The sequence below is a fragment of the Stegostoma tigrinum genome, chromosome 2 (genome assembly GCF_030684315.1).
Source record: "Stegostoma tigrinum isolate sSteTig4 chromosome 2, sSteTig4.hap1, whole genome shotgun sequence".
Lineage (NCBI taxonomy): Eukaryota > Metazoa > Chordata > Chondrichthyes > Orectolobiformes > Stegostomatidae > Stegostoma > Stegostoma tigrinum.
The window spans coordinates 56,535,142-56,679,320 of NC_081355.1; the positions used below are offsets into that span (position 1 = coordinate 56,535,142).

The 144,179-nt window shown below is 40.0% G+C and overlaps 1 protein-coding gene across 6 annotated transcripts; it reads left to right on the forward strand.

Annotated features, from left to right (window-relative positions):
- Positions 1-14,687: 14,687 nt before the first annotated feature.
- snx10b (sorting nexin 10b) lies at positions 14,688-76,924 on the forward strand. Of its 6 annotated transcripts, XM_048555480.2 has the most exons (8): positions 14,688-14,808; positions 42,718-42,787; positions 47,916-47,961; positions 57,177-57,263; positions 59,364-59,464; positions 61,460-61,558; positions 71,997-72,205; positions 72,588-76,924. In XM_048555480.2, exons 3-7 carry the CDS (start codon positions 47,932-47,934, stop codon positions 72,169-72,171), a joined length of 492 nt encoding a protein of 163 aa, XP_048411437.1. In that variant the 5' UTR covers positions 14,688-14,808; positions 42,718-42,787; positions 47,916-47,931; the 3' UTR covers positions 72,172-72,205; positions 72,588-76,924. The 6 variants fall into 6 exon arrangements, with proteins under 6 accessions (XP_048411437.1, XP_048411428.1, XP_048411455.1 ...); XM_048555471.2 differs by lacking the exon at positions 42,718-42,787; XM_048555455.2 differs by lacking the exons at positions 14,688-14,808; positions 42,718-42,787 and adding an exon at positions 15,157-15,273.
- The last annotated feature ends 67,255 nt before the right edge of the window (positions 76,925-144,179 follow it).

The following is a 144,179-nucleotide window of genomic DNA, read 5'->3' on the forward strand; positions in this document are numbered from 1 at the left end:
TTGAGGTTCTTAAATGTTGGTATCAAAACAACCCAGAAATTGTGTTTCAAAAGAAAATACAGTTGGATTAATATATATTTTCTGTGTGAAGATCTTAAATGTTGGACTAGTTAATCACCTGTGGTGCTGTACAAAGCCAAGTGTAGTCATTAGGTGAACCAGGTTAGAGAGTGGGGAATAAATTTCATCAGGCCACAACAAAAGTAATTTGTTCACATAATAGGCACTTTTTTTTTTGTAACTTTAAGTGTTAGAATACTTCTATCTGGCCAACCCTTAAATTCTTCAACCTTAGTGAAAGAAGTCCCAACTTAGAGGCATAGAGATATACAGCACAGAAACCGATCCTCTGGTCCAATGCATCTATGCCTATCGGATATCCTAGACAAATCTAGTTGCATTTGCCAGCATTTAGCCTAGATTCCTCTTAAACCCTTCCTATTCATGTACTCTTCTAGATGCTTTTTAAATGTTGCAATCGTACTAGTCTCTACCACTTCGTCTGGCAGCTGATTCCAGATATGCACCACCCTTTGCGTGAGATGATTTCCCCCTTGGGTCTCTCATAATCTTTCCCCTCTCACCTTAAACCTTTGCCCTCTGGTTTTGGACTTAACCATCCCACGGAGAAGAGCTTGCCTATTTACCCTATCCATGCCCCTCGATTTTATAAATCTCTACAAGGTCAACCCCCCAGCCTCTAACACTCCAGTGAAAATAGACCCAGTCTATCCCTAAATTTCAAATCCTCCAACCCTGGCAAAATCCTTGTTAATCTTTTCTGAATGCTTTCAAATTTCACAATATCCTTCCTATCAGAGGGAGACCAGAAATGCATAAATACTCAATCACTGAACTAAATGACCACACAGCTGCAATATGACCTCCCAATTCCTATACTCAATACACTGTCTAATCAAGGCAAGCTTATCAAACACCTTCACTATCGACCTGTGACTCCACTTTCAAGGAACTCTGAACCTGCATTCCAAGGTCTCAGCACCTTACCATTATGTGTACAAGTCCTGCCCTGATTTGCCTTTCCAAAATGTGGCACCTCACATTTATTTAAATTAAACTCCATCAACCACTCCTCGGCCCATTGGCCCATCTGATCAAGATCCCGTTGTACTTTGAAGTAATCTTCTTACCTCATATGTTCACATCCAAATAATTTATATAAATGACAAAGAAGCAGTGGATCCTGCACCGATCCTTGTGGCACACCACGGATCACAGGCCTCCAGTCTGAAAAGCAACTGTCCAACACCACCCTTTGACTTCTACCTTTGAGCTAATTCTGTGTCCATATAGCTAGTTCTCGTATTCTGTGTGATCTAACATTGCTAGCCAGTCTACCATCAGGAACCTTGTGGAACACGTTACTGAAGTCCATATAGATTACATCCACCACTCTGCCTTCGTCAATCCTCTTCATTCCTTCTTCAAAAACTCAATCAAGTTAGTGAGACACGATTTCCCACATACAAAGCCATGTTGACTATCATAATCAGTCCTTGCCTTTCCAAATTAAGTCCTCTCTCTCAGGATTCCCTCCAACACATTACCCACCACTGATGTCAGGCTTACTGTTTCTGTGGTTTCCTGGTTTTTCCTTACCACGTTTCTTAATTTGTGGCAGAATGTTAGCCAACCCCTAGTCTTCCGGCACCTCACCTGTGGCTATTGATGATACCAATATCTCAGCAAGAGGTCCAGCAATCTCTTCCCTCACTTCCCAAGGAGTTTTAGGACACACCTGATCAGGTCCCAAGGATTTATCCACCTTTTCGTGTTTTAATACATCCAGCACCATCTCCTTTGTAATATGAACATCTTTCAAGATGTCACTATTTATTTCTCCAATGTTGTATACCTATCATATCCTCCACAGCAAACACTAATGCAAAATACTTGTTTAGTATCTCAGCCATCTCTTGTGGTTCCACTTGTAGGTGGCCTTGCTGATCCTTGAGGGGCCCTATTTTCTCCCTGGTTACCCTTTTGTCCTTAATGTATTTGTAGAATCCCTTTGGATTCTCCTTAACCTTTTTTGCCTAAGCTATTTCATGTCCCCTTTTTGCCCTACAGATTTTCCTCTTAAGTATTCTCCTAATGCCTTTATATTCTTCTAGGGATTCACACAATATCTGCTATCTGTAACAGACATGCTTCCTTCCTTTTTCTTGACCAAAACCTCAATTTCTCTAGTCATTCAGCATTCCCTACACCTACCAGCTTTGCCCCTCACCCTAACAGGAACATACTGTCTCTGCATTCTCATTATCTCAGTTTTGAAGGCTTCCCTCTTTCCAGCAGTCCCCTCTGCCCCTATTCAACTTTTTAAAGTTCCTGACCATCAAAATTGGCCTTCCTCCAATTTAGAACTTTAACTTTTAGATCTGGTTTATCCTTTTCTATCGCTATATGAAAACTAATAGAATTATGATCGCTGACACCTCAGTCACCTGCCCTGCCTTATTTCCCAAGAGTAGGTCAAGTTTTGCACCTTCTCCATACCGAACCAGAAAATTTTCCTGTGTATACTCAACAAATTCCCCTCCATCCAACCCCCTAAAACTATGACAGTGCCAGTCAATGTTCAGAAAATTAAAATCCCCTGCCATAACCACTCTATTATTCTCACTGGTAACTGAGATCTCCTTCCAAATTTGCTTCTCAATTTCCTCAGTACAAGAAACCCGGCCATCAGTGCTACATGCCCCTAAGAGTCCATAATCCCTACATTTTCCAAAACAGCATACTTGTCTGAGATAGGGATAGCCATAGGAAATGCCTGCACAACCTGCCTCCCTCTCCTACCTTTCCTGGAGGTCATAAATCTATTTGACTGCATCCTCGGTTTATCTCCCATCCCACAGCTGCCATCCATCACACCCCATACCTCTTGTAAATTCATCATTGCCTCTAACTGCCGCTCCAACCAATCCATGGGATCCGATAGGATCCACAACCAAGCACGTTTCCTGCAGACATAATCATCAGGAACACAGAACATCTCCCTAATCTACCACATCCACTGGGAAGAGGACATCAGTCTACTAACGGCCATTCTTGCACCTTAACAATCTATAGATCCAGAAAATAACACAGTATTGCTGCTGTAAATACACAGCTCCAGACTAACTTAGTACCTGTGTTTTATATTTTTAAAGTTTAATCAAGAGACCAGTCTCAATAAAAACTCACAATCAAAAAGGACCCATTCTACTGACTATTTTAGATTTACAACAAAAACTAGCCACTTAGCTGCTCCTCTGCTGTGATCTCCCCACACAGGTATCTCTATACTACTTTTCTTGTGAAGAATGTTGAAAATTACTCAAAATTCCCCACAATGGTCTGACTAAAAGTGTAACAGTTTAGATCATCACTCTGTATCATTCTGTTCCGTGGCTGTATGTAAATGATATTAATTTCGAAATGAAACTTTTTAAAATGAGTCAATTTTTTAATACGATTAAAAACATAGTTCCCTAAATTCTACATTGTTTCAGAAAAGTCTCCTTCTATGATGTCAGTGAGAGCTCAGCAAAATTCCCATCAAAATAAACAAGATTAAGATTCAACAGAAAAAAGCAAGATACTGTGCAAGCTGGAAATCTGAAACAAAAACAGAGAATGATGGAGAATCTCAACAGATCAATAGCTTCAGTGGAGAGAAAAACAGAGTAATGTTTCAGAGATGATGGGAACTGCAAATGCTGGAGATTCCAAGATAATAAAATGTGAGGCTGGACGAACACAGCAGGCCAAGCAGCATCTCAGGAGCACAAAAGCTGACGTTTCGGGCCTAGACCCTTCATCAGAGAGGGGGATGGGGGGAGGGAACTGGAATAAATAGGGAGAGAGGGGGAGGCGGACCGAAGATGTTTCAGGTTTGGTATGACTCTTCTTCAGTACGAAAAGGTGTTGGAAATAAGTTCATTTCAAAATTATTGACGGAGGCAGAGGAGGTACAAGAGGGTATACAGGCCCAATGAAAAAGATAAAGGGGTTGATAATAGTGGAGAAACAAAGATGTAAACTGGATGAAAATGTATCTGCTAAAACGAGAGAATTAGTCCATTCTACAAAAATAGAAAGTAAACAAGACAAAGGCCCTCCGCTTCTTCCTGTCCTGCAGGCCCGACCAGTCCCCCTCCGCCTACACCCTCATCCGCCTAGCCGAACTCGTCCTCACCCTCAACAACTTCTCTTTCGATTCCTCCCACTTCCTACAGACAAAGGGGGTGGCTGTGGGTACCCGCATGGGCCCAAGCTATGCCTGCCTCTTTGCAGGTTACGTGCAACAGTCCCTCTTCCGCACCTACGCTGGCCCCAAACCCCAGCTCTTCCTCCGTTACATTGATGACTGTATCGGTGCCGCCTCTTGCTCCCAAGAGGAGCTTGAACTGTTCATCCACTTCACCAACACCTTCCACCCCAACCTCAAGTTCACCTGGGCCATCTCCAACACATCCCTCATCTTCCTGGACCTCTCTGTCTCCATCTCAGGCAACCAGCTAGAAACTGATGTCCATTTCAAACCCACCAACTCCCACAGCTACCTAGAATACACCTCCTCCCACCCACCCCCCCTGCAAAAATTCTATCCCCTATTCCCAATTCCTTCGCCTCCGCCGCATCTGCTCCCAGGATGAGGCATTCCACTCCTGCACATCCCAGATGTCCGCGTTCTTCAAGGACCGAAACTTACCCCCTGCAGTGGCCGAGAACGCCCTTGACCGTGTCTCCCGCATTTCCCGCAACACATCCCTCACACCCTGCCCCTGCAATAACTGCCCTAAGAGAATCCCCCTCGTCCTCACATACCACACCACCAACCTCCGCATACAACGCATCATCCTCCAAAACTTCGCCATCTACAATCCAACCCCACGACCCAAGACATTTTTCCATCCCTACCCTTGTCTGCCTTCTGGAGAGACCACTCTCCCCATGACTCCCTTGTCCGCTCCACACTCCCCTCCAACCCCACCACTGCCAGCACCTTCCACTGCAACTGCAGGAAGTGCTACACTTGCCCCCTCACCTCCTGCCTCATCCCCATCCCAGGCCCCAAGATGACTTTCCATATTAAGCAGATGTTCACCTGCACATCTGCCAATGTAGTATACTGTATCCACTGTACTTGGTGTGGCTTCCTCTACATTGGGGAAACCAAGCGGAGGTTTGGGGACTGCTTTGCAGAACACCTCCGCTTGGTTCGCAACAAACAACTGCAGGTCCCAGTTGCGAACCATTTTAACTCCCCCTCCCATTCCTTAGACGACATGTCCATCATGGGCCTCCTGCAGTGCCACAATGATGTCACCCGAAGGTTGCAGGAGTAGCAACTCATATTCCGCTTGGGAACCCTGCAGCCCAATGGTATCAATGTGGACTTCAGTAGCTTCAAAATCTTCCCCCCCCCGCCCCCAACTGCATCACAAAACCAGCCCAGCTCATCCCCGCCTCCCTAACCTTAACCTGTTCTTTCTCTCACCTATCCCCTCCTCCCACCTCAAGCCGCACCTCCATTTCCCACCTACCAACCTCATCCCACCTCCTTGACCTGTCTGTCTTCCCCGGACTAACCTATCCCCTCCCCACCCCCCCATCTATACTCTCCTCTCCACCTATTTTCTCCTCTATCCATCTTTGGTCTGCCTCCCCCTCTCTCCCTATTTATTTCAGAACCCTCTCCCCATCCCCCTTTCTGATGAAGGGTCTAGGCCCAAAACGTCAGCTTTTGTGCTCCTGAGATGCTGCTTGGCCTGCTGTGTTCGTCCAGCTACGCACTTTGTTATCTAAGACATAAACATGGCGTGGCTGATGGGGATGCAGGTTGGGTAGAGAATATAATAAAAATGGTGAACAGAGATACTGCGGTCAATTTCTTTTGCTTTTTCATCCAATATTGAAACTTTGAGGCTGTAAGGTGCTCAGGTGGAAAATGAGGTGCTGTTCTCAAGCTTGCGTTGTGCTTCATTGGAAAATTGTCACCCGCCTAGGAGAAAATGTTAGCATGAGACCAAGATTGTTCATTGAAGTGGTAAATAGCTGGGAGGTGAGTCATTCCAGAACAGAGATGTTAATTCTTAAGGTTAGATGGCCAGAACTATTTATTATCCAAACATATACTTTATTCATAAAATTTGAAAAAGCACATTTCAAACGACTTGACTTGAAAATTACAGAGCTGTCTCTATATATGTTCCATTCTTAGGTACCTCAACATCCTGTGCTGTGTCAAGGCCTTGACAACAGGCTAAGATGAACACTTATGGGTGGCCAGACTCAGAAGTCTGACTACAAAAAACATGGAAAGGTAACAGTCCACTTTTTGTTATGATCAACACCAAACAAATCAGTTGCAACAGTAATTAGATGTCTGAGCCAATGTTGCAGAAAACCGTCTTGAACACGTAAAGTTTTTGCCAGGATGAACTTGTCTGCTTTTCCTAATCTATGCAGAAGTTAAAATCCAAAATTAAAACCACTCTGCCTTTACTGCATGCTAGTTTGATCTCTGATGCTGACACTTCATAGCTGCTACCATTGGCCTGTACACAACTCACAATACAGTTTCAAATTTATGTCTCTTTCTGACTTCGGCCAACAAAATCTCCACTTCTTGCCTATCTTGCATCATGTAACCTCATCATAGAAGGGATTTCATCTTAAATCATTAATGCTCCACTTGCCCATGCTTTCTTGAGGATGAGGGAATTAGGGCTTGCACTGTAGTGAAAGAGGGAGATCAAGGATTAGAATGCATGTGAGAAGTGAGACCTCTCCTATGATCTGTAAAGACTGCTCCTGAACCCTTGGATCGGTTTCATTCCCGTGTTCCTAATCTTTGAAAGTGGGGGAAAGGCAGCAGATCTCACCTGAACCTGCATGTGACCCTGGCTAAGGGAACTGTCCACAAGTCCGGTTTAGACACGACCTTTGAGGCAACCCCAGCTGCCTGCCTCTACTCTGAAGGGGAAGGGGTCTTAAATATCTTGAGGATATCTGTAATATTAATTTAGTTTCTTACCTGTTTCATTAACTGTAGCGTAAGTTCCATGTTAGTTGTGCTATGATTAAAATGGGAGATGATTACTTGGGTTTTGGTTGATCACACAGGGACAATATCACTGACCGTATGATATTACAAAAGGCATCAAAGGCTAATGTCATGAAAATATAGAAGGTTTTGGGGGTTTGATCCCTGCGAAATAGACTCATGTCATTATCAGAATTCAGATGAAAGCTGGCCACTTATGATTGGTGACACTAATGCATGAAAAAATGCATGAAAAAAACCCTCCAGTCTAATGGTATCAATGTGGATTTCACCAGCTTCAAAATCTCCCCTCCTCCACTGCATCCCAAAGCCAGCCCAGCTTGTCCCCGCCTCCCTAACCTGTTCTTCCTCTCACCTATCCCCTCCTCCCACCTCATGCCGCACCTCCATTTCCTACCTACTAGCCTCATCCCGCCCCCTTGACCTGTCCATCCTCCCCGGACTGACCTATGCCCTCCCCACCTCCCCACCCATTCTGTCCTCTCCACCTATCTTCTCTATCCATCTTCAGTCCATCTCCCTCTCTCTCACTATTTATTTCAGAACCGTCTCCCTATCCCCCTTTTCTGATGAAGGGTGTAAGCCCGAAATGTCAGCTTTTGTGTTCCTAAGATGCTGCTTGGCCTGCTGTGTTCATCCAGCCTCACACTTTGTTATCTTGCATAAAAAAATAGTTCAGTTCTTGTGATGCTGTATTGGTGACTGGATACATGAGGGTAGGAAAAAAAGCCCTGGTGTTGACAATGTTTTTTACTACTTCCATTGAATGCACTGATATACGACAGCTTGTATTGATTATTGTACAGATTTTCAGAATTTGTAGCCAACCCTGCCTTTTACAGGAAATTAATATTGTCATTTCATGAAAGGGAAAGGCCATTTCAGACTGAGATCAGAAGAAATTTCTTGCTCAAAAGGGTTGTCATCTTTGGTATTTCCCAGAGATCAATGAAAACTCAGTTAATGAGTGTATTTGTGTACCCAAAGGGAATCAAATGATGTGAGGACTAGTGGAATTGAAGTTGAAGATCAGCTGTTACATTGATAGAGTAGACTCAAAAGGTGGTTTGACCAACTCTTGCTCTTATTTCTTACATTATCTTACTAAAATAAATATACACATTGAAATATATTAGTCCAAGAACACATCTATGATTACACATATATATTTACTGTACATACTGAAGATTTATGTAGTGCTTAACTCCTGACTCCCCGAAGCTGATCCATCGTCTGCCAGGTACAGGCCAGGAATGTTCTGGAATACTCTTCACTTAGCTGAATGGGTGCAGCTCCAATACAATTTAGGTCAAAGTGTTTCACTTATTTGGTACCTCATTCCCATCAGCAACATTCATTCCTTTCACCTCAGATGCATAGTCGCAGTAAGTAACTCATTAAAGATCCTCTAACAGCACCTTCTGAACCCATGACCTTTACTATCTATAGGACAAGGGTAACAGATACATCGGAGTGCCACCACTTCCAAGGTCCCCTTCAAGCTATGCACTATACTGACTTGAAACTATATTCCCATTCTTTCACTGTCACTGGCTCAAAATTCAGGAACTCCCTTCCTAACAGCACTGTGTGTGTCAATACACCTCAACGGCTGTAGCAGCTCAAAAAGACAGCTTATCACCATCCTCTTCAGTGCAATTTGTGATGGGCAATAAATGCTGTCTTAGCCAGTGACACTCACATCCCATGAATAAACTAAAAACAAATTATGTACAAATTAGCTCCCGGTTAAGAAATGCCATTACTTTAATCTCCTTCATATCAATTAATTTAAGTTCTTTCACAGAACAGTTCTGTCCTTGCCCTTCCTCTTGCATGGCAGTAAATATCGCTCAGTAGAAACAGGGAAATATCATAACCTGAGTTTCCTTTCACGTCATGAACAGAAGGTACTTACTAACATTCAGGAACAGGAACTGTAGCTAATATTTTGTTTTCTTTCAGGTATACTTAGGTGAATCCAAAAGCTCATTGACTCCCTGTCTAAAATCAATCAACTCGGCATAACAGTGTGTGGTGCATTTACTCTATCAGTTAAGCAGAGATCAGATATCTTTCACTTCCTTGTTGTTGCTTCAATCCAAATTATCATGTTGCAAATATAGTTGTAATTCTTAAATATTTTGGTATTTTTGAGGACCCTGACATTCTAAGTGAGGTGGTTGAGTTCTATTGTTGAGAGAAGATACAGATCTGAATCTTAAAAAAAATTTGGCAGTGTGTCTTTTTCATTGAGTTTCTTGGAGGATTTCTCTCCTTGAGGCATACAGAATTTTCTCACTGTATCATTCCAAACCAGCCTCATTAAACTACCTAGGCCAGCCCTATGGTGTTTCGTTCGTCTGAAGTCAGGTGGAGTCTGCCACTCACTGTAGCCTGAAGGACAGGTCACTACCCGGATGTTTCTGAATAGACCTGCATTCTTGGTGCTGGTGCCATCTTTAAAATGCCATTTTCATAGAATCCCTACAGCATGGAAGCAGGCCATTCAGCCCATCAAGTCCACCCAGGCCCTCCAAAGAACATCCCAACCTATCCCTGTAACTCTGCATTTCCCAGGGCTAATCTAGCTAGCCTGCACATCCCTGAACATTATGGGCAACTTAGCATGACCAATCCATCTAACCCAGACATCTTTGGACTGTGGGAGGAAACTGGAGCACCTGAAAGATACCCACACAGACACGAAGGAGAATTTGCAAAGTCCACAAAGACAGTTACCCAAGGCTGGAATCAAACCCAGGTCCCTGGTGCTGTGAGGCAGCAGTGTTAACCACTGAACCACCATGCCACATTTTGTACCCGGACAAAAATGTGGGCATTCCAAAGCTGCCCTGCATGGTCACACACATTAGAGGAAATCGGTGCTACAATTTGCTGACCAGAACTTTGATGTCTTGATTGGTGGTGGGGTTGCAAAGGTCCTCTTCCCAGGACCTCCAGATGCAGCCATGACTCCAGACCCTGCCAACTTGTGCTGAGACTGACCTAGGTTAGTGTCAACAGATGCCCAGCAATGCCGAAAGAAGGTCAATAACAGTCCTTTGTTCTGCCAGAGGAAGCGCAGTACTCTTCTCTCTGCTACTTCACATTCACTCTATCTCTACTGTTCACCTGTTACCCACAAAGGCTTATAGGCTGCACTCCGCTCACTCTTACATGCAACATTTTCCCTCATTTGCAGTCTAACAACCCACCAGCCCTGACCTTACATGCCCTCTGTGCTTCCCAGCCACTCACTTTTCTCTCATCTGCACCAGCAGTAACAGCTATGCTAGCCACTTTCATCTCACTCAGTCTCTCCCCTTCTCTCATTCCAGCAGAGAACAACCCATAATGGAGCTGAAAGAGCCAGGAAAGGAGTGCAACAACCAACTCTTCAGGCCGATAAAGAGAGGATCGTGGTAAACAGGGTGGTGCAAAGGAGGACATTCTCTTCCCACAGGACCACCAGAGGCGGGTATGCCACCAGAGCCTGCCAGCCTGGTCTGACTTGGCGTTGTATGTCCAAATTGGAGATCTGGAGGAGGACACAGTGAGCTGGAGTCACCAGGAACTTTTGGTTTCTAGATTCTATCCAATGGGTGGCAGGACAGGACAGTGCATGTCAGTGAGGTGAGATTAAGCAATAAAGAGGATGACAGTGGGCACTATTCCTCATTAATGGGCTTCCATTGCTCACAAGTGAGACAGCCTTCTCAACGTCCAGAACTTAGTTGAAAAAATGCAACTTGTTGGTCTTGATGTTGGGAAAGGAATTGCTTAACTTCTCATTTGATTCTCCCAAATTTCTCAGGCTGGCTAAATTCATTCTCAATTTTTTTAACACTTTCACTTTACTTCTGACTTTTGCTTTAGACTGTAGAAGGTATTTGGAGGTTTACCATGCTCCCATTTATTCGGATTTTCGCTTCCAAGCAAATGATTAACGTGACACTGATAGAGTCTCTCTTCAAACATCATGATAGATGTGAGTGCACTTAATCTGTTTACAGCCTTATCAGCCTACTGGTTTATTTTAAAATGGCCTTTTGATCGACAATGAACTCTTTAGGTTTCATACTTAGTATGAATACACTGGTGGGAGTAGTCTATAGGTCTCCTAAAAGCATCTATTTTATAGGACAGAGAATAAATCATAAGATAAAGAGGGCATGTTAAAAAGGCAGTACATTAATCATAGATTACTTTAATCTTAACATATGGTAGGGTAATCAAATTGTTAGGATATCCACATGTGAAAATTCATATAGTACATTTGGGACAATTTCCTGAATATATTGTGGATCCAAACAGGGAGCAGGTTATTTTGGATCTGGTAATGTTTAATGTTCAGGTTTAATAAATAATCTCACAGTAAAATATCGCTTAGAGATAACAATGATAATAAAGTGGAATTTAGCTTTCAGTTTGAGAGTGAGAAACTAGGGTCAGAAACAGGTATGCTAAAATTAAATAAGGGTAAGGATACTTAAATAGGGATGAGGGTAGAGTTGGGTAGAATGGACTGAGAAATTGAGGGTATTTAAGGAAATATTTGATGAGAAGATATATCTCAGCGAGGAAGAATGACAATGGGAAGTGAACATACTGACCATGGCTAACCAAGCAAGTTAAGGATAGTATCAAATTGAAGAAAAAAAAAATACAATATGCAAATATAAGTGGTAAACCAGAGATTGGGAAGGTTTAAAAGCCAACAAAAGATAACCAAAAAAACACAAGACAGAAAATAAAATCTGAAGACAAACTAGTAATTAGTTTATAAATGGACAGCAAGAATTTCTGTAAATATATGAAAAGGAAGAGAGATGTCAATCTGAACATAAGCCTATTTAGCGATCAAGGCCAGGAAATACTTATGGCGAAAGCAGGAAATGCACCAGTCTTATGGTAAAGGATACGAATAACATTCCAAGAATACTAAATCATCAAGTGGCTTAAGGAGGAGGAAATAAAGCAATAACTATCACTAGAGAAAAAGCATTAGAGAAACTAGTGGGCAAAAGGCCACTTGGACCTGATGGATACCATGCTAAGGTTTTAAAGGAAGTAGCTACAGAGATAGTGGATGCTACTAATAGTAATCTTTCAAAAATCCTGAGATTCGGGAAAAATTTCAGAGGATTGAAAAACTGCCAACTGCCTTATTCAAAAAGGGAGGAACACATAAAACAGGCAACTGTACACAGTTTAATCTCTGTAAGTAGAAAAATATTAGAACGAAGCTCTGTCGAGTTCAAGCTGTTGGGTAGAGTCAACGCTGAAATAGACAGATTTTTGGTCAGCGAGGGAATAAAGGATTATGAGGATAGGGTAGGAAAGTGGAGTCAAGGATGATCAGCCACAATCTTAATGAGCGGCAAACCATGATAGATTGAATGTTCTACTTCTGCTGTTGTGTTTTGTACTTCTTTGTCTACACTCTGTTAATTGCTATAGGTGAAATATGGCTGTACTTTCAGTACCATCACACTATTTAGGCAGAAATTGATAGACTGATGGCTGATCAAACCCCTAACTGATCTCTGTGAAGCTACCCAAGTGACCTCTCTCTACTCCTGGGCCTGGTTGCATTGGACCCATACAGTTGACTATGGCCCATTTCCCAGACTGTAGGAGTATGGAACCCCTGACTGTGACGACCGTGAATGGCCGACAACTGAGCACAAGCCCTGGATAGGTAGCGAACGTTGCTGTTCACTTACTGGAACTGTTACTGTTATTCCCCTGACTGAAGGATGCCTTTTTTGGCTTCACGGTAGACTACATCCCTTAAATTTTGATACATGGCCATTTGGTTGATGCACGTGCAGTGTGTTTGCTGTATGTGTTCTTGGTACATCATGCAGGTTTAAGATTGATGTATCACAATAACAAAACATGTCCATTCCTTTGATGACTGACCACCATGAGAAGCTGCCTGGTTTTGTATACTCTGAAAGGCATGGCAAGACAGAAGTACTTCAAGTCTTTAAGCTCTGTTTGAGGCGATGTGAGCATTCAAGCAGGCAAAAAGTAAGTGAACAATTGAGGAGCTGTGAGATGTATCCTGGTCAAAACCAGGAGATAGTTACCTGGCCCTACACACAGTGTTCTGCTAGCAGCATTTTAACAAGAGGTGCAGTGCATTCCAAAGTGCAGCAATGAAGTGCAAAACTGTATTATAACTGGTTCAGATGCAGTAAGGTTAGTACGAGTCCAATGCCAACATCCAAAGATGGGAGATGTGTGCAGTCATCGTCATTGGGAATTTCCTTACTGCCAATCTTATCCTATTTTCCCAACTTTCTCACCAAGGCCATCCCAGGGATGTGCAGGATGGGTGGATTAACTATGATAAATATGGGGTTATGGGATGGGTGGTATGCTCTTCAGAAGGTTGGTGTAGACCCAATGGGCTGACTGGCCTTTATCTGCACAGTAGGGATTCTATAAACTTCAGTGGCTGGGAGATTTCCAGCCCACAGAGTCAGCTTGGCAAGCAGACCTAATGTTTTTGATTTGACTTTGCATGTTGTTATCTTCTTAAATCAACATGACTCCAGCTATTCAAGTGACACATAAAATATAGAACATAGAACATTACAGCACAGTACAGACCCTTCGGCCCTCGATGCTGTGCCGACCTGTCATACCGATCTGAAGCCCATATGAACTAGGTATCTGCAACATTACACAAATAATGTACCTTATTATACATGCATAAAATGGTGAATAAACTAGTTCCTAGTTAAACAATGCCTCAAATTTAAAATTCTCATCTTTGTTTTCAAATATCTCCATGGCCCATCCAATATACGTGTTCTCCTTACTCCTGGTTTATTGAATATTCCCTTTTCTTTTTGTTTCACTGCTTGTTGACCCTACCTTCAAAGCCCTCAACTCTTAAGTTTCCTCAAGAAAGGCTCCTTCTCTGTCTCTGTCTTTTAAGGCACTTTTAAAATCTTAGCACCATGTCTAAGCTTTGGTCTAATTTTGCCTCTTTTCAGTCAGTGACAAATGTGTATTGCTCTATTCAAGAGCCCACTTTATAGCTGTTCTATACATACATGTTGAAGTTATGCCATAATAATCAGTTTGCATTGATGTCGACGTAATTACTTCCCTTTTCGTTAAACAGTAACTGGATTGTGGTTCGTTTATGTTGTTTTGCATGAAAATGCATAATACACATTAAGTAACTAACAGTCATCGTTTAAACTAATTGGGAAATTTGATATTTCATGAGAAGTCGGCAGAAAGAAAAGAGATAACAAAGTGTAGAGCTGGATGAACACAGCAGGCCAAGCAGCAGCAGAGGAGCAGGAAAGCTGACGTTTCGAGCCTAGACCCTTCTTCCCCAGCACCTACAGTTCCTACTATCTCAGAAAGAAAACAAGTTTTATTCTTACTGTTTCTGAAAAAGACTGTCAACTGTGCAACGAACTGCGTCATCAAACAATGGCACGTTGAAGAACCGAAATCTGCATTTCAGAAGCAAATACTTAAAATCTGTACAGCCATGCTGTACCGCTTTAAGTATTTGGCTTTGCCTGAGTAAAGGGCGGAAGTAGTAGCAGCGCTGGGCTGAGAAGTTGGTCATTGTCACGTGACTGGGATGATCCAGTCTAGGCACGAAATCGAAAGGAGCTTGGGCTGGCTTTAGTCAGTGGCTTGGTGCAGTGGAAAGGGTCCAAGACAACTCAGGGTCTTGGTGCAGTGGGCAGGTGAGTGAAGGACGGCTGCTGGGAGTGGGCTGGCTGAAATTGACAGCCGAACGTTGATGTGATGTGTTTGTAACGATTTCACGCCAGGGGCGCAAGTTGCAACATGCGTTCCTTTTTAACTGGACAGTCATTTAGAGTCATTCAGCGTAGAAACAGACTCTTTAATCTAACTGACGCGCAATGTTCGTTTAGTATCTCCCCCATCACCTGAGGATAACCCCGCCAACAATTGGGGGAGGGGGAATGAATCTGAAACGTGAATATTAGCTTTATAACTTGTCAGTTTTAAATCTGTGCCATTCCGACTGATCACCGAGATTGCTAAATATTACTCTCGCTATTCGACAAACCAGAAAGAAATCTGTTCCTAAACTAAATTGGTCCCACTTGCCTGCGTTTGGCGTACATGCTTCCAAATCTTTCCTATTCATGTACTTTTCCAAATGAGAGACCTCGTGGAGAAAGGTTAGTTATTACCAGTTAGAGTTGTAGTTTTTGACAAGTCTGCTTTCTTTCCCCTTTTTAAACAATATCCGCACTGTCAAACCGAGTGCATCCTTATTTTCATTTTCCTTTCGTCTGTGGCCCTTGGCCTTTTCCTTTCCGTTTGCTAGAATGCTGGCAGCTGAAATTTGTGTATTGATTTTTAAGTGACGGTACCAAGACGCATACTAAACGACTAAGGAAAACAGAAATACTGGAAATACTCGGTCTGTCGGGATTTCCAATGGACAAGTGTTGATATTGTTAGGCTCATCAGGTTCCTGCCTTTTGAATTTACCGTTTCCTCAAATAAAAAACACCGAAGTAAATGTAGAAGTTGACTGGAAGTGCCAAGGTCCAATATCACTTCTTTGTGATTTCGGACACAGTATTGAGACAAAACCATTATGAGGAGGATGTGAGTCATGCCAAGAGTGAGGTATCCTGTGTAAGCAAAGACAACTTTTTGATCGTTTTTCATACTTGGCGATCTCAGTGATCAATCATAGTGGCACAGATTTAGACCTAGATGATTGGAGAGTGGCAAATGTTATTCCCTTGTTCAATGAAGGGAATAGGGATAACCCTGGGAATTGCCGACCAGTCAGTCTGTCTTCTGTGGTGGGCAAATTACTGGAGAGGGCTCTGAGAAACAGTATTTATGATTATTTGGAAAAGCACAGTTTGATTAGAAATAGTCAGCATGGCTTTGTGAGGGGCAGGTCATGCCTATATGGATTTTAGGTATATGGTATATGGATTTTAGGAAGGCATTTGATAAGGTTCCCAATGGTGAGCTCATTCAGAAAGTAACGAGGCAAGGATTCAGGAAAATCTAGCTATATGGATACAGAATTGGCTGTCCAATAGAAGACAGGGTGGTAGTAGATGGAAAATATTCAGCATGGACCACAGTGACCAGTGCTCTTCCACAGGGATCTGTTCTGGGACTCTGCTCTTTGTGATCTTTATAAATGACTTGGATGAGGAAGTGGAAGGGTGGGTTAGTAACAAAAAAAAGTTGCTGGAAAAGCTCAGCAGGTCTGGCAGCATCTGTGAAGAAAAAAAAGAGTTAATGTTTCAGGTCTGGTAACCTTTCCTCAGTAAGTTTGCCTATGACACAAGTTTTGGTGGAATTGTGAATAGTGTGGAGGGCTGTTGTAGGTTGCAGCAGGATATTGACAGGATGCAGAGCTGGACAAAGAAGTTACAGATGGAATTCAACCCAGAAAAGTGTGAAGTGATTTATTTTGGAAGGTCAAATTTGAATGCAGAATACAAGGTTAATGCAGGATTCTTGGCAGTGTGAAGGAACAAAGGGATCTTGGGGTCCACGTCTGTGGATCTCTCAAAGTTGCTTGCCAAGTTGATATGGTTGTTAAGAAAGCATATGTGTTTTGGCTTTCAGTGGCAGGGGATTTGACTTTAAGAACTGCGAGGTTATGCTGTAGCTCTATAAAACCCTGGTTAGACCACACTTGGAATGTTGCGTTCAGTTCTGGTTGCCTCATCATAGGAAGGATGTAAAAGCTTTAGAGAGGGTGCAGAGGAGATTTACCACGATGCTGCCTGGACTGGAGGGCAGGTCTTATGAGGAAAGGTTGAGGGAGCTAGAGCTTTTCTCATTGGAGCGAAGAAGGAGGAGATGTGACTTGATAGAGGTGTACAAGATGATGAGAGGCATAGATTGAGTGGATGGCTAGAGACTTTTTCCCAGGGCAGAAATGGCTATCATGAGGGGGCATAATTTTAAAGTGATTGGAGCAAGGTGTAGGGGAGATGTCAGAAGTAGGTTCTTTACACAGAGAGTAGTGAAGTCAGATACATTACGGACATTTAAGCAACTCTTGGATAGGCACATGGATGATATTAAAATGAAGAGTATGCACGGTAGCTTGATCTTAGAGTAGGATAATAGGTCAGTACAACATTGTGGACCCAAGGGCCTGTACTGTGCTGTGCTGGTCTACGTATAAAACACACAGGCTGTGACACTGCCGTACTTGTTAAATTCCCATTTCATATTATTCACCACGCCCTTAAAGGGCCGGTGAGGTTATCTCTTCTGTGCAGTTCCAATGACACACAAACATCGTTGTACTAATCGATGAATCCAGAAAGTTGTCAACATCAACAACTTGTGTTTGTCTTGTCATTTATTGTACTCTAACTCTCTGAGGCATTGCATAAGAATGTTACTGACTAGAATTGGATAATGAATTGCATGAGGAAATATGGAAATCTTGACACGGGGAAGTCCATTGCCTAGAGCTTTAATGACGTATGGTATGTGTCCCCATAAATGCCATGTGATGGAGTGATTAACATCAGGGATGCTCAAGAAGCTGATATTGTCACTTGGAAGTTTGTTCGGTTGATGAGGATTACAAAGATTGGAAAAGCAAGGCCATGGAGAAAATTGGAAATAAGGAAGACAATTTTAAGATCGTGTTGCTTAACCAGAGAGCCAGTTTAGGTCAGTGGGGTCCAAGGCAATGGACAAATGGTGTAAATTACATGATATTGTTTATATTTGGAGGAGCTGAAGTTTGGGGGTGGAACGTGAGAGATTGACTATTCCTGTGCACTCCTGATCAAAATGTTACAGAGGTAAGAAAGGCATAATTAAAGGTAAAAGCAAATATTGCTGTTACTGGAGATTTGAAATAAAAAGAGAAAGTTCTGGAGAGACCCAGCAGGTTTCTGTCAGCATCAGTGTCAGCAAATGAAAGAGAAACAATTTACAATTGAGACCAGTGACTTTCTTTGGAACTCATGGTTCTGAAGAAGAAATGTCGGAATCAACATTAACTCTTTCTGTCTCCACAGATTCTGCCATAACTGAGGGTTTCAACAGCAGATGATCCTGGGCAGGGGGGAGGTGGGTGATGCTTCAAGAGGTGGAAATAGGTGGTTTTAGTAATGGCACTGTGGTTGTGGCTCTAATAGTTCTGTCCCACTTGTTATTTATTTGCCCCAGTTTGTTGGAGTTAGGTCAGCCTTGAGGCTGCTTGAACTGAATTGGGATTCCCAAAATAATACTTCCTATCAGATAAATTTGATTGCAAACTAATGTTTAGGGAAAATATGTATCAAGTTTCCTATTGATTATATATATTCATATTTAGCCTTTGGAGATCGGGTTTCATTCTTGTAAATTCATGTGACGCTGCCATCTCACTCATGTCAATATATCCTACATAAGATATGGTGCCTAAAATTGTTCCTGTGAGGTCTGACCAGGGTGGAGTATAACTAGAAGCGTAAAGCCTAATCTCTTGTACTTCATCCTCCAGATATAAAGTACAGCATTTTATTAGCATTTTTATTTATTTTCTGTACCTGTTCATGATATATTAATGTCAGAAGCCACATGACACCAGGTTCTAGTCCACAAGGCTTATTTGAAATCCCAAGCTTTTGGAGCGTGCTCCTTTGACAGTTGAAGTCACTTCATCTGACAGAGGAGCTGTGCTCCAACAGCTTGTAATTTCAAATAAACCTTGTGGACTAGAACCTGGTGTCATGTGGCTTCTGACCTTGTTGACCCCAGTCCAACACCGGCACCGGCACCGCCACGTTATGCTATTTTAATGAACTGTGTAGAACAGAAAATCTCTTCAGGCCTTCATAGCTCCTAGCTTCTGATCAGGCTGCAGAGTCCAGACATAGTGTCAGGATAATGGATAGATTATTTGGCATTGAAAAGAGGAGCAATCTTTTTCATTCAAAAGATTGGAATTTGCAGGATTGTGGATGCTCATTCAATGCTGAGATCGCTATTTATTTTGCTTCTAAGGGATTTGGGGATAATGCGAGACAGTGCTGTTGAGGTCGATGATCTGACTGGAGTAACAGGATGTATGTAAAAAGGAATAGCGACAAATACTGAGTTGTGAGGGAATAGCTCTCTACATCTTTGTCTAATTTCCACCTATTTACTCCTTAAGTCATCACTACCTTCTGCTTTCTTCCTCTTAGACATTTTTGTATGCATTCTTTTAAACTTCAGCTTTGTGTTCTGTGTTTTGTGTGTGCCTTGTCAAATATCTTTTGGAGTTCCATGTTCTCACAAAGCATATTATCCTCATCCACCTTCTCCATTACTTTATTGAAGAATGTAGGTGTAATTTTTTCTCCTTTTTAGAGGTCAGTGTGGATTTACTGATTTAACCATACTTTATCAAATGACAGTTATTCTTTACTGCCATCAAGAAATTTCTTTGACTAATGTTCAGCTGATGTTGGTTTAGTTGCTGAATTTATCCCTGTTGCATTTTCTCAAATAAGGTGCAACCATTATTTAAATGATTTGAATGTGAACATAGGGGTTATAGTTAGTAAGTTTGCAGATGATACTAAAATTTGGAGGTGTAGCAGACAGTGAAGAAGGTTGCCTCAGAGTACAATGGGATCTTGATAAGATGGGCCAATAGACCGAGGAGTGGCAGATGGGGTTTAATTTAGATAAATGGGAGGTGCTGCATTTTGGAAAGGCAAATCAGGGCAGGATTTTTCCTCTTAGCGGTATGGTCTTGGAGTGTTGCGGAACAGAGAGACTTTGGAGTGTAGGTTCATAGTTCCTTGAAAGTGGAGTCACAGATAGGATAATGAAGGTGGTGAATGGTATGTTTGCCTTTATTAGACAGTGCATTGAGTATATGAGTTAGGAAGTCATGTTGCAGCTGTACAGGACGTTGGTCAGGCCACTTCTGGAGTATTCATGCAATCTGGTCTCCCTACTATAGGAAGGATGTTGTGAAGGGTTCAAAAAAAAATTACGAGGATTTGAGCTATAGGGACGGGCCGAATAGGCTGGGGCTATTTTTCCTGGACTTTCGAACACTGGTGGTGATCATATAGAGATTTATAAAATCATGAGGAGAATGGATAGGTTACGTAGAAAAGGTCTTTTCCATGGGGTAGGGGAGTCCAAAAGTAGATGGCATAGGTTTAAGGTGAGAAGGGAACGATATAAAAGTATCTAAGAGGCAACTTTTTCATGCAGAAGGGGATGCATGTATAGAATGAGCTGTCAGAGGAAGTGGTGGTGGCTGTTGCAATAGCAACATTTTTTAAAAGGCATCTGGATGGGTGTACAAACAGGATGGGCTTAAGAGAGATATGGGCCACATTCTGGTAAATGTGAGTAGATTAATATGGGATATCTGGTCTGCATGGACAAGTTGGACCAAAGGGTCTGTTTCTGTGCTGTACATCTCCATTACTTGTGATTTTTCAATCCACTACTCCTGTATCCAAGCTGCATTGGAAGACACTAGCTACAGCCTCTACATCTTGTACGATTCCTTCTAAAACTGACAATGAATCTCAATAGGTGATTTTTCCACTTTTTGAGGACAGACAGCTTTTTAAGTGCAATGTCCTTAGTGATTTTATCCTAACCAATATAGCTATTAACTCCTCCTTTACTGTTATGTTGAAAGTATTCTTGGGGCCGAATCTTACAGTTACATCCAAATTGTATTGAATTTTTTTGGGGGTTTGGGGGGGATTTGTGCCTTGTGGCCTGGTGAATTTCTTGCCATATCTTACCAAACTCCCTTACTAATAGCCTATGGTGGTTCTCCTGTGTGATTTCCATCCCACTTTCCTATATACCAGTCTTGGAACAACTCGCCACTGAGCCAATACCTGCCCACGCACAGGCTTCCTTTTGAGTGTGCTACCTTTTGAAAGACACTGTGTGTGTGGATGAGTTTTGGCAACCTGGCATTGTCCTTCACTGGCATTGCCAAGGCATGATTGTGCTGCCCAAAGTGCACGGGTGACATGGCTGACACTTGCTCGCACATGGAACTTTGTTCTGTCACCTTCATTGTTGTTTAATCATCACACCACATGCATTACCTCTCCCTACCTCCAGTCTGTCTAACTCCTGAGCCAGCTCTATTCTGTCCCCATTCACCACTGCAGGCATGCATCTTGTCACTGACCAGTCAGGAAGTACCAAATACAAGCAAGCAATCAGATGAATACGACCTCAAACATGAGCATCTTTTACAGAATGCAAAAGGGAAACAGAGAATCCCTACACTGCAGATAGAGGCCACTTGGCCCATCAAGTCCGCACCTTTGAGTGTCCCACCCAGATCCAGCCACCAAAGTATCCCCATAATCCAACATTTCCCATGGCTAATCCACCGAGATCCATGCAGTCAAATGAAGAACATGTGAACTCCATACAAAGTCATCCAAGACTGGCATTGAACCCTGGTCCCTGACACTGAGGTAGCAGTGCTATCCTGAAAACACACTGAAACAAATCTGAGAGACTGACTATCAGCCCTACAATGCAGACTACATTTTGGAATCATGACAAAAATAATGTGACAGTCAACAATTATGTTCCACCCAGCTCTCATCTATGGAAAATGAGTACCAATGAGATTCTAGCCAGTTGGTAGTGCTGAGCTTTGTCATGGACAAAGGCTGCTTCCTCTTCAATGCTGTCACACTCCTCCTCCCCTAGATCTTCAGCATCCAGCCTTGATGCCTGTTCCAATTGTGCAGAGCACAGCTTGCCAACATAATGTGACCCTTCTCTTCAGACTAAACTGGGGTTGCATCCAGATCAGTCAAGCAGCAGAACTGTATCTTCTGCAGCCAGGGCGATGGTGGAGCAGTGTGGGCAGCACTTTATCCACACCTGTGGGTTAAGCAATAGTGTCATGAATGATGTTTGTCGTGGGTGTCACATGTTTCCCAGTAGTCAGCCTTGTAAATTGCCTGGGCCCTCAAGCACACCAGGTCTGAGAGTGCTTCACTACATAGGAGTCATGGCAGCTGCTAATCCTGGGCTTGCTATTTGTCTTGATCCTTCTGCATCCACTTGCACTTTCTGGGAAGGCAGCGTCTGAATGCAAGACCCAAGCTGGGCATGGTAGGAGTGGGAAAAATTCTTAAATCTCAGAACAGTCATCAGTGGTGAGCCCTACAGATGAGGATTGTGCACACTTTACTGTACAGTGAGACATGATGTACGGGGGACATGTCTACATTGGGTGTCCACATTTGTATCTCTGCATGTAACTTGTCAAGGTGCCATGCTGGCTGTGTGACTGCTACATGTCAGTGAGAATGGGCTGCTTGTAACTCAATCATGCTGCCATGTCAAACACTGAACATGCCTGTGCATTCTACACAGTCATAATTACATGATGAATAATGACTCAGACTTGTCTGGCACACCCAGACCTCAAGTTGCACAAATGGAGACGTCCCCTCAGCTAGCGCTGGCCTTTTGTACTGTCATTTTTGCTAACTTCAACATTACTGAGATGCCAGCATCAATTTGCAAGGACAAATGGCATGGAAACAATTACCTTTTGGACAACATCTGACCCCTAAGTACACTCATTCTGAATGCATACAAAATGGCAAAGAAATCATTTAAGATCCAGTGTAAAAGCATTTTACAAACAGCAGTTTACATGCTTTTTTTTGGTCTAATATTATGGCATCCAGCAAATATGGGTCCCATGCATTCAACTATGAAACTGGCACTTGCCTGGGCACTGCCAGCCATTTACTAATAGAACTTCCTTTCCAGAGAAAAGAAGGTGAGGGCTGGTAGCATGGATGGTGCTGGATGCCATGAGTACTGAGCTCCAAATATTCACCAGGTTAAACCTCCCCCAATTGCCAGTCAGACTGTGTGCCCCTACATTACGTCTCAGTAGCCCAATGATTCATTTCAACCCATGTTGCCCCAGTGTGCAGACCCACCACATGAAACTTTGGATATGAACCCTTCCTGAACCCCAGCATTACACCTTGATGACAGCCAGCTTGCTCCTTTACACTCTTAAAGTCCACGGTGGTGGTCACGACCAATAACCAACCCTTTACCACCACCGCCTCCCTTGCCAATTTATTTCAAATTCTAATCGTGAATTGAGATTCCCCTGTCACCATCCTTAGCCCCATGTGTATAAATGCTTCTGTTTCCAGCCCCCACTCAAGCTTTGACTCCCCTACCCCTTCTATCATTGATCCCCCAGCTCACCAGTCCATATCCCTAGCCCTGCATTCATCCTTGGAACATCTGGACATCAAAGATACCTATGTCAGACTCCTGTTCGTTGAGTACAGCTCTGCCTTCAACACCATTATCCCCTCCAGACTGATCTCAAAGCTTTGTGACCTTGGTCTCGGCTCTTCCCTCTGCAACTGGACCCTCCACTTTCTGACCCACTGTCTGCAATCGGTAAGGATAGGTAACTGCATCTCCTGCACAATAACACGCAACACTGGAGTTCTTCAAGATGCATCCGCAACTCCCTACTGTACCCCCTTTATATCTATGACTGTGTTGCTGAATTCCAAATGAACGCCATTTACAAGTTCGCTGATGAGGTTACCAAAGTGGGCTGGATACCTAACAATGATGAGTCAAACTACAGAGGAGGGAGAGAGGACTTAGTGACATGGTGCAATGAAAACAACATGTCCCTGAACATCAGTAAAACTAAATAACTGGTCATTGACTTCAGAAAGAAAGGAGGAGAACACACCCCCATCTACATCAATGGAACTGAGATGGACAGGGTGAAGAGCATCCAGATCCTTGAGGTGACAATAACCAACAACCTGTCCTGGACTTCCCATATGGATGCAACAGTCCAGAAGGCACAACTGTACCTCTTCTTCCTCAGGCAGCCCAGGTAATTTAGCATGTCCATAAGGTCCTTCACTAACTTCAACAGATGCACCATTGAAAGTTTACTGTCTGGGTGCATCACAGTCTGGTATGGCAACTGCTCTGCCCAGGACTGTAAGAAACTACAGAAGGTAGTCTGTACAGCTCAGACCATTCCAGAAGCTGACCTTCCATCCATGGACTCCATTTACCTGGCTCACTGCTGGGCAAAACCGGCCAACATCATCAAAGACCCATTGCACCCAAGTAATGATTCCTCCAACCTCTTCTGTCAGGCAGAAGATACAGAAGCCTGAACACACGCATGAACAGGTTCAGGAACAGTTTCTCTCCGCACTCTTATCAGACTGATGAATGGACTCTCTAGCCTCAAAAAATGCAACTCTTGCTAATGTTGATCTTGCCTAGTACATGCTCAGTCCAATGTAAGTTGTATGCCTCTGTCTAAGTCTTTTGACCTGTACGCCTTTTGCTTATAATGATCTCCCCGTCCCTCTCTTAAAGCATTTCACAGTATTTCGGTAAACATGACAATAAATCAGTCAATCAATCAGTCAATCCTCCTGTTAACCCTTCAACAATATCGACAGATGGGCACCCCTGACTGTAACTGTCTCCAACAGTCAGTACCTTGGCATGATTGACCAGACCCCTACTCCCTGACTAATGATATGCATTTCTCCTGACTGCTTGTGTTGGGCTGACTGCCAGTGCAGTCTAGGGGATGTTTTGCAGAGATCCCTGGGCAATGAGTGTCCCGAATGGACAACTGACTGTGACAGAATTTGTGGACTGTGCCTGCTACCTTCCAAGTCTATATTAGGATAATTCAACTTCCTCATTGCTCTTGCATTTCCTTCCAATCAGTCTGCAACCTTGCGCCTGTACTTCCTCGCCGCTATTTGATGGACTTCAAGATACATACAGCAACAATAGCTTCCTATTTTCCTTTTAATTCTAACCAAATTGTGTCTTTGGTCCCTCAACTATATTATTTGACTTTAGCGCTATTGTAGTTTCTTGGGTCAATACTGTGACCGCTTTTCTTTTCTCCTTCCCTTCTTGAACACTTTTTTTTTTGGCCATCTTAAGTTTCCAGTTCCCAGTTCCTTTCTTTGAGCAAGGTTTCTGTTATTGCTTCCAAAATCCAATTCCATGCAGCAAGCTGCAACTTGCCAATCTTAGTAACTCTACATGTGGATAAATGCACACTGCACTGAACCTGTCTCATTCTGCCTTGAGTTTTTCCCGCATTTGATGCTTACCCCTGCCATTTCTGAACTCTTTCACTGCTAGAGCGATTTTCTTTTTTTTTGTCTCATGTCTCATTCTGGTTTAACCATCAACTTACCAATTAATGTAAGCCTCCCTACTGTATTATTTGATCTTCCCTTAACAACCATGGTTCCAGCTCTGTTGAAGTAAAGCCTCTGAATTTAACTAGTTCTTGCTGCCCTTGGAATCTGGAGAGCGCAGTCCCGTACCATTTCCCCCCATGATACTCAGCAGTTTTTACTGTATATAATAATTTCTCTTAGTAACCTTTCTCAAACACGTTGCATCATATGTATTTTTAATTTGCATGCTCAGTCATGTTAGGACACATCACTGGGCCCAGTGTGATTTGAACTCAGACCTTCTGGCTTAGAGGTAGAGAAGCTATTACTGTGCCACAGGATCCCAGTAACCTTCACAGAAAAGATTTTGCAAGAATTTCTTCATAACCATCATGAGAAGATAAGCAAGCTCACATAAGAAAGTGGAGTCTCAATGCAGACATAGCAGGTAAATTGGGATAATGGGCAAAGGGCTTATGATAATCCCATTGCCATCGTCGTGGCAAGAACAGTTCAAGAAATGAAGATGTGGTTGTTGTAAAACAGAGGGAAGGGTGAAAAGTGAATGCTTAGTTAATGGAGTTCTCAATGAGTGCCAGTTAGTGGCAACAGCACAATCATTGTAACAGAGGAAGGGGGCAAGTGAATAGATATTTTTAAACAACCTGTTCAAACTTGTTAGGACACACCTATGGAGCAGGTGGGATATAAACTAAGTCTGACCCAAAGTCAGACACAAACAACTGCATTACAAGGGCCCCAAGGGGACAATATGTTTCACACAGCTGAGACCAATGCTGATTATTGGTTGTTGTGTTGTGTTGTCTTTCATGAGGGAATGAGTGAATGTGTTCAGGATCAGAACAAATTCAGGGATGGTGAATGGTTTGAGTGTGACTTCAGTAAAGAACTGGACATTCTGAGCCATCCTGGAGAAGTCTGCAAATATGAAGTATAACTTGACCTGAAGCTTACCTAAATGGGTGCCACGGTGGCTCAGTGGTTAGCACTGCTGCCTCACAGCCCTAGAGACCCTAGTTTAGTTCTATACTCAGGTGACTGTCTGTGTGGAGTTTGCACATTCTTTCTGTGTCTGTATGGGTATCCATTGTATGCTCCAGTTTCCTTCCACAGTCCAAAGCTGTGCAAGTTAAATGGATCATCCATGCCAGATCGCCCATAGTGTTCAGGGATGTGTAGGTTAGATGCATTAGCTACAGGAAAATGCAGGGATAGGGTAGACGGATGGGAATGGGTCTGGGTGGGATGCTCTTTGGAGGTTCGGTGTGGACTTGTTGGGCTAATTGGAACCGGAAAAACTTAAATGTGCTTTTCATCTATAGTTAACACCAAAAAGAATAATAATCTTTTCTCTATCCTAAATTTGGCATTACAGTATTACTTTTACATTGAGTTATAATGCTTATGATTAATATGAATGCAGCTGAATAAGTAAAGAACTGGAATGTTTGCCAATGTGTACATATTGTAGGGGGATAGGGTATGCAACTACATCCAGTGGCAGGAATCTATCCTGATAAGAAACAGTAATGGCGGTGGCTCGGTGGTTCACACTGCTGCACTCAGTGCCAGGAACCCGGAATCGATTCCAACCTAAGGTGACTGTCTGTGTGAAGTTTGCATATGGGTCTGGGTGGGTCAGCGTGGACTTGTTGGGCCAATAGGCCTGTTTCCACACTGTAGGGATTCTATGATAATTCTAGCACCTCCTTTTTAATATTGCACACGTCCAAAGGTATTTCAGAGAATAAAATGCATTGAGTATTAACAGCAGAACTTGGGAAGATGTTTGGGATTCGGGAGACTTTTTCATATTTGGAGAGATTGGCAGATGGAGTTTAATTTCAATAAATGTGAGGTGCTGCATTTTGGGTAGGACTTATACATTTAATGGTAAAGTCCAGGGGAGTGTTGCTGAACAAAGTGACCTTGGAGTGCAGGTTCACAGTTCCCTGAAAGTGGCGGTGCACGTAGACAGGATAGTGAAGAAGGCATTTGGTATGCTTGCCTTTATTGGGCAGCACATTGAGTTTAGGAGTTGGGAGGTCATTCTGCAGCTGCACAAGACATTGGCTAGGCCACATTTGGAATACTGTGTGCAATTCTGGTCACCCTGCTATAGGAAGGATGTTGCGAAAGTAAAAAGGGTTTGGAAAAGATTTACAAGGATGTTCCCAGGATGGAGGGTTTGAGCAAGAAGGAGAGGCTGAATAGCTTGGGGCTATTTTTCCTGGAGCATGGGAAGACTGAGGGGTGTCCTTTTTATAAAGGTTTATAAAATAACGAGGGGCATAGATAGGGTAAATAGGCAAGGTCTTTTCTCTGGGGTGGGAGAGTCCAAAACTAGGGGTTATAGGTTTACAGTGAGAGGGGAATGATATAAAAGGGGCCACTTTCACTTAGAGGGTGGTGCATGTACAGAATGATCTGCCAGAGGAAGTGGTGGTTGCTGGTACAATTAAAACATTTAAAAGGCATCTGGATGGGTTTATGAATAGGAAGGGTTTAGTGGGAAATGGGCTAAATGCTCACAAATGGGACTAGATTTATATAGCATATCTGGTCGGCCTGGGTGAGTTGGACTAAAGGTTCTGTTTCCATGCTGTATATCTCTATGACTATATATGATTTGTGAAAAGAATTCCAAGCATTGGACTGCCTTATCTAAAAGGAGTGGGAGGAAGAAATATGCAGGAGACTAAACTTGGACCACCAAACCTCTGATTAGGACGTTGGGTTAGAGATGGGGTGGGGAGACGCTGTGGTGGAAACTATGAACAATGATGTTGAATTAAGTTAAACATTGAAGGGCAATTGATGAATGAGATGATTGTTGCATATGCTTAGAATGTGAGTAGATTTGGGAAAAGTTTGATTGTCATACTTAAGGGAGTGTATGGAATAAGTTCCACACTTTTCTCTGACTTTTCTGCTTGAGACCTGTTTTACAACTGTGCTGACTTTTAAGTTGTGAGTGTAATGAGATTGGCAGGTAATTGAAGTGCAAATTGGGAGTACAAATGTCTGTAATTTCCTGATCTCATTCCCCTTCCTACCAGGAAATTCCACTCTGTGAAATGCTTTGATATCTGACCTATCTATCCATCATGTTAAAATTGTTTGTTTATTTCTTGAAAATATAATTTTCTGAACAGTGGCTATTCCCTGTGTGGTAGCAGGACTTTTCTGGCTTTCTCAAGTTTCCATGAACTTATTATGAGCCTTAACAGTAAGTACTAATAGGATTTTGTGGGAGCCAGGACCAGAGGGGAATTACAATCTGATTTTTCTTCACTTGTGTAGTCCTTGAAGTCCAATATTTTATGCCAATGCTTACTTTTTCCAAAAGGACCACTGAATAAACAGTTGTTTCTGTTTGGATACTCAAAATCACTTCATAACATATGAATTACTCATGCAAATTACACAACTACAAACCATGACCCACATAGTTTAGTTAATGGGCATGATTTAACAATTATGTTGATGACAATGCTGGTACTTGGATGGAATCATGTAAAAAAAATTGTTTATGCTGAGTAATTACCATCTTGGTCATTTGAATCTGTTTTCCAGTTGTATTCCTCCAGTTTGAATGAAATATTTCTGGACGATAAATGCTCTTGCATGCACCCAAAAATATCTGCCAGGTACACCCTTTCTACTGTTCAGCCTTTCAACTCCCAAGTGTCTCCAGTCCTACTGCATAATCCTGGTTTAAAGGACACATTTGCTTATGTTCAGGTACATCTTTTCTGGAGGCAGGAGTCTGACTCAGAAATGTAGGTAGCTAGAGTATACAGCAGTATTTGTTACCAGTGTCAGTCCAGCATTAATGTTCATTGTGGATTAGGTGTAGTGGATATCACTAATGTGCAACATTAACACGCTTTTATGGAACTTAATCTCTGATAATTTCCTATTACACCACTGTAAAATGTTTCAAAGTCTATATTAGCCAATTTTGTGGTCTGAGTGAAGCATTTAATCTAGTGCTCTTTGTGCTATGGTAATGCATCTGAGAAACATGTGCAGAACTAACTGACAGTGGAAGTTGTTATCTAATTAATCTAGACTGATTTTTAAATGCAAGAAACTGCCTTGGGAAAATATTAATGTGCTTTAACCCAAACTCTCCATATATTGTGCTTCTAAGGAACATTCAAGGCTTTCTAAAATGTTGATATTTTTAGCAAAGTCAAGCACAGCAGAGTGAATGCATTGCATTCAGTTGAGACTCATAAATTGGTTGCAGCATGGATCAAGAGATAATGGGAACTGCAGATGCTGGAGAATCCAAGATAACAAAGTGTGGGGCTGGATGAACACAGCAGGCCAAGCAGCATCATAGGAGCACAAAAGCTGACGTTTCGGGCCTAGACCCTGGATCAAGACCCTTTTTTGGTGTGTCTGTACTCTTGCTCTGTCAAATGCAACTTACCTAGTCTCAATCCTGTGCCTTTTTTCTGTAGCCCTATAACTTTTTTTCAATTCCCTTTTGAAACTCATAATTGAACTTGCCTCCACCACATTCTGAGGAGGTGCATTTCACATCAAAACCACTCACTGTGCTTTTTTTTAAAGGGAAAAGGTTTTTTATTTAATTGTCTCTGGCTTTTTTTTTGCCAGTAAGTTTCAATTGTTCTCTGGTTTTCAATTCTGCTGCCAGTGGAAGGTTTCTCCCTTTGCGTTTCTTTTTACTTTGTCTGGTTCCCTTATTTTGAACACCCGTATCAAATTGCCTCAATCTTTATTCTCTAATCTATCCACAAAACTAAAGGTCTTCTCAAAGCGCACAGTTCTGTGAAAGCTGTACGTTTTAATGCAAATGTGTATAGAACATATGTGAGCTGTTTAGTTGACTAGTGGATTTCTAGGCTTTGACATCTGTATTAATCATTGGAATTTTTAAAATGCAAGGGGTGGCAACTAAGTGCTGACATCCCAAATATTTTCTTCCACTGCTTCCTTTTTCCTAACTTTTTTTTGTTCTAATCTGCTGAAAATGCTGATTCCCACTGAGGCCCAATTACATTAATGCAGACAATACTTTATCGATTTTTCTGATCAACTTGTTCAGAGATGTTATGACATATCTGTGGAAGAGGTGGGACTTTTTCATTTAAGTTAAACTTGGGCCTCCCTCCCCAGAGGTAGAGGCACTACTGCTGTACTAGAAGACCCCCAGGCAGTTCATTATATCTTGCATAACAGACAATTCTTCCAGGTATGTTAGCTTGGGTGAGAAGCAATCAGATGTATCTGCTGTAGCAGGCTATTTGACTGAAACACGTTTGGCTGTCTAGTCTTAGACATTTGACATTGCACAGAATTTTGGATTATTGGATAGAAATTGGAACGATTACTTGTTCTTCCTTTCCTCCCCCAGCTATGTGGCCTGAGACTGGTTAAGAATTGTATTGATTTCTCTTCTTATTGATTGGATCCCCTCACTTTATTGATCATTACATTCAAGTAGAAGACCTATCCTCTTGCCTTCTCATCCTGTTGAATATTGATTAACTCGGCACAGGCTAGGGATAAACTGAAGGATCTTCCTGCTGTGAGGACCTCATTGCAGCATCTATAGAGGGCATTTGCTGGGCCTTCAGGGAAGCTCATCCTGAACTTATGATCAGCTATTTGGTTAATACCGTCAACTATTCACAAAAGAAATTCCAAGAATAGTAGTAAACCCAGGGAGAAAATGGAGAGTTTTAAACAGTTATGATTATTAGAATGAAAATACAGTGAAAACTAATGGGATTGTAAGAAGGACAAACCTCCTTGGCACTTAAAAGACATGGCTGCAAAGATGGTCATTGCATTGATTATAATTTTTTGCAATTCAGTACATTCTGTGAAGGTCTAAGCAGATTGGAAAGCTGCAGATATAACACTTGTAGTCAAGAATGGAGGGAGATGAAACAAGAAACAATAGGCCAATTCGTTTAACACTTATGGGAGGGGGGGAAGCTAGAATTAATTATTAAAGAGATAACAGCAGGGCACTTGGTCATGATGCAATCAATCAATCAACTTAGTTTCCTGAAAGTATAATTTTTTTTGAAGATGGAGCAAGCAGGGACTGCTAGAAGAAAACCAGTGATTGTGGTGTATTGGATTTCCCAAAGATGTTCGATAAGGCACCTCATGGAAGGCCACTACTAAAGTTGAGAGCACATTGACATAATGTTGGTGGTAATAAGAGTATGGATAGAGGATTGACTTACGAGCAGGAGTTAGGGCAAATGGATCACTATTGTTCAAATTGCTATCATTTTCATGTCAGCAAATTAGAGCTAGTGGAGTGCAACATGAATCAGTGCTTTACAATCTAGATTGACTGACTGCCTGTATGAAAGGGGCCAACTGTATTGTAGCTAAATTTGCTGATAATACGAAAATAGGTGGGAATTTAATTTGTGAGGAGGATACAAAGAGTCTGCAAAGGGATATAAGGTGAGTAAATGGGCAAGATTTAACTTGGACTAAACTGTAGCGTGGAAAGTTGTAAGTTTGCTGGCAAAGCACAGTATTACTTAAATGAAGAAAAACTACAGAATGCAATGGTGCAGGGTGACCTCGGTGTCCTTGTTTATAAATTACAAAAGGTTAACATGCCAGTGTGGCAAGTGATAGGAAGGTGAATGAAATATTCGTCTTTCTGCAAGCTGTATGGAGTTTAAAAGTAGGGAAGTCTTGCTACAGTTCTGCAGACCATTTGTGGGATTACAACTCTTTCTACAGTACTGGTCTCCTTACTTCAGGAAATGTATGCTTGCACTGAAGCTAGTTCAGCGAAGGTTAGTAGGTTGGTTCTGAGATGTCAGGGTTGTCTACTGAAGAAAGATTGAACCTATACTCATTGAAACATCTGAGGCTTTGGGAGGATTTGATAGAGTTGGTGGTAAGAGGATGAAAAAATTGACCAACTAGTGACACTGTTTAAAAATGAAAGCAATATCTTTCAAATGCTGTTTTTTGAATTTTAATGATGGCTCTTTATTTGGTTTCCGTTTTGCTCATTCATTTACCTACTTTGGCATATTTACCATGGTGGCCATTTTAGTATTTCACACAGTTACCTACCCCATAGCAAGAGGCTGTAAATGGTTGTGAATTAATTTGTCATCTTCCTCCATCTGTCATCACCAGCAATTTAGGCACCTGGATACTAACTTACACTCTACTGCACAAAATGGGAAAGAATTTGTATCCCTGATTCCATGAATTGGTAATTCAAATTATTATGTGCTTTTTAATATCTTTTAATTTAGCAATAAGAAGTAATCAAAAAATGATTTGGATGTGAACGTAAGAGGTATGGGTTAATAAGTTTGCAGATGACACTAAAAGTAGAGGTTTAGCAGACAGAGAAGAAGGTTATAACAGAGTACCATAATATCTTGATCAGATGGGCCAAAAGGCTGAGGAGTGGCAGATGGAGTTTAGTTTAGATAAATGAGGTGCTGCGTTTTGGAAAGGCAAATCAGGGCAGGAGTTTTCCACTTAATGGTAAGGCCCTGGGGACTGTTGCTGAACAAAGAGACCTTGGAGTGCAGGTTCTTAGTTCCTTGAAAGTGGAGTTGCAAGTAGCTAGGATAGTGAAGGTGGTGTTTGGCATACTTGTCTTTATTGGACAGTGCACTGAGTATTGGACTTGGGAGATCATGTTGCTGTAGCTGTACAGGATGTTGGTTCGGTCATTTTTGACGTATTGTGCAATTCTGCTCTCCCTGCTGTGGGAAGGATGTTGTGAAACTGGAAATAGTTCAGAAAAGATTTGAGGATGTTGTCGGAGTTGGAAGGTTTGAGTCATAGGGACGGGCTGAATAGGCTGGGACTATTTTTCCCTGGAGTGTCGGAGGCTGAAGGATGACTTTATGGAGGTTTATAAAATGAGGGGCATGAATGGGGTAAGGTGACAAGGTCTTTTCCCTGGGGTGGGAGAGTCCAAAACTAGGGGTCATAGGTTTAAGGTGAGAGGGGAAAGATATAAAAGGGATCACTTTCACACAGAGGGTGGTGTGTGTATGGATTGATCTGCTAGAGGCAGTGGTGGAGGCTGGTACGGTTACGACATTTAAAAGGCATTTGGATGGGTATATTCATGTGAATGGTTTAGCAGGATATGGGCTAAATTCTGGCAAATGGGACTAGATTTATATAGGATAACTGGTCGGCATGGACAAGTTGGGCCGAAGAGTCTGTTTCCATGCTGTATATCTCTGACTGTATTTATAATATCCAACCCTCCCCATTTTGAAAGAGCTTCACTTTTCAAAATGATTACACCGTAATTAATGATTGTAAGGCCATATTTCAAGAATACGTCCCAGATGTATTGTTTAAAATGTATTTTGAATGATCAGCTGCTCCATTTAGCCTTGTACTGTATTGTCATTGCAAATGCAGTTGGAGGTATAATGAATGTGGGATAAGGTATTTTGAAGAGATTGCAAACAATGGTGTATCTGTCAGTGACTACTGATCATGAAGAGATATCTAGCCTCTTGAAATTGTGGGGTGGGGGGATAGAAAATCAAGTATTTATGCTATGGGAAGGACAGATGGTAGATTGATAAGTGTGGGAGAAGGGATGTAGTTTTAATCCAATCTGTTCCTTGGGTAGAACACTTTTTTTTTCTAGACATCCCCACCTGATTTTTAGCTCCACTTAAGTCGATGGTGAGCAATAATGAATGTTTTGTCCAATCCCAATTTCCAAAGTGGGTAAGTAGATGCATTATTTTATTTTTGCAACAGTACATCATCAGAGCTAAACTGACCCGGTACCTTTTCATAGGATGTTTTATTGAACATAAAACAAAACAACTGAAACTAAACCCATGTCTTGTCTTGTGTTGACCCGTTTGTTCTAGGAAACTTAAAATGGTACACAATCTTAGAACACGATGATATGATCCAGATCACAGGAGTGTCTAATTGTTACACTGTGTCCCACTATTGTTTGCCAACAGTAACGTGAAAGCTTAGTTAACTTTTTTATTAAAAGCAAGACTGTGGAGCGCTTGAGTGATTCACCCTTTTACATTCTCGTAAAGCATGAGTTATTGTTGCCCACGCTGAAGTTTCAGTATTTTGCATTGCTTTTTAATGTCTTCAGCAATCTTAAGAACTTCCTAATTGCCAAATATTCATTCCCCTTGCTCATTTCCTTTTATTGCTCACCAGCTTCCCCCTTTTCTTAATGGTGTCTTCCTTTTATAATATTTGCAATATTATTCTAATCAATAACCTATCTGCTCCCAAATGTGTCCCATATATGTTCATGTTTACCAGCATTAACCTTAGATAACCAATCTTATATTTCTAATGTTGGGGGAATGCTCAATTGTGATGGTGTTCTGTCTCACCTGGGTGCTGTCTGTCACTTTGTTAATTGGTTCACGTTATTTAGCTCGTGTTTGTTTTTCGCAATTTGGGAACTTCAGAACTGAATGTGATTTTGGTTCACCAATAAATCTTGACAAATGAAACTTTCAACTAGGCAAAGGATTTTGGATAGTTGCCAGCAATTTTGTCCACTTGTTACAACTCTAACACGGGCAGAATAGGACTAAACAAATAGACTGGTTCAAACTTTGCGTGCTTCAAGTTTGTAAGAATAGCCATTCATTGAATAAGTTTGCAAAAACGTAAATGGAGAATAGTGGCAATTTTAGGTACAACTAGTTTTGGAATATATTAGCGCTTTTTTTTGCCACTCGTTATGTCCTTTGAGAGTTTTTCCCTATAGTTTAAACTGTTGTGGCCACTTGAGCTCAAGGTTTTGCAGAACTTGGAATGGTTTGTTCCCTATTTGTTTAATAATTCACAGACCACAAATAGGCATTCAATTCGGGTTGTTTAAGCTTTGAAAACAATTTTTTTTTTGAAAATGTTATCTGTGATCATTGTATCATCATGGCTGCAAGTGATTTCTGACCTGTGGAAACCCTTGTGTTATGACAGTATATTGCTGGATTAAATTTAAAATATCCATTGTACATTCTTACTAATGAAAGTTTAAAAACTCATGCAGAGGACATCTCTTCCACTGCTTTCATGTAGGAATCCCAGCAGCCAATTTGTACATAGCAAGCTCCCAAAAAGATCCTGCTGATAATGACCAATGAATTTGTTTTTGTGATGCCAATGGAGCGGTAGATTCAAATTAGGCAACCTTGGTTTGACATCTCACTAATGTTGAGACTGCAGAGCTCTTTCCAATGGATTTGATCTGTTCTTCATTTTCCAGATACAATCTTGTTCTTAAATGTATTAAAGCTGCAGTCAAAACCAGGAAAGACTAAACTAAATTGGCAGCTTGTTTTACATGACACACACTGTTCTATACCATTAGCTTCACTCAATGAATGTTTGTTTTTTATTGGTGTTTTTGTTTTACTGACAATCTGATATCTGTCATGATTACTTTTATAAACCTAACACCAGCTTTGTAATTTCAAAAATCAGTTTTTTTTGGACTATTGGCCTTGAACACTTTGATGAAGTGATAGATAACATCTTATTTTTTAGCCCCATTTCTGCATTGGTCCTGAGACCTGTCAGTGTTGAGTATAAGGACAAAACTTAGTGGGTGGGAGCATGAGTTGGCATTAATTGCACCTAAGTTGGCATAAGGCCTATAGATGGCTGTGGGGATAGGTACAGGGACATATCTTGTTTCTTGGCCACAAGGAGTTTAGTTAGGGCTAAATACATGTTCATGTTTTATCCCATCACTATAAATTAATTCAAACCCAAAACTAGATGATAACATTCTAAAACACTGGTCCACTTATTTCTGCAGCTTGTTTTAATCTAATTTAATATCTATAGGGCTGGGATGCATTTCCAATGACATTTGAATGTAGAAATAAATTTCAATGCCAAAGAGATTGTCAGCAATTAAGACTTTAACATGCCATCTTAGAACTTAAGCCCAGAAATAGACAATCCCCAATAATTTCTGGTGTATTTAGTTGGGATGGACACCAACAATAGTATTTTAATGCTCCGCAAGATACTGATTTTTAAAAACCATATTCCTGGAGGAGCAGATTGAAATGCAGAACTTCTGGATTTTCATGTTTGACTTGGGCAGGTGTGGTTGCTGTTTTATTGGCCCTTCAGCAGCGCTAAATACTGAGCATCTCAAAATTTGGGCTTTTTGGTTTTCTCAGAACTGCAATGCAAATGACAGTTTCAAAGGTGAAATAATGCAGATGTTGAAAATCTGCAATAAAAGCTGGAAATGTTCAGCAAGTCTGTCAGCATCTTTGAAGAGAGAGCACTAATATTTCAGATCAGTCATCAGGCTCTGACAAGCATTTTGCTTGCTGCTTTATATCTCCTCTTCAAGCTACTTTAAGAAGGCTCTCATGCCTGAGTCAGCAGCATGGACTAAAGCAGAATGATAAATGTGTGAAACTTGAAATATTCTTTTTGTGTAATTAAATGAGTGGATGTCGTATGATCACTGACTTAATAGATGGATTATTTTAATCAGATTCTTTCTATCTATCTGTCTTTGTTTATGCAGCATCCAGAAGTAATTTGTTCAAGATTGCGTGAGCCATGAAGACATTAAGTAGCAGAAATTCAAATAAATTCAGAGTTTTAGCTTAAATTGATTCCCACCCTTCCCCTGTGACCTATTTTACTTAGTTCTGAGCATTGTACTGGAGAATGCTAGGAAACTCTTCACATGTTGAAATACAGCATCCTAGGATTTGCAGGCACAGGAATGAGGCAGCAATTTACTGAAATTGTAACATATGACTTCCTGTGTGCTAGAAGACTGAGCTGCATTATCCTAACACCAACGAATTAAAACAACAATTTACAGGCCTGTAATATCCATTTGCAAACTGTGGAAATTGGGCAGAGCAGCCTCTGTAAACACATCCATCTCAACCAGGCAGAACAAGTCATTGCAAGGCACGAGACAAGTATGGAATGTCTGCAAATGTGTCCTCTACCGACGTTGCCAAGTGGATGATCTGAGAAATTTGGTTTCAACAGCCATCTGATGTGGGTGGGACGTGAATCCAGGCCTCCTGTCTCAGAAGTAGGGCCACTACCACCCCACTACAAGAGCACAATCTAACCAATTTTTTTAAAAAATTAACTTATTTTTTTCCTACACAACCTGTTCAGAGATGTTATTATATACCTCTGGAACAGCTAAGATGAGCCCAGGTCTGCCAGCTCAGGGGTAGGGACTCTATCACCGTGCCACGGGAGGGCCCCCGATCAATTTGGATTGTAAGCTACTGATGGCTAAAGATTTTGTGTATCTGAACTCGGTTGTCCTGCAGCCAAACTATTTCCATGATATATCTGTTTAGTGTGGAAAATTGCCCAGGTGTAGTTATTCTAATCAACTGTTCAGACGTGTAATGATCACACATCCAGGACAAGTAAGAATTGAACCTGACCTGGTCTGGGCCTACCTTCTGGCTTGGATATATGGACACTATCATTGTACCAGAAGAGCCTTTTGTTTTGGGGGAAAAAAAATGAATCAACTTGTTCAGGTATGTATGGGAAACGTCTAGAGCAAATGGGATTTCAACACATGTCTCCTGGCTCAGAGATAGGGATGCCACCACTATATCTGAAGACCCCTTGGGCCTGAGATAGGGACACCAAAGTATTCCATTCTTAAGTAGCCGCCTCCCAACAATTAACAAAGTGACGGAAGTAAGCATAACATTGACAACCAGCTACCAGCAATCAGTTGGGATTCTGTCAGAAAAATAAGGCTCCATATCACATTTTAAGATGTTGATCAAGAGCTGAATACAGAGGGAAGGCGAGAACCTGAGGCAACATTTTACCAAGTCTACTAAGGGCCTTAAGGATTCTTGTGGGGTACTAGTAGTGTCCCAGGTTTACCTTCCTCCTGCTCCAGAGGTGGGCAGTAAAAGCTCTGTATGGGTTGATTCTGTTTTTCAAAAAAAAACAGATCTGCTAAGGGCCTCAACCACACAGATGCTGGGGTGAGTTTTCTGGTTACTGGATTTGATACATGCCACATAAGGGGAAAGAAACTAAACATCATCAGAAACTAATCATTGCGCCAAAGGAGCTTTAGGGCATTGTGCCTGGTACAGCTACTTCAGTAATCTTATCTCTGTCACAACATCAGGAATGGATCTGGTCACTGTTCGTGGGTTCAGTGCCAAGACTCTAATGCACAGCAGGATTTAAACATTCTCTTGGCTTAAATAAAACCAAGTACTGCAGATATTGGAAATCTGAAACAAAAACAGAAATTACTGGCGAAATTCAGCAGGTCTGGCACCATCTGTGGAGAGAGAGAGAGAGAGAGAGAGTTCATGTTCCCAGTCCATTGACCCTTCAGAACTCGGGCAAGGAACTCAATGATCTAAATTTAGGCTGATGAGTAAAAACATAGAAGATAATGATAGACAGCCATATAGGATAAAAGCTAACCAAAAGGCCATCAGGTTTGCATCCATGGAAGTGTGGTTTGACACATTCAAACAGGTTGATTTAAAAACATCCTTAATGCCCAGTCATCTGAACAGCTAACCCCACCCTTTTTTAAAAAAATGGTATCACAGTCTTAGAGTCCACCATTAGGATCCTGCAAATTGGTATTAGCATAACATCCTGAGATTGTGTTTTCAAAAGCACAATGTTTATGTTTCTTCCAATACAACCGAATAATTGACCTCTGCTGTTTTTACAGTGCACTTGTTTGTGTTCCATTTTTAGTCATGGAATTAATCCTATTCACAGTTGTAGTTTACAAGATTGAACATTTAATGTTAACCTCTTAAAATGAAAGTTTGGTTAGATTGCTAAGCTGTTAAGGTTTTTTTTAAAAAACAAACTTCATTCCTGGAGCTAGCTAACTGGAATCTGCTCCCTTCCAGGTTTGTTAGGTAGCAGATAAGCAAAGGACAACATGTTACAAAGGAGGCATGTTGCTCCTTTCCAGAACTGAAATGGCTTGGATTCTATCTTTTTTTTTAGTTTCAAGCTAGGGAAACTTTGCAACTCCTAGCAGGAAGAAGTGATGCTCCTTTCTCACTATCTGTGAGCCAGGAGGGGCTGCCCCTCTGCCTTCCCACTTCTCCTTTCCTCCCGTCTCTCCCCATTTGCTTCCCCCCCACCCGCCCCCTACAAACTCCGTCTCTTCTACCTCTGTCTGGCTCTGTGTGTTCTCCCACTGTCTGCCTCCTTGCATTCACTCCACCAGAAATTCTAATCTGAGGAGCAGAAAACCCTGAACTGAAGCCTCTTTGGGAGTGCTGCCAGCTCAGTAGGAATTCTAACATGTTTCCAGCTTGCATTTGGACAAGGATCCTAATTTATGCATAGCTCCCTTCAAATCAAGCATTCAGTGTTATCTTCCTCCTCTCAGCCCGATAAATATTGGTGCATATTACAATCAAACACTTCTGAAAAAGGGATGAACCAACAGACTGCTCTTTGCGAAAAGGACTATGTAAGGTACCAAACTTTGAGGCTTGATCCAATTGTACTTGCCAGTCCTCTCATCGCAATTAGTAGAATCTTAAACATTCTTGGGGTCTTTGGAGCTGCTGCTTCCTTGTGGTCCACCTTAGATAATGTTTTTCTTGTTACAGTATTTGAACCTTTAAAATTCAGACATTCTCACTTATTTTATTAATTGTCTGACTGCTGTTGCCATACTGCTGCTGTTCTTGTTTGTTTTTTTGACCTTCTTAAAATTACATTCCCTTATTTTTATCAAGCTCTTCACAAATTTATCATAAATCATGACTGAATCATTTCGTCAGTGGATGTAAGATAGAACATGTGTCTTTATTCATAAACTGTACGTTGTACGTTGTTTTGCTTCAGTGCATCTCAGGTCTTTAAATGGTGTGATTTGCATCTCTCACTTTTTAACTTCTTTTGCACAGGATAGCATCAATTCTTTTGATAAACTTTAACTGATGACATACTCACTTTTAGAAACTGACTCCCCTTGTTTCAGAATTTTAAATTAAAGACTTTCTGGTTATTCATCATATTCGGTACTTGCTTAGTTTGGCAAGTAGTTCAGTAGCATATTTGGCATCTTGTATATGAACAGTGGCACAGTACTACAGTCAACTCATGACCAGTTTAAAGATATTTACTTTTATATACAGAAAAACATCACAGCTTTGAACAGTCTTCCAGTTACGTTTGTTGCTGTCTGTACAATTTTCTTTTACTTGCTAATCTGGTTCTGACTATTGTCTTGACTAAAATTTTACCTTTAGTGAAACTGCTGCTCTCAGTTTTTTTTTAAATAACATGTCTTTTATACAATCCATCTGCATGTATTCTTTTGACTCGAGATCCATACTAAAGATTTCGTTTTTAATGCTGATTGTAAACACTTCAAAATACTGCTTCTACATTTCCTTCTGAGTTTTTCTGACCTGGGTGTTTTGAAGCCTCCTACTGTAGCCCAGGTCTGACACTATTGTAAAAGCTATACGTTTGTATGGTGCATGGAGTTGTTTGCTGTTATTTGTGAACAGTATTCTGCTATGCTGTATGTTGTATGATTAAGAAGATCGTTTGGGTTATATTTTTCTCACAATTGAACAGTGCATGTCTCTTTTCCAATTTGCCTTGTCTGATTACTTAGTGTTTCAAAAGTTTAATATTAATTTATTTTTAAAAGTACAATCTCAATTCTCACACATTGAGCTCTGAGAGTTTAGTTGGTGCTGTCATACAAATACACCTGAGCAGCGCTGTCTTTATGTTAACCAGGTGCCTTAACCTGATGTCAGATATTTGAACTTTTTCTTAAATTCATTTGTGGGATATAGCTGTTGCTAGCAGGCCAGTATTTGTTGCCCATCCTTAGTGTAACACAGTTCATCACGGTAGGAATACCTCTAAATGTGTTTGGGTTCAATGGCACTTTTCTAAAAGAAAAGTGTAAATGCTCGTTCAAAGGTTTCATTTTATTTTTGTTTTCTGCACTGTATATGTTCATTTTAGCCAGTGTGAACTATGTTTAATCCACTGCTATACTCTTTGCCATTTATTTGGGCATTTCAATGTTTATATCACTTGTACCAATATCCTGTACCATTGGGCCATGATTTGTAGTGGAATGGTGTCCATTTCTGGACATGCCCTTATACTTTTGAGGTGTTTAAAATGATTGATTGTCTGGCAAAGTCATAAAATCGTGAACTGTGTTTTTTTTTGCTCTTACTGTGACATTGACCATCTGAGTGAATACAGCAAGCAACTATGCATTTTCATAACCAAAGTGATCGAAAGAATGCGAATTTATCAGTATTAGGATTAGAGATGGTATTAAATTAGAGTGGATGAAATTGATTACAGAAGGAAAGCAGTACTGGGTCTTAAGCGTCCAAAGAAATTGTTTTTTTTCAATTTCTAACAATTCATTACCTGAAACAATGAGCTGCCACTCTAATAATCAGTACCAAAAAAATTGTTTGACAGTAAGTGAAACTTCTCATGTTAATCTCTATAGAAATGCATTTTAAATGACACAACTTATCTGACTGTGCTGTGTGGAGCTGGAGGAGCACAGCAGGCCAGGCAGCATCAGAAGAGCAGGAAAGTTGACGTTTCGGGTCGGGACCACCTTCAGAATTTCTGAAGAAGTGTCCTGACCGAAATGTTGGCTTTCCTGCTCCTTTGTCTGCCTACTGTGCTCCTCCCGCTTAACACTGTTATCTCTGACTCCAGCATCGGCAGTTCTTACGATCTCTGGTTGTGCTGTGATGTGCTTCGTTTGTATCTGCCAGGCAAAGTCAGCAATTTCTTAGCACACCATGTATTTCAAGTTTGAGGCAGATAGAAAATGCAGAAACGGGCCCTTTGTTCCAACTCTGTTTCATGCTGACCAGATATCCTAAATTAATCCAGTCCCTTTTCCCAGTATTTGGTGCATATCCCTCTAAACCCGTCCAATTCATGTGCCTGTCCACATGCTTTTTAAATGTTGTAATTGTACCAGCCTCCACCACTTCCTTGCAGCTCATTCCATACATTCACCACCCTCTGCGTGAAATGTTTTCCCCTTGGGTCCGTTTTTAAACCTTTCCTCTCTCACCTTAAACCTGTACGCTCTAGTTTTGGATTCCCCTATCTTGGGGGGAAAAGACCTTGGCTATACCACTTTTTTTGCCTTGTTTATGGTGGAATAATGAAACTGAGGCAGCAATTTTTTGCATTTTGTATTTAAATGCACAACTGTTGTCACACCAAAAGGCTTTACAAGTCCATATAAGCAACAATCAGGGCTGTTATTTTAACAGCTGATTATGGACTGTTGGAATCGTACGTGTTCCAAGAATACAACTTTCTCCTAAATTTGTTTTTGCTTTTAAGTATCATTGCACCATCCTGGCAAGACCTGCGGCTAATGAAGATCTTTGACAGCCAAGGGATAGTGCCTAATGTAAGCAAAAGTGTATCACTGTATGTTATGAATGGATATTTTATTTTGAAGCCTGCTCTAAATAACAGCATGCTATTTTTGGAACTAATTTCATAGCGTGGAAGAATGGAATGAAAGCATAACCAATATACAGTAAACTTAACACTTGGGGAAAATGTATAATTTTAAAGAATTTATCTGTATTTCAGTAGGACTGGAGATGCCCTGTGGATACTATTTGTTCTGGTTAGAAATTTAAAGTCAGTAATTTAGCATCATGAAAATGCTATGAATGGTTGCTGTAAGGCTGAGAACTAACTGTTCCTATGACTCCATGACATTGGAAATCCTGATTGAAATGTTGATCTTTTGGAGTTTGTGGCAGTTACCTAATATAGGCAATTCTCCGATTTAGCTTATTGAGTTTAAGAAGCAGCAGTTTAGTTGTTATCCATTCTTTACTTATGCAAAGAAAGTATACAACCGCAATAATTGAGGGATGGTTCACGTATACCACAGGACAAACTTGCTGTCAGGGTGCAATGTGTTGGTCTCGGTGAAGTGATGGGGATAGCATCCTGCACTCTAGATGAGATGCTAGGGAACTCTTCTCAGGATCTTCCTTCACTTCTCTAGTCCATCTTCCATTTGACTAATGAAGAATGCTGTCTGGGGACTGCCAGATAAGAACTGTTGCTTACAAGTTCTGCATGACTCAAGAAGAACTACACCACCGCGCCCCACTGTCAGTAAGACTTCCCCAATTTCCTTTGGTCTCAACATGGTTATTCCAGTGCAGGATTAGCGAAGAAGCGTCTCCCGCATTTCCCGCGACACATCCCTCACACCCCGCCCCCGCCACAACCGCCCCAAGAGGATCCCCCTCGTTCTCACACACCACCCTACCAACCTCCGGATACAACGCATTATCCTCCGACACTTCCGCCATTTACAATCCGACCCCACCACCCAAGACATTTTTCCATCCCCACCCCTGTCTGCTTTCCGGAGAGACCACTCTCTCCGTGACTCCCTTGTTCGCTCCACACTGCCCTCCAACCCCACCACACCCGGCACCTTCCCCTGCAACCGCAGGAAATGCTACACTTGTCCCCACACCTCCTCCCTCACCCCCATCCCAGGCCCCAAGATGACATTCCACATTAAGCAGAGGTTCACCTGCACATCTGCCAATGTGATATACTGCATCCACTGTACCCGGTGCGGCTTTCTCTACATTGGGGAAACCAAGCGGAGGCTTGGGGACCGCTTTGCAGAACACCTCCGCTCAGTTCGCAACAAACAACTGCACCTCCCAGTCGCAAACCATTTCCACAACCCCTCCCATTCTCTTGATGACATGTCCATCATGGGCCTCCTGCACTGCCACAATGATGCCACCCGAAGGTTGCAGGAACAGCAACTCATATTCCGCCTGGGAACCCTGCAGCCATATGGTATCAATGTGGACTTCACCAGTTTCAAAATCTCCCCTTCCCCCACTGCATCCCTAAACCAGCCCAGTTCATCCCCTCCCCCCACTGCACCACACAACCAGCCCAGCTCTTCCCCCCCACCCACTGCATCCCAAAACCAGTCCAACCTGTCTCTGCCTCCCTAACCGGTTCTTCCTCTCACCCATCCCTTCCTCCCACCCCAAGCCACACCCCCAGCTACCTACTAACCTCATCCCACCTCCTTGACCTGTCCGTCTTCCCTGGACTGACCTATCCCCTCCCTACCTCCCCACCTACACCCTCTCCACCTATCTTCTTTACTCTCCATCTTCGGTCCGCCTCCCCCTCTCTCCCTATTTATTCCAGTTCCCTCCCCCCATCCCCCTCTCTGATGAAGGGTCCAGGCCCGAAACGTCAGCTTTTGTGCTCCTGAGATGCTGCTTGGCCTGCTGTGTTCATCCAGCCTCACATTTTATTATCTTGGAATCTCCAGCATCTGCAGTTCCCATTATCTCTCTCTCTCTCTCTTAGCTTAAGCCCTGTGAGCTTCACTGGTTGCATCCTGTTCTGAGTCTAGCACTTCTTGTTAAATCATGTTTCTGGGGTTAGGTACCTTACACTGCGTCAGTCAATTGTCTGAACCCTTTTGGCTCATGGCCGTGGGACAGCTATTCATTGTGCTAGATGATCATTGTCCCCTTGCCCAGCTTCATGAGAGGGTTAGTTTATTGTTTTTGCTAAGAATAAATATTTATTTTCGAAAACAACACGTGTTTGGTAGCAAGAATTGCTGATACTAGTTCAGTAGGCATTGTGACATCTTTGTTTCTCACAATTCTTCCCCTTTGTTTCCATCTGCTAGAATTTTGAAAGTTAAGTAATGCTGTAATCACTTTTTAAATGAAATCTCATGCTATGCAGTAAACACTCAAAATTCTGTTGTTGATGGACTCCAACATTCAAGAGAAATATTAAAGACCATTTGTTTAAAATATTTCTTTGATTAATTTAGAAATATAATTCTATGAGATGGAGCCAGTTTTGGGTAAAACCCTTTGCCAAGCTGGTGTTTTGGAGCTTCTGATCAATCTACCCTGGCATCCCAGAGAAATGGGAGTTGGATGGGGTGCAGGATCTCTGAACCCAATCCAGAGGAGGTAGCCTGTCATTATAACCTTGGGGAGAGTGGTTTAATTATAGGGCTGTGACAATAATTAGTGTAGCAAGCAATTCTCTGAAACGATAAATCCTTTAACGTATAATGAAATGTTTGGAAAATTTACGTGTGATATCTTGATGTCGAGAAATGCTATTGATGAGCCATCAAAGTTATGTACTGATTTTGTCAGAACCAGAATATCGTGAAATGCAGCTCTAGAGAGAGAATGTTTCCTTGTCTCTCCTTTATCAGCAGAATCCATAGCGAGACATTTACTTGCGCTGTTTACCACAGTTCCAGATAAGATCATTCAAACACAAAAGAAATGATTTAACAGATATGGACTGTTCTAATGGTTCTGATTTTCTGATCTACCAGTTGTAAATTTCCTGTTTGAACAGGGGATTCATATTCTCGAGAAATAACCCAGTAGAAATGATACTAAATAAAACTTGAGCTGTAATAATGCCAGATGATTATTCAAGCTCATAGACAAATAGACCGTTGATATATTACCTATTGGGATATAGACAAACAGGAGAAGACACAAAAAAGATTCAATAGAGTGTTAACAAAACTGAGAGGTGACATTGAACAGGCCCCAGTTATGTTCCTGAGGGGCAACAGAAAATCATTAAGAGTGGCACTATAATCTTAGATTGTGAAAAGATTTGAAAGGGTAAATGGATAAAACATTTTCTGTTGGGGATAATAATAAATATGGGCTCTAAGTATAGGATAGCCATTAATAAATCTAATGGGGAATTCAGGAGAACCTTGTTTACCCGGAGTGGTTACAATGTAGAACTCTACCATTTTGGGCGTAGTCAAACACACCCAAGAGAAGCAGGTGAGATGGGAATAGAAATTGGCATTATGTAAGGAGCGATAGGACAATGTTTGTTTTGTTTGTTTGAATTGTAAACATCAGCATGGGTCAGTTAGGCTGAGGGGCCCTTCCTATGCTGTAAATATTGTGGCAAATCAAATGGGACAAAGATACACAATTAGTAAAGCTACAACCAGGGAGTAAAACAATCAGTTGTTTATGGGCTATAACATTTTAGCTAAGGGCATCCTCCTCGAGTCAATCCATTATTGTGACCAAAGCTTAGAAAAGTGGGGCAAGGTATCATGACCACATGCATCTATTTACCAAGCAAAATCAAAATTGGCTTTGGGAAAGGGGACATCTTACATTCTGAAATGTAGCATTATTCTGGTTCACTTGCTGACATGTTTGCATTTAACCAGATGGTTGTGACGTGGTCAATTCTAATTAACTGAGGAATCTTTTAGATCTATTAGTGTTTATGATCTAATCTATTACGGGTTTTACTTTGGAATTGTTAGGCTGAACTAGTGTAAAAGCACGGTATTTCAGTGAGATGACCAACAGTACAGGGAGTCGGAGTTTGAAATACTGTTGTATCATTTTTAACATCTCAAAGCTATTAGAGGTGCAGATCTCATTGAACGTTGCCAGTTTTTAGAATCTTGTTGACTGCAGTATGTTACCTGACCAGTTTAGCTCAATGAAGTTGCTTCCAGCCATTTAAATTGTGGCATCTCCCCACACTGCCATCTAAGACCGATACCAAGCTTCAGGCCTCTGCTCAGGAGCAACCTATGCCCACTGCAGAGGATTTTGCAAGCCTGTACTACCCAAAGAACCCTGCTGGATGTGATGTAGCTGGCACTTTGTCTGCATGGCACTGGCTACTGTTGATTTCAGCGTTCCATCCCTGGCTGTTGGCTTGCCAGCTTTGTCCAGGCATTCACGCCTCCCCACCCAAAAATCGAAACCTCTGCCCAGAGGGTGCCAGACTAGTCTGTTCGGCAACCTCCTCATGTTGTGCCTCTCCAGCCCTCCTATGCCAGTGTAGGCATTAAACTAGTTGAAGTACAGGGGCTAATATAGAGCGTATAGATATAATTTTTAATTTTTTTATTTGCTAAGGAAGGCCCTATGGAGCCTGTCTCTAGTTTCAGCGGTGAATCCTGTGAGAATCAATACTTCACTTAGTCTTCTGACTTAAAGTAATGATTTTCAAGAATTTGTGCAAGAACCCTCCTGTAGTGGAAAAACAGCTTTAATGTAGTATAGATGAGTATTGAAACGTTAGGTTCCTTATTTTCTAATTTTAAAAAGTGTTACATAGAGTCCTAAAATCCAACAGCCAGAACAGACCTTTTGGTCCAACTTGACAATGCTGATGAAGTTTCCCAAACTAAACTAAACTAGTTCCATTTGGCCCATTTTCCCTCCAAACCTTTCCTATCCGTGTCCCTATCCAAATGTTTTTTAAAATGTTATAACTGTACCTGCATGCACTACTTCCTCTGGTAGTTCATTCCACACACGAACCACCCTCTTTGTAAAGTTGCCCCGATGTCCCTTTTAAATCTGTCTCCTCTCACATTAAAAATATGCCCTCTAGTTTTGAACACCCTACCTTAGAGAAAAGAGCTTTGCTATTTACTTAGCTGTGATACCTGCAATTAAATTTAATTTTGTGTACTTCTCATCTAGATTTCCAACTGGAAGAATGGACAAAACCATAAAGGATAAAAAAAAGGTAAACTGTGTAAATGTTGCCAAATTTCTTTATTTCAATCATCTTAAAACCCTGGTAGGTTTGTGAATTCCTTCTAAATCTCAAATTGTGTCATTGTGTATGATATGAGTTTATGGTAATCTCAATGACCATCTTGTGATCCCAACTAAGATGAAAGCTTGCAGGCAGATTTTTGTTTTCTTTTTTATTGTGATGAAATTTGGGTATCACTGGCTAGCCAAGCAATTGCCATCTAGAAATGCCCTTGAGAAGGTAGTGGGGACGGTAAGCTGTCATCTTGATCCTCTCCAGCCCGTAGTGGTAGGCACACTCAGTGCTGTAGAGATTTTCCAATATTTTTACTTGGGGCAGTGAAGAAACCATGTCCTAGTTTCAAATCAAGGTAATGTGTGGCCCAAAGATGAACTTGCTGATGATGGTGTTCTTGTGTACCTGCTGCCCTGTTCCTTTTAGATGGCAATTGATGTGGGTTTGGAAGAAAGGTCTCAACCTGAAACATCAACTTTCCAGCTCTTCTGATGCGGCCTGGCCTGCTGTGTTCCTCCAGCTCCATGGTGTATTACCTCTGACTCTGGCATTTGCAGTTCTTGCTATCTCTGACTGTTCTAAGGGGGATTAAGTTTTAGCTTAATTTGAGAAATCGCTGTGTGTGTGGCACTGGGATGTCTAAAGTTTACCAATTTAATGCATTTATTAAAATTTGGTTCCATATTCTTGGATTAGAGTTTGTGATAAATAGTTCAATGGATTAAGAATGAAAAGTAGAAGAGAAAAATAAAACTGCTGTTACCAAGCATCGGGTGTCCAGTATCAAAGGTGAGGCAGAGTGAAAAAATGCTTAAAGTTTTTGAGGAGACTTGTAGCTTGGGTTATGGATGAGATTGTTGATTTGTTCGCTGAACTAGCAAGTTGGTTTGGAGACAATTCGTCACCATACTAGGTAACATCATCAGTGAGCCTCCGATGAAGCGTTGTTGGCCTATCCCGCTTGTTACTTTTGTCGGTAGCTGATGTTACCTAGTATGGTGACAAAACATCTGCAAACCAACCTACCAGCTTGGCGAACAAATCAATAACGCCTAAAACGATGCTGCTAGTTTCGTTCTCCAAAAAGTGAAGGCTGGAGAAAATGTCTTTGGTGATTCTGGAAAAGAACTCCAGAAGACAGAACTGCTGGTAACTAAGTATATAGAAAAGCTGTTATTTCTTTGAAAAGCTTTTAGTAAACCCGAAAGATGAAAGTTTGAAATCAATTACATCCATGCCAATTGAACAAGGGATTTTTTTAAAGTGAAGATAGGTAACCCTTTGCTGAGGTTTAAATATCTGTAATGTGGTTGTTGAGGGGTTGAACCTTTTGTTACTGATATTTGTTAGATGGTTTCCAGTAGTTCTTGTGTAATGTAAAATTGTTTCTTTCTTTCCCTTTTTGTGTGTGATAAACTTTGACCTTTTCTTAAAGTACATTAGCAGCATCTTTTTCTCGATTTATGTTTTAATGACTGATCAAGCTGATAAACAATTAGGCCAGAAGCTTTCATTTTGCTGTCAGACCAGGTATCACTTTGAGATATGATGTGTCCAATATTACCATCTAGAGTCATATGTGATGGCCTCCAGTACACTTTCAATGGTCTTTGAAGTTATGGTGGTCTGTTGCACTCCCTGTAAATGGGCAGAGAGTTGCAAATCTGTCCACATCCAGTGTCAGATGAGGCGTAGGACCTGTGCAGTGTGTCTGTTTCCAGCTCGGAGGCAGCAGAAGAGGAACATGTTGCTTGGACCCCAGGGATGGTGTCAGTCAGTGGCGTCTGGAGGAACAGAGAGAGTGAAGCCCACGGATGGAGAGACAAGATAAACATTTGAAGCTGTTTCAGTTTTAGTAATATTAATTTAATCAGTATTTTACTGCTAATACAATTTAAGTAATTTATTCTGTAATCCAAGGTGGCGCCAGAACATGGTAACATTTTTATCCAGTTTTCACTGTACCCAGGTACAAATGACCATATTAAATAAACCTAAATCCAAAATCTAAATCGTAAGGGAACTGAGGCCCTAGAAAGTCAAAGTCAGGGGAGGAGCAGAAGATTAAGGATGGGGGACATTGGAATATGAGGGGCGTGATGCTGATAAAAAGAGCTGCTTGTCAAGGTGGTTGCCTCTTGCTGACTGATAAGAATAAGACCTCCCTCCTCTCCCTCATAGCCTCCAGTGTTAGGTCAAGGTCACTATAGGTGAAGTGAGTGTATGCCCCGTACTGAGATTTGGGTTCTGTTGTAGTACCTTGCTTCCTTCTGGTGATGTGGAGAAGGCCTTTAGTACAAACCATCCACTTTTTAGGGTCAGAGATTCGTAGTCATCCACGGATTGGAAATGACTGGCATTGTCTATTTATGTTGTTTCTTTAAAGTTTAAAGTTTGGGGCTTAAGTTTTTGTGTTAATAATATATGGGTTTTCTAAAGTTATTAATTGCCTTGTCAGTATTTCTGCAGCTATAGTGACTTATTTTAAAACAGTTTTTGAGTCCTATCTTTTGAAATAATAGGTTTTTTTGTACTCTGGTAGGGTTTTACATCCCAACAAGATGAACAATCTCCAGTTTAGAAGGTCAGTTTTTTTTATTTTAAGGGAAATACCCATAATTTAGAAATTGTTTTTCAGTTTTGCTTCATGTTTTTGCCAGTGTTGTGAAGTCTTTCGATGAAGATGCTAGTCAATGCTACTGTTTGTAAGAAGTTAAGAATGTTGTGAAACTAGATTACCCTGAAGACTTAATGTGACTCCCAGACCGGGAGCATTGGGATAAAACTCTTAAAGAGGTTATTTAAAACAGAGTTCATTTAAGTGTAAATTTGTAATAGCTCTAAGGAGAAGCAATGTGAGTTCCAGTCTATAAGTTAAAGTCACAAGTGATTTAAACCTATTAAGTTATTGGAGACAGTGACTGTGGTGTTACTCCTATATGAGCCATGTTTTTTTTTGGATCCTTGCAAGATGTATTTTTGAATCATGCTGAGACAGGCATAATGGTGAATCACATCGCTAGGACCGTGGAAAGGGCTTTAAAATTTCTAGTGGGAACGTGGGTTCAGCTGCAATGTGACATTATGGCAAAAGTTAAGTGGAGGAGAGGGCCCAGCAGAGCTTGTTAAAATTTTGCAAAACAACTAATAGGGCAGAATATGGAAGGGTCAGGAAAGTAACTTTAGGAACAACAGATGAGGGCGCCCCTATGAGAAGGGAGATTTCAGCACCCTCGGTCCTGTATTGTACATAAATGTACACAGTACATGAAACAAGAGAAATTAGCTTGTCGCACAGATTGGAGTTGTCACATACGATATTGTGGATGTTACAGAGATGTGGCTGCAAGGGGATCAGGGTTGGGAACTAAATAGCCAAGGATATGTGTCCAGTTGAAAAGACAGGCAGAGAGGCAGTGAGGGCACAGTTACCTTGTTAGTAAGAAATAAAATCAAATCAATAGCAAGAAACGTTATCGAGTCAGTAAGTGTGGAATCTGGGTAGGTAGAATTAAGGAACCGCAAAGGGAAAAAAGAGCTGGGTGGGAGCTGTGTACAGGCTTCCTAGCAGTAGTCAGAATATGGGGAGGAGAGTAAATCAGGTGATAGATCAGGCCTATAGAAAGGCACTATTACAATAATCATGGGCGACTTCAGTATGTTAGTGGACTGGGAAGATCAGGTTGGTAATATATCCTGAGATAAGGAATTTCTGGAATTACTTTTTGGAGTAGCCCACTATGGAACAGGCAATTCTGATTAGGGAGCTTAAAACGAAGAAACCCTGAAGAGGCAATGACCATAATATGATAAAATTCACCCTGCAGTTTGAGAGGGAGAAGCTAGAATCAGACATAAATAGTATAAGACGGTGGAGCAATTAAAGGCACAAATGTAGGTTTTGGGCATCCTTTGTAAAACTTGTATTATGGTATTGCAGTTGAGTAAAGGTAACTACAAAGATATGAGGGAGGAGCTGGTCAGTGTTAATTGGTAGGGGAGCCTAACAGGGAAGACGACAGAGCAAAAATGGCAGGAGTTTCAGGAGGGTAATTTGGGAGACACAGCAGAAATTCATTCCAAGGAAGAAGAAACATGCTAAGGGGAGGATGAGGCTACTATGGCTGACAAGGGAAGTCAGGGGCATCATAAAAGCAAAAGCAAAAGAAAAAGCGTACAAAGTGATGAAGGTTAGTGGGAGGCCAGAGGATTGGGAATTGTGTTAAAAACCAGTAAAGGAAAATTATAAAAAGCATTGGGGGGGGTGGGGGTAGAGAGGATGAAATGTGAGAATAAATTACCTAGTGTAGTATAAAGGAAGATTGCAAGAGTTTCTTTAGGTATTTAAAAGGTAAGTGAAAGGCACGAGTGGACATGTCTGCTGCAAAACGAGGTTGGAGAAGTAGTAACGGAGAATGAAGAAATGGTGGAGGAACTGAGAAGGTACTTTGTATTAGTTTTTACAATAGAAGCCACCAGCACACCAGAACTACAAGACAGTCAGAGAGATTAATTTAAGATATCTGGTCAGCATGGATGAGTTGGACCAAAGGGTCTGTTTCCATGCTGTACATCTCTGACTCTGCAGCAGAAGTGAGTGGCATGGCGATCATTAAGGAGATGATGCTGGAGAAGCTGAAAGGTCGAAAGATGGATAAATCATCTGGACCAGATGTATTACACCGCAGACTTGAGAAGGAGATGGCTGAGGAAATTGTAGAGGTATTGGTGGTGATCTTTCAGGAATCACTGGAATCAGAGTGGGGCCTAGAAGATTAGGTAATGGCTAATGCAACATCCTGTTTAAGAAGGGAGGGAGGGAGAAGACAGGAATCTACAGGCTGGTTAGCCTGTGTTCAGTTGATAAGATTTTAGAATCTGAGATTGTCCCTGGAAGTCCATGATCAAATAGGGCTGAGGCAGAGTGGCTTTGTCAAGGGGAAGTCATGTCTGACAAATCTGTTAGAATCCTTTGAGCAGGTACAGTGGGCTTGATGGTTAGCACAGTTGCCTCACAGCGCCACGGACCTGGGTTCAATTCCACCCTCGGGTGACTGTCTGTGTGGAGTTTGCATGTTCTCCCTATGTCTGCATGGGTTTCTGCCGGGTTTCCTCCCACAGTCCAAAGATGTGTATGTTAGGTGGATTGGCCATGCGAAATTGCCCTTTGTGTTCATGGATGTGCAGGCTAAGTGGGCTAGCTGTGGTAAATGCAGAGTTACAGGAATAGGGTAGGGGGTGGATCCAGGTGGGATGCTTTTTGGAGGGTTGGTGTGCACCTGTTGGGCTGAATGGCCTGTTTCCACACTGTAGGGATTCTGAGTTCTATTCTATGTGGTAATGAGCATGTTAAAGAAAGGAGAGCCAGTGAATGTGATCTGTTTGGAATGGCAGAAGGCCTTTTGACAAGGTGCCTCACAGGAGGCTGCTAAATAAGAGAAGAGCCCATGGTGTTAGGGGCAAGGTACTGGCATGGATAGAAGATTGGCTGACTGGCAGAAAGCAGACAGTAGGGGAAAAAAGATGGTAGCCAGTGACTAGTGGTATTCTGCGGGGGTTAGTGTTGTACATTAACGATCTGGATGAAGGAACTGAAGGCATTGTTTGCAGGTGACATAAAAGTAAGTGTTCAAGCAGCTAGTATTGAGTAAGCAGGGTGGCTGCAGAAGGACTTGGACAGTCCAGGAGAATGGAAAAAGAGGTGGCGGATAGAATGCAGTGAGGGAAAGTGTGATGTAATGCACTATGGTAGGGAGAATAGAGGTGTAGACTATTTTCTAAAAGGGAAAAGGCTTTGGAAATCTGAAGCACATCTTGGGAACCCTAGTTCGTGATTCTCTTAAGGTTAACATGCAGGTTCAGCTGGCAGTTAGGGAGGCAAATACAGTTTTTGCATTCCTTTCAAGAGAGCTAGAATACAAGAACGGAGATGTACTGCTAAGGCTGTAAAGGGCTCTGCGGAGTCAGACTACATTTGGAATATTGTGAGCAGTTTCAGACCCCTTATCCTAAGGAAGGATGTGCTGGTGTTGGAGGGGATCCAGAGGATGTTTGCAAGAATGATCTTTGTATGACGAGCAATTGAGAACTCTGGGTCTCTACTCGATGGAGTTTTGAAGGATGGTAGGCAGTCTGAGTGAAATTTACAGAATACTGAGAGGCCTGGATGGAGTGGATGTTGAGAAGTTGTTTCCACTAATAGGAGAGACAGGGACCCAAGGGAACAACAGCAGAGTAAAGGGACGACTCTTGAGAACTGAGATGAGGATGAATCTGTGAAACTTGTTGCTGCAGAAAGCTGTGGAGGCCAAGTCATTGAGTGGATTTAAGACCAAGATTGATAGGTTTGTATTTGGTATAGGAATCAAAGTTTATGGCGAGAAGACAGGAGACTGGGATTGAGGAAAAATATCAACAGTGATTGGTGGGGAATTATTGTTCCTATCTCTTTTATGTTCTTATAGTTTTAGGTTACTATACCAGGGTTGTGTTTTGGATACTGCACAAATTTTGTTGATGTTTTTTCTTTTCAATTTATAAATAGTGTGACGATGCTGGCACTTTAAAAGGGTTACTTTGTCCTGGGGTTTTTTTTTGAAGAGATGTTTTTAAAGGCAGAATTACCGAAGTAGTAACTGGAGACGGCCTAAGTCAATAGTTTAGGAGGCCCTTAGATTTTTTTAAAACAGTTATAACAATGGAAGTTCTCTCAGATCAGTTTTTTAGTTTTTTTTTGGCTGTAGCAGTCAGAAGCTGTCTGGGTCCCAGAAGACTTGGTGCTTCAGGAAATGATTCCTAACTGCTACATTCTCTGAAATCTCACTTGATGTTGTTTTGTCATTAATTGGAAAACTGTATGTAAGAATCTGTGCCTGAATTTATCTTTTTGCCAAGGGGTATATTTATGGGATGTTACTATACTGGAACAGTTAATTAGTGATAGGTACAGTATCCATCTATTATTTGGTTAAGTTTTCAATTGGTAAGCTATTGTGAATTTGTCTTTCGTCTGTATTTTAATTGTAGAGTTTAAGTAAGTTGTGTTTTGCTTAATGTCAAGTAGTTTGACCAGTCACATCACATCTGAAACAAGCACTTCAAACATAGATTTAAAGTTTAAAAAAAAATTAGGATATATGCTATCTTAAAATATTTTGAGCGTGTCTGGTCTGGCTCATAACAATATATCTGAGATTCATTGGATTATGTTTTTACTGTGTTCACAAATATTTGAATTTGTGTTATAAATCGATTAGTTTGGCTTATTGTATTTTAGTTTCATTTCTATTGTTAACAGGTTTGCTTCACTGTTGAAGCAAAGTCTGCAACATTGTTTCAGCAGAAACCACTTCATTAAAACCAGAACCAAACAAAATAGGACCAAGCTAAGTCTCAGACTGGGATATGGCTTGTCCGATAACAACATAGCTGGGACCACAACATATGGAAAGCTGTAAAACTCATAACTATATAAATCCACTACTTTTACATCGGTAATTATTCCAAAAACTGAATAGATTGGGTATGTGAGTGGTAAGAGCTTAAAACGTATTCGTAACTAAGGAGAAGCCAATACAGAGATAGTAGGAACTGCCGATGCTGGAGAATCTGAGATAACAAGGTGTAGAGCTGGATGAACACAGCAGGCCAAGCAGCATCAGAGGAGCAGGAAAGCTGACGTTTCGGGTCTGGATCCTTCTTCGGAAATGGGGGAGGGGAAGGGGACTCTGAAACTCTATTTATTTCAGAATATGTTATCTCAGAAGGCAATACAGTTTTGAAAAAAAAAACAAATACTGCTCACTGAAATCATTGAATTGTTTTTGAAAAATATCTTAAACCAAGTGGATGTTGCAAAAAGCCCGTTGGGTTATTTGACCCTTGGGAGGGCCTTTGATACAGATTTGTGTGAAAAGGCTGCAGCACCAATGTGGGATTGGGGCATCCTATATAACACTTCTTGGTGGATAACGAATTATGTAAAATAGAGGAAGCAACAGATACTGGATATCCAACACTTTTAAGTGTTCACTCTGGAAACTGCCTGTTTTGATTAAAATTACATAAATATAAATGAAGACCTTGGGTCCTCTTTCTCATCCTCTATTACCAACACTCCCTGAAGGAAGAAAATGGACTTCTTGCAAAAAAAATTCTACAGATATGTAGAAATCTAGTTTTGAGACTTTCGGGGCCATTTAATTACCCTTTAGCTTAGCCTGACTTGCGTGTAATTCAAGAAGTGGAAGTGATGAGTTCACAAGCATATTAGTCAGATAATTGGCTTTCCAGTAAACCCCTATGGAAATCCTTGCATTGTTTTCCAGCAGTATTGAAATCAGATGCAATGCATTGTATAGAGGAATACACTTGTTGGTCATACAAGTTCAGTCACTTAGACGAGGTGCCAGATGGTTATTGCTGGTCGAACTGTATGCCAATGTGAAGGTGAAGAAGAGGAAGGAATAACTGATGAGACCAGTTGTCTGGTGTTTGAAGACCTTGTTCTGAACATAATGTTCTCGGCAAACATGTTCCCCACATAAAGTCATACAGCATGGAAACAGATCCTTTGGTCCGGCTCGTCCACACTGACCAAGTTTCTCAAACTAATCTAGTCTCAATGCCTGCATTTGGACCATATCCCTCTAAACCTTTCCTATTCATGTACCTACTTACCATTGTTTCAAACTTTTCATTTGAATTACCTTCTCAGCCAAACTATGAACTTTTGAGATTATAGCAGAATTTGCTTTGATTTTTAGGTGACACTGGCAAAACAGTATTTGTTGTCCACCCCTAGAAACCCTGAGAGCATTGTGGGAAGATGCCAGTCCACAAAGTAACAGTCAGTAAATGAATTAAACAAGGATTTAACTCATTCCAGAATCATAACCGTTTGTTTTGTGAAGTGGAGTAGGACACTGAACTGTGCGTGAATTATTCAGTTGCCTGGAAGCTAGAACTAAAAATAACAAATATGTTGTGAATCTGTTGACTATGATGTTGAAAGGTTTGACTCAACTTATGAGTCAACTCAACTTATGACTCAAGACATCTAATTTTTGGGATGTTGAAATGTGTTCTATGTACTTTGTATAAAAGCATTGTATTTCACGATAGTTTTCATTTTATTTTTTTCATTTGGTGTGAAGTGACCATTTCTAATTTCCTTTATGCCAAACCAGGAATTCATCAGCGTGTGGGTGAGAGATCCCAGAGTCAAGAAAGAAGATTCATGGCACTCTTATGTAGATTATGAAATTTGTGTTCATGTAAGTATACTACTTTTAGCAGTGTACACTTCTGGAGATAACACAATTTTAGGAAGATTTTGCCTAAAAGATAAAGTTAAATATCAATTCAAAAACTTAACTTGTTAGGTTTAACTTGTTAACTTAGATATTATGATTAACGCAATTAACTCTTTTGTGTAAGAGTGCATTTACTAAAGGTTGGTGTGTGGCAGTTTAAAATTGCTATTCTGACCTCCAAACATAGTAAAAGGAGATTTGAGACAAGTGGAAGTTTAAGTTGTTTTTTTTTAAATACTAAACATGTCTCATTATCCACTGGCCTGCTTGAGGGTTTTGGAAACTTGTTTTTAAATCTCTCTTTGAATCTTGGAAAAGTGAATGGGCCTGCCCCTTCTTTTGTACCTAATGTTTCAGAAGATCTCTGCACATACAGTTAGTCTCTGTCAGATCCGGTTTGAAACTGTGTGCTGATGAGATGTAATATTGCTCTCCAAGCAACTAATTTTCCCTTTTTTGAATGCTGTCACAACATACTTCACTTTTTCCCACCTGTTCTCTGTTTTAAACAGTTCCTTAGCTCTCTGTATGAGCCCATTTCCAAAATAGTCTGTCTCAAGATGGGTCATTAATCTTCCACTCGTCATCATATGTTTAGTAATATAAATAATATTTATCCTGAATTCAGAAATATTTATCTTTTGCATGAGGAAGGGCAGTCAGTCAAAATGTATTTATAATGCATTTTTTGCATTTGCAATTAAATTTGAAAAAAATGTTATTTGTAGGGATTTTCCCTTGTTTAATGTGATTTTTACAATCCATATAGTGTAGAATCAGGCCATCCACCCAGACCCACTCCCTACCCTAACCCTGCATTTCCCATGGCTAATCCACCTAGCCCTCACTCCATGAACGTTATGGGCAATTTATCGTGGCCAAGCCACCTTGCCTGCATATCTTTGGACTGTGGGAGGAAACTGGAGCACCGGGGAAACACATGCAGACACAGAGCATGTGCAAACTCCACACAGTTACCTGAGGCTGGAATCGAACCCAGATCCCTGGCGCTGAGCAGCATAATACGAAGTTCGTGTCACTCTCTTTTATCTGAGATTTGATGCATTTTGGCTTCTTTACAGACTGGTCAATGAGAAAGCAAAGAACTGTCTTCAGGTTTAGATTTCAAAATAACACCAGCGTATATTACCACATACGGCAGTGTGTAGTATTAATCACTGACATATTAGGCTCTTGCCTATTCTTCTATTAGGTAAAGACTAATCAATTTTCTTTGCGTGTTCATGTCCATGTTGTTGTCATATTTGGTGCAGAATTCCAGACTTGGGAGATTTTCTAGCTCTGCCCACGTTATCTATTTATGATCTGTGATGCAGTTCCTTGTCATCATCACAAGAGTGTTCCTCAGTGTCTGAACACCCTTGCACAACATCCAAAAAATACTCTTTTCATCTTTAGCGTAAATTAAATGGGTTTTTCTCTTGGTGTCAGACATATTATGTCTGGAGTAATATAGTATGCATAAATATTATTAGGCATGAGTAAACCTCGTGGTTTAAAATGATTTTATTTCAATGTCCAAGATACCAATTCTGATCATATTTCAACTAATGAATGAAGTGCCTGAGGAGTGATGAGCACAGTCACGGGGTGAGTGTCTGGGCTACAGGCCTGTTGTTACTGTGTTTGTTCGGGCTGTCAGTTTCATTGCTTATCCAGGGTTAGAGTAGATTTTGATCCTTGTAACTTTTCCTAGGTGACAATTTAGCTAAATAAATTGGAACCTTGCAAAGAGCCCGCCTCGAATTCAAAGTTAGGGTTTGCAAGGTTTTTTTTTGGAAGGATTCAGTTGTAGGGTAACGCTTCATTGGAAGTTAAAACTTCCAGAATAATTATTGCCTAGTCAGCATGTCAGAACCTCTTAACAGATCCCAGTGTGTGCCTTTCAGAATGTGTCCAGTCTCTGATTATCTGGAGACCAGATTGTTGTCTTCCACAATTTTCCTGCCTTTTAGATGTTTTAAATTTAACTCCTAATGAGTGTGAAAAACTGTCATTTCACTGCTTGCTGTAACTCGCTTCAAATTTTGTTTCTAACAGACTAATAGTATGTGTTTTACAAAGAAGACCTCCTGTGTTCGAAGACGCTACAGAGAATTTACTTGGCTTAGGCAGCGACTTCAAGACAATGCTGTATTGATGTAAGGTTTCATTTTTGTTTCGATTTTAAAAATCAGCTTGTTTTGCACAGTATTCAACCTCCGGGCAGAAAGAAGACTTGTCAACATTTTAATGCTGCCTTTAGACGGATGTTCCAAAGTACCTTTGCATGTGTTCTCTCTCTCTCTCTCTCTCTCTCTCTCTCAACATGTTTAGTTATTGTTGAACCTTTGGCATTTTAACACAAATGGGCAAGATAAAACACGGGAGTTTTTTTGCACAGAATATGTAGTACAGAAACAGGCCATTAATTTCATGTGATGTTTATGCTGCAAATGATCCTCATCCCATTTTATTTCAGTGAATGCTTATTTCTTTCTGGTCTTTATCTCGTTTCCCTCTATTTCAACTACTCCTTCGTAGTGAAGTCCACATTCCTGAATATTTTTATAAAATGGTTTCTCCTGCATTTGCTATTGGATTGATTAGTGATTTTATGGCATTTTTTTTTCTGCATCTTCTATCAGTTAAGATTATCAAACCACTTAAGACTACCTTTGTTTAATGATGGAAAATCTTAAGGACTTTTGGTTGTATTTCCTTCTTCTTCGTCAATTACCCAATGTTAAAATTGCACTGTTTAGTAGTGTTAGCTTGGATAATTTGCATTACAACGAAATTAAATTTTGCACTGACAGAATATAAATATTTTGTTTCAACCTAGAGAAGGAGAAACAAACTTGCTTTTAAAAGTCTGGGATTCTCTGTTGCTATACATAACAGGAGAAAGTGAATAATTTTTAAAAATCTTTCTGAAACTCCATATGTAGCCTTTGACTTATCAAATGCCATCCATTGTCTGCAAGGATCACCCCAGGTGTGGATATAAATTACAGGCAGACTCCTGACCTGAGTAATTTCAGAATTTTCTGTTTCCTTTTGTTTCAGATTTCCAGCTTCTACAGTATTTACTTTTTTTTAGTAATAGAAAAAAGGAGTTAAGAATGGCACACACTGTGGGGTGTACTGTGAAAGATTTTCTTGACTTGTGTCCCAGTGCATCAGCACTTTGAAATGAACCCTATACAGTCTCCATTATCTAATGTAAGTTCGTATGATGCATGAGAGTGATTCAAAACTGTTCAACATTTGTTGTACCAGAATTTAAAGTCACCATCTTTGTTTGCTGCTTTGAAAAAGGGTGACTGTGCAGAGTTTGCACGTACACTCCTCATGTCATGTGGGTTTCCTCCCACAGTTCAAAGATAGCCAGGTTAGGTGGATTGTCCATGCTAAATTGCCCATAGTGTTCAAGGCTGTGTAGGTTTAGTTGTATTAGCCAGGGTAAATGTGAGGCTATAGGGATAGGGTGGGGATCTGGGTAGGATACTCTTCAGAATGGCGGTGTAGACTCAGTGGGCTATTTGGCCTCTCTGCACTATAGGGATTCGATGACTCAAAACTGCAAATGCAAGTCTGCCACCATCAAGTATACATACACAGTAGATGTGGATCCTTGAATTGGTCTTCGAATTTTTTTTTGTATCTACTTTTCCCATTTTACTGTGCAGGCTTGAGGCAGCAAGACCAATTCCCAATGTTGTACTGGCAGAGATTGATGGATATGAGATAGGGACCTTTTCAGCTTAACTCAGTGCAACACAACTCACACACATCCTCTGAGCCATCAGTCATAATTACTGGGGTTAGCGTTGTTAATGCGTGAGACTTTGACATTGCAGTATTAATTTTTCTTGTAATGTTTCAGTTAGTTGATGACCAAACAGTGTCCGATATTCTTGTCATCAGTTCAGGCAGCTTTGCCGTGGTTGCACAACATGCATGCTTTTTGAACAAAGCCCTTCCTGTTACATTCTGTGGCTTTTACAGGAATTTTGCTAACTCATTTTTGAGATTCACTGACATCATGCACCCAGACGTTTCCTGTAATTGTAGACGATTAACATTTTGCAACAAAATATGGATGGCCAGCTGATCTGAGCGTTTGGAGTTTATTGTTATTCCTCTCTTTGCAGAAGTCTACCAGAGTTGCCCCCTAAGAACCCCTTTTTCAGTGCCAGTAATGCTCAACATGTTGAGCAACGCTGTCAAGGCCTCCAAGAATTTTTAGAGAAGTAAGTACTATCTACACAGCTTAATGTTGGTTCATGGTTTGGCACTGGAATGATGTGAGTTGAAACTTTTTCAAGTAACCAGTTTAAACTGTATTTCCATTTGGACAGAACTGAAACACTTAGCCTTGTCAGCATGTCAGATGAAGTTTCAGTATTATTATAATTCTTTTGCGGAAAGGGAATGTTGCTGCAAAAGTCAGCATTTATTGCCCATTCATTTTTCCCTTGAGAAATTGGTGAGCTGCTTTCTCGAACCGCTGCAGAGCGTGAGATGTAGGTACATATACCAAGCTATTGGATTCTGACTCAGGGATATCTTTCCATGTCAGAACAGCATGTGCCTTGATTGAGAAATTGTGCTGATTACAACCGTGGTAGACTCCCAGCAGTCTTTATCCACATTGGTATGAATGACCGTGGACAGACAGAGGGATGTGGTCATTCAGTCAAAACTAAGGGAACTCGAATACAAATCTCCAGATTACGTTTACTGCCATGTGCAAATGAGCAATGGAGCAGGAGAATAAAGCTGATGAATATGTGGCTGGAAAGCTTGGGCAAACTATGCCAGAGCTTACTGAATGGCAAAACAACATAGGCAATGGTGGGCGGTTGGCAGATTGAGTTCAATGTGAAGAAATCTTAACTACATTAAGATTTTGGCAGAAAGAACATGGAGAGAGAATAAAACTGAAAGGTACAATTCTAAAAGTGAGATGGTACAGACACGGGACATGGGTGTGTATGTAGTAAATCATTAAAAGTGGCAGGGCAGGTTTAGTGTGCAACTAATACAGCCTACGGAATCCTAGGCTTTACTAATGGGGAAATAGCGTACAAGAGCAGGAGGTTATGTCAAACTTAAATCAGACACAGCTTGATCTCAGCTGAAGCCTGGATATTGCACTTTAGGAAAAATGGAAAGGCATTGGCGAGGTTACAGAAAAGAGGCACTGGAATGAGAAACTTCAGTTATGAAGATAGATTAGAGAAGTTAGGACCCTTTCCTTAGAAGAGGGGTCTATAGTGGTATTCAAATCATGAATAGTTTTGACAAAGTAGATATGGAATAAATGAAAATTCTTCTATTAAATTGACTGTTTATCTGGCTTGATACTGGACCCTGGAAATCCCCTTTAGTTGTCACTAGGTTGACATTAACATTGGAAAAGGTAAAATACGGTTAGAGTCACTAGGCTTTATTGAGGACCTTGCACTGAAGACAGTGGTGTCCTCTGTCACTTTGCTCCTAACTGGAGAATCCTGGGATAAAGAAGTCTGAAATTAAAACCAGTATTTTAAAGGAATAACCCTAAAAAGGTAAGCCTGATGCATATTAAGTTAGTCAATAATTATTGTCTTGTGTTTGCTTTTAGCATGTTCAGGGCTTATAGTGAGCTGTATTTTAAAACTTGCACCTCTGAATGATAGCAGACTATCACACTTTGGACGCTGTATCAAAACCTATGCCTTTTATTTAATGGCCACTGCCATCTTGTGGTTATGGGTTTGTACTGCAGCAAATTTGTCCTCTGTCTTATTGCTAACAACGATTTAAACTAGTAATTTCTTGTTCAGGGAATTAATTGTCCCTGTCTCCCCTACTTTCTACAGGAGAGTAGATTAAGTCACTGTAAAATCTTCAACATTTGATTTCATCCGTGCGGTAACTTGCAAGTTTTTTTAATAACTTTAATGTTACACTGTGCGTGAGTAGTTCTTGTTTTGTGAACACAAAGTCACATTCATGTTTTTTTTCCTTTGTGTGCTAGTAGATCCTTGCCAATATAGTATGATACATCTCTTCCAACAAGATTAAAAACAAGCATTAGCTTGCACAGTTTGAATGTCCAGTTCACAAGACACCAGATTCAAAGTATCAGATAACGTTGATGGAAGCTGTTTCTTTTGCTGACCATTTTGGTTGGAACTACAACTAAATTTTTTAAACCCATCACCTTTGGCAAAAGTTATTTTCTTTGTGTTCAACAGGATGTAAGCAGCACATTTTTCTCGTTCCTAATTGCCCTTCAGATGGCAGTGAGGGGCTGCTGCCTTAAACTGGTTTAGACCACAGGGAATTGGTACACCACTGCATTGTGGGGGAGAAAGTTCCAAGATATTGACCCAGACACAATGACGGAATGGTGATACAAAGAACACGGAGTAAAAGCATAAACTTAAAAAAACTATTCTAAATGGTGTGCAAAAACAGACAGACCTAGGTATACATGCACGTAAATAATTAATAGTGACAGGATAGGTAGACAGAACTATTAATAAAGCATACAGCACTCCAGAATTCATAAATGAATAGAATACAAGAGCAGAGAAGTCACAATGAACTTATCTAAGACACTGGTTACACCTCAACTGCAGTAATGTGTACTATGCTGGACACCACGCTGCAGATATAATGGGGATGCTTTGGTGACGGTGCAAAAGCAGTTTGCTGAATGGGGTTCCAGGATGAGACACTTTGATCATGAAAAATCAGAGAAGTTGGGACTTTGTTTTTGCTTGGAGAGAAGGTTCAGAGGGAGTTTTGTCAAAACTCATAAATATGAAAGGTCAGGACAGAGTGGATAAGGAGAAAATATTCCCACTTAAATGGATTGAGAAATAGAATGCACAGTTTTAAAGTGATTTGCGAATGATGTAGGTGTGAGGTGAAAAAATATGATTTCTCACAAAGAGTGTGCTGTTTAGATAGAAACATGTGCAGGGTTATGAGGAAAAGACAGGAGATTGGCACTTGCAACATAAGTGGCCAAATGGCGTCCTTCTGCATTGTGGCAATTCTGTTAGAAATTAGAATAGTGTGTGCTGTGAAGGAGAACTTGCGGGGGTGATGCTGTCATTCACCAGTGTAGTGCTATTTTACTCTTGAATTGTTGTCGGTGGTGCTGTTTTATGGTGGCAACCAGGTGGTGCCTTTTGTGCTTCTGAATGGTCTTGTGGTGCAGGGGTAGTGTTCTTACTCCTGAACCAGGAGGCTGGGATTCATCTCCCACTTGCTTTAGATGTGTGTAATAATTTCAGAACAGGTTTACCTGGGGGGAGTGGATAAGGTCTTCATCTAATAAACTACAAATGCACAGGTCTAAAAAAGCAGCACAATGAAGGTAATGGAATCCTTGGTTCTAATATGCAGTGGTAGTAACACATGATTGTAATAGTGTGAAGTTCCCACTCCTATTTTAATAAAGTGATTTCTTTCAAGTTAGTTATGTTTTGGTTTAAGAAAGGGTAGAAAATTTGAATGATAAAATTAAAGAAACATTCAATTTGCAAAGCACGATTTATGTCCACGGAATCTAACCCACAATGTGTTTTTGGCAAATTGTCATTGCTAACCAGTTTGTTTGACACTGTTAATAGTTACTGATCTTGATTCTTTAATTTATGCAGATTTAGCCTTGTATGAATTGTCTGATCTTAAACATTTGGCTCTTGATAGAAATTATTGTCTTTGTAAATTGTGAGCAATTCTACCTCCAGTATGGAGTCCAGCAGAATACAGGACTCATTGTGAATTGCTTCTGAGCCAGAGTCAGGATTTGGACTCCACCCAAGTAGTGCTGACATATCTATATTTTCTCTTAATATAATTTTAATTTTGAATTTGGACAATGCAGTCCAGGATAATTAAATCAGTACTACTATTACTGTGCGGCAGTCACTGCCCTAGGTTTGAGGCTGTTTGAGCTGGCTTGGAATTTAATGCTTGCTAGACTTACCCACCAGTCTGGATATATTCCAAACATAATAGTGTCAGTGATAAACTATCATTTGTGAACACTGTCAAGCTTTGTGCAATTGTTCAGAAGCTGCTTTTTTAAAAAAATATACCCATACCCTGTTGTTTGGCAAGTGATTCTTGCTGGTGCCATGTTTGTCAGGCAGTGTAGAGTGTGTTATGCCTCACTGCACACAGTCACTGTCTGGCTTTGACTTGACTGAAAGTACTGCAGCACCAGTAAGATATGGATCTCTCCATCTCCAGATGGTGCACTGAATAGATTATAGCTAGAAAAACTCCTGGATGGTATTTCAAAACCAATTGCAGCCTCTTAGTCTGAATAACGGTATAATATCAGATCTCATTCCTGGAAGTTACAAGAGTAACCCTTTTTACTGGATGATTCAGTTTAGTCTCTGAGGAATAAACCATCGATTGGAACTGTGCTTTTCAGGTCTTTATTCATTTCAGCTGAGTTTTCTTAACTTGAGATTTTTCAAGGTAAGTAGATAGTGAGAGAGAAGGAGTATCGTATGATGAGATGCAAATAAAATGGAAATTATTGCCAAACATCCAGCTGGCAGTTTGGGCCAGTTACTAAGCAATTTACATGTCTGTATCAAGTCATTGTACTCTCTTTAATGAGTGACACTGTTCTACAATTCTGTCAGTTAATAAAACTGAAGTGTGCAAGTAGTGAGGATGTTTTCAATTTGTTTCCAAGACATGAGAAATATTTCTGTTTTAAAAAAAAATTGGCCAATCACTTTTTAAAATATAAAATGAAAAGGTACACTTGCTTTTCCTCCTTGTTCTCAGTCGACCTATAACAAACTTCCTCCAGATTTTAAGTAATACATCATACACAGTAATAAATTCTTCTTTAACTCATCCCACCCCACCCAACCCCTGACAGCTAAGTGTTTGATGTACATGCTGCATGGTCTTACTTAACTATTTTTGGTTCACATTAAAGATGGAGTATCTCAAACAACACATTTTAAATTAAAATTTAGACCCATGACAGCACCAAAATTTTTTGCTTAGTTTTTTTTTGTAGTGCTAGTCAGCATTTTTAGATTGATTATAATTTCATATTTGCGCAAGATGCATTTCTTGTTTGCTCTTAAATAATACCTCAAAATATACTACGAGTACCAAAATGAAGCTAGTACTTCACCCACAGCTTTTAGCTCATTACAGCCATGGACAATCTGGAAGGTTATAGATTTCATCCCGTGCACAGAACGAATTTTTAACCTCTCTATTGCATTTCACTGTTATCCCATCTACACCTCTGCTGTGTTAAAATACCATAATATAGCACTAAATCTTTAGTGAATTTGGCAGGATCTGAAACTAAAAAAGTCAGAGTTAACATGTCCAGTGACGTTTTGTCAGAACTGTTCTGAGGAAGGGTCATCAGACTGGAAGTGTTAACTCTGGATTTTTTTTTTTCTCAACAGATGCTGCTAGACCTGCTGAGCTTTCCCCACGTCTTCTGTTTTTGTTCCTGATTTCCAGCATCTGCAGTTCTTTTGGGTTTTTTTTTCTTTTTCTCTCTAGTGAATTTACTGGTTTATCCAAGAGCATGCAATTCTGTTTCAAATATTTATCCTCACAACTAGATTCATGGGAGTGGAAGTACTTGGGACAGAAATCAATTCCAAAATGGTAATCAAATGAAACTGGCAATCATAAAATGGCACCTGCATGAGGAAATTTACTGTCATCTACAACCAAATCACAGATAGGAACTAATCAGTCGTTTAAACAATAGTTTTATTTAGTAGCTACATTGAATACTGATGTAAAATAGAAATTGCTGGAGGAACTCTACAGGTCTGGTAGCATCTGTGAGAAGAAAACAGAGGTAATGTTTTGAGTCACTTAACTCAAAATATTAACTGTTTTCTTCCCACAGAACCTGCCAGATCTGCTGAGTTTCTCCAGAAATTTATGTGTTTGTTTCCAATTTCCATTATCTGCAATCCGTTATTTTATTACACTCTGATGTTATGTTTTAGCACTTCAATATTATGTTCATTGGTCAGAAAACAAAAATCTCTTATAGGCTATTTACCTGAATAAATATATTAGGGGTAAGAGCTGTGGCTTTCACTTTGTAAACTTGCTCCTCTTGATAATGGGTAGCTCTGTCTGTTTTTGGTAATGTAACAACTGATTTCACTCAATTTCTCTGTACTGAAATGGTTTGATTTTTAGATTGAGTGAGTGGAAGTGCATGTTAGCATATGTTTGAACAGGAACATTGCTGTGACCATGTTCTACGTATATCATTCCACTCACCATTAGTAGGGACTTCAAAGGTGTTATATCAAACAAAATACATTTTCAATCAATTTTTCATGTATATTACATCTCAAGCTGTACACAGGAGAAAAAAAATCTTTTGGCACATAGTGAGCGATAAACCTCATTGTGAGAAAGTGTGCGCATTCCCTGGTTAACGGAAAACATTTTCTAAAGCATTCCAGAAGTTTGTACTGGGGACAGTAGTGATTTGAAATCCTTTTTAGGTGAATGCTCAAAAAAACAACATATGTGAAGTTAACATTGTTTGGATCATGGCTAGTATTAAGGCTCAAATTCAGCATTAATATTTTGGGAAAGGCAATAGCTGATCCAACATTTTTTGCAATGAATCTTAAGGATTATTATCCAAACCCTGTTCCAGCAGCAGTGACTTGTCACCATTTAGCCTCTAAGTGGCGCCATTTAATAGCTGGGAAATATCTATTTACAGTTCTCCTAATTTAGCCAACTCCTAAAATGTGTAACTTCTGGCAGCGTGGATGGTTTCTTAATATTACTTCAGTATTCATTTAACAGTAAATCATTCTCTGATTTAAAATGAACTAGGCTAGCATCTACTGCTTGTTGTGCAAGAGACTGCACACCCTTCACATTTAGAACACTGTTAAATTCTCTCCTGGACGACCTGATTCTTTCTTTTAAGGTGGTGTTGCTTTATCCATGACTTCTCTGCCAGTGGAAAAGAATTCTCTGTATATCCTATCAGTTCGTTTCAAAATCATTTCTTTTAAAAAAAACTCAACTAATTCACTCCTTGACTAACTATATACCAGGGAATATAAACCTAGTTTATCCAATTCCTTAAGATCTAAGCCTTGGAATTCTCATAACATTCCATACAATTAAGGCTTTTTCGTAAGGTGCAGGACCAGTGTATTCCAGATGTGAGCAAATTAGGACTTTGTACAGCTATAGCAAAACTTTCTCACTTTATACTCTAGGCCTCTAGTTATAAGACCCAACATTCCATTAACCGTATCATTTTGGTAACCTGGGAACAGGAACTCTCAAGCATCAGTGAGAGATTCTGCTGAAGAAATTCCTAAGTACTGGAACATGTTTAAGGAAATGGGTCCCGTAGCTGCTTGAGGTAGAATATTTGCTGCATGAGGTAATTTAACCCTAAGGATCCTAATTAATCAATAGTTGTTAAAACTTTTGCCACAAATTTAAGGACAGAGTAAAACATTGAAGGAAATAGGAATTGTTTTTTTTCTAGATTTCATTTTTTGTTTGCACCACAGAGATTCTGTTTAAAACCAGACATAAAACATAATATATCAGGAATAATAAACAGTATTAGTAAGCTGAGTTCTATACAGCTTTGGGATAAACATTCATGAGTATATTGTCATCTTCCCAACAGTTGTTTAGCTGGCAAACAAAAGGCTATATACATCAGCATGATTAAATGACACAAGCCATTTTTACCATATGGCAACATTTAAGGAGTATATATTTGTATGCATTTTGAGGTTAAGTTTTAAAACTTTTGAAAGACTTTTATATTTGTAGAATCATGCAACATATAGAACAGAAAAAGGCCATTCAGCTTGTAGTCTCGGTGTTACAGATTCATACAGCTCACTCTTGCCTGCAAAATTTATTTTTGTCAGGCATGTATTTTCTCATGCGCATATTTTTGAAAACTTATGTTTTTTTCTACAGCTGTTTTCTTTATTTTTGTATTCATTAATTGTGTAGTTTATAAAATGTTTTCAAATCTATCCAAAAACTTGTTTTTCCTATTTGATCACCCTATCCCCACCACAGTCAGAGAAGGGCCAAAGGGCCTCTTTCCACACCGTAGGGATTCAGTGATTTTCTATGATCTATAATATCTCTGGCATCTTCACAATTCCTGATTCCTAATTAACCTCAAAATTGGTTTGTTTAGTTTCCTAGGCTCTAGCTCTGGAAACCACCTCTATCCCACCAAAAAATTCTCTGCATCTCTATCTCTGTTAATTCCTTGGAGACATTCATTCAGAACCTGCCTGTTTCACCACGTTTTTCACCATCTGCCCTAATGTCTCCTCGTATGGCCCAAATGTCCACTTTTGGTCTTGTGATGTGCCTTGGCAAGTTTTTTAAAATAAACATACAACTTATATGGTATGTCTATTACATTTTAGAGCATTCTATGCATGTGAATTATCCTCCCTAAAATCAAATGCTAGTAATTTAATTTGAAATCTATCCAATCTTGGGGTGGTTGCTTCTCAATCTGTGTTAGACCATAAAACCCAGGAGCAGAAGTAGGCCATTCAGCTCATTGAGTCTCCTCTGCTGTGTGATCATGACTGATTTGATAATCCTCAATTCTGTTTTTTGTCTTTTCCCCATAACGCTGTGGTTAAAAATCTGTGTATCTCATACATAATGACCCAGTCTCTACAGCCCTCCTGTGGTAGAGAATTTCACATATTCACAAATCTCTGAGAGAAAATATTCCTCTTCAAACCCATTTGACTTGCACCCTATTCACCACTGCACAGTGGCAACAGCATGTACCATCTATAACATGCACTGCAGTAACTCATCAAGGCTCCTTCAAGAGATCTTACAAACCCATGAAGAACAAGGCCAGTAGATGTAATGAATACCACCACTAAGAAATACCCCTCCAAACTACACATCATCTTGACATGGAACAATGTTGCTATTCCTGAAGAAAGCAGCTCACTATTTCCTTATTAAGGGCAATGAGGGATGGGCAACAAATATTGACTTAATACTTGATAATCATGTGCCATGACTGGATTTTAAAAAAACCTGAATCAAAAACCTTCCTTGATGTGAGACATTGCTGAGAGTTCTTGACTCCTGTAGATGTTAACATTTACCTTCAGCTGAAGTAAGCATTTAACACCCATGCTAATCACTTTAAAACAATATTGTGATTTGAAAAGGTGAATGTTTGTTCATTCAATTTTAAAGGGACAATAAACTTGTTTTTAATCACTGATATGATTTCAATCCTTGTTTGTGACTATGCCAGAACTATTATTGTGCAATAAGGAATAAACTTTCACAACTGTAGCATTTTTTGCACCTGTGAGCAAAGCATCCATGTATCTTTTTACAGAAAAGATGTTTCTATTACAATACCTGTGACCACAGATACAGATGAGTTATGTGAAAATCACTTGTCCTTAGAATTATTCACATTTACAGTTAGAAATGTGTCACATTTTTCTTGGGAAGAAAGAAGAAATGTACAGGAAATATTTACTCTATGCTTGTATCTGACTTAGGTTTGCATCTGTCACACAAGTAGTGATATTTCTCAGCTTCAGTAGAAGTATTAACTTGTATTAATTTTTTTTAAAAAAGCTTAGTTTCAATGACCAAATCACTACTTCTGTTTTAGAAATTACACTGTTTTGAAGGCAAAATAAATTACATCTCCTTCATCTTTTTTTAAAATGTAGCTTGCTTTATAATTCTCCTTTTGTGCTGTATTATGCCTGGCTGCATATTTCTGCTGCTGTGTAATAAATTAACTTTGTTGATCTTGTTTCTTTTTGTTTTGAAACTTTAGAGCAAAGATCTCCTACCTTTCGGGGTTCAGTAACATACAAGTTCTGCAACAAAACCAATGAATCAAAGGTTTATTGGTTTTTGACTTGCACTAGTGTCTCTGTCTTTCTCTGTTATTCAACCCCCTGGTGTGAGTCCAGAGTAATTATTAGTAGAATGTGCATTTGTAGACGTCACCAGACAAAGGAGAACATCACAGCTAAACCTTGATTGTTGCTCACTTCGATTTTTAAAAGTGCATTTAGTGATTCTGTAGGTGCACTCCTAATTTGGGCTGCTACATTCAGGAATTGGAAGCGTGACTTTTTCAACACCAATCCATGCTCTCACCCCATCCGCATTCCTGCAAGCCAACATTGACACAATTATATTCTTACCAGAGATAATGGGAACTGCAGATGCTGGAGAATTCCAAGATAATAAAATGTGAGGCTGGATGAACACAGCAGGCCAAGCAGCATCTCAGGAGCACAAAAGCTGACGTTTCAGGCCTAGACCCTTCATCAGAGTCTCTCAGAGACTCCAGCCTCACATTTTATTATCTATATTCTTACCATGCTTGTAATCATCTAACCCGGCATAAGCAGAATACTGAATCTGCTCCCTGGTTCAGTTACTTAGTTCCTTAACAAACTGACCTACTAAAGCAGTTCTGATGTTTTTAATGTGCTGCTTAAAAAAAAATCTTCACACAACAGCACAAAACTAGGAATCTTCCTTCATTTCTAACTGAACTAAATACTAGTATATTGGTTTACAGGCTATCTCATCTGCTTATTTACAGAAACCTTTCAAGGTTTTCTTTTTGTGTTGCAGAGTATTGCAGATCAACGTACTCCTTTCAGACAGCAGATTGCACCTCTTCTTGCAGACACAATTAAACACCACAGAGATTGAGGCCTGTGCTTCGGGTCAGACTGACTACACGGTTGATGATGCAGTTCACAGGCATGCCACTTCTAACCGAAGGTTCCCTGTAGAGGAAGCATAAGAAAAAAGATCGGCTTAGACTTAAACTGTGAAAGGTATTTCATATGATACCTTACTTTGTGTTTTTAATCCAATGTGGACATCATTTTTTTTGAAAGCATTGTTAATTGACCAAATTTTTATAGAGCTGTGACAGCTCATCATAGAAAGCTGCTCACACCTACACACTGAATTAATGAATGCTGTGGAAATTCAATTATCTGCATTCTGATTATGTGAATTTCATTTTGTTGGACTTGGGTTATTTCCTTTTAAATTATCTAGCAAAAAAAAATCAGACCCTACTCCAAACACCTAATTAAAAGACCAAATTTCCTGTCTCTCTGTGACTGGAGATAATTAAGGTTCTCCTCTGTTACTCAGGCTTTAACTGTATTGTAGAAACCAATTTCCTCTTTATTATTTTATTTTCATCAGCACTTCATCCTCGGGGCTTGGAAAATGGCAGCAATGACAACAACACAAAGTCGTAAAAGATGAACATTGCGAGAATCTGTTTTGTGCCTCATTCTGCTTTGGGCATGTGTTCAAAATCTACAGTCCAGACGGCTGATTATCCAAATCTGTACCTCCAAATGGACCTGGTTCACAAAAGAAATCTGTGAAAGCCCAGTGTGCTGCACCGTTTTTCTTCATGAACAGGAAAATCATGTTTATTCGTGGCTACAGAGAAAATGTTCAGTTAACTTTTTGACTGAGATGTTCTATTTTCAATTGCAACTTGTGGGGTGAAGGGTGGAAAAAAAAAATAGCCTGCTTTTTGGTAGGACATGTACACTTGCAGTATGCATTGGAATAAATGATTAAAATTACATTTTAAGAGTAACTGTTGTGAAATACATTATTTGGTAAACTATTCTTAATTAGTCTAAAGTGTGGATTTTCTGATTGAAGTACATGTTTATAGGGTGGGGAGGAGTAATATTCATGTTGAGTATGGCAATTCCAATGTTGTGGATGTCATTTTTTAAGGGCTGCTGTTTCTTGGAGGTGGAAAAAAATCTGTTGCACATGGAAATGTCATCCAATCATTTGTTAATCACTCCTAAGCCAATTTCATGCTAATTAATCACAAGCTTATTTGATTTAGTAATGTGCTTAGCATAGAAACTTTGGACTTCACTCTGTAAACTTAACTGATGGGAAATTCACTAATCAATTTAAAACAGCTTTTGTTTGAAGCCTAAACACACTCTGTTCATTGTATGCAGTTTTACATTTGTGAACTATAATAACGTACCACTGGTTGCTCTGTTTACTACACTTAAAGATGAGTTACATCATGGAGATTAAACTTTTATATTGTCCTCAACAATGTAGAGAATCATTTGTTTCATTTAGTTATTGGAAACATTGTTTCATTTGTACAGAGAAAATTTTGGTTGTATTAACTGTCAGTTTGACTGTTAAGAAAATTTACTTTTGCTCACTGCAGCAATCATTTTCAGTCCTCAAATTACTTTAGTACCCCATTAGCAGATCGTAATTTCATCCCCTTCAAAACAGGAAGTTAGCAAGAACAGTTCCTATTTTAGCTGAGATGGGGTACTGCAATTAGCCAAAGCAGCCCTGGGGTTGCTTAGCTCCTTGCTTCTGACTGTCAGATAGCAATTACTAGAGTGCAGTGGATAAGAACAGAATCGGGCTCTGTTCATCAACCAGTCAACCAATGACTAGTTCTAAGCGGTCTCATAAAAATGGTCACTAGGTTTGAGGTGGACTAATGTTTGTGGAATTTTGACCTTTTAGAGAGTTAACATCTTCATGGAAGTGAGAATATTTGTTTCAGTGACTGTTAAAAATCACTTTTTATACAAGAATAAATCCACCAACATTCAGAAGTTACAATTTTGATGGTCGTGAAGTGCAACCTCAACATTCTAACCAATAATATAACTGGATTTTAATAAATATTTTTCATGCCGTTCATTCTCTTCAACAATGCAAAATAAGCATTTGGGAGTATTAAGCTTTGGTCTAATTATTCTGAAAAAAGTTATTATTTGTGGCTTTATTGCTATAAATCTATATAGGTCTTTCTGAATTTTTTTTATAGCTTCAATTTGTTATTCGTTTACGTTTGGCCATGATGGTGTTGTCTCAGAGCTGGAAAATAAACTTGGGAATCTGGATTTAATTTCGATTTTTTTTTTTAGAAAATGTCTAGTGTAAAAAAAGTTGAAATTTTTCTAGATGGTTCATGACATGCTCTCGTTCAATTGATTTGTCCACTGTAGACGCTTCAAATATAAATGCTTGCACATGTGTGTACTACTGTACCTTATTAAATTTGGCAAAAATGTGTGTGATTTGTGAACTGTTCTGATTTATGGTGAATCATTGATAATTTGACACATGAAATGAATCAATGGTCTGCTAAGTTACAGGAATTCTTACTATTCTGGAGACCAATGTGATGGAATGCTCTGTGAAGCTAATTGGGTGCAAAAGCTTAAACAGTCAACAAGCACACATGTTTAATTGCAGGAAAACCAAACCTGAAGTTTTTGTACACAGGCTCTTTCTTACTTTTTCAGCACTGCTGTAGGCCATTAGCACTCAGTTTGTCAAGAGGTCTGTTCTCCCTGACCATATGGCATTAGGTGGTTATGAAAGTCGTTCTGGCTTGTCTAGACCAATTAACAGGCTCTGGTAGTACTGCACCATACATTGCTCGACAGCTTCGTGGACTTTAGAATGCAATTTAAATGCTGTGGTGCACTTAGGCAAAACTTGACTATAAATTACCGTCACTTCTATTTATTCAAAACCAGTTTTCTGCTGTAGTAACACGTAAGCAGGATTAAAAATGCTGAACCCCTTCTATTATCTTGCAAAGATTTTAGGTTCACTTAATACTACCAGTTTATCTGTAAAATATTGTATTGTGTAACAACCAAGGTACAAAAATTATTTCTAAAACTTGCATTTTTTTTCAGGAAATTTCAAAACATGATCTGGATTCTTAGATTCTGAAGAAAGTTTGAAATTGTTTGCTTGTGTACATGTAGAAAATTGCAATGAGACATTTGAGACATTTTTAAATGAGCACAGTGATGAGGAAAACAGTACTTAATTTTTCCTTTCTTCTTCTGTGACATTAATTCCTCTGTCATAGTACTGAATTGTATTTTCAATAAATCAAGTGAATTTGGTCTTTACCTTTCTCAATGGATCACTTTGCATATCTATAGGTGGTTATTGTGCCACAATTTCAGATCTGTTTCTTCTGTGATTTTCTGTTTAATACCTCCTGATTTTTTTAAAAAAAAATAGTGGTGAGTTCATTTTATCTATATTTTTATTAATTTCGCTTGAAGCCACTTGAAGGACTTTGAAACTTATGGGTAATATCTCTGACTAAACCAGTGAAAAAGATTTAGAAATTTCCAGCATAGTTGACATGCAGCACTGATCTTTGTTACTAGTTTAGGATTGCAGTGTGTTAAAAGATATGCCTCGAGTTCGAATTAATCATTGACTTTTTTTCTAATTTTGACTGCAGTCCTATGAGGAGGCACTTTTAAATTGTCTTTTATTTACACTCAATGACACTAATGGATACCTTCTTAAAAAGTTCTTGAATGCACTTTAAATTTATTCGAGTGTACGCTGATGAAACAATTAGTAGTTCTGTAAAGAGTAGAAGACCATTTTATATTTTAAAGTCAAGTACTTCCAAGTAATGATTAAGCACTTTTTTAAAAAAAATTTTTTTGTTATAAACCCATTTTCAGTGATCTTAACAAAACAGTATCTGCACTCCAATGCATCAAACACTGTTAATACAAGGGATAAATAAAAACAAATTCTACTGTCCTGCCTGATTGTTCTAGTTCATAGAAGATTTTACACTTGTGAATATGGAAATATGGAAGAGATACTTGAACCACAGCTTCTAAAAATAAATCATTGCAGTTTCCACCCAAATTACCAACTGTGTCTCACGTATAAATGCCGTACCTTATTTTTTACCCATTCAGTTTATGTTTAGGATTAAGATACAGTACATCCATTTCTGAAATCAATGACATACTTTTAATACAAAATCAAAAACTGAAACATTGTTTCAAATATGTTTGGGCTTTTACATTTTTGTGGATTTTGATTACCATTTGTAGCTTTATGTCCAACGTCTTAAATTATAGAACCTAGTTTTGATTCTTGCTTCATTCCATTGAACAATGATAGTGAGTTGTCCAATTCTACCAGATTCTGTTGCCCCCTTGTATAATTTGATTGCTTATCTCTTGCATGCTTTTCAATCTGTTATGCTTTAATAATAAAGGCCATTTGTCTGTTGAGTTGCACAGTCAATTTGAATCCTTATGCTAATAATTTGCATTCTCTGATGTTCTATCCCTATCTAATTTCTACCATTTGAAAGCCTGCTCATTGATTAGTTGCTTTCAGCTTCCAGATCATTTATGTTCATTGTTTCTAATGGATTTCCAAGAAATTGTGCATAATTAATCAGACCGGCAAAGAATAAACTTTTCAAAAAAAACTTTTGTTCAAAAGTTTGTCCTAATTGATGAATAAACTGCATCAGAACAGTAACACTGGCTTTATAACAGACTACTGTAATCCAGACTCTGGAATAACAAACTCTTATCGAAATTACATGAAAGAATTAAAAATTTGTGACACTTGATTCAAATATTATTCACACTTAATGTTGAATGTAAAGTTATATCTTAAACAAGCAAATATGTAATGTGATGTAGAAAAAAATTAGCACTGTTGTTGCTTGAAGGGCAAATAAATTTGTTCTAAGTGTTCATTAAACTTTCTGCATTAGTTTGTTTTTGTTCCACCAAACACCCTGGTGTATAGTTCCAGGATTCTACAAGACCATAAGGTGCAAGTTTTTGTTTATTAGATTTTAAAGCAATCTCCTTGTTCATATAAAACCTTTCGACATTAGAGGGACAAGAAAACAAACAGTAGTTACAGTATACATGAATGCTATTTTAAAAAGAAAACTGGCTTATTTATCTGCAGCTTTGATCCTCTAGCGAATTTCCCATAGCTGTACTAATTTAATACTAATGCACTAAACATTTACCATGTTAAATATAGTTATTCTTGATCATTATGGAGACATCTTTCTTTCCTCCTTTCTGTGCCTTCCCACCTGTTTCAGAACAGAAGTTTCGCGATGGCTATCTCAACACACAAGAAGCAAATATGTGCATTTAATAACTGGATCATATGTGATAAATAGCCTGGCACAACTTTTGTACCTCTTTTTAAGCAATGGTGGATGTTTGCTTTTGAATATAGGTTATCTATCATGGCTGAAATTGGAAAAACATTCATAGGTGAGGAAAATAGTGATGGGAAAACCTAAGCAACGTGTAGGAAATTGTTCTCCTTCCCCTACTATGACCTCAGAACAAAAAAAGAACTAAGTGTCTGTCCAATACATTTGGATGCCATTGTTTATGTGGCAGTTGATTTGATCAGGGATATCTTTGAACACTGTTGTCACGTTTATTGCTACAGAGTCCATGGTTAATTTTTCTCTAGGTTGACTTTCACAACACTTTGTGTAGTTTTGAATAGGATGTTCTTGCTATTTGATTTTTGAAGTTCATTTTATTTAACATATGGTGCTATGGTGAGGAAGATCTGACAGGAGGAGTAATGAAAATAGCTACTGTTGGAGAGTAATGTCTGTAATCATGACCATCTAATTTTGGCAAATGGATTGATTTCTTTTTGTTAGAATCTTTAAGGGAACCATGTTTCTGGAGTTTGCAACAAGGGAATCTCTTTGAAGTAAAAGCTAATTCTATCAGGTATAATTTCCAGGCTAGATTTTTCAGTAATTGGAGTAGAGTACTATGTGCTTCCCATTGCAGATTAGCTGCAACTTAGTTGATCTTCAGTTATCTGATTTTAATTTTACCTTGGCTGAAATGTCGTAGCAATCCATTACCTATTTTCTGTACAAAAAATGAGGAATGAAATAGCTTTTGTATTTAGTGCAACATACAATACAATAGTTAACGGAACTGAAAAGAGAACATAAACCGAAAGTGAGTAAGCCACCCCTGTTGAGTTTCTGTATGGCCATGGTTTTGTGGTTCTCTGGTTTTACAAGTCTTCAGAGGAATCAGTAACGTTCTAAATGTGCCACCAGAAATGATCTGCCATTGTTTTTAAGAGGAAAAGCTCCAGTTCCAGGATAATGCAATTAGGTAAGGGTAGTCCAAAATTCAGCCTGGAGTTTCCTCTCTAGTATGAGATCTAATTCTGAATTAAATATTTATTTATTGGAGCACATGCTGTCAGATGAAACCTTTGTTTGTTTGGATTTTTTTTTACAAGATCCTTTTGTACATAGCCACATGTATCCCATCCCCTTCACAGCACAATTATTGTTCTAACGTTGTAAAACTGTTGATGTCGAGTTGCTGTTCCATTTGGGGATCTCCATGAAGTTCACTCACTGCAGGGTCACTAAATCGCGAAAGAGATAAATGGCAAAAGATTTGGGATTCAACTAAATATAATTTACGATTGGAATTACAAATGGGTTGTTAATCGCAAAGGAAACGAATGTATAATGGGGAATAACGCTAAAAACGATTAGTTACACCAGCATTCAGTCTGGAAATGGAGCATTTTTGTCTTCCAGTAAACTTTAAGAGCACTGACTTAATTTATGACAGGAATGTGGTAAGTTTGCATTGTTACCCACTCAATATTTTTGGAGATAATTGCCTGTTCATTGTTAAAGACGAAGATCATTTTAATTATGTAGCTGCTGGGTATTGTACCTTACGGTTTTGAATTCGGACGATTTTCTTTACTTTGGATTATGTACAGTATAAACATGAACTATTGAAGAACAGACTGTGACAGAAAAATTCGCATCAAAATGAACCCGGTGTACAATCGTAGACCGCTAAAGCTAGTTAATAATCAGACACAGCATGGACTAAACATAAGCATGAGCCGAAGTTTCAAATGAATTTGATCACTGGATTCGCCAAAGATTTAACTGCTCATCACTTTTAGAGGAACTTATTTTACGACGAGATGTTGCTATAATTATATTTTCACCCTTAGTGATTTTTCCACAGTTCTGCCACCAACCATTTGAATTGCATTTACTTTGGTAAAAAGCCAAAAACTCGAAACAGCTAATCGTCTTAAACTGGAGTAAGGTTTGAATGAGAGATTTTTTTAACACCTATCCCGGTTTAGAATCGAACTCATTGGCTTTAAATGTACATTTCTATTTAAAATAAGTGAATTACGCCAGTGGTCTGTAACAAATATCAGAAAGACTTATTGTAGTTATTGCATGGCTGTAAATGATTTATAAGCCACATTTTGTCTCTGAGCTCCTTTCTCAATCCGAGGTCCAAAGACACAAAACCTTTTCTTAAAGAAAGTATTTTTCGCAACAGTTACTTTAAAATAAAACTCGTATAATTATGATCACAACAATACATTACCAAACACAACCGGAATATAGCACTGGAACAATGTACCTGTCTATAAAATCCCAGATACTCCTCACCTCAGCCAAGGCCTGGACACTTGAGCTTTTAATGAATAAAAGTTCCGACTTTTCTCAGACATTCTCGGGTATTTTTAAAGTGTTTTTTTTCCAGCAATGCTTTCGCTAGCAGTTTATTCCTGACTGCTGTTTGCCGATGCTGGTAGTATTTCAGTCCCAGTATCTTTTAGTGGCAGGTAGCGGTACCCCGGCGCCGGTAACCCATGGCAACCGTGTAAGAGCCAGCCAGAGGCAGCAGTCGGCATTGCTGCAACCAGACACAACAAGCAGGCGGCGGTGGGGGCAGGGACTGGGACACAAGACATAACAACCCCTCCTCTGCAATAACTACCAACCACTTACTTTTACAGTTTAAAAATAAACTAGGCTTCACTGCGGCTATTTGTTTTTATTCTAACACCATACCCCTAATCAATCGTCCAGGGGCCTGAAAAATCGAAACCTGGCTATATTAATACATTCACCCAACAAAAAGTAACCAAAAAAAAACCATTTGCAGATTTTTAGCTAGGATGAAATCGTAAGCAATTTATATCAATATAGGTTTTAAAATGACAACTCTGCTCGTACTGTTTTAATAAGCAAATACACATTTACAGTCTTGGATTTAAAGAAAAATACTTGCTTTAACCGTTAGACAAATAAGACTGGTGACGTGTTGCGCAACGTGTGGGGGGTGGAAGCTTTTCTACATTACTGCAGAATATTCTGCTTTTTTTAAACAAATTGTTATTTAATTGTGGCTGTTCCTTTCAACAATCAGAGTGACACAGCAGATGGGAAAGTAACTGGGGATATATGAAAGGGGCGAGTTCTCCGCATTAATATAATCAACCCATTTATTGAGGCAAGACAAACCACTTTCTATTAGTCTTTTTTGTAACTTTATTATATGTTGTGAATAGTATCCATTGATTGCAGAATAAAGCTGTAGGCCACCCTCGTTTTCTATATTATCTGGTATAACATCCATTCCATTATATTCTATTATCATCTCCTGTTACTATCAGGGAGATCTTGGGATTCAAAGGAGGAAATACACGCACGATCTCTATTCAATTGTCTTTGAAACTACAAATCAGTCTCCTTTGTTAAAGCGTTCCTGCAGCTAGGCACGAGTAATAATCTAGGCAGAATTAAACAGCAAACCTCAAACAACGAAGGAGACCTTTTGTTTAAAATAAAACGACGTAATTTAAAACCCCTGATCTATTTAAAATGAACGGTGAATGAAACTTATTATTTTACGATATGATTTTTCCGAATATAGATTTTGGACTTTTTTTGTTTTGCAGGTGAATTATAAACAAAGTGTTATATCCACATATGCTATTTTTTTTTGAACTATAACTTTTTTTGAAAAAAGTAAACAACTGTTATTCCGAATTGTTCCTTAACCCACATTGGCATCTTATGTTGAGATGAGGTTTTGATATATTCAAAATCACAGTCGGCATTGGGCTATAAGACTAAACATGTTACCAGTGATGGCGTAGTAGGTGCCAACTGCTATAGTGGGGAAAGGTCAGTATCAACAGCGTTGCACGCCTGTCCCGCAAGTTTACTGCCTGTCTCAGCAATGAGCAATTTGTGCCTGTGTCAGCTTCAAAAGATGTATTTTTTAATAAGGTGAACAGCTTTCCCATTGCTGATACAGATATCTCAGGATTCCCATGACATAATCTGCTTTGTAAAATGCTCTGGAAGGCAATCGCTGGTTCATGTCATAGTCTCGGATAATATCTAACCTGCACCTCTCAATGCAATTGTTTACTCAATCTCCCTTTGTACTATTGACAAATAAACACATGTGGCTATAATTTCTATTACTGTGATATTATCTTAATTCAATTGACACAGTTTGCTTTCCTTTTGACGATTTGACGCATTATAAGAGAATGATTGCAAGTACGGTTAACGTTTTGCTTTCATTTTTACTAATTGCAGATTACTAATGGGTTACATGGAAGCGGCGAAAAACACTTCCTACATCTGTCTGTAAAATAACCAGTGCCCATGTTTGCAACATAAGTGTGCGGAATGTCAAAAGGATATAAAATTTAATTCATTGAGTAAATCAAACATGCTGGTTGGGCATTACCGTCTCACGACAAACCTTTATCGGTCCACCTAAACGTGTGATGTGTGAAAAGTAACCCAGAGTCTACCGTCATGGATTTTACATTTGGCACTGTTATATGGAATGCAGCATTTGTGAAGACTGTAATGTTCTTTTAAAATAACAATTTTTTTGTTCTATTGTACATCTGATCAGTACCACGAAACAGATCAAACGTTTGTTATTTTGGAATAATTGTTTATTTAGCAAAGATCTAATACTTAGATAATCCTCCATTCGCTGTCTGCATCATCCCTAGAGGTGTCCCACATTAGGTGGAAGAATGTCACATTTTTAATAAAATGCGTGTTCAGCGGATTCAGAATCACTACCATTCGGTAGAAAAGGGGAACCATCTATACAGCATTAATCTTAGTTTGCTATATAATTATAGATTAAATGCTTGTCGCTAAGTTTTTTTAAACAGTTACATTTTGATTTCTAAAAAAAATTGATATTAAAGTTGCTTTATATCAAGACTGCAGGAATAATGCAGTTTTTAGGGGTGAATTGAGATAGTGCTTAGTATTTTTATTAATTGCTATTGTTAGTGTATACTGCAAATTTAACTCCTCGTTATATAAAATATATTGTAAGAGGGTCACAATTTGCTGGGGATGTAACGGCGAATTCGCGGTGTAACCAGCATAAAAGTGCTCCACGTCTTCTGCCTGTACCTAACGTTCCCCAGCTGGAGGCGCTGGTTCAGTGAAATACACTAAAACTGTAGTCTGTCTGAGTTTCTGCAAAGTAACATCATTGATCCCTTTGTGTTTGGGGGAGAATAAAATGTAGGTTTTACACCAATGTTAAGGTGTCCATTCCAAAGAAAAATACAATATTCTTAATATAAACTCTCAATTTTTATTTTCCTCCAGCTTTTCAAATAATATTAAAACGCAGTTTTTTGCACTACTTCAGAAGTTCTAACCTAGCAGATATTGATTTTCTTAAATTATTGTTATTACATTAGCACTTAATACATGTTTTTAATAATTGATCTTACATTTTTATAGCCGCTATCATATGAATCACGATTTGTATTAGAGCTCCATATATTGGATGAAGATTTCTCTGAGGGGATCACGTTGTGCATGCGAGCTTTTTGGTTCATGTAAATCATGTGGTGGAAATCGGTTTTACTGATGAAGGATATGGGCTGATTGAATTTAATTTCTTACATGTAGAATAACATTATGCGCGATTTTATTTCTTATCTCTTCTGAACATTGTTGCTTCATAAATTCGAATCCATTAGGTTAAAATGCACAAAGGAAACACAATTACCGAAATCAGGACAAGGGAAAATAGGGATACGCCTAGAACTGTGGTGCCCTTTCAGAAATGCCCCGCGAAAATGTACAACTGCCTGTGTGAATTTGTGCCCTTAACTTTACATTTACGGCAGTTTGAGTGTTTAAACTAATTTAAATTGGTCAATTAAATCAGTTGAAAATGAGCCGATTGAAATTGATGTAGGCATGTAAACTGGCTTTGAGGCACTACCTCCCTAATGAAACACTAATGAAAACAACCAGCTGTTCATAGTGCACTTTTCTCTTTATTGATCCTTTGAGGACCAGACAGCGTTTTTCCATATTTAAAGAAAAAAAGTTTTTTTAAAACTCTTCTCTCATCTTAAGATTAGTTTCAGTTTAGTTTAATTTACATTAAATTCACCAGGTGCCATATCGTCAGATGTTGCCTGTTTAAATAAGAACTGTGGCTTTTTGAGTCACAAAGGAAATTATCCAGTTTCACCAAGTATGCCAAGCAGATCCAGACCCATTAAGCAGTTCGCATTGCTGGCTTGAGATTTGGGTGCACATTATTACCACAGTGGTACTACACCTGGCCTAAGATAGCTTCTTAATTGGTGTATTATATTGTCACTCAGTCATTTGAGTTTGACCAATGACTATCAACTCCTGGTGGTGCAGAACACATTTATACTGTACTTTAAAACTACCTGTGGGATAACTTCACCCTATGTGGGCCTGTGTTCTTTCTCATAGTACAATTCTCAACGCAAAAGAAAAAGAACATGAATAATATATGAATTCAGTCAAATACAGTACCACACATACCAGCTGCTGAACACAATAGCCACTGTCAGACCTAAATGACTGACTATATAATGAACCACAGCAGAAGCATGATTAGATAGCACTGCTCACTCTTTGCACTTTAACCTCGAGGTTAGTAAGTTGGGCTGACTAATGAATCTATTTGATGTGTCAGGTAAATTGGTCCATTTAAAATTTGGGAGATTTGTCTTACGTTTAGTAGACATTATTTCTTTTTGCTGGTTAGCGCAAATCATTTCAACTGTTACATCCAAAAAGGTGTTTACCAGTTTCTTGCTGTACCCAACTTAACACCCGTCCCCACTGATTGAAGAAACTTTAAAAGTTAACAGCATTATGTAATATATCTAGCTACAATCAGTTTATTTTGGCACAAGAAAAGGATTTTGTAACAGGAAAACGTAAGATTACATACTGATAATACATCCCTATTGAATAAAACATGTAGATTTAGGTTTGCAATAGTTTCAAAATTCAAAGTTGGTAGCTTTAAAATAAATTATGAAACAGTTTGTTTGTGACAATGAGTGGTGTAGTTATTAAATCAATAACTTTTGAAAAATGAACCTCTAGCACTTTCTAACCTAAAGAATTATCACTGTTTCATTTGTTCAAGTGCTGTAAAGGTTAATATCTGAGGTATGTTATGATAGAAAAAGGCAACATTCTTTACTGACATTTACCATTTGCTGCAGCAGATGGTCTTTCCTTAAGTGGTGCTTTTTGTGCAATAACAAAAGCCAAAAGGCCTCATTGAAACACTGTGTCATGAAGTAATGGAATATGTAGGGTCTAGGCTGGAAATACACAATGAATCGAGAAGGTTTTATGTAATTAATTGACCAGTCTTAAATAGTTACTGTGATGTAAGGAATTTGGAACTCATTAATTTGGGTCCTGACAGTTTTCATATTAGGACTGGCAAAAATGGATTGGAACGCTCATTCTTTGTAACAGCTAGAATTTTACATGACAGTGAGGTTTAGCAGAAAAAGACCCTGTGTCAGAGTATAGCTGCCTAGGCTGTAATCATCAGCACTGCTGGGTAATAAAAGGTAATGAAAAAGACAGAAAATAATAACAGAATTCCTTGATGTTAAAAGCAAAGAGAAACAGACCAGCAGAGGGCAGCTGCCACTTTTTCCCTTGATTGTATTTTTGTAGACTGTGATGCTGTAAACGCGAACATTAAAATGAATAGAATTTAAGTAATGAAGTGTTGATCTGGCTCTATACCCTATTCCTGACAGGCTAATCACACCATTACTCAAGGCAATCAGCAGGGTCTTACCAACTCTGGTCAACCAGGCCTTTCTAATTAGAAAAGAATAGACACAACGTACCAATGCTGAAACTGAGGTCAATTTTCTGTTTTTCTCCCTTTCTTATTTCTAGTTAGCAACCCTTTGCTACGTCTTACATTATTCTAAGATAGTGAAATGCATGAGTTTTGAAAATGCGGTAACTATCATATACAAAGTGTCCATTTTGCTTGGAATAGATAATGTATACTTTAAAGCAGGAGTTGCATGCAGTTCTGTGATAGTCATGACTCTTTTTGGTCATTGTACCATTGGGGGCACATTGCTCAGATTTCTTTCAAATAACAATCACTTATTACAGAATTACTCAATTGTATCAGGAAACAAACAAATCCAAAGTTTAGCATTGAAGACTTCAGATAACGCACAGAAGCCTGTCTAAAATTACAGAAGAAAAGCTGAAATGCTGTATATGCTTCTTTCTTGATAATATTGTTTGTGCATTATACATAGCTGCATGTTGTTTTCCAGCTTCATGCAAATTGTATTGTGATTGTCCAGTATCAGCAAGTACTCAGTATGAATGTTCCCTCATAAAGCAGAATTACCCGTGCATTGTCGCGTTGCTAAGTAAATTTTTACCATTTTGTCATATTCATGTCAATCCTTGGCTTTTGTATGGAGGCAAGTTAGACTCTGATTTTAATGTATTTTTCTGGTATTTCCTCTGGGTTAAATCAGATAGGTACGTTAAACAGGAAACAGTTTCATCCATGGATTCTGCCAAGACTTTATATTAAAATTTTATAGTCCAAAAATTATTATGCAAAAATATTTTATTCTGTCTGAAATTTCAGGAATGTAAAATATTACAAGAAAAACAAAGAGACAAATGGCCAATATGGATACAACGTGATTGAAGCATTTGTAGAATAACATAATAACCCACACAATGTAAGTTCATACAATTATTGTGCAGCCAAATGACATATTGTTGGAAGCTGATTAGTTAAAGATGGCAGTGTCCATGGAGGCTAGAATTTGTGATGTGTATAGCTAATTTTTAAAACTGACCATAGATACATGTAAAACTATTTTTTGATGGTACTTAAAACCAAATGGTAGAACATAGAACATAGAACAGTACAGCACAGAACAGGCCCTTTGGCCCATGATGTTGTGCCTAATGTTTACCCTAATTCTAAGGTCTATCTAACCTCCACCCCTACCTTATGTTATCATCCTTATGCCTATCTAATAGCCACTTAAATGCCCTTAATGAGGCTGACTCCACTATCATCTCTGGCAATGCATTCCTCACATGTCTTCTCTTATAGATATTTTTTAAAAATCCCATGGTATTATTCAGAAAAAAACTGGTGAGTTTTACCAATAATTTGGCCAATTTTGAACCATCTACTGACGTCCCTAAGTCCTTTACTTAAACATGATTTTGGGTGGAACCTTGTGGTGCATGAATTACTTGTCACACATCCTTACAACAGTGACCACATTTCAAAAGAAATACACTGGCTCTGAAGTGCTTTGAGATATCCTGAGGTTGTTCAAAGGCTCTCAAAAATGCAAGTTTTTTAGTTTCAAAAATTTTTGTATAGGTATTTCAATAGTATTTGAAGTGTCAGAGTGGATGTGTTTTGATTTCTAAAGTGTTTCAAACACCATCATGACTCTAAATTATATTGAATAATGTGTACATTTGCTTAACACTGTTACCTGAAATTTCTGCACTTGCTTTTAGCAAAAAGTATTATTTGGTCCATTTGTAATAGGATGATGCTTCTGGTAAGAGCAATTTGAAACAATTAGGTAAATATATGCAATTTATCTGAGGCGCAAGTTGAAAAGCTACGTATTTTTCAACAAATATGTTTTAAGTTGGTGGATTCTGCTTTTCAGAAATATCCCAGACTTGTGTGTACTGAACTTAGCTGAGATGATGTTGAGGGCATGACAATTGGTTTCAGCTTCCCTAGTGTAGGAAGAGGAAAAGTCAGCCAAGGCAGGAGCCCATGATTTTTATCCAGTGATCCCTGCTGGAATGTATGCCTGTGAAACTAGAATAAGTTTTGATTTGGACTTAGCTATGATGAAACCCGGCCATTGCATGGTTGGTTACTCCTCTGAGAGTCACAGAAAATGTTTTATGGATGAACAGTGGCCTCTTGAGAGAGAATTACTGATGTCTATGCATCCACATTTCAGTATGATTCACCTTTAGAAGATGAGAAAAAGAAGTTGAAGGAAATTAATTTATAGCCACATAACTCTTTTAGAAAACAAACTTACTTAACTAAAATAACTTAATACATGCACTTATTGCAGGCACATAGTACACTTCAGTATTTATGCCTCGCTTGATTTGCTTCGGGTTGTTATGTGAAAAGTTTGTTGGATGTAGCGTTTGTCAAGCCTGGGATTCTGAGTCAGCTTTACATGGAGATAAGGAAAAATTGCTGAGCACATTGCTACCAGCAATGGCGCATCATCAACATGAAAGCTAATGACTATTATAAATTAAACTTTATTTGGACAGCTTTCGGAAGAAACAAATATTTACTTCTATTTAACACACGAATGATTGCAAACCGATGAATGAGAAAAGTGGCTGTGAGCTTGGCTTTGTTGTTTCTGAATCAAAGAATTCAGATCATATGCAATTGGAGAAAGGGGTTCTTGGGTCATTTGTAAATTAACATTAGATAAATTATACTGGATTAATTAATATTTTAAGTTATTAATGGCTGGTGCTGACTGCCAATTTCTTGTACTGCTTGGAGATAGCATTAAACTTATTGAAGGAGGTGGAGGGCATCAGAAGGCTCATCAAATAAGTGTCTAGGAATTTGAACTCCCTAGAAATGACACTGTGAACAGATTGGGAAAATTCAGAAAGGTAATAAACATCATAATGTTTCTAAAAAAAACCTCGTTGAACACATGAATTGATTATAAAAATGTTGGAGACGGGGGAGAAATAGCGTACATCAAGGTGGGAGTGGAGGTCATGTGATAAATAGAACATAGAACATAGAACATAGAACATAGAACAGTACAGCACAGAACAGGCCCTTCAGCCCACAATGTTGTGCCGACCATTGATCCTCATGTATGCACCCTCAAATTTCTGTGACCATATACATGTCCAGCAGTCTCTTAAATGACCCCAATGACCTTGCTTCCACAACTGCTGCTGGCAACGCATTCCATGCTCTCACAACTCTCTGCGTAAAGAACCTGCCTCTGACATCCCCTCGATACTTTCCACCAACCAGCTTAAAACTATGACCCCTCGTGCTAGCCATTTCTGCCCTGGGAAATAGTCTCTGGCTATCAACTCTATCTATGCCTCTCATTATCTTGTATACCTCAATTAGGTCCCCTCTCCTCCTCCTTTTCTCCAATGAAAAGAGACCGAGCTCAGTCAACCTCTCTTCATAAGATAAGCCCTCCAGTCCAGGCAGCATCCTCGTAAACCTCCTCTGAACCCTCTCCAAAGCATCCACATCTTTCCTATAATAGGGCGCCCAGAACTGGACGCAGTATTCCAAGTGCGGTCTAACCAAAGTTTTATCTCTAGGAACACAGCATGTGCTTGTAACTTGATATGATGAGAGTTGGGAAATGGGCTAACCTGGTTGGTAGAGGCAGGGAGGAGTGAAATAAAGAAGTTAATATGGTATCAGGAAATAATCATTCTCGCTCAATCTTTTTTTATTTTTGACAGCAGAGCAGGGCACTTTCTCAATGATCTTACATCAGGTTTTCAGCTGAGTGAGCAGACAAAATGCACCTGCATGGTATCCCCTCCTGTTGGTATTGGCTGGGATCTTCTGGTGCTGCCACTTGCTGAAATGGTGACCAGACACTGATAAGTTAGAGGAACATCTCTCAATCTTCTTCCAGTCAGATCATCTGGAGGGCAATGGGATGTTTATCCCCAAAAGCAAGCTTCAGGAAGTAGAAATCCCACCCAATGAGAATGGCTGGCCCGTCAGAAGCCGGTAACTGTAGCACTCAGCAGTATTGAGCAGAGGCTGCTGCTGCTGGGAGCACATCCTGCCTTTTGAGGACCTCAGTACAAGCTTTTTAATGTGAACTTTCTTCCGATCTCCAGCCCCAGAAAATTAAAGTGTGGGCGCTCGTCAATAGCTACCTAACTCCTGATGAAGGGTCTAGGCCCGAAACATCAGCTTTTGTGCTTGGCCTGCTGTGTTCATCCAGCCTCACATTTTATTAACTCCAACCTAAGTTGAGTCCCTTGATCATTCATAAATCAGTGCAGATTGAAGGACTCCCTTTCTCACTGCACACGTTTCCAAGTTGAAAGGACCAACTCTCTCACCCCTCCTGGAGAGTCAAATATTTTTAATCATCCTGTACAGACATGTTGTACGTCTGGAGCAATAAGGACTTGAAGTGTCAATTACATAAGAGTCTCCTGGTCCAATTTCAGCCCAAATAGAATGAACCCCTTATTTAATTGACCACTTAAGAGACTCAATTGGTGTTGACAGATAGGTCGAGCCTGGGCATTCCGGCCAGAGGCTAACTTGAGTAGCAGCAGAAAACCACAGTGTTCTGAGACACCCCCATTCTGCCTCCTGTCTCCAGGCCCACCTCCTCCAGTTCTGAGAGATTCCACCCATTGATACTGTTGCTTTAATGATTAATTGAATTACTCACACCGGCTCAATAGCTAAGGCTCATACACAATTGAATCAGAGAATAAGTAATACAGTTTCTATGAATAACTGAAGCAGATAGTAATTATGGGGGACTGTGTGTAGTATGGTGCAGGTGATCTGGAAAGTTGCAGGATTATGAGGAATACACACACAATAGTGGTTGCACAATTCTGCTAAATAGAGAAAAAAAGAGAGCTTGGAAATTCAAGACACTCAGAGAGCAAAGAGCAAGCAGTAATGGTGGAGACCAGCTCACAACTAACTGGTGGAAATAGACAAATTGATGCCACAACATGAAGTTCAATCTTACCAAGAGTTTAATATAGGTACTTAGAAAGTTGTAATATATTATAGGTATATCATATTTAAACGTTAATTATAAATTTAGAAATCTGTTATGAGAAAATGCAAAGATGGTGGAGTCTTTATAGATTTTTGGAACAACTTGTTGAATTTGCTTATATTGCCTCCATTTTAACTTCTTTCTTTTATAAATTTGTGAGCGGGAGAGTAAAGAAATTTAATCATGGTGTAACAAATTTTTTACTCGATCCAGTGAAGTTAAAATGTGGATATATTCATAAATGTGACTGTGATTAAATGTGACTGAGAAGTATTACAGAGAAGTACACGATATAGCCATACTTTTAATGAATGATGGATAGATATCTACAAGACAGCATGGTTCAGTAGTGAAGTGTGAAGTTAATTCATAGGTCAGGAGACAGGATGTACAGTTTCATTCTATTCCTAAAATTGCACAGGAGAATGTACCTGCTATGAGCCTTGCTGCATATTGCATCATTTAGGATGCTCTCCTAGAGGCTGTCAGACACTGTCAGCTGCACATACACATTTCTTTGCCTAATATTTCACTAACTGGCTGACTACTCAGTTCTTTAACGTTATACTTTGACTACATTTAAAAAATAAATTGTTTGGAGCTTCTAAAATATGATGGTTTTGTTTATGTATTTTTCTAACATGTGAGGTGTCACAAGTTGCATGCTTAAGAATCTGTTTGGTTGCCAGGAACCCTAGTTAATGTCATATCGTAGAATTTTAATAAGTGCACAAATTTATGAGATCTCATTCAATGACAATTTTATGCAGGTAAACATCTTAAGGAGAGCAAAACATTACCAATCCACACAGAACGCTAAATTTGGTTGCTGCCTGTGTGGTCTGCCAATCAAAATACGCGAGTTACACGGAGCAGTTATCACATCATCAGTCAACAAAACAAGACCTATTTCTTGAGGAAGCAGTTTGCCCAGTAACAGAACATGTTTGCAATTCCTTGTTTTCTTTGTACCGAGAGCTACGAAATTAATTTGTGTGAAATGCTAGGTGGTGAGGTATGGTGGTTCAGATATTTAGTGGAGGGCCTGTTAGGCTCCAAGCTCTTTCATTACAGTAACACCATAAATTTGAAAATAGGTCATATCAGGTTCCATGATTTAAAAGTTGTGCAATTTAGTCCATGTTAGGACATTTCAATATGTGTCTTAGGTAATTGTGGTTAAGGAGATTTTTAGTATTGTAGACAACTGTCTCTAGAGAGAGTCTGGAGGCTGCTTGTGACATTGAATGTTGGAGTGTCTGTCATGTTTGTAATACGCTTCACTAAAATACAACTAAATAAAACTTGCAAACTAAAATATTTAATTATAAGACAGCTGAATGTTACGAATAGAATATGTGATGACTAGTGATAAAATATGATTTTAATTCTCATTTGAGATCAAACATTAGTGATTGAAACAAAATTCATTTTATTGCCCCCCCAGCTTATTGTCTATTTACTGTACATTTGTGGATATTTGATACTTAAGTATTTATACTAACTGTGACAAACAATTATTTTCATCAATTACTTTGAATTCATTAAATGAACAGTTTCATCTGTAAATCTTGCTGAGTAAACTCTTTGGTTGGATTATACTTGAAACCTTGCTTATAGTCAAAGAGGCCACATTCACAAATGCACACAAAATTGAACTTGTGATCATCATATAGTATCTTTGGAGACTGAAGGAATAGATAGGGTAAATAGCAAAGGTCTTTTTCGGTAAGTTGGGGAAATTCAGAACTAGGGGGATATCTTTAGGGTGAGAGGAGAAAAATTTAAAAAGGACATGAGGGCCAACTTATTAACACAGAGAGTGGTTAGTGTCTGGAATGAACAAGACAATACAGGTACAGTTACAAAGTTTAAAAGATATTTGGATAAGTACATGAGTAGGAAAGGTTTGGATTATAGGTGCCAAACGCTGCCAGGTAGGACTAGTTTAATTTGTGAACACTGATTTGCATGGACTAGTTGGAACAAGGGGCCTGTTTCCATGTTATATGACTCTATGACTTTATCATATCCAAAATGCATCTGTAATAACACAATTTAATTTTTATATTTCAAGTAGTGTGTTGATTCTCCCTTCTTTGTCATGAATGATTTTTCCCTCCTGTTTTAGCTTTGTATGTAGGGGTAAGAAAGTCATGGTTTTGCAGGCCTTAGATTGCTGTTGAAGCAGATACTGGGAGTTACATTAGGATTCCCTAAGGTAAGTTATGGGTATGATTTGCCCCTCTCAATATGAAGAATCCTTTACTTCACACCTCTTCAAATGACAGGACCAAGATTTGGAACTGATGTTATAAGGAAATATAAACATGGAGTTACACAGCACAGTTTATTAGGGCATTGATGCATTAACCAGCCATTAACCATTTTGCCAAAACTGTCTATTCCTTTAACAATTACAAATGGTAAAGTGCCAGTAATTCTGCATTTTAATATGCTTGTGACATAGCTACATATTTGAAAAGTTTGTTTTGTCACTCATACTCTTCACATCCATATCAATGGCATTAAATGGCACAATCTTTTGGTTGTCACAGATGTGTTGTATTTTGGGGTTAAAGTTTGTTACCAGTGTTGCTGGCAGAGAATTTAGTGACCCAGGACCATTGAGAATTTGGGCAGCTGCTTCCCTTGGTTACTGAGATTGGGGGGGCGGGATTTGAGTTATAAGGAGAGATGAGATAGAATCATATAAACCCTACAGTCGAGTCCACATCAACCCTCTGAAGAGCAAGCCACCCAGAACTACCGTATCCCCATTACCCTCCATTTCCCATGGCTCATCCAACTAGCCTACACATCCCTAGACACTATGGGGCAATTTAGCATGGCCAATCCACCTAACAAGCACATCTTTGGATAGGCTGAGAGATGGTAAGAACTGCTGATGCTGGAGTCAGAGATAACACAGTGTGGAGCTGGGGGAACACAGCAGGCAGGCAGCATCAGAAAAGCAGGAAAGTTTTTTCAGAAGAAGGGTCCCCACCTGAGCCATCAGCCTTCCTGCTCCTCTGATGCTGCCTGGTCTGCTGTGTTCCTCCTGCTCCACACTGTGTTCTCTTTGAATAGGCTGGGACGTTTTTCAGCGGAGCGTAGTAGTTGAGGGGTGACCACGTAGAGGTTTATAAAATCATGAGTAGCATAGATAAGGTGAATAGAAAAGGTCTGTTTCCTTGTGTAGGAGAGTTCAAAACTAGAGGGCGTAATTTTAAGGTGAGTGGAGAAAGATTTGAAAGGGACCTGAAAGGCAACCTTTTCACACAGAGGGTCATTCATGTGTAGAATGAACTGCTGGGGGACATGGTAGATGTGGGTACAATTACAATATTTAAAAGACCTTTAAACAGGTACGTGAATAGGAAAGGGTTACTGGGATGTGGGGCAAAAACAGACAAATAGGACTAATTTAGTTTGTGAAAGTTGGTCAGCATAGACAAGTTGGACCAAACGGTCTGTTTTTGTGCTGTATGACTCAAGGACTAAGACTGTATAATAAATTGTAAACCTTGTGGGGGGCAGACAGAGAGAGGAAGAGACAGAGCGAGATGACATGTGCATCAAGAGAACTGCAAATGAAAATTTACCCTTTTGTGGTGACAAATCTAGTAGTTACTGTGAAGAAATCTGTAAGGCATTTTTATTTAAAAAAAATACCTGAGGATACTGGAAGTCAGAAATAAAAACAGAAATTGCTGGAAAATCTCACTAGGTCTGGCAGCATCTGTGGTTAGAAAGCAGAGTAGACATTATGGGTTCAGTGACAGTTCTTCAGAACAGACTTCTTTAATGTATATTTTTAGAAAAAAGTACAGAGGCAAAACAATAATATTGTCATGAAACAATAGCAAAGAACAGGAAATTAAGGGAAGCAGATTCTAAATGTATATAGTCCCAATTCCCCTTGGTTGAATTGTCATTACAACAGGGGCATAGGCTAATGGTAAGACATTGGAAGTTTCGAAGGGAATTGTGGAGAAGTTATTTTCACCCAGGGTTAGGAAAGGATCTGGAATTCTGAAAGGAGTGGTAGGGGCAGAAACCTCAAAGTTTACAAAAAAGTACATGGATGTGCAGTCGTATTAGTGATAATGGGAACTGCAGATTCTGGAGAATCCAAGATAATAAAATGTGAGGCTGGATGAACACAGCAGGCCAAGCAGCATCTCAGGAGCACAAAAGCTGACGTTTCGGGCCTGGACCCTTCATCAGAGTGGGGGATGGGGTGAGGGTTCTGGAATAAATAGGGAGAGAGAGGGAGGCGGACCGAAGATGGAGAGAAAAGAAGATAGGTGGAGAGGAGAGTATAGGTGGGGAGGTAGGGAGGGGATAGGTCAGTCCAGGGAAGATGGACAGGTCAAGGAGGTGGGATGAGGTTAGTAGGTAGGAGATGGAAGTGCGGCTTGGGGTGGGAGGAAGGGATGGGTGAGAGGAAGAACAGGTTAGGGAGGCAGAGACAGGTTGGACTGGTTTTGGGATGCAGTGGGTGGAGGCGAAGAGCTGGGCTGGTTTTGGGATGCAGTGGGGGAAGGGGAGATTTTGAAGCTGAAGTCCATCTTGATACCATTGGGCTGCAGGGTTCCCAAGCGGAACTTCTCTTTCGATTCCTCCCACTTCCTACAGACAAAGAGGGTGGCCATGGGCACCCGCATGGGCCCCAACTATGCCTGCCTCTTTGTAGGTTAAGTGGAACAGTCCCTCTTCCGCACCTACATAGGCCCCAAACACCACCTCTTCCTCCGTTACGTTGATGACTGTATCGGCGCCACCTCTTGCTCCCCAGAGGAGCTCGAATAGTTCATCCACTTCACCAACTCCTTCCACCCCAACCTTCGGTTCACCTGGGCCATCTCCAGCACATCCCTCATCTTCCTAGACCTCTCAGTCTCCATCTCAGGCAACCAGCTTGTAACTGATGTCCATTTCAAGCCCACCGACTCCCACAGCTACCTAGAATACACCTCCTCTCACCCATCCTCCTGCAAAAATTCCATCCCCTATTCCCAATTCCTCTGCCTCCGCCGCATCTGCTCCCACGATGAGGCATTCCACTCCCACACATCCCAGATGTCCAAGTACTTCAAAGACTGCAACTTTCCCCCCACAGTGATCGAGAATGCCCTTGACCGTGTCTCCCGCATTTCCTGCAACACATCCCTCACACCCCACCCCCACCACAACTGCCCAAAGAGGATCCCCCTCGTTCTCACACACCACCCCACCAACCTCTGGATACAACGCATCATCCTCCGACACTTCTGCCATCTACAATCCGACCCCACCACCAAAGACATTTTTCCATTCCCACCCTTGTCTGCTTTCCGGAGAGACCACTCTCTCCGTGACTCCCTTGTTTGCTCCACACTGCCCAAACAACCCCACCATACCTGGCACCTTCCCCTGCAAATGCAGGAAATGCTACACTTGCCCTCACACCTCCTCCCTCACTCCTATCCCAAGCCCCAAGATGACTGTCCATATTAAGCAGAGGTTCACCTGCACATCTGCCAATGTGGTATACTCCATCCATTGTATCCGGTGTGGCTTCCTCTACATTGGGGAAACCAAGCGGAGGCTTGGGGACCGCTTTGCAGAACACCTCCGCTCGGTTTGCAATAAACAACTGCACCTCCCAGTCGCAAACCATTTCCACTCCCTATCCCATTCTTTAGATGACATGTCCATCATGGGCCTCCTGCAGTGCCACAATGATGCCACCCGAAGGTTGCAGGAACAGCAACTCGTATTCCGCTTGGGAACCCTGCAGCCCAATGGTATCAATGTGGACTCCACCAGCTTCAAAATCTTCCCTTCCCCTACTGCATCCCAAAACCAGCCCAGTTCGTCCCCTCCCCCCACCGCACCACACAACCAGCCCAGCTCTTCGCCTCCACCCACTGCATCCCAAAACCAGTCTAACCTGTCTCTGCCTCCCTAACCTGTTCTTCCTCTCACCCATCCCTTCCTCCCACCCCAAGCCGCACCTCCATCTCCTACCTACTAACCTCATCCCACCTCCTTGACCTGTCCGCCTTCCCTGGACAGACCTATCCCCTCCCTACCTCCCCACCTACGCTCTCCTCTCCACCTATCTTCTTTTCTCTCCATCTTTGGTCTGCCTCCCTCTCTCTCCCTATTTATTCCAGAACCCTCACCCCATCCCCCTCTCTGATGAAGGGTCCAGGCCTGAAATGTCAGCTTTTGTGCTCCTGAGATGCTGTTGGGCCTGCTGTGTTCATCCAGCCTCACATTTTATTATCATAGATGTGCAGTCGATGTTTTGTTAGTCTATATGGATCAAGAGACAGAAAATGAGATTAGGCTGATGGTTCCTTGCCAGTTGTAAAGTTCATGATGGGCAAAATGGTCTGCTCCTACATTTTAATTTTCTATGATATTGAACATAAAGAGCACTTGCAAGAAAAGATATCACAAGAATTCTGCAAGTGAAGTAACACAAGTGATCTTAGTGTAAAAAACATGGTATGCCATGATAAGTGGTTGGCCATTTATAATTGAGATAAAATGGAATTTCTTCACTGTGAGTTTTGAATCTTTGGACTCGTTTGTATCAGAGGGCTGTGGAGGCTCTACTGTTGAGTATGTTTAAGGCTGAAATCCATTGATTTCTACATATTAAACATTTCTATTCTACCTATAATAGGGAGGTCACAGTCTAAGAATAAGGGGTAAGCCATTCAGGACTGAGATGAGGAAAAACTTCTTCACTTAGGGAATTGTGAATCTGTGGAATTCTCTCCCAATGAAGCTGTTGGGGTCAGTTCATTAGATGTGTTCAAGAGGGAGCTGGTCGTGGCCCTTGCAGCTAAAGGAATCAAGGGGTATGGAGAAAAAGTGGGAACTTGATACTGAGGTTGCATGATCAGCCATGATCATATTAAATGATGGTGCAGGCTTGATGGGATGAATGGCCTACTCCTGTGCTTATTTTCTATGTTTCTACATAATGCAAGAAAATGGTGTTGAGGTGGAAAATAAGTTATGTTCAAGTTGAATGGTGGAATGGAGTTTCAGTGCTAAATGGCTTATTACTGCTCCAGTTTCTTATGCCCTTATGACAAGAAGAGCGTGCATCATGGGAAGCTAGTTTCTTGACTACATTATGCTGTTTTTATCCAAGTGATCTGTTAAAATGTTTTAAAGTTATAACGTGTAACGAATCTGAGTGAAATAAATAATGTTTCTCCTTCTTTGACAAGTCAAGCAAATTGTACGCAGACCCATCAATTAACACCTAAGATTGCGGAATTCAAGAAGGGCCAATCATACTAAATTCGATATATCATACACAGTGAGGTATAAAAGAAAACGTATTTATATCTCTTCCACTTTGCAGTTGTTACAATCCCTGTAGAGACAGATCTGTCTAAAAAGAGATTCAAATTTGGTTGATAGCTGAAAGATTGACACTGTAAAGATTTTAAAAATAGACTATTAACTGTACTGTATCTTGTAGGAAATTTAAATTTTTAACCATGGAATAAAATATTCTTTTTATTCTTAACTCAAAGGAGCCGAAATTAGCTTTGCACTGTCCTTTTATGTAAAAATTCAGTTTCTAGAATCAATCCAAGTGGTTCTTGGCTTGTGAGGGTTTCTCCTTCTCTTTTTCTGTGTGGTTAACTTACATTCTTAGGACTGCCTTTCCCAATGATGTTGTCTTTTCCCAGAGAACCTCCCTTCAGCCCAAACCTGGTGACTCTTATAGCCTCATTTTAACTCTGCACACATTTGGTTTCTTTTGTCTAAGGGTGAGCTTCTACCTCAATCCTACATTGTGAGTAACAGAAACCTTTGTTTAGCTTCGCCTTCTTTGATTTCTAAAAGTCAAACACTGAGTTTACTGTCAGATTATGTGACCCCCTTCATTTCACATTACATTTAAACACAGTCCCAAAATGTAATGATTTTATAAAACTTTCTTTTCTCCATTTGGAGAGAAGAAAAAACTTGGGAATCTGATACTACAGAAATAATTCAATTGCCTGCCATTGAGTCCCCTGAAATGGCTTAGTTGGCACTCTGTTCAAGGGCACCGAGGGATGGACAATAAATACAAGCCCAAGTGAATTAAAAAATTCATGATAACATAATGTTGAGGCTGTCAGTGCTTACAGTTATTATACCTAACTTGGACCACCAGGCCTACTGATACAGGTACATGTTGAAATCCAGGATACTGTTTTTCAAGTTGGTAGTGCTTCCCCACAGGCTTAGTTCTAATATTATCTTACCAAGAGACTCTGTATTCTAACACATGTCGGGCATGAAGTTTTATTTATTCATTCATGGGCTGTGGGTGTCATTGGTTGAACCAGCATTTATTGCCCTTGTCTTGGCCTTCAGAAAGTGAGCTGCCTTCTTGAACTGCTGTAGTTCTTTGCTGGAAGTAGAACCATAATGCTGTTGTGGGGGACTGCTAGGATTTTGACCGAGTAATTGGGAAGGAATGGTGATATATTTCCAAGTCAGGATGATGAGTGGCTTAGAGGGGAATTTGTAGATGGTGGTGTTCCTATGTATCTGCCGCCCTTGTCCTTCTAGATGTTAGTGGTTATGGATTTGGAAGCTTCTGTCTAAGGAACCTTGGTGAATTACTGCAGTCCATCTTGCAAGTATTACATATTGCTGCTCCTGTGCATTGTTGGTGCAGACAGTGAATGATTGAAGGTGTGGAGCTAATCAAATGGGCTGCTTTCTCCTGGATGATGTCAAACTTGTGGGATGTTGTTGAAGCTGAAACCATCCAGGCAACCTGAGAGTATTGCATAACACTCCTGACTTGTGCCTTGTGGACTGCGGACAGGTTTCTGAGGAGTCAGGAGGTGAGTAACTTGCTGCAGGGTTCCTATCCTCTGACCTATTCTTGCAGCCGCTGTGTTTCTATAACTAACCCAGTTTCAGTTTCTGATCAATGGTTACGGAACCTGAAGTCGGTATTCGAGAATCAGAGGGTAACTGTCTCCTTACAGTATACCAATGTGCTGCCATCTCTGCTCAGTATGACCTGTCCCACTGAGATGGTGATGGTCTGGTCAACTTCTATCTGGAAGCTGCAATTTCATGAGTATGACTATGTCAAGCTGTGGTTTGACTAAATTGTGAGCCAATTTCTCAATTTTCGTACAGAGGTGTGACAGAGGTGGGCCTGCGATTGTTGTTTGTGGGGCGGAGGTCCATGTCAGACAGTTCTGCCCCTTTCCGTTATCTCTTGCTTGATACACTGAATGGCTTGCTGTGTTTCTGGAGTCATATGTAGGCCAGACCAGATAGGGAATGCATGTTCTCTTTCCTGAAAGGCATGGGTTTTGTTTCAGGCTATAAATACTGGTTAGCCAGTGACACCCTCATCCCGAGAATGAATAAAGAAAAAAAAATTCTGGATTTGTATCCATACTGATATTTCAACGTCTAACATGATAAGATATGAACACTAGTTTCCATAGCATTACCTGGGCCTTTGGATTACTCATCTAGTTACAATACTACACCACCAGGCCTAGTCAATGTAAGTAAGTTGCCCTCTGGATATCTATCAACGTGTCAGATTAAGTTAGAGGTTGACAATTTCAATATAAGCAATAATTTAAAGGTGCGAAATGTCTTAGTTACTGATAAATTATCACTTCTGCGTTGAAGTCTCATTCCTTACATTTTTAACTATTGTTGTAGATTTATAAAAATAAAAAGCGCTGAGTTCTTTTTAAAGCTTTCTTTTCCTACCCGTTATATTTGTCATGCTATCTCTCAATCCCATATTTCTACCTCTCTGAATTTTGCTGTCCATATCTGATTTGATATTGAATTGACTATTCTAACTGGCACTTCCTGGCTCATACTCTGCATAAATCATGAAGTTGATTTCTCTGTTCGCACAGATTCCAGATCCCCTGTAGAGGGCGCTCCACTGAAATGGATTACTGAAGTCACTATAGTCCTACTGGATCACAGGCCTACTCTCTCATTAGGGATAAACGATTGGTGGTCGGTGAACTAGAGGGCCACCATGCCTCAGGCAAGGGGAGAGGTTGAGAAGGAGAGACTTCATGGTAACCCCCGCCAGTGCATAACCAAACAGTTGTCCAACCAAATGAGCTAGCTGACTCCCTTGCATTACTAATCATTGCAAATTACAGTGGAAAGGCCCATTGAAATTCAGTGTAAATGTAATGAAGGGCCTGTACTGTCTTTGCCACTGATTGTAAAACCTGGGCCATTGGCTGTAAAACACACTGGAGCATCTTAAGATTCTGCATGATTCTACACATAAGCAAAATCTTCTTTTTATAAGCCAAATGTATCCTCTCGTGCAGGTACAAGCATAGGATTGTTCTACCTTTCTAAAAATGGTCAATAGATAATGATCAAATTCAGTTGCAGAGCTCACTAGCAACACAGGGCAGGGAGTACCTTATCCCATGATCTGCAGGGATTAAGCATCTGCTTGATAATCTTGAAATATATGAAGCTGGGTGCATGCAATCATGGAACTGTCTTTTAGATCTCCACAAAGGAATGAACAAAAGAATCCGAGTTTTTAGATGTATCTGTGGGCAACTTGAAGAATCCTGCAGCTTTAAAGTTGAGGGAAATGATAGGGGGGTATATCGTCTGGCGAGGGGTGTTGCCTCCTTCCTATCTGCATCCCTACAAAGTCTACAGTAAAAGGCTCATGAATGAATTTGGCACCCTGTCACTAGTATTGCCTAATTAAAGGCAACATCCCCTGCCGCTCATACTAACCCAGTGGTGAGTTGGGTAACCTGTCACGTGATCCTGCCAACAAGCAAGTACATAGTTGCTTCCGGGATCCTGGGCAGTAGGCATTGTCGAAATATGCTCAGTTCCAGTAGAATTGGGAACAGGGCAGGGTGAGGAAGGTTACTGAATGCCAGCCCCTTGCACTTGGCCTGGGATCCAGGGACAATGCCAAACCTTGGATGGGTGTAGAACTGGCAGCTGCCATCACTGCCCTGGTGGTAGTGTTTCCCAGTATATTTGCTGGCCTCATATCGGCCAGTAGCTCTCGGCTGGTGCATCCTTGATCCTGGAAAAGAGTCGCTACAGCATTTTAAAACTCTGAACTCTGGAATTGAAAGGTCTCCTAACAGCTTTATTCACTACTGTCACACAATTCAGTTTTAGCCTATCTTGTGTAGTTGCAAAATCTTACCTAGTATGAATGTACTTTGTTTCTCCTTTTCATTATGCTTCATATACCAAAAAGTGACAACTGTTGGATTGGCAGAATTAGTTCTTCTTTTCTCTCGGGACAGAGAATACTGCTGATGTGCATCAATAGCTTTGATAAAAATATCAGATATGGGAGAATATACTTAAGGTCTCCCTGTTTCTTTAGGAATTACCCTTTTGCTGCATCCTCTGTCTATATTTAATTCATTTTGTCCCTCTGGCATTATATGCCACTCTCACTGCCTTTTTCGCTCTATCTTTTTCTTTTGCTCTTTGTGTCCTGCTCTTTGTCTCTCCCAAGCTACTTACCATGCAGTTTTGACAGCTGTTGACAGAAACATTGCCACCTTACTGTTATAACTACTTCTGCCAATTCTTCTCAGCATTACAAAGGAAAGACTGTTGGTAATGTCGTCTGCCTGACACCCTATAGTTTACAATGGCAAGGGACTATTTTAATAAGACCTCCGAGGGGCCAACTGCCACTTCCTTCGAAGAGCTTTCCTGTAAGGAAGTGCAGTAAAATACCCAGGAGACTATAGAATACACTCCCACTGAGAAAAGCCTGTGTCTTCTGATTTCATTGTCTAAGTGTCAATAAAATACGATATTACTTCTGACAGGGTGAACTTTACTGTTTCATGAGGTGCTGGTTTAAAGTCACCTTCCATATACAATATCTCCATCTAATGGTGGTAGTTAATATGTAGTCAACGTATTAAACTATGTTGGAAATTTGCTGTGTAAAACATGGTTATTATTTGTAATTAGTACTTGCTTGGTTGTGTTTCTGTTTTTATGCTGTAGATACAGAAAAATAAATATTACATGCAACCTTCAGGACTCCTGTGGTGCATAATTTCGAAAATACAACAGAGCTGATTCACATCAATTTATTTTAAAATATAATTAAGTTTTAAAAATCTCTTGTCTCACTATCTCCACTTTACATTCACTTTATCAATTCTTTTTGCTGAAAATTACACCGAACGGTGAATGGAAAACGTACTTGTGTTGGTCAAAGTACAAAAGAAAAATATTGCTCAAATAAAAGAGCTGGAGAGAAAAATGTAGCCAAGTAATCCCAGTGCTAATTAGCATTAGAAATGAGACTCCAGAGTTTTGTCTTTTAAATAGATGTACAAGGGAATGGAAGAAAAGCAATGTGGGATCTGGCCTATTGTGCAGCACATATTGTTTGGAAAATGGCCTATCCAATGTCTGTCTGCTATCGTGGGATCCCAACTAATCCACACATAAATTATTAATGTAACACATGTAGGTCACAAAGCCAGTTACCATGTTAATCATATCTGGGCATTTTATGAGCATGGAAAATAGCTTATTTCTGCTGCTCACAGTGTTTCCTCATTGTGACAGAGGCTGTTTTTGAACCAGCCACCAGGGTAACTTTGTAAAGCTAATCCTCTCATTGCTTACAAATGGTCTCAGTGATTCAGTTCGTACTGTTCACATTCTTATGGCAGTAATAAAAGTAGACGTAATGAGTTAGAAAATATATTATTGACATTAGTTAAGCTTAAATGAATGTATTTGTATTGAAAGAATTAATTAACCAATTTGTTTGATTAAATATCTAGCTCCTGTTTTATTTACAGATATTTGAACATGTTAAAATTGTGAAAAAAAGAGCTACAATATTTACAATAAATATTTCTTAGCAATTCACACAAAACAAGGGAATGACAAGAGAATAGTGCGTGAAATATTGGGAAAAAGATCTATCATTTAGCTGCGCTTACACTGCAGCCTATTTATGTACAATTTTGTTGTGCTTTTCAAGGTAGGTATCATACCAAAATAGAGCTCTGCATGTACTCACCGTACCTCATAAAGAGGTTGAGGGGTGACCTTAAAGAGGTTTATAAAATCATGAGTGGTATAGATAAGGTGAATGGCATGTCATTTCTCCAGGGTGGGAGATTTCAAGACTAGGGAGCATATTTTAAAGTGATTGGAGAATGTTACAAGGGCCACTATTTTTTACACATAGATGGTTTCAACGTGTGAAATGAACCTCCAGAGGAAGTGGTGGATGTGTGTACAGTTACAACATTTAAAAGCTATTTGGATAAATTCATAAATAAGAAATGTTTGGAAAGATAAGGGCCAAGTACAGGCAAGTGGGGCTAGTTTAGTTTGGGATGATGGTCAGCATGCACTGGTTGGACAGAAGAGTCTGTTTCCTTGCTGAATGACCCTATGACTCTATGACTTCATTCATTACACGTGAGCTAAATAACAGAAACTAAAATGGACTTTTTGACTCTGGGCAATATCAGAGCCAATTCGTATTTTATTCTCATGTAACATCTACAAATACAACAATGACCAGGAACCCTTGTTAACCACCCACATATCCCCCCATCCCTCTCGTATAAATCATTTGAGACCATTTAGATAACTTGATGTACATAATGGGATGATTTTCATTTCATTTTTTTCCCTTTAACTGCATTTTTTTATTGTGGTGACTAAGTCAGAACTAAAAATTGAATATGTTTCTGAGCTCACAATGTGACTGAGCACCATGGCTCGAGAGTTAGCACTGTCGCCTCACAGCGCCAGGTACCCAGGTTCAATTCCACCCTCGGGTGACTTTCTGTGTGGAGTTTGCACATTCTCCCTGTGTCTAAATGGGTTTCGTCCCACAGTCCAAAGATGTGTAGGCTAGGTGGATTGGCTGTGCTCAGTTGCCCATAGTGTTCAGGGATGTACAGATTAGGTGGGTTGTAGGGGGATGCGTCTGGATGGGATGTTCTGAGGGTCAGCGTGGATTTGTTGGGTCAAAGGGCCTGTTTCCATGCTGTAGGAATTCTATGAATTATAGCCACACAATTAGGAACTCCTGAGAGTGATAGAACGCAGTCAATTATAGAGTAAAAACTTCAGTCTATCTTGTGGAAATGTGTACCTGAATCCAACAGAGAAAGATCTTTAAAAATAAATATGAATATTTCCAATTCCCAAAAATAAATCTTCATGCTGGGGGGGTGACCTTATAGAGGTTTATAAAACAATGGATTGGGCAAATAGACAAGATATTTTCCCTGGGGTGGTGGAGTCAAAAAGTAGAGGACACAGGTTTAAGGTGAGAGGGGAAAGATTTAAAAGGGATCTAAGGGGCAACCTTTTCACACAGACAGTGACGTGTGTATGGAATGAGCTGCCAGAGGAAGTTTAAAAGACATCTTGATGGGTGTATGAATAGGAAGGGTTTAGAGGGATATGGGCCAAATACTGGCAAATGGGACTAGATTTATCTACGATATCCAGTCAGCATGGATGAATTGGACTGAATGGTCTGTTTCTGTGCTGTATGTCTCCATCACTCTACTACTCTATGCTCTTGGTAAGGTAACATTATATTATATTTTGCCTTTAAATGTGTTAAGCGCAATTTGATATGTATGTTTTTCTATTCATTCACAGCATGAAGGTGTCACTTGCTAGGCCAGCATTCATTGTGAAGAGTCAACCACATTGGCTGTGGCTCTGGAGTCGCATGGAGGGCAGACCAGGTAAAGATGGTAGTTTCCTTCCCTAAAGGCCATTAGTGAACCACGTGAGTTTTTCTGATAATTGACTGTGGATTTGTAGTCATCATTAGACTGGAATCATCATTCCATATTTTTATTGAATTCAAATTCCATCCTTTGCTGTGATAAGATTTGAAGCCGGGTCCCCAGAACATTATCTGAGTCTCTGGATCAACAATCTAGCAATAATACGACTAGGCTGTTGCTGACCTGGACAATCTAACACTCAATGTGACCGAATTTGAATCCCCATTAAGATAAAATTAATTAAAATACATTTTTCTATTTTTTAAATTTATCTATCGGAAAAATAAGTTTTAATGTCAATAATAATCATCACCAGCAAATATATAACCTAAAATAAAATTGAACAAGTGTCCCTTTGTCTTTAGTTAACAAAATACCTCAGCTAACTGTAGGTTTCAATTACTCAAACATTCTCTAAATAAACAGCCAAGAACTAAAAATAAATCTTATGGTGCCCTCAACTTATTTTGCAGTTCAGGGTTTCATGTATCTAGATTTTTATTACTTTTCGATAGAAAATAAAGACTTTTGGTACAATCGGAAGCCGATGTTGGAGTGCACCTTCAATGTAATAATTATTTGTTTCCACAAGCTTAATTTGACTGTTTATATTTCTAAATGGAGGAAAATCAGACAGAGATGTTTAAAATCTCATTCCTGCCCCCACATTGTTTCTGTACTGTTCTCCTCACGCATGCTCAGAGTAGCCAGTATTGGGACCTGTGATTCATCCACTACTTAAAAACAACACTAGGATGGATAGAATTTACTTCACAATTTTTGTTTTCTCTCACCAATAGGAAAGACAGCCTCTGCCAAAGGATTAACTGCATCAAAGGCCCCTGCAAAATGAATTGAATTTTGGCAGCCAATTTTTCTATTCTCACACGTCTCGTGGTCTAACTTAAGTCATTGACATGACATTAAGACAAGTGGGAGCTTCAAACATACATAACAACACTATTAATATCTGCATTAAAAGCAAATTCCAAGTTATTTATTTTCTTTGTATTTGTTATATTTTAAACTCAATCACTGTGAGACACAGATAGGGAGGATTAGATAGTTTCAGGTCTTTGTAAGACCAATGAAGAAATAGTACTGTATTATCAGATAGAAAACACTGAAATGCTTGCATGTTCTTATTTGTGCCACTGGCCTCTAATGTATTAACAAGCTTTGACACAAAAATTGTTTCACAGAACAAGTCCATTTAATAACGTCCATTCAATTCAATTATGCTCATCCACATCCAATCGTCCACACAAAGGTTCTCTACAATTCCCTCTGAGAGAGTTTCTGCTATTTCTTCAGATTTAGTACTTTAGACGTGAAGCTAAATTTGATTATTTAAATTAAAATTGGATGGCTGTTAGGAAAATAAAACAAATATAAAATATTTAGAACTTGATAAAATGGCAATTTATTTGATAAATGGGCCTCACAGTTTCCTGTGTCAGTACATTGCTGACGACAGCCACTCTTGGTGATTGTGCAGGCCTCTAGCTGTGAGATTGTTTAGAAACACTGGCTGAAGCTTCTATTAACATAATGAAAGTTAATTTGAAGGCCAAGAAAATGGAATTAAAAGCATAGATAAATGACTACATGGACTCAGACAGTTTTTCGTGCTGGAAATAACACTTTTTTAAAAATTTCCCTTTACCTGAAGGCTTTTGTTAGGATATGGTTCACAGAAAGTAATAGAAGTTTCCACACTGTAGGGAGTCTAAAAAAAATCTTAGGTTCTTCACCTAAAACACAACACATTATAGATGAGGCTAGACATATAAGGGATTATCTCCTGTTCGATGTGTGGTGTAGGACAGAATGAAAATTCTGCAGGTGAGCTGTCAGTTGCCTAGTTCTGGGATTTTTCCACGGCTTTGACAGCAGCCATTGAAAACATCCACCAAAGTAACTAATACAGTTTGGTGAGAACAGTAATTCAAATCATGTTATTGAATCTGCTTGATATAAAAATTAGCTGTTCTGATCAAATAATAGACTATTTGAGAATCTCAAAAGGAACTGATTGTTTTGAAGCTCATGAAGGAGGAAAAATTGGTTTTGAATTTCCAAGAAGCAGTTTAGATTAAGTTTTTCATTTGCATTCATGAGAACAATGCACAGAAGGTACCAATACAAAGAGAAAACAACATTTATACAATTGAGAAGTGTGTGTTGATTGTTCGGCAAATGGACCATGTTTGGAAGAAACATTGCCATGAAGAATGCACTAAGTTAGATGATGCCTGTTAACTCCAAATTTTACTTTACATTTTAAACCAGGCATGTTGACTGTGATTAGTTAAAGCTTTACCTTGTGAAAAGAACCAGAGATTGAATGTCACCTATTTTATTGAGTTGAAATAGGCACAGTGTATGTATATGTTCATTCTGACCACAAAGAACAGGCCCTGACTGTTAAAAGTATATAGCTTCCCGTACATGCAAGTGTGCCACATTGTCAGTTTGATTGACAATCCCAAATTGGTTATCGGTGTAATTCTTAGCACGCGCTGTATGATTTAGTAAATGCTGTTCAATCATGGAATCCCATATGGGTCCTGAAATGTGCCCAGTGTGGCTCATTCCTCTGGGAGTAGGTTTTTTAAAAAATTCAGTCATGGGGTGTGAGTATTGCTGACTGGTCCAGCATTTATAGCCCATCCTTTGCTACTTTTGAGAAGGTGGTGGCGAGTTCCTTCTTGAACTGCTGCTGTAGATACCTCATCCAAACAAACATAAGATCAACTGTATTATTCTCAATTACCTTCTCTATTATATCAGCAAAAAATTCAATCACATTAGCCAAACACGATTCATTTTTAGCATATAATTCATTGAATATCTCATGATATTCCAAGCAACAATTAATTTAGACCTGATTATTGGGCTGAAATTTGATTTGCATATGCTGAAATTGAGGATTTCGATCATCCCCTGAGTTGGCTGTTTCTGAAGTGAGCCAAATGGGGTAAGAGCAGATGAAGGCTACACATAGACATATAATCTCTGTCTGTTGGATTAGCCTGAATCAATGCTTGCCCGACATGTGCAGCCGTTTTAAGTTGATGCTGCACCAAGATTCAAAACCTGTTTGATGATATCCAGCCTGTGTTTATGTATCATTCACTAAAAATGAGGAGAGCAGGCTGCAAATTGGGATCTCAAGCTGGATTAAGTAAAGGACTACTCACAAGTTGCAGATGCAATGTTTTCAAAGAACTTTCCTTAAACAGTGACAGTAGGAACTGCCGATACTAGAGAATCTGAGATAACAAGGTGTAGAGTTGGATGAGCACGGCAGGCCAAGCAGCGTCAGAGGAGCAGGAAAGCTGACATTTCAGGTCTGGGCAGGGAAAGGGGGTTCTGAAATAAATAGAGAGAGAGGGGGAGGCGGATGGAAGATGGGTAAAGGAGCAGATAGGTGGAGAGGAGACACTCAGGTCAAAGAGGTGGGGATGGAGCCAGTAAACATGAGTGTAGGTGGGAAGTTAGGGTGGGGATACGTCAGTCTAGGGAGGATGGACAGGTCAAGGAGGTGGGATCGGGTTTGTACGTAGGAAGTAGGGGTGGGACTTGAGGTGGGAGGAGTGGGTAGGTGGAAGGAAGGACGGACAGGTTAGGGAGGCAGGGATGAGCTGGGCTGGTTTTGGGAAGAGACTCAGGCTGGATATCATCAAACAGGTTTTGAATCCTATGGATGGCCTATCTGCTGCTTTATACATCTTCCATCCGCCAGCCCCTCTCTCTCTATTTATTTCAGAATTCCCTTACCCTCGCCCATTTCTGAAGAAGGGTCCGGACCTGAAACGTCAACTTTCCTGCTCCTCTGATGCTGTTTGGCCTACTGTGTTCATCCAGGTCTACACCTAGTCATCTCTTTCCTTAAACCGTAACTTTTCTTGTGTGGGAGCTGGATTCCAGCATATGCCTTCTCCTGGTTTAAAAGTCTAGCCAAGGAACAGAGAGGGCTATCTGTCCCATATACAGAGGAAATTCTTCCATTGCTTCCTGATCTGGAGCACGGCCATGGACTAGAATAGTGAAGCTGTAGTGGTCATGTTCTGCAAGGAGGGAGGGGCAAACAGGTTGAGGAGTCTTCCTGGATCTTGTACAACTGGATGGTGAATGGAATGTTAGATAATGGGTTGCAGATCTCTAATTGCATTTCAAAATAACTTCCTCATCCCAAGCACCCTTCCATTTCACAATCTACATTCGTAACACAATGCCTGCAATAAAAGCTTCCAACAAACTCCTTCAAAACATATCTTTATTCACAACACATTTAATTATATGAACAAAAATAAACAAATCACCCAAGTGTGTTCCCTTAAAGCTGATGTTGCAGATATCTTTGCCTGACCTAATGCGCCAGCTCAGTGCAACTCAATGACTGCAGCACAATTGCTAAACGGAGAGCCTTATTTAGGATACCCTCAAGCAACCATAGGCCTAAGAGATGCAACTTCATACTGCACCACCTTCACTTGGATGTGGCAGTCAGGTCTTGGGGGTTGAGAGACACTGATCTACCACTGGCGGTGTAGCAGTGCAGAGTAGAACAAGTATCGTGATCCTGAGAAAGAACATCAGGTTCAAGTCATATGGAGTAACTGCTAATCCCCTCCTGGGATGGCACATCAGTAATGTGCTAGTGGACAGATTGACAGATTTTTCTCAGAGCCTGTATGCTCCGAACAACAAACCAGCTCGGCAAGCCAACTAACCTCAACACCCACAACCCGAGCTACAAATCTACTCCAAAACCTTACACAATATAATGTGGATAAATGTGAGGTTATCCACTTTGGTCACAAAAAACAGGAAGGTAGATGATTACTGGAATAGTTTAGGAAAAGGCAGGGTGCAAAGAGTACTGGGTATCATGGTGGAACAGTCACTGAAGGTTGGCATCATTGAATTTCAAAGGAAGATGGTTAGATTTTTTCTTGTTGGAGTTTGACATTGCCTGGCACAATTTGGCATTTAACAGCAGAAGTCTGAAAGTTCTCCAGTTTAACAGCATTATTATATAGATTGCTTTAGTATCTGAGCAGTTGTGAATAGTACTGAACATGGTGCAATCATCAATCAATGTCCGCATTTTAGATCTTAGGATGGGAGAATGATGAATAAGCAGATGAAAGCAATTTTGCTGAGGATGCTATTTTGGGAAGTTCTGCAGCAACGGCTTGGGACTGATGACTAACCAACAATTACAAATGGTTAGGTATGATTTCACTTAATGGAGAGTTTTCTCATAATTTCCTTTCCCTTCAATTTTGCAAGGACTCTTAACACCACACCTGGTCAATCTCATCTCCCTCTTGAATAAAGCTTATCTGTTTATGTTTCAATCAGGTATGTAATGAGGTCAGGATCAATAGCTTTGGTGATACCCAAACTGAGCATCAGTGTCACTTTTTAGCACTCTGAATGACCCTCCTGTCATTTTGCTGATGATGATCAAGAGTTGACTAATGGGGTGGTACTTTATCAAGTTTATTTTGGAGAATCAAAAATACTACATCACTGTTTACCCTTTTATCCACCAAAGTCATTACACCCACAAAGGACTCTAACAGATTTCACAAACACTATTTCCTTTTCCAACAACGTGACTATGTCTGATAGCAATATCATGTTCTAAGTAGCCCATTTCAGAAGAAAGGTCCCAACCTGAAATGTTAGCTTTCCTGCTGCTCTGATGCTGCCTGGCCACAGCTCCAGCTGTGTTATCTCTGACTCCAGCATTGGCAGTTCTTACCATCTCTTCTACTTTATCCTTTAGTAACTGATTCTATGAATTTTTCAATGACAAACCATAGGTTAACTGTCCGAAATTTCCTGCTTTCTGTTTCCCACTTAGCCTAAGGTTTGTCTTTGAGAAAGTACTAGAATTGGTTACTAAAGGACAAAGTAGCAGGCTATTTAGAACATCATTTTGCTATCAATCCACTTGGACAGTTCCAGTATCTAAGATTATAACCAATGCATCCCCTATCTCTGCAGCCACTCCTGTTAACATCTTAGGGTGACCTTTGAATGTGTCAGCTTTAAAATAATTAATTTTCCCATTATTTTTTCTTTCGTAATGACTGTCTGAAGTTCTTCCCTCTCATTTCATCCCTTGATTTTATTTTTAGTCATCCTTTGCTGATTTTTAAAGCCTTCTTAATCTATGCAAAATTGTACTTTTCAAATTAGATACCATCCTTAACTTCGTTAGTTAGCCATGGAAGGTGCATCCTTCTGGTGGAGTCTGCCTTCCTTGATGGCACATATCTTCATTGGGAAATATAAAATATTTGCTTAAATATGTGCCATTATTTCTTTCCCATCTTCCCTTTTATCCTATTTGCACAGTCCAATTAAACCAACTCAAACTGCCTACTCTCGTAGGTATTTAAGTTCAAGCCATTAGTCATGGACCTACGTTACTCAACTTCAAACTGGATGTAATGATCATGTTATGATCATTCTTGCTAGGAAGATTCCTTAATATTAGATTTTTAATTAATACTGCCTCATTCATATTACATGTTCCAAAATAACCTTTCCCTGATAAGCCCCAAAATGTACTATTGAAAGAAATTATCCCAAACACATTCTATGTACTCATCCTCTAAGCTTACTTTCCCAATTTGATTTGCCCAATTGTTTTGAAGATTAAAGGCATCTGTAATTATTGTGTTACATTCTTGTGGATATCCATTATTTCTTCATGTGCATTGGTTCTTACATTGCAAACCCATCCGCAGCACCAAACTGTGGGCAGTCATCTCTTGGGCAATATGCTCTCAAAGCCTCCTCAAGTTATGTTTTGTAGCATTTTTCCCACCTCCCACCAGAGTATCCAGCACAGTGTCACTAGACGAGAACCTGCTGGAACCTTCTTGCAAAATGTTGGTCAGCTGGTCACTATTTCAGGCATTCACACTTCCTTTAGTCGGCATTTAAGAGGAACAAGCTGACTGGAGCAGTGAGCAGCAAACAACACCACAGGAAACCCTGATAACAAAGTGTGGAGCTGGATGAACACAGCAGGCCAAGCAGCATCTCAGGAGCACAAAAGCTGACATTTTGAGCCTGGACCCTTCATCAGAGATGATCTCTGATGAAGGGTCTAGGCCTGAAATGTCAGCTTTCGTGCTCCTGAGATGCTGCTTGGCCTGCTGTGTTCATCCAGCTCCACACTTTGTTATCTTGGATTCTCCAGCATCTGCAGTTCCCATTATCACCACAGGAAACCCTGCTGTGCTCAAACGTTGTGCACAATTGACAATAAGTCAACAGGAATGTGTAAATGAAAATTACATTCTGCCCACAGATTTAAATGACTCCCTCAAAATTCCAGGCAACCCAATTTCTAGCCCTTTCTCTCTAAAAGTCTAATTATCATTGATATTGGATTGATTGACTTGTAGATGTAATGTATATTCCTTCCCATTTTTTACAAAACAGAGACTCAACATTGGCAATCCTGCAGTCCTCTGGCACACCCTAGTATTTAAGGAGATGGAGCAACAGTGGCTAGAATATCCATTCTTCCCTCAACAACATCTTAAGCACTTTCTCTCTGTTTGGACAGGATAAAATAGCTAAGTAGTCTGCTGCTTCATCCTTCACAATAACATTGACATAATCTCATTCACCTCATCAGCTATACAGTTGGATTTACCTTTTTGTTCCCTGATTTTATTTTCTTTGACTACCTTTTTATTATGTATACATTTCGAAAAGCTTTACATGTCTCCTTTCACGTTACCTACTTATTCTTTGAAGTTATTGTAGCATCTTGCCCTCAATATACTTGTGGCCATAAACAGGAAGATAGCCTGTTTATCATTACTTGTCAGTAGGTGAAATATAATAGTTAAAATATAAATTATACTTGGAGCAGGAATATGGGTTTGATCATGATGAGTCATTAGTACTGGTGAAATAAAAACTTCAACTGACCTCATTGATTACTGTGTGACAGTTGGATAATTATCTGAAGGATTATCTGAATTATCTGGACAATTACACTACATATTTGGAGTTTTTAGATGAAATATTGCAAATGTACCAAGACTGCCATTCAGTTTACACCATAGCTGTAATACAGAAAAATATCCCCACATACTTGAAAGAGATGGAACTGGACTTCACACTTATGTTTGGAAATCCAATGTCTGGCAGTTTCAGGTCCCAATCTGGTGCTGTGTCAGGATATTTTCTAATTGTAAATGCCCTAAGTGAACTGGAGGGAAGTTCAGCAGCCAACAGATGGCATTGGGTGATGGATGGAGGTAGGAAGTTGTTCTGTGGGATGATCTTCAAAGGCACATGGCAGTCAAAACTAGATTTGCCTTTACCTGGAGGAATAGAACAGACATGGCAGGAGTGTTTTGGCAGCATCACACACATCAGCTACTCTTTAAAAATTTCCAGTGTAATGTGGAGGCATTGAAGACTAACATGCCATTCAAGAGATAACAAGGCGTAGAGCTGGATGAACATAGCAGGCCAAGCAGCAGCAGAGGAGCAGGAAGGCTGACGTTTCGGGCCGAGACCCTTCTTCAGAAATGGGGGAGGGGAAGGAGGTTCTGAAATAAATAGGGAGTGAGGGGAAGGTGGATCGAAGATGGATAGAGGAGAAGACAGGTGGAGAGGAGACAGACCGGTCAAAGAGGCGGGGATGGAGCCAGTAAAGGTGAGTGTAGGTGGGGAGGTAGGGAGGATGGACAGGTCAAGGGTGTGGGATGAGGTTAGTGGGTAGGAGATGAGGTTGGGTCTTGAGGTGGGAGGAGGGGATAGGTGGGAGGAAGAACAGGTTAGGGAGGCGGGGACAAGCTGGGCTGGTTTTGGGATGCGGTAGGGGGACGAGAGATTTTGAAGCTTGTGAAGTCCACATTGATACCATTGGCTGCAGGGTTCCCAAGCAGAATATGAGTTGCTGTTCCTGCAACCTTCGGGTAGCATTATTGTGGCACTGCAGGAGGCCCAGGATGGACATGTCGTCGGAGGAATGGTTGGGGGAGTTGAAATGATTCGCGACTGGGAGGTGCAGTTGTTTAGTGCAAACTGAGCAGAGGTGTTCTGCAAAACGGTCCCCAAGACTCCACTTGGTTTCCCGATGTAGAGGAGGACACAAGGGAAACAGCAGATGCTGGAGACCACATTAGCAGATGTGCAGGTGAACATCTGCTTGATGTGGAAAGTGTTCTTGGGGCCTGGGATGGGGGTGAGAGAGGAGGTGTGGGGGCAGGTGCAGCACTTCCTGCGTTTGCAGGAAAAAGTTCCGGGTGAGGTGGGGCTGGAGGGGAGTGTGGAGTGGATAATGGCGTCATGGAGAGAGTGGTCCGTCCAGAAGGCAGATAAGGGTGGGGAGGGAAAATGTCTTTGGTGGTGGGGTCAGATTGCAGATGGCAGAAGTGTTGGAGGATGATGCAATGTACCTGCAGGTTGGTGGGGTGGCAAGTGAGGACGAGGGGGATTCTGTTTTGGTTGTTATTGCGGGGACGGAGTATGAGGGATGAGTTGCGGGAAACGCGGGAGACACGGTCGAGGGCGTTCTCGATCACTGAGGGAGGAATGTTGTTGTCCTTGAAAAACGTGGACATCAAAAATGAGGACCGCTTTGTGGAACACCTACGCTCAGTTCGCACTTAAAAACTGCACCCTCCAGTCACGAACCATTTCAACTCCCTCTCCCGTTCCATAGATGACATGTCCATCCTGGGCCTCCTGCAGTGCCATAATAATGCTACCCAAAGGTTGCAGGAACAGCAACTCATATTCTGCTTGGGAACCCTGCAGCCCAATGGTATCAATGTGGACTTCACAAGCTTCAAAGTCTCCCCTCCCCCTACCGCATCCCAAAACCAGCCCAGCTCATCCCTGCCTCCCTGTCCTGTCCTTCCACCCACCTATCCCCTCCTTTGACCTCAAGTCCCACCTCCATTTCTTACCTACTACCCTCATCCCACCCCTTTGACCTGTCCATCCTCCCTGGAATGACCTATCTCCTCCCTACCTCCCCACCTACACTCACCTTTACTGATTCCATCCCCACCTCTTTGAACGGTCTGTGTCTCTCTATCTATCTTCTCCACTATCCATCTTCTATTTGCCTCCCCCTCTCTCCTTATTTATTTCTGAACCCCCTTTCCGTCCCCATTTCTGAAGAAGGGTCTAGGCCCGAAACATCAGCTTTCCTGCTCCTCTGATGCTGCTTGGCCTGCTGTGTTCATCCAGCTCTACACATTGTTATCTTAGATTCTCCAGCATCTGCAGTTCCTACTATCTCATGCCATTCAAGAGTGCCATTTTCAAACGTGTCACCTTATGCCCAGACTGGTACACAAATGCTCACTCATCAGACACTTAGTATGGTTTTTTTTCTGTAGTGATGGAAACATTGTATGTCAGTTGAGCATCTTGAGTTAACTGCCACTTATGATCTCCATGGGGTTCCAGAAACAAAAGTAAAGGCTGGATGAACCCCGTTAAATGAAGAAATTGGATTGTATTGATTTGTAACTTTTACTTTCATACAAGGATCAGTTAGGAAGCTGCATATTAAATGACAAATCATGCTAAGTAAAAACAGCAAATTAACTATGGAGCAACAAAAACAACTAAGATTATCTCAGCAATTTTAGACAATTGATCTTGCCTTTAAAATCTGAGTTTAGTCCACACAGTCTTTCCAAGCAAGAATTCAGAACTTGGACAATTATCTGCAGGTAGAAGCTAGCTACTCCTATTCCTCTTTGTGCCTGTTGTCTTTTTTCTTGCAATGACTTTCTTTCTGTTGTACTGTTTTCAGGTCAAGGGCTGCTAGCTCACATGTACCAGTATTGCTTATTATCCAAAAATCACAAGCAAGCCCATTACAAGTGATGCAAACTCCTAAAAATTATTTCAAACATTTTTTAAGATTACAGATTTCCAAAACTATTTTAGTAAAGAAATATATATTCCTTACTGTCATGGTTTCAGGTTTAAAGGTTGTCACAATATTTTTGTCTTTTTCAGAAGGAGTCCAATTAATAATAACCCTACAACCTGTGCACTAATGTGCCCCAATCATTTGATTCTCCTAATCTTTCCTTTGAAAATTGAAGGTATGTGCATTGCCATCAATAGCACCCCTACCCACCCTTTAAAATTCCTGCTCATACATTATGGAATCATTACTGACAGGTCATTCAAACACAATATTTTCTAAGCATGCCATCACACTCATGTGTGGCTCACACTCTTGGACGTTTGGTATTCCAGTCAGTGTAATCAGACAGAAATGAACACCAAAAGTAAATAGGAAAACATTAGGAGTAGTTCCAAAAATGTGGCTAGAGAGTTGGATTGCAATTTATACCTTCGTGAGATATTGAAACAATAATTGAATTATTACGGCCATGGCTAACTAACCATGGTTCAAACCGAAGCAAGATGGAATGGATTTCATGAAGAGTTTTAAAGATGTAAGGGCATTTAAGGAGGGCAACTGAAAGTCTTCAATGGGAGATGTATAAAATCAGAGGAACAGAACATTTGGTAGCGAAATTCTAGTGTGGAGGCGATTACAAAAATAGGGATGGGTTTTAAATTGGTGTTGGGATATAGGGATTCGTGGCAGACCAAACAGCACAGGAATGATTGGTCAGTGGGAAGAATACAGGCAGCAGTGTTTTGGATAAGCTGAAGTTGTACATGTTAAGGACAGGAGATTGGTCAACAGGACATCGAAATAGTCAAGTTTCGAGATGATAAATGTGTGGACAAGGATTTCAGCAGCAGATGTGCTGAGGCAGAGGATGTTCAATGTCAAATAAAATACCAAGAATGAAAACATTGTAGTTTGGTCTAAATCAATAGCCAAGGAACATAGGGTATGGAATTTGTGTTAGGTCTGAGTAAGATGGCTTCCCAGCTTTTAGCTGCAAGAAATTGTAGATTATCTGTAACAATTTATCACCAATCAGTCTGACAACACGAGTTCTGTAGGAGTTGATATAATGAATGGAGAAGTAATGCAGTGTGTTGTTAGCATACTTATGGAAAGTGCAGATTGTAGGCAAGGAAGGGGAAAGATCCATGGCTAAATCTCTGGAAGTTTGGGAATTGTGCAGACTTCAGGACTCAAGATCAAATTCAATAATTTTAGGGCCTGAGCACCTTCTCCCATACCCTTACGCCAACCCCCACGTACTAGGCCATGTCATCTCATGGACTGCAACCACCATTAAGCCATTAACAGCTATTGATTCTCCTAGGCTGACCATTACCCATTCCTATGTTTTCCCAACTGCCATTCTCTCTCTCTACAGGTATGTGAGGAATAAGAGGATGACTAGGGTAGGAATAGGGCCAGTCAAAGACAGAAGTGGGAAGTTGTGTTTGGACCCTTTGGAGATTGGAGTGGTGCTAAATGAATATTTCTCATCTGTTTTCACTCAGGAAAAGGAGAATATTGAAGAGGAGAAGACTGAGTTACGGGCTATTAGAATTGAAAGGATTGAGGTTTGTAAGGAGGAGGTGTTATCAATTCTAGCAGGTGTGAAGGTAGATAAATCCCCTGGGCCAGATGTGATTTTAATGAGGATTCTCTGGGAAGCTAGGGAGGAGATGGCAGAGCCTTTGGCCTTGATCTTTGAGTCATCATTGTCTACAGGTTTAGTACCAGAGGGCTGGAGGATTGCAAATGTTGTGCCCTTGTTCAAGAAGGGCAGTAGAGATGACTCAGGTAATTATAGACCTGTGAGCCTTACGTCTGTTGTAGGAAAAGTTTTAGAAAGGATTATAAGAGATTGGATTTATAATCATCTAGCAAGCAACAAATTGATTGGAGATAGTCAACATGGATTCGTCAAGGGCAGGTCGTGTCTCACAAACTTCATTGAGTTTTTTGAGAAGGTGACCAAGCATGTGGATGAGGGAAGGCAGTTGACGTGGTGTACATGGACTTCAGTAAAGCCTTTGATAAAGTTCCACATGGTAGGCTGTTGGAGAAAATACAGAGGCATGGGATTGAGGGAGATTTAGCAGTTTGGATTAGAAACTGGCTTTCTGTAAGAAGGCAACGAGTGGTGGTTGATGGAAAATATTCAGCCTGGAGTCCAGTTACTAGTGGTGTGCCTCAAGGATCTGTTTTATGACCATTGCTGTTTGTCATTTTTATAAATGACTTGGACGCAAGCATAGGTGGATGGATTAATAAGTTTGTAGATGACACTAAAGTTGGTGGAGTGGTTGTGGGGGGAAGAATGTTGCAGGTTGCAGGGAGACTTGGATAAACTGCAGAACTGGGCTGAATGGTGGCAAATGGAGTTCAATGCAGATTAATGTGAGGTGATTCACTTTGGGAAGAATAATAGGAAGACAGAATACTGGGTCAATGGAAAGATTCTTGGTAGTGTGGATGTGCAGAGGGATCCTGGTGTCCATGTACATAGATCCCTGAAAGTTGCCACTCAGGTTGAAAGTGCTGTTAAGAAGGCATATGGTGTGTTAGGTTTTACTGGTAGAGGGATTGAGTTCCGGAGCCTTGATGTCATGCTGCAACTGAACAAAACGCTAGTGCGACCTCACTTGGAATATTACACATAGTCATGGTCGTCCCATTACAGGAATGATGTGGAAGCATTCAAAAATGTCCAGAGGAGAATTACCAGGATGTTGCCTGGTCTGGAGTGAAGGTCTTATGAGGAAAGGCTGAGGGACTTGGGTCTGTTCTCATTGGAGAGAAGGAGGCTAAGAGGGGATTTAATAGAGAAGACAAGATGATCAGAGGATTAGATAAGATGGACTGTGAGAGTCTTTTTCCTAGGATGATGACGTCAGCTTGTATGAGGGGCCATAGCTGCAAATTGAGGGGTGATAGATTTAAGACAGATGTCAGAGGCAGGTTGTTTACTCAGAGAGTGGTAAGGGCATGGAACGCCCTGCCTGCCAATGTAGTTAACTCAGCCTCATTAGGGGCATTTAAACAGTCCTTGGACCACATATGGATAATGATGGGATAGTGTAGGGGAAGGGGCTTAGATTAGTTCATAGGTCAGCACAACATTGAGGGCCAAAGGGCCTGTTCTGTGCTGTATTGTTCTATGTTCTATGTTCTCTGGGCTCTATTTTGTATTCCTCTCTCCCATTCTATCTTCAGTATAAAATACCAACCTTTTCCCAGCTACAATCGGTTCTGAAGAAGAATCACTGGACCTGAAATGTTAACTTTGCTTTCTCTCTGCATACGTAGCTAGACCTGCTGAGTTCTCTCAGCAATTTCTGTTTTGTCTCTGAAAGATTTTGGAGAAAATATTGTGAAGGCAGAATAGGAAATAATTATTAATAATGCTTTGATTATAACAGATAGGTAGAAATGGACCACCTCCAAACAAAATGACCTCATCATTTATTTCATTGATGTTTATGGATCCTTGATCTGTCTAGTTTTGTACTTTTCAACAGCAACATTTTTAAAAAGTACTTCATTGGCTGTAAAGTGTGCCAGAATGTTGTGAGGTTATGAGATATAAAGATGAACAGTACTTCCTGTAAGTTGAATGGCCTAAGAGTTCCCACACAGGCTGCAATACGAGCCGGTCCCTTTAAGTCACCGTGCATGTACTTAAATAAATCATCTGTCCACTCAGATAAAAATAAGGGAATTTCAAGTAATACTTCTTCAAAAAAATTAAAGTTCAGACCACAGTGTTATTGCATATAATATGTTCAGGCTCTATTGTCAGAGTAATGCAAGTGAAAGCCATATTTGAATTACTTATCACTACCTATAAAACAGAAATAGACACCAGAAACAAGAGGAAAATATTAGGAGCAGTGTCCAAAAATGTGACCAAAGTGTCAGATTGCTATTTATGCCTCAGTGAGATTTTGAAACAGTACCTTCTAATCCAGCAACACCCAGGGGTCTTCTGAAACCTCCTTTCGGACCCGTGATCCCTACCATCAAGTGTCTTAGGAATCATGCACTTTCGTGACTATATTGCCATTTTTCCCCACTTGTCATGTGGTCAGAATCCTGGAACTCTTTTCTGGGCCACACTGTGGGCATACCTATACTACATAGACTGCAAGGAAGCAAGACGCCAAATCATCTTCTCCAGCACAAGTAGGGCTGCATAATAAATGTTAGCTTTGACAGTGATGTGTACATTCTACTTGGGGCCACATTTCTGAGAAACTGGTGAATAAAGTTTTCCCAATGTTGACACACAATGTGCTGCTACTACATTCGCACTGTCATTGGGAATTTTTGTTTGTTAATAGTTGATTATGGATTGTTTTCAATTAATACAATGCTTTTTAAAATTATAATGTTTTAAAAGCATGAATATTATTTTTTTCTGAGTTATAGCTAATGACATTGAACAAAAAAATTGTGCTTTAGGCAAATTGGAAGAAAATGCTCCCAGGACCAGAGGCTTCAAAACTGAAGCTACCCAGGCTACTGAGAAAGGCCTTGAAAGCATTAGCATCAAAATCACCAGAGTTTATACCTTCATCGTCCAAATCTTGACCAGTATCGTAATATGCTTTCCTTTTTGGATCTGAGGCAATACTAAAAGCTTCTCCCACATCTTTAAATTTCTTTTCTTCTTTCTGTATTTCTGGACTGGTACTACTATTTCGATCTGGGTAAGGCATCAGTGCCCACATCTGATAAGTTTCTCAATTTCATCTCCTTGAAGCACTTTTACCAACCCCAATAAGTTTTTAGTCATCTGTATAATAGCTTACCAACCTCTTGTCTATGCAGCTCACTTACACGTAGGATCATGCTGGTCACAGGTTTGGATGTTATATTGATGCAGACTAGATTCAGCAAAATTGACAAATACAAACAGTAATAAAAAATGTAAATAATGCCATTCACACCAAACATAGCAGAAGCTTATCAGAAGCAGACGAAGAAGAGTGGCAGATGAAGAGGAGAAAATCAGAGATTTTGGTTTTTCTATTTAGCTTTAATGTTGATGCCAAACCCATCAGTAAACTGGCAGTAACTGATTCTCCTGACTGGTGGTAGATTTATCAGAGTTTTCTTTAAGAGAGTTATACAAACTTCTATTAATTATTGGTTTTCTTAATGTGCTTTTATCATGTGGAGATTTCCATCAGATAATCTGACAATGTTTTAAGCATTGGAGTTTCTGACAATGTACAATTATTTCTGACATCCAAATATTAAGCTATATGATCATTATCTAATTTCTGGATCAACCCATGACTTTCTCTTTATCCAGTCTCACATGCCTGATTTGTTTCAATGAGATAGTCAACTGTTTATTCAGACGACCTAAGCTGTGATTCATACTTTTAAGACACCACAGTCTGATCCTGCCGAGTACATGCTCAACAAAATACATAAACATTTAATCTGTGCAAACTATCATGTAGTGCAAAGGCAAAATACTTCAGATGTTGAAAATCTGAAACAAAAGATGGAAAATAATGGAAAAGAGAGTAGAAATTCCAGTCTGTAACTAATCTGATGAAAGGTCACAGATCTGATACATCAAGCTGAATTTCATAGGTGCCCGAATAGCATGGGCTATGATGAGAAACTTGGGAGAATCATGCAAGCAGTCTAGCGAGACCTTTCTCAACATTGGGAGCATCTTGCTGCATCTTTTAAGCAAGTTCCAGGCATCTCACTACACAGCAGGGAGTTGTCTATTAAAGATGATTATTGCTTGTTAATAACCTTGTCAACTGCATATCTTGCTTTATTAATATGCAATGCCCATCCTCCCCATGAACAAACTTATTGATGATCCATGGGCACCAGCTACACACTCTCCCCAACCATGGGCATTTGCATCTGATATTTGCCAACCCCTCAGGATCCTCATTGGCAACACTTTGATCCACTTGAAGGATGCTTCGAAAGCACAGCCCTGAATTTCAATGTGTATTGGCAGCTCACATTGTAAGGATGCTGCAAGCCAACTTTGCATACAGGAACAGGCATCTAGGTCACTGATCAGAGAAGACAACATCTCAGGCCTGCTCACATGGTATCTTAGCATTGGCTCACTGAGCACCTAACTGCATGCTCACAGTATCTCTACCTTACCATACCTTTCAGAATTTTAGCACTTCAGCCTGAAACCATTGATACTACCACACAGATAAGCTTTTCTGTGCAGTCATAAACAAGCTGGTTGCGAGTAGGAATCTGTCAGGTGGGTGGTGGGGCAGTGAGGGGGTGGTCGTGTGGGGGGAGGAACATTTTACCATATGGTAAACCAAGATGTCAATATAACGTCTATATCATATCGCAAATTTACTGCACGTTTATTCACCTAAATTACCCACATCAGAAAATGGGTGCGGCACAATCTGCATACAGTCCAGGGGCTAGGCCAGAGTGAAGGCTGGGCAAATGGGAAATGGAGGTTTGGGTTGACTTGGGACCAAGAAATGGTTAAAAGTACTCAAGCTGTAAAAGGGATATGCAGAATATCATCGGAGAGCATGGATGGGCCGTTAAGGCCAGTGACCACCAGTGTGACCTCCACAGGGGAGCATAGAAGACCAGGATAGACTTGTTAAGGTGTAATGTTGGCATTCAAAGAGTGGGGAGGACAGTTATTTCAATGTAGTGGCTCTCCACCTTGGTGGGGATGGTTGGGCAAACACTCAAGATAGGCAGAGTCAGTGTCAGCGAAAGTGTAGGGTCCATACCTGCTGGATGCCAGAGCATTGAAGGGGAAAATACATTAAGCACGTGTTTGCGATCATTTCTTCACTCATTTGAAATGTAAGCAGAGTGAATGTGCTTAGGTTTCAAGTACTGGTCAAAGACAATTTGTGTTGCGCTTGTAAATTGAACATTAGCTTCTCCATGATATAGAACTTAGGGGCAATTATTAAAAAGAGGTGAATGCTAGCAAAAGCATCCCAAAATTTGTGGAACTTCCAATGGGCTTTGGGAGGCAGAGACAATTGCTTTATTTGTCTTTATTACACTGGACTATAGTGAATGCAATAATAGGCTTCATGGTGGATGTGACTCTGGGATGTGAAGATGATTAGATCTCAGAAGATACTCCCTTTTGATGTAATCTGTTGGTCAGTCAGTGCAGCTCTTTAGATTTCACAGACAACAACAATTTGCATTTATATATCGCCTGTAATTTGGGACATTGTCCCCATGCATTTCAAGAAGTAAGTTGGGCTTCAAGATCAAGATTAGGTGGAACACAACAAAAGGAGAGATTATGAATGGTGACCAATATGTGGTAATGTCCAGAGCCCCGCTCAAGGGTATCTTACGAGGTATCTTCAGTATCCCTCAGTGAAGGTAACAATTTTACCCTAGCCATGCTGTAGCTACCTGCCTAGCACATTATAGAAGAACATCAGGGCTAATTTATCCATAAGACTGATACAAGTCGAATGAGATAACATTAATTTTAGCATACAGAGTCACTCTTGGTCACATGTTGCAGGGAGCATCCTAATCAATCAAAGCCAAGAAGCATTTGCTTCAGGAGACCCATGACTTGTTCCCGTGATGTTTATAAGTCACTCCAGGGATCTTGAAGAAGGCTGCCTGACTTCAAGTGATAGAATGATGGAATTGGGTCATGATCCATGAATGGACCTTATCACTCAGCAGCCATCTTTGTTGCATTTGAGAGATATTGTAGACTGGCGCATGATGAAAGCTGCCTGTCTGGTGGGCATTTGCTGCATTGAATTCCTAGATGTGGTCAGAAGTGAACATGCATTGGCTGTTTGGTAATTCCTGTATTGAAATATCATAAAGCTTTCTGTTTCAGGAGTGAATGGAGTGTTGCCAGCATGTATATTGACCACATTTAGTATCCTAGAAGCACCTCAGGCCTTGTGAATTAAGGTCTCATGATATTGCACATCAATATGTTTGGATGTATGAAGCCACATCATTACATTCTGCAGATTATTATCAGGAGTGGCTGGCAATGAGTATTGAAACCTCAGGTAGGCCCAGTTTTATAATTTAAATTTTGAGGTGATGGAGTAATCAGGGTCAAAGTAGGTTAATGAGGATGATTGCATGATGGATGAACATGACTTCAGCTGGAAATGGTACAGGCAATTGAGTTTTTGACACGCTGAAGGGATAAGACCATAAGGCAAAGGAGCAGAAATTAGCTCTACCATCAAATCTGCTCTGCCATTCAATCATGGCTGAAAAGTTTCTTAACCTCATTCTCCTCCTTTCTCCCCATGACCCTGATCCCCTTGACAATCAAGAACCTACCTATCTCCATCTTAAATATACTCAATGACCTGGCCTCCACAGTGAATTCCATAGATTCACCATTCTCTGGTTGAAGAAGTTTCTCCTTATCTCTGATCTATAAGGTTTTCCCTTTACGCTAAGGCTGTGCTGTTGGGTTCTGGTCTCTCCTACGAATGGAAACATCTGCTCTGTCCAGGCCATTCAGTATCCTGTTAGTTTGAATTAGAACCCCCTCATCTTTCTAAATGCCATCGAGTATAGACCCAGAGTCCTCAAACATTCCTTATGTGTTAAGCTTTTCATTCCTGGGAACATTCTTGTGAATCTCCCCTGAACTTGCTCCAAGTCTAGTACGTCCTTCCTAAGATTTGGGGCCCAAAACTGCGCGTAATACTCCAAACATGGCCTGACCAGAGCCTTATACGGCCTCAGAAGTATATCCCTGCTTTTATATTCAAGCCCTCTCAAAATAGAAGCCAAAGTTGCATTTGCTTTCCTAACTACTGACTCAGCCTGCAAGTTTAACTTGAGAGAATCCTGGACTAGAACTTCTAAGTCCCTTTGCACTTTAGACTTCTGAATTTTCTCCCCATTTATTCTTCTTGCCAAAGTGCATGACGTTGCACTTTCCCACGCCGTACTCCACATGCCATTACTTTGCCCACTCTCCTAACCTGTCCAAGTCCTGTCCATTGGGGAAACGAAGTGTAGACTGGGTGACCACATCTACCTTCTGTTAACAAAAAAGATTCTGAGCTACCTGTTGCCTGCCACTTTAATGTACCACTCTGTTCCCTGGCAACATCTCTGTCTGTGGCTTGCTGCAGTGTTCTAGCGAAGCTCAACACAATCTGGAAGAACAACACCTCATTTTCCGCTTGGGGACCCCGCAGCCCTCTGGACTCAATACTGAGTTCAATCATTTTAGGGCTTAAATTCTTCCATGTCCTAGACCCCTAGCCCCTTGTTACCACATTGCCTGCCATTACACATGACCTATTGTTATTCACTAACAGTCCCCACTAACAGCTATTCACCCTCCTAACCAGATTATTATCAACTGCTTTGTCTATCCAACTGCTCTTCTCTCTCTTCGGGCTCTATCTCATCGTTGACTCTCAATCCCTGCCCCCTCCCTATTTTCTGCATATAAACCAACGTTTTCCCAGCTACCATCAGTTCTGAGAAAGGGTCGCTAGACTGAAATGTTAACTCTGACTTTTTTCTTCACAAATGCTGCCAGAATATGCTGAGCTTTTCCAGCAACTTCTGTTTTTGTCCATTGCACATGTAATCTGATGCTTACATATTTAGGAAATCTCTTAGGGACTTATGTTAGGTATACTCTAGTTAAAAAACAGCATTCCTATCACGAGTCAGTGACACAGTCTAACTGTGTTCCTTGTGATTTTGCTTTGGTAGCAATGCCAATTATGGAAGAAGCTGTTTCCGAATGAAGTCATTCATAGAATCCAGCATGTTTGTCCAAAGGTGCTCTTGCAGACACTCAATTTCACTTCCTTGGGATGAGGCAGATTGAAGGAACCTCAAAAGTCTGTGATACTGTCCATCCATCCTCTATGATTGCAATCTCTTGCCATTAGCTGCCAGTCCTGATGAAAGAGGCGTTTGTAGCACTGACAACTTATCTCTCTCAATTTCTATTGCTGCATGCTCCATTTTAGGCAAGTACTTCGTATTGGTGATATGGTACACTTAGTGTAGCTTGAGAAAGGCAAATGGAAGTCATTTAGGCCATTATTTTTGACTAATTGACTCAAGAATCTTGATATGAGACCTGAGCTATGATCTGTCCTTGGGTAGAACTGGGTGGATGGACAAACCACAACAAAACATTCTTGAAAAAGCATTTACTGCTTTTCTCTACATCTTTCCTTTGATACTTCTTTCAAGCATTCTTGACCATATGTTGGTCAAACATATAAAAAGGACTTTTCTTTTAAAGCTCCACACTAACTCGCCTTTGTTATCTATATGTATTTAGCAATTCAATCTGAATTATAGACTCCAGTAATTAACTAACATTTGAGGTAAAACTAGTTTATCATTTGCTGGTTAAAATTGTGATCAGAGATAATGGGAACTGCAGATGCTGGAGAATCCAAGATAACAAAGTGTGAAGCTGGATGAACACAGCAGGCCAAGCAGCATGTGCTTCTGAGATGCTGCTTGGCCTGCTGTGTGCATCCAGCTTCACACTTTGTTATCATTTGCTGGTGTTGTGTGAACAGAGGAGCAGACATTCAAGAAATCATTTCAAGGCTTCTATTCTGATGTGTAAGTGGAGCATTAGATGGTGGCATTACTATAGTTTGGGAATTTCTATGGTCCTGCTTCTTCAGTCTGAATCACTTCACCTAAGGTGGGAAACTCTGTTCATTATTCTGAGGAATTATGTATCTGTGGCACCCTCCCTCACCCTAGCTGATTCAAACATTTTGGAGCAGAGACGATGCCCACTGGAGCCACTTCAGCCTGGAAAAGGTGAAGGATGTATTATCTTATTTTAGCAACACTTTGAGATTTCCTCCCAGGTCTCAACAAGTGTCAGATCTACAGCTCAGGCCCTAATGGATGGAATTTCCCAATAAAGCCCAGAACTGTCCTGGCATACCTTCTTGACATAGGGGAGGCAAGACACAGGATTATGAAAATGGGTTGAAGAACCATAGTCAACCTATTTCCTTTTGCCCCTGGTTCCTCCACTCCTGAGCTGTGCCACAGGGATCCTAGTCCAGAAGAGGTTGAGAAACAATCCTTGGTAAGCCAGGGTTCCGCCCATAGTTCACTCCTTTCTTGACATGAATACAACTTACACCCTCTCTGGCCCCTATGTTGAGGTCCATTACTTTACTGGACATCCTCCTCACTGGACTGGCCTCTCGCTTTGAACCAGCTTTCCTGATCCCTTTGGACACAGTCGCATCTCAAAGAGTGAGCTGTGCAAGTTGAAATATAGGTTATGGGATTTATTTCATACCTTTTAAAATCTTTAATTGTGTTTCAGTGAAATACTTTGGTATCTTCACTTTTCTGGTACTCATTCAACAATTTGTGGATGAAGTCGTATAGTATTAACAGTTTAGAGTACAGAGATGCCCTTCATAATGAAAACTTCTGGATAATGGCTTGCCTCTTTGTCATGATTGTACATTAGTGTGACTACTTAAGTCAACATCATGGAAACTTTGTATCAGGGAATGTTAAAAAAAGTGTTTAATTGGATTAATTAGTTCCAGTTCTGCCACACACAGTGAATGATAAAGAATTGATTGGTAATTTCCCTACTAACAGTGATAGGATAACAGATTTAACAGACAATCTCTATATGGATGGCCTAGTAACTCGAGAGAAGAATTTTGAATAATTGTCCTTTTCTGGAGAAATAGACACTCAGTGAATGAGAAAAAAAATGTCAATGCTACTTCTATGCTGTCATTCCTTAATTGGTTCTCTATTTACGATCCACTCTGAATTGAATTGTAGAAGTTTTAGTTTAGGTACGATATGCTCATGTCTCTATTTCTTTTCATCGCCTTACTATTTATTTGGTGTTTTGTTGATGCTTAGATATGAAGCAAAACTGTAGCATATTGCTTTTCACTAGAAAGGACATGGTCCCTTTAAAAGATAAAATAGGTATGCTGGATAAGAACCAATATATCATATAAAAGTGATGTACTAGGACTATTACCAGCTGGGGGCTCTATAGGGCTCTTTGAGTGGAAGAAGGCTGACAGCAACATCCATTTGAAACATGAAAAGAGAATCATACATGCAGAATACATATTCAGCTTCAATCTGTATATAAATCAGAATGTACTGGAAGCCTGATACATTCTTTTCAGGGATGCATTAAATGATTGAGTGAAATGTGATTGTACGAATTCTCTGCTCTGAAATAAGTAAAATATTGATACTTGTGTCTCATTTAATCAACAGCAGTCACAAAGACAGTGTTTCTTCCCCTATCATCGATCCGCGAGTGCAAAGGTGATAAATATTATCTTTATACTGATATTCACTTGACATTTCTGTAATAGTAATTGTATTCGCTTGTCAGGCAGTAGGAAATTTGTTTAACATCCATTATAAATTCTGAGTACTGAAACAATAACTCCACTTCTCTCTGACTGACAGCAAGTGGCACCTGGGGATGTCACCCCCCTCGAAAATTCTGAAAAGCTGGGGCACCGGACTTCATAATAAATTGAGAGTAGGAGGAATACTTTTAGAAGATTGCTTATTAAATTGGACAAAAGCTGTCTCGCTCCTGGTGATGTCTCAAGATGCCCTCTGCCTGCATGCAAACTGCGTGTATGACTGAGAGCCATTTGCATTACCCTGCAGTCATTTTTATATGTGAAGGTAATGAAGTTGTCAGTGCTGCCTCAGTATGGCAGAACTGATATTCAAATGGAGCATCCCCAGCTGATCTGTAAGCCCCTGTATTACCAACTGAATGATCCAATTATGCGCAGCAACTGCAGCTTTGTTTCTAGGTAGGCGACAATATGTCCGCCCCGGGATCCAAATGCTATAGCACAATTAATCCATTGACTGCTAATGAGTGTAGCTGAGTCATGTTCTTTCTGTCTCTTTCTCTCTCTCTTTATATATAAAATAAATTTGTGTTGAATGTGAATATCTAGTTGTGCTTATGTGCACATTGTTGCCTATCTGTGATAATGTTTATTCACAGCTAATTTCTGTGTTGTCCACCATTCTCTATAAAGAAGAACAAAACCAATGCGGAAATAAAGATTTCAATCAGGAAATCTGTGAAAAGATGAAAAGGCCAGCCAATGGGAACTGATGGTGCTGAAGTGCCACTCTCAATGGGTTTGGACAAAACTGAAAAATGTTGGTAATATCAGATCTATCGGCTGATTACTGAAGCATTCGATTTTTGCAGTGTCAATTCATCAATGTCTACCTGGTTATATTTAACACTTTCTCCCATTTCCAATGCATCTGCTGGGATCGCTAATCTTTGTCGCATGATATCTGTCTCACAGAAAGGTCAATGGACCATTGTGGGGCCTCATGGTTGCTGCCCCCAGCTGGCTTACTGCTCTGCCTGCCATGGCTGACAGCAGATGGAGACGGGGTGTCTTGCAGGGCCAAATGGGACCTCAGCTCCAGCTCCTGAAATATTAATGGAACAAGTCAAGCTATCAATAGCCTGTGCCTGACTACCCCTCTCTTCTCCCACACAACTGAACTGTTCTTTTTTTTTAAACCAAAATATTTATCTGTGTTTTGTCATCTAGTGCTAACAATGATTTTGTGATTTTCTTCAGCAGCCTTGAAGAGTGAAATCAGATCTTACCTCTTTACCATGCCAATTCATCAGCAGGGCTGCTGACTGCCATACCCACCCCCCTCAACCTCCTTGCCAGAGACAAATGGCTTAAAAAATTTAAAATCAATCATTAACAGATTAGCTGTTAGTTCAAAGTAAATAGCAATCACCCGATTAAGCATCAGCCTGAGTGTGATAAAGGTGAAGGGTAATTGGGAATGAGAATGTTTTTTGGTAAAGTGCTTATCGGACAGTCCAACTCAAGTCTGCTTCTTTGTTTGTTTCTGTAATTACAGATGGAAAATGCCACTGTGAGAATACCCAGAATACATAGCAAGCACAGATGCTAAAGCACAGCACAGACATGATGGTGGCAGCTAACTGACACTGCAGACCTCAATTAATTTTGGTCTGTCACACACCCATTGAATCCTCACATTCGGCTGCCATTTTAACCCTTCTGAGTATTTATTTGTTGAGACTAGGGTTGCCACCTTTTGGCAGATTTGGAATCAGACAGGGGATGGCATGGACAGCCCGTATACATTTCACACGCTGAAAACAAATTCACTAAAGCTTTTAGTGACTAATATCCCCATATCATTAACATGTCGAATAATGCATTTTTAAAAATAAACAATTCTAACGTTTGATTTCATTTTTCAAATATCCAGTTGGATCCAAAGATAGCGTGGAGTGAGGGTGAACAATGCCCCACATTGTCAGTTGAGCTGAACAAGTACTTTTTAAAATAGTATAAATTAAAGCACTAATAATTCATACTTTAATAATTTTTACTGTTAATGAACTTTAAGGCAAATTCCGAGTTTTAAAGTTGTACTTCACTTTTTAAAGTGTTACATGTAAGTTACTTAGATCCTTTACTAGTCATCTTAACTTTACTGGCAGAAAGAAAAATAATTTTTACTCTTACACATTTTGATAAGCAATAATAAAGCAAATTGTTACTGAGAGATGTAAAAAAATTACATTTGTTTTTTTCATAAAGTCTCTTTAATTTCATTCAGCATGTGAAGGAAAATTCTCTATTCTTCTGAAAACTGACTGATTAGTGTCTAAAAATATTAATGCATGCTGCAAGTAAGTAAATAGCTATTAACCTGAAACTTATTTTTTCCTGCCTTCTCAACATTACTCATAATTGTTTTTCAAAACAGCCAATTAGATAAATAATTTTAATCTTGAGCATAAATTAGAAAGCATCACATAATGTAGGAGGCCATTTAGCCTATTATACCTGTTCTAACCCATTGAAAGATCCAATTTTTGTCCTGCTACTTTGCTCCTTATCCTGTGTTTTTTTAAAATCTGTTTAATATGCAATCCTTTGGAGTATGCATTTAGACTGTTAATGCTACTGTTAATGGGATTACGGGTGCATGCAGGGTGTAGGGTGGGTTGAGAAAAGAAAAAAAACCACGGTCAATTGGTATTGTTCTTAAAAATAAATCCTCATCAAGGTGAGGGATTTTCGTACGATGGCATTTAAGAATTAAGTGCTTGATCAACTATTGAAGAGATCCATTATTCCCAGGTCACATCTGATGCACAATAAAGTTCCTCTATGTTCTGTGTTCCAAGGACCACTTCAGTCCTTGTTAAGAAAGGGCAAACAAATTTCGTACAGCAACTTTTCTACCAAAGGCAAAGAAGACTTTCATCTCATCTTCCTGAGCTGGATTCTAACTAATATTTTGGGGAGAAGGGAAGAATGTGTTAACTTGATGCCTAACGCAGTTCCAGCTTCTGTGAGCACTTACTCAGGCACGGGGTTCCTTGTTGATTCCTTTTCTGAAGCATATGACAAAATTGACCTTTCACTAAACACTGAACTAATTAAGGTCTTCTTCTAACCAGCACCCATAGCAAAACACTTGCTCTTGTCAATTGAGATTAATGGCAAGAAAATGTGGATGATATTTGGTATCTTGAGAGCCTCCTCTCAATGAAGGTAGACATAGACAGCAAAATTCTCAGCTAATTAAGTAAAGATGATCTGGATCTCAAATTAATGCTACCATTTTGGTTTACTAGTCAGCAATGACCCCCATACTACTATATGCTTTGGAGACTTGGACAAGTTACAGCAGGATCAGGCATTGGAGGCAGTCCAGGAGTTGATCCTGCGCATGGGAGATTTTCTTATGTGGAGTAGTTGAGTAAGTTGGCCTTGTACTCATTGGAGTTTAGAAGAATCGGAGGCGATCTTACTGCATTGTACAAGAATCTGAGGGGACCTGACAGGGTAGATGTGGAAAGGTTGTTTCCCCATGTGGGAGAGTCTATGATCAGGAGGTGTAATCTTAGATTAAGGGGTCACCACTTAACTCAGAGATAAGGAGGAATTTATTATTTCAGAAGTTAGCAAATCTATAGAATTCCTTACCAGAAGAGGGCTGTAGAGACTAAATTGATAAGTTTATTTGAGGCTGAGATAGACAGACTTTTAATCAGTAAGGGAATCAAGGGCATGGGGTAAAGGCAGGGAAATGGAGTTGACGATTATCAGATCAGACATTGAACACTGGAGCAGACACAATGGGCCAAATGGCCTAATCTTATGATCTAATGCCACCTCACCTAGCAGTGGGGCAGTACCATCCGTAATATTTTCATAGAAGCCTCCAAATCCATGGCACAAAATGTGACTCGACTGCAACATAACTGTTCCAGGCCAAATTGGCCAACATTGAGATGTTAATCTGAGGGGAGGCAATGACCTAGTGGTATTATCACTGGACTGTTAATCCAGAAACCCAGGTAATGTTCTGGGGACCTGGATTTGCATCCTGCTAGAGCAGCTGGTGGAATTTGAATTCAATAAAATATCTGGAATTAAGAGTCTAATGATGACCATGAATCCATTGCCCACCTGGCATCAGACTCATCTGGTTCATGAATGTCCTTTAGGGAAGGAAACTGCCATCCTTACTGGTCTGGCCTACGTGTGACTCCAGATCCACAGCAATATGGTTGACTAATAACTGCCCATGCAATTAGAAATGGGCAATAAATGCTGGCTTAGCCACTGATGCCCTCATACCATGAATGAATAAAGGTAAAAAAAAGACCTGTCAAACCAGCTGTAGTCTGATGGGCAAATTATCTTGTTCATGTGCTTGACATTAGACTCCCACACTGACTGCTGTACATGGAACGTGTTGAAGGAACCTCTCAGGAAGACAATAGAAATGCTTTTGGAATACCTCCAAGTATTACTGAGGACTTTAAACATGCCTGCCATCTCTAGGGAGACCCCGGCTTGTGATTGACTAAATAGAGGAGGATCAAGCCACCAAAAACTTTGAAGCTTTGTTGGGAATGTTCAGAGTTGAAGTTGAACTGTCAGAGGGAGCACTCAGATCTTTGAAAAGCTCATTTGTCCAATCCTTCAAGAACCAACTGCCTACTTGTGATAGAGTCTGCAATATGGCACACTGATTGGATCAGTCATTACAGAACCCATTGAACCAGAATGGAAGCAAGCCATCTATGATCTCAAGGGACTGCCTAGCGAGGAGGTGATCCAGTTCTATTGCCTTAACTTTTTGTTATATATCTGACAGGATTGTAAAAAAGAAATTCCTCCTTATCTCGGAGTTAAATGGTGACCCCTTAATCTGAGATTGAGCTTTCTGATCCTAACCTCTCCCACATGGGGATACAACCTTTCCACATTTTCCACACTTTTCAAGTCCCCTAAGATTCTTATATAATTCAATAAGGTTGCCTCTCATTCTTCTAATGAGTACAGGGCCAACTTATTCAAGCTCTCCACACAAGCAAATCTCCCATGCTGTCAGAATTTCAGTCCTCCATCCTCACTAAAGCGCAACCAGGTGGTTACAAGTATTCACTGCAGATAGATGATATTTAATGAAGATTGAGGTTGGTTTGAAGGCTGTAGCTCTCCACTTGAAATAAATTGAACTTACTAGAACTGAATAGGTTCAAGAAAGTACAGAGAGAACATAACCACTGAAAATGTAATCGAAGACCACAGACACTTGCTATGAAATAGCACAAAAAGCAACAGATTCTTACAATCTCAAAACACTGAACAGTATGTTGGACAACTTTTATGCTGTTCAATATATTCTAATATATACACATTACCAATGCTAGTACTAAATCTGAATTTCTCACACAATATGTATTTTTCTTTACAGTGTAGATTGGAAGAGAGAATGTAAGGGCACAGAACTTAAAGAAAGCCATTTAGTTCACAAAGTCGGACATCCAGATAATCTGTAAATTTTTTGTAGTTATACTTGCCTTATCTTCAGCAGAAAGTGAACAGCTGGACCTCCAATAAAGCTAAAAATCTGTGGCAGTCTCCTCTGACTTCTGCATGTCATTTGACAGTACGCAGTGTGTGTAGATGTGTATTCAGGTGAAACCAAATGTTTTGGTGCCATCTTAGATGAAGCTTTGCACTGATGTGTGTTTTTTAATGTTGTCTAGTTTAAAAAACAATTGGCCTTGGCTGGGTGTTTCACTTTGCTAGAATTGCACCATCTATCGGTTCCATTCTGAAACTATATCGAAAGGGGCCGTGGAAATAGGACTTTTGCTTAATTAATGCCTCAACATTTGGAAAAAAGATGTCAACTAGCTAAAGCACATGAAGGAAGAGGAATTAAAATAAAGGATCAAAAATTGTCCTTTGATCCATACACCGACTTTAAAACCTTCAAAGGTAAGAGAAGCTCAACATAATTCATGTTAGGTTCAATTTAACATGTCGATATAGAGGAAATAAGCAACAAGGGATGATGGCTAGTAAAGGGTGACATTCTGGTTCTTTCTGGAACCTTCAGTAAAAGAAAAAAGGTGATTACAATCACTGGGGTGTAATCGTCCATAGGACTAGAGAAATGTGCTGAAAGCCAATGTGATTAAGGGAGGCTGCTTGTGAATACTAATAGAACAGACAGAAAATAGGAACATATGTAGCTTATTAGTCCCTTGCAAATTTCCTGCTCAGAATGGTGCACTGGCATCAGTAATAAAACAAATGGTATTCTTTGAATTTACATGTATGCAGTATTTCAGATATAATTTAATTCTAACCATGACGGAGTGAAATGTAATCAGTAATTTTAAGTGTGCAAATGTCCACACGGAGATGGATCTGTTCTGTTTGAAAATAGATCTCGGAGGAAAACTGCAATATGCTCCATCTATTCATTCGGTTTCATCAAAGTGAAAGAACAACGCGGTTCAAATTCGCTGCTACATGAGAAAGGTCAGAAGAATGAAACTATGGAGGTTTTCCATGATTAAAATTTGAAAGCATTCTGTGTATCTGAGAAATGTCACCATAGCAACAACAATATCATGGACACAAAATGTACTATTTTAAAAAAAAATCATTTTCCTTCAACTTCTATAATTGCCTATTTCTATGGTCCATTGGCTGTTAACCTTGAAGTGACTAGGGTAAAGCAAGCAAGACCTGCTCTGTCAGAACACTCTCCAGGCTGACCTCTTGCGGTTCTGGGGAGGATGCTACCATGACAACCACGACAAATGTCAGCTAACCAATGTATAGTTGAGAAAGGCTCCTGTATTGTGAGAATCGATCTTGTAATGGTAATATGGAGTGCATTCACCACGCTGCCATGTGTTCTGCACTGAAACATTTATTTTATCTAGCAGTAAGAGGAAAGCTTAAAAGAAATGAAATGAGTTTGACCTTTATTCCAAAATGCCAGTCTTGCTGTACTGTATCACTGTAGTATTTAATATGAATAAAAGAGTGAAAGCATTATGTTTCTAATAACATTTTTAACACATTGATTCTTGTAATGGCATTTATTTTTGTGGCCAAATTCTAGAAAATCAGAGCAGTAACAGAGTGTTATTGTTCTCTTGTCTGTGGTAGTTCTGAGGTCATCTTAAAACACACAAAATTTTCAATGTGATATGCTGCTGTCATTTGTACAGCAGGATATTTAATCATGTATCCCCCACAGGTAAAACCGACAGGAGCCATTCCTTCAAGTTTAATCAATACGAGCCCTTTTCCAGGTCCATAAAATACTTTGCTAAACCTTTGAAGTGACCACACTTGGCTGCACATTGAACACACTGTAACTGTATCCTGAGATATATTGTAACATGAGAACACTGGCAAATTGGCATCAAAGGAAAGAATTGCTTAGGCACTTCCTCAGAACAATGGGAGAATGTGTTTACCGCTTTTGTCTTTGCTACTTTGAGACAAACACCAATGCTTGAGGAAGTCATTAATAAACACACTAACTGGAATTTCAAAACAAGTGCAGATGTGAATTTTCTTGTCAACCAGGATCACCCAGGCTTTGACAAGTATGAGATGATCTAGATCAGCTTCCAGTCAAAAGGTCCACATGCCCCATGTCCTTGTTCAACCCTCATTAGTATATATCCTCGTACAAATGTGATGATGAAAGTGGGAATGGGTTATATTACTGTTGGGCCTAATTTTTATTGATGTGTGGATGGAGAGAGGTTAGAGTGGGTGGAAGGGGAATGGCGGGGGTGGGGGGAACCTGTGCAGGGTTGGTGGTAACATTATGTTGCTGTTGCCCAGTGTTTTTTCTTTCTTCACTATCTACACAAAGCTAATATGGTGTTTAACAAATATACTTTTAAATGGGACAAATCTTTCCAGTTCTTAATGAAAGAAATTGAAGATTTTTAACCAATATTAATTTAAGGTTGAATTAAATCCAATAATTTTACAAGAAAACATTACTTGCCTCATCAAAAATCTTTAAAATAGGAGTATTAAAAGCTATTGCGAAAATTTCTATTATGCGATGATATTACTGCACAGAAAGCTGAACTTGGGAAATACCGGATAAGAAATATCACCTTTGGAAATAAATACCAAAGGAATGGTCTTTGCAATGAAGATTTTAAGAAATATGTTAGAAAATTATATCTTATCCAAACCTATTAAGGCATTAAAGATTTTTACATTATAAAAAATTATTTAACTCATTTTTATTTGCTTTCTGCAGAAACACTTCAGTCACAACGCTTGTCTCATATGGAATCGTACTTTATTTTTCTTAATTGCAGCCATAAAATTAAGTACTTAATCAAATATTAGTGAAGAGTCATTTTAAGTGTAGAAAATATAAATGATTATAAATGCATATTTCAAATCAAAGTTGCACTATCTAGTGTATAATTGTAATTATAAATTAACAAGCAGTCTCCATTTTTAGGAAGTTTGAATTAGTCCAATCCAGATTTACTTAATCCAATCACTGGAGGAAATGAAGTGTAGCATCAAGTAAAATAATCTGATTTCAAGTCAGACACTGTCTGCAATCAAATGAAGTTCGTAAAAATAGCAACAATCAAATGTTTAACAAACAAGAGGAGGATCTGGTAAATTTCAGTCAGATGCATAAAAATAATAAGTTGAAAACAGGAGAGCTTTACAAGGCTGTGATTTAATCAATGCTGGGCAGTTTTTTTTGTGAATGTTATTCACATTATGAGATTATTTATAACACTTAACTCCCTTTCAGATATGATACCTGTTCGAAAATATATTACTTATATTTTGCAAAAATCTTGTAAGTGCTAACTTATTAAACCAGCTGTGCTGCTGGTGGATGACAAAGTCTTGTATTAACTGCAAGAGCATTCAGAAATGTTGATGAAATAATCATTTAACAATTATGCTATTACTTGTGGGGACAGTAAAGAACAAGCTTTTATTTTTTAATGTGCGTGATTGAATATTTAACATAGTGTTTTAAATTATATTTTTCTTCAACTGGTTCTTACTGCAAGTCCTGTCTAAAAGATTGCGATATTAAAATCCCAATGAGAGCAATATGTTTGATTTCATTAAGTGAATGTACAGTTATTTATTTTATTTGGCAGACATATCAAGGCAAATAATACTGACCAGTTTATTCTGTAGTATATGAGGACACCCATCTCCCTCAATTAGCGAAGGCTAATTCCTAAAGTGGTTAGTATGCATCACATCATGCTAACTGAAGCAAAGCAATTAGCATTGCAGCTATCTGCATCTGACTGCCTTCTTTGTGATTGGTACCTTCAGTTTACAAACACAGCACATGCTTTTAAATAAAGCTTGGTTTTTCACATAACTTGGCTTTTAGTTCTGGATGATTGTGAATAAACATGCCTCATCTGGCAGTTTGGTACTGTGCTATGTGATATGATCTAAACCCTAAACTTCAAGAACTAGGCTTTCATTATTACTTGAGCACATACATGCTGATGCTATCATGGAGTTGTTCTCAAGTAAGCTCTAAGTGTATTGTGTGTTGATCATATATTCAGTTGGATTATGTATTCTGTCAAGTCAGACCGCATTCCCTTCTTCCTCATCATAAACTAATATTACAGATATAACAATTTACATCAGTGAAATCTGAGTTAACCTTGATTCCTTCCTTTTATTCACTCAATCTATTTTTCAAAAAAATCTATTAGAATACCTCATTGTCATTTTGTTGATCCATTCCCATTTGGCAGCGAGGCGAATTGACAAGAACGGGAAAACTAGCAATTGGAGGGCACGCCGGGGATCGCTGGAACAGGTTCTGTGACGAGGAGAGATACAGGCTATCGTCAGGAAGGAGAACAGCAGTTGACAATCAGGAGAAATGCAGGAAGCTGAATGCATCTTTGCCAGGCTGAGGCCAAGGGAAACTCGTTTCTCAAAGCCTTCCAGAAATGCTGAAAATGGCAGCTACCTTGAGAACCTGGCAGCTTTCACCTGACTTTAGTGATGGGTTGCCTGATCCCTGGGAAACATGAAGCACCAATGAAGTTTAAACCTTGTTTCCAATTGCACTGTTTAAATCTGTTAATGCAATGTCTTGCCCCTTTGTTGTAGACTACACTTGGATAATATGTTATCTTCTGGCATTATAAAGGAAGTGCATCCATTTGCAGCGTGGTCCCACCCGCCCTGATCCTCTCCCACTTCAAAGATAAACAGAAATTGCTGGAGAAACTCAGCAGGTCTGGCAGCATCTGTGGACAGGAAACAAAGTTAACATTTTGAGTCCAGTGATCCTTCTTCAGAACTACCAAGTGGCATTGGCACCTAACATCTAGCCTTTACATTATCACTGAGGCTGTCATGGTGAATTACCTAAGAGTTCATGCTTTCAACATCAGCTCGATGCTTGAAGCTTGGATTTTCAAACCTCCAGCCACAAATGTCAAATATAAAATTGCGGGCCTAATGTGAGGATTTGGAAGCACTACCATTTGAATCTTAAAACAAAGTGCTTATTTTGATCAGCAGCCAATGCCTTATTCTGTTATGACTCAGTAAATAAAAGTAATCAAGGGTGGCCCATAGAGACTAGAAAAAAAAAATCCAGTATTGTATTGAGTGCAAGTGAGGTAATATATTGACTTCAGTGTTCATGAGCAGAAGAAACGAAAAATCAGCTAGAACTGCTCTTCCGGTTCAAAAACAAAAGTCTTTCCCTTGAGCATTTGAAGAAGACAGTTTTAAAACTTAGCTGTTATACTACATAATAATAACTTGCATTTATATAGCATTTTTATCTTAGGTACTTCAAAGGGGCATTCTCAAAATAAGATTTGACACCAAGCCACACATGGAGACATTCGGTTAAGAGACAAAATGCTCCACCAACGAGATGGGTTTTATGGAAAATTTTACAGCAGGGGCAACAAAGGGAGTTTTAGACCTTGGCGATTTAAGACGTGACTATTAGTATTGGAGGGATGAAAGTCAGGAATGTTCAAGCAACCATATATGGAGGGATGCAGACATGCTGGAGGATTGTTGAGCTGGAGGAGATGGCAGAGACAGGGAAGGATTTGAAAAGAGCAGAATCTTCCACTTGAGATACACAAATATGTTGCCAGCATTGTTAATAAAGATCAATCACTTTGATAAGAAACAAGGACTCACTGCTGCCTGATTAGAAGTAGTCATTAATTAAAAAAAAAAGAAAGAACTGCGGATGCTGTAAATCAGGAACAAAAACAGAAGTTACTGGTAGCATTTATGAAGAAAGAAATCAGATTTAAGGTTTTGGATCCTGAGACTTTTCTTCAGAATGTAGTAGTAGTCATTACTTGACATGCACCTCATAGAAAAATTATTGTATAAATATAGCTTACACGGGCTTTGTGACCTGGAATATTTTAATTTTGATTACAGAGGAGAGAAGTAAGTGATGAAGTAGTGTTAGTGAAGGATTTTATGTCAACACTAGAGTGTCTTATAAAGTTAGATTAAGATTGATTCCATACTAGATGCCTCATCCAATGGAAACATCTTTCTCACCTGCATCCACCCTTCCTATCACTTTAAATAATTTGCGAATTTCACTTCTCATTCTTTAAATCTCTAGAGCATACAGGTTCAGTTTGCCCAATCTCTATTCATAACACAATCCTGCCATCCCTGGATTAATTCTGGTGAACTTTCATTACATTTCCCTCCATGGCAATATTATCCTTCCTGAGGTAAAGAAACTAGAGTAGCACACAATACTCGATGCACACAAAATGTTGTCTAACTAAGCTCCTGAAAAGTTAAGACTCCACTACTCCTGCAGTCAAATGTAATGGAGTGAAGCACTCCGTTAATTCCTATTGGTTACTTCGTAAAGCTTCACTTTCCAACCTTTGGGCATTTAAGAAATAGTGTGCTCATTTGTTTCTGTCACCAAAGTGGATAACCTACATGATTCCACATAACAACGTGTGGAGCTGGATGAACACAGCTGGCCAAGCAGCATCTTAAGTGCTCCGCTGATGCTGCTTGGCTTGCTGTGTTCATCCAGCTCCACACTTTGTTATCTCCGATTCTCCAGCATCTGCAGTTCCCATTATCTCTGATTCCACATAACATTCCATCTGCCATGTTCTTGCCCACTCTCAAACCCTATCCAATTCCTCCTGAAGCTGATTTATACCTTTCCCATAACATACATTCCCTCTAAACTTAATATCATTTGCAATTTTGAAAATATTACAGTTGGTTCTAATATACAAATTATTCATATATGTTTTGAAAACTTGGAGCCTAAGTACTGATCCTTGCAGTACCTGACTCAATTACTCCTATGTTTCACTTGCTGTCTGTTAGCCGATATTTCACTTATGCCAGAATATTGCTTCCAATTCTTGTGCTGTAATTTTCCTAACTAACTTCCCTTGGGATCTTATCAAAAACCTCCTGAAAATTCAAGTGTACTGTGTCCATTGCCTCCTCTATATCCAATTTCTGAGTAACATCCTCATAAAAATCCATAAGTTTGTCTTTCACAAATCCATGCTGACTAAGCCAACTCAGATCATTATTTCCAAGTGCCCATTTTTGACATTCTTTTTAATAGATTCTAGTACTTTCCCTTGATATTAGTCTAATAGGTCCGTAGTTCCCTGTTTTTACCTCTTCTTCCCTTCCTAAATAATGGGTGAACATTTGCTAGCCTCCAAGTTGCAGGAATTATTGCAGAACCTATGGAATTTTGGAAGATGATCATCAAAGCAACATACTGCAAGATCCAAGTACGAGGACAGTCTGAATATAATGAAGCAGGATTTATTTTATCTCATTGGCATCAGTTCTTGGCAAACAGAAAAAAGGATTAAGGTTCAATTAGGAAAACAAAATATTTACATAGAATTAAACTTATAACTCACATCTTATTGAGGAAATCATTACTCTGCCCCTCCACCTCCATCTCTTCATGAGACCCCTTTCTGACAAAGGCATCCCTTCTTCCAGAGACAGTCTGCTCAACTGTTTGAGTTTCTCTGCTCAGTGTCCTCCGTCATTATTGCCATCTGCTGCTGGAGGTCCCAATGCACAATTCCCTGCTTGATACATGCTATAGCACCCAGCGACTATTTACTCAGCATTTGAGTGATCAGGTTGATTGCCTGTGATGGTCAGAATATTGGTGTCCGTATTACTGGCAGCATTCTCTTCTTGACTCACTGATCAGGGAAAATGATTAGGCTGGGGTGATTTCCAGCATTTACTTGAGAGGACTATCTCAGCTTTTATTTGTACTGGTACTTTCCATGGAATCCAGGCTCTGTGCTGGATGACCTATTCTGGGATCTAGATCAGTAAGACGATTGACAGCCCACATTGCTTTGGTTCCTGTGTCCCGGAAACAGACCTCCCTGTACTCTATTCACCTCCTGGATTCACAACAACTAGGTCACTCTTGGATTCCTCATTGCTACATGACTCCACTTCACTCAAACCATCACTCATTGACACTAAAGATTCCACAATACCCCTGAGTGAATTGTTTGACTTCCATGGACTTGTGGGCTTAAGAAATTTACTTCCCAGAGCCATTTTCAGAGACATTCCTAGCCAACAACGTAGCTTGTGCCCAGCACTTTATGACTTTATGGACGTCAGGATCCCATATCTATACCTTATTCCAACATCTTAAATCCCAACTTTGTGGAATGTTCTTTCAGTGATCGGAAGGACAATCCAATTAGGCTTGTGAGCGTTTCATTCTTTTCTTTTCTCAATGCTTCTCTCTCAGTTCTTTTGGAGGCAACCTTAAACCCCTATGTGTGAATGCTCTGCTGTCCACAGCATTAGACCAATAGTCTATAGGAGGTGGGAGCAGAAGTAGGTCTTATAGCCCATTGAGTCCACTTTGTCATTTAATGGCATCATAACTGATCTTATAATCCTCAATTCACATTGACCTGACCATTTCCATCAGAGGACATGGTGAGCCCAGAGAAATGGTCCAAAGGAAGGAATAGATCTCCTCCAAAGAGAGATAGGGTGGAGAAGACCCTGTGGTTTGTGTTGTTAAAAGCATAAGTCAGTTCTGGAAGGTATGCATACAGCGTGGAAAGCAGGCCATTCAATCCATCAAGTCCACACCAACCACCCCCACACCCCAAAGAGCATCCCATCCATTATCTTCCCCTGTCCCTGCATTTTCCATGGCCAATACGCAGATCCCTGGGGACTATGGACAATTTAGCCTGGCCAATCTACCAACCTCCAAATCTTTGGATTGTCAATGGAAGTTGGAGCACCTGGAGCACCTGGAGGGAACCACACAAAGTCACCTGAGTATGGAATCGAACCCGGGTCCCTGTGTGTGAAGCAGTAGTGTTAACCACTGAGCCACCAGGCCATCCAGTCTACTTTAGCTTCCTTCAGGGGTATGGTCAGCTATACAAGCTATGGTTGAATTATTTACAATGTCCATTACTGTCAAGGTGTTAGGGTATGGCACAGGTCTTGCCACAGCACTTACAAAGCTCCTGTAGGATTTTACTCTCATTGTTGTGTTCCTGATCATTGTGAATCTGACATAGGACTTTGAAATTGGCAAGCCAGATATTTTCTAACTGTCTGGCTAGAGTTGAGGCCATTTGTTCACAGGTAGGAATAACATAGGGGTTTGAAGTTGCCTCCAAAAGAACTGAGTGAGAAGCACTGAGAAAAGAAAAGGATGAAACGCTCAAGTCTAAATGGATTGTCCTTTCAACCACTGAAAGAACTAGGTGAAGACATCCACAAATATGAGAATGTGCTCAGTACCATTACAATTAAAGACCAGAAAGCTTAACATCTCTGGCAGGTAACAAAAACAAATTTGCTGGAAAAGCTCAGCAGGTCTGGCAGCATCTGTGGAGGAGAAAACAGAATTAACGTCTCGGGTCCGGTGACCCTTCTTCAGAACTGATGGTGCTGGGAAAAACATCAGTTTATATGATAAACTTTTTCCTAGCCACCATCCGTTCTGAGGAAGGGTCACCGGACCCGAAAAGTTAACTCTGTTTTCTCCCCCACAGATGCTGCCAGACCTGCTGAGCTTTCCCAGTGACTTTGTTTTTGTTCCTGAATTACAGCATCTGCAGTTCTTTTGGTTTTTGTCTCTGGTAGGTAAGCAACTTGAGAAGATCCTTAGGGATAAGATATAAATGCATTTGTAAAGACAGGGTTTGATTAGAAGTAGTCAGCATGGCTTTGGAGTCCTTTGATGAAGTGACCAGGAAGGTTGATAGACAATAGTCCATATGGATTTCAGTATGGCCTTTGATAAAGTTTTACATGGTATGCTGCTCTGGAAGGTTAGGTCACATGTAATCCAGGGATACACAATTGGCTTGATGGCAGGAAGCAGCGGGTAAATCTGGAAAGATGCTTGTCTCACTGGAGGCTTGTGACTAATGGTGTGACTCAGGGGTCAGTGCTAGCCTATTGCTGTTTGTTATCTGTATCAATGAGTTGGATGAGAATGTTCAAAGCATGATTAGTGAGTTTGCAGATGACACTAAAATAGGTGGTATCGTAGATAGTGAGGAAGGTTATCGGCTGGGAAAGTGGGTGAGAAGTGGCAAATGGAGTTTAATATAGCTAAGTGTAAGGTGTTGCACTTTGGCAAGTCAAATCCAGGTAGGAGTTTCCTGGTGAATGGTAGGGCTGTAATGAGTGTAGTGGAAGGGAGAGTCTTTGGAGTTCAGGTGCACGTTCCTCTGAAAGTGAAGTCACAGGT

Excerpts from the sequence above, each read along its gene's own strand:
- snx10b (XM_048555455.2), top strand. The coding sequence starts at position 15,215 with ATGCTTCCAAATCTTTCCTATTCATGTACTTTTCCAAATGAGAGACCT. Across the intron at positions 15,274-47,915 it reads GAGAGACCTCGTGGAGAAAG|ATTTCCAACTGGAAGAATGG; the intron begins GTTAGTTATTAC and ends CTTCTCATCTAG. Across the intron at positions 47,962-57,176 it reads CCATAAAGGATAAAAAAAAG|GAATTCATCAGCGTGTGGGT; the intron begins GTAAACTGTGTA and ends ATGCCAAACCAG.